Below are 142518 nucleotides of genomic sequence, written 5' to 3'. Positions count from 1 at the left end.
ATTTATGTTCTTTCATCTATATCACATATACATTATAGTCTCTGCTCTCGACCAGTCGACCTTAATCTGGGGCACACGGAGAAAAAAAAAACTCTACTCACTTGGGTTCAGATAACACATGCATGTTGCAAAAGCATAAATATATTCTTTTATTTCCTATGCTCTAGCTATAGGGCTTATTCTGTTTGGAGGAATTTTAATACATAGAAATAGGAAACGTAAAGAAATATAAATGAATGCACACATCAATCTATTGGAATTTTTCCGAGAGGTTTGAGTGGACAAAAGATTTCATATATTTTCTCTCTACAATTTGTAGAAAAGAAAAAAAATCCCTTTGGTTTTCTTGTACGACATTCCTACATAATCCTTTATTTTTTCTTCAAACCGAATAGGCGTTAAGATTGCCCATAGCAATATTCCTTCTTGACACCTCTCCCGATACCTAAAGGTAGAAAAAAAAATACTTTATTTCTTAAAGTCAGTTTTCATGCACATTGTGCTTCCTAAGCTTTGAATAGCCTTCAGTTTTGTGTGGGTCAGTTTATTTCGGTTTAATCTACACAAATGCGCAACTAGATTTTTTTCCTAGCTTTGCTAAACATTATACATTTTGAAAATTCAAATGCATTTTGATACGTCAGTTGTCTTCAATTTTGAAAGTTAGCAACTTAATTATTTTTTAACAAAGTATAGTAATGCAAACATGCATATATTGGGTCTAATGAGAAACAAATTGTTTTTTCATTTAAAATATTTTTTTGTACAAATTATACTATTTGTTGTTTCTAGAAAAAAATATTTCAGTCTTTAATGCTTTAGAAGATGCGTGATTTTTCATATGCCATTTGCTATTCTTTTATATGAACTACACGCCATCTTGGGTTTTTAATAGAGGAAGCTGTTAACTTTTCGAAAGATGTTTGAGCATTCATTTTATTTAAAAATTTTGTGTAAATGTGTGAAAATGTAAAGTAACTTTAATAATAAACCAAGTTATAGAAAATAATAATGATACAATGTTTTAAATAAGATAAATGATCAAACATGTGATAAAAAGTTATATAATTTATTAAAACCCGGGGATATATTTACATTGCATCCCGTAGGGTAGATTGTACATTGTAACATGAATGCTATTTTTCCAATCATTAGAAGTGAATTACTTGTAATTATCCATTTATAAATAGCTTTATTTTGAAACGAAGGATGGACTTTCCTACTTCATCCATCCCAAAATATAAGGTGTGCACATGTATCAAGAAAGTATGTAAAAATGATTGAGAGATATTACGATGTTAAGGAAAAAAAATTAAGTGAAGAAATTAAATGAATAATAATTATGATTAGTTGAGGAAAGGGGTAAATAAAAAAAATAAATTTATTTCAAGACAAAGGTACTAAAAATAGCTTTAGACCCTGTTTAGATGAGACTAAAACTTTTAATTTTCTATCACATCGGATGTTTGAACACTAATTATAAATATTAAACGTAGACTATTAATAAAACACATCCATAATCTTGGACTAATTCACGAGACAAATCTATTAAGCCTAATTAATCCATGATTAGCATATGTGATGCTACAGTAAATATTCTCTAACTATGGATTAATTAGGCTTAAAAATTTGTCTCGCAAATTAGCTTTCATTTATGTAATTAGTTTTGTAAGTAGTCTATATTTAATACTCTAAATTAGTGTCTAAATACAGAGGTTAAAGTTAAGTCTCTGAATCCAAACACCACCTTATTTTTTAGGACGGAGGTAATATAAGATTGCTAGTTTGACTACTCTCTGGTTAAAAAGCCCAATCTAGAATAAGGTGTAACATTATAATCTCATTCTAGGTTGTTTTTTTTATATTAGGTTGTTTTTTTTTAAGGAAGAAGAAACACGTCTGACGGTGTGAGGCAGCAGCCGATGTTCTCACAGAAAAAAAAGCGATTTTGCTATATCTCACTCGAAAGATTTTTTCTTATCTCTCACTCGATTTTCTCACTCAAATTTACAGTGCATTTTCTTGTAAGTTACAGTGTAATTTATGAAACTTACACTGTAACTTTTGTAAGTTACACTGTAATTTTTGAATCTTCACATGTAAATTTTAAATTTTGTATTGGATTTGGTCTTTTTCTTGAGGATATGGTAATTTAATGTTCATTATGGTGTTTCTTAATTGCTTTTTGCTTTTTATTATATCTATCGGATTTTAATACAAAGATTAAAAATCTGTGTGATACGATTATAAAAATCTTTCGAAAGATGTATAGGTACTCCCAAAAAAAAAGAGAAGAACCAGCGGAGGCCCAATCGGTAGCCTTATAAGTCTCGCAGCACAAAATGGGCCGCTACTTACTATAAGAATGTACGGGCCGAAAAGCCCAGTTCGTCCCTCGTGCCGCCTCTCTCCGGGCCGAAAAAGCCCAGCTCGTCCCTCGTGGGCCCACTCCGCCGCTCTCCTCTCCGTCAAGACGGTTGGCGTTTGTTCGGCAGCCGGCGGTTGTCACGGTGGGACCCACTTGCAAGTCGAACGGGAAATGGGAAAAAAAAAATCTCTCATATCCGACTGACTCCGAGAAGTCCGGTGACGAGAGAGATCGAGAGAACACTCGCCTTAGCTCTTCTTCTTCTCCCTTCTCTACGGGGAGTTGCGGCTCCGGCGGGCGCGCGACGAGAGGATCGCCGAAGAGGTTGGTCGCGCCCCCCCCCCGGCGCAAAATCGCTCCGATCGATTCCATTTCACCCCGATTTCTGCTTCGGATTCCAGTCTGTTGGTTCCCCCGCTTGAACTCGCAGGAATGGTGGGATTGGGGGTTTCGAGGGGGCGCGGGGATTAGTAGTCCCAGGGTTTAGTGGAGATGCGGTGCTGAGGGTCGGAGGATGCTGTGGCGGGGGCGGTTGAATCGCGTTGCGGCGGAATCAACAGCTTGGTGCGGCGTGGTAGCATTGTTCTGTGTTGGCTGGGGATAGGTGCAGGGTGGTTTTCAGTGGAATCACGTATTCAAGGCTTTTTTTATATATAAAAAAACGTGGTCATGGAATCAATATTATCAGCACTTTGTAGAGTCTATGCCGAATCTTTTGTTGCTTTTGGAAGAATATATGATGTCAGTTGTTAGTGATTTTGCACTGAGGTGACTGGTTGAATTAGGAAAGGTCTAAGCTGCCTGCTATGAGGTAGGCAAGAAGGCTGCATGAATGATGAATCAGTCAATATCAGATCACTCTTGCTGGCTATTTGGTCCCAACTTTTACTAGTTAGATAATGTCTTAACGAATGCTTCCATGTGTAATCTATTTGCCATAGTAACAGGGCACTAACCAATCACTTTAGCTGCAACTTTAGGGTTTATTATGTTTCCATGGCTTGATGGTAACATTGTCAAACTGATCCTTCGTGTTGTGCAATATAAGCTGAACTGTTGCTACACCTCTCGGTTTATACTATATTAAAACCTTCAGTCCTTCGCAATTAACTGCTCTGTTATACATTGGGGAAAGTGGAGAAGAACTTTGATTAGGAATTTATTGCTTTCAGTTACTCGTGGTGCCTTTCAGAATCATGGCAAACAATATTCTGCATTTGACAGGCATAAATGCCCATCATATGTTGTTCTATGCTCACATATTGCTAATATGTTTATTTTGCTTTTGGAATCTTTTCAGTGCCCAGAACTGAGATTTTGAGTTTCTAATATCGATTTTCATTCCAAGGGAGAATTGATATACATATGAAACTCTGAGAAGGATGGGTTATGGCATGAGTAGGATGGAGGAGGAATACAGCGAGCATGAAGATCAGAATAATGGTGGATCTAATTCACAAGTGAATAATGAGTTCTTAAACACACATAATGATATTTTCCATATGACTCAAATAAGATCAGGACCTAGTGAAAGTCTTCGCAAGTCTATTGGTACAAGCAAAGATGTGATATCGACAACCAGGTTATTGTCTGGAAGGGAAATTAATTCTTCAGGAAATGGGAAGTTCTCTTCAGTTGATCGTGCGTTTCTTCTTGGTCGTTATCTTCCAGTTGATGGCCCTGAAATAGTGGACAGGATGGATTCCCGAGCTTATGTTTCACAGTTTTCTGCTGATGGATCTCTTTTTGTTGCTGGTTTTCAGGTATGCTGTCCTTCAACCAACAAAAGTGAAGGCTTTATTAGGCTCAAGTAAGTAGAGTGTTAATTAGTTTTACTTGCTTCTAATATTTTTTCTTTTATTTCCATTATCAGGGAAGCCACATAAGAATATATGATGTTGATAAAGGTTGGAAAGTACATAGGGACATTCATGCTAGAAGTTTGAGATGGACCATTAGTGACGCATCACTTTCCCCTGATCAACAGTTTCTTGTAAGTTTCTGGCACTTAAACAATGAGCTCTTCATTTCTCTTTAGTCTCTCTATAGATTGTCCTAACTTAGTTCAGTCTTCAAACATGTGTTACACTGTAATGCAGTTCTTTTTCAGCTGATGTCAATCTCTTCCACTGTTTTTCCTGATTGATATATGGATTTAGATGTGTTTACCCATTTACAACAGCACTAGTGGGGTTGATCATTAACTTCTGGGTATTGGGAATGGAAACATGATGCTACTGGGAGATGATGTAAAGGAAAATTTGACATTTCCGTGCGGTATTCCAAAGTTGTGGTTGGTCTGGAAGGCATTATAAAACTGTAGCTATCTGCCAGAGCTCGTTCTGACATAAACAGTATAATCATAGCAAGTACTGCGTCAGTCCCAAAATATAGCAAGTGTGTCCAGATGCATAGCTAAAACTTGCTATATTTTGGGACGGAGGGAGTAGCAAAGGAGTGCACCGTGTTTATTTTCTCTTGGTACAATATTGTTGAGAGAAAAATTCCATATGCCTCCTCTGTCCTTTCCCTTGTAGCATGCCCAAAAGTTCCCGTTTTCTGGGTATAATATGTTCAAAATTCCATTTCTGACGTTTTGAGAATATTCTATATTTTTTCAGATTTTAAAAACGTTTTTCAATTTCCTTAACGTTAGAAGTAGTGACCAATAATATTTAATCAACACTCTAAAATATTCTGTTTAAATTCAAGGTATTGTTTGGAAAATTTATTTTTCTCCATTTTTTTAGTTAAATTCGTATCTTTAACTATTAAAAACAGATGGGATTTTTTGGATTTTTGGGCATACGTGGGATCTGAGATATTCTCTGTGAAACATAAGATAGTGTTCTTTTGATGGGTCGGGTGTGTTGTGACAACTGGCCACCCTTTTGGTGTGTATCCAAACAAATGGTCAATAGCAACACTGTCTTGTAGCCAATTTTGACATCAAATGATTAGTAAAATCCATTTGATAAGGAAAAATTGGGTACATGTTAAAATATTTTTTGTGGCATTTGGTATGACTATAACTCTGTAAGGCGCTGCAAAGAAGTGCTGGTGTTTGTGGTATTTGCAGCTACTTGCTGTATCCTCACACCCATTAGAAGAACCCTTTTTACAGAGATAGAGAAGACATTTTTAGCTTTTAGAGTCTCGAGCAATGCCCTGTCGCAATATTTTCCTCATATGAATGTGCACTTTATATGAAGTTCAGTTTAGTTTACTGGGTAGCTGAGCTGCTGCCTCAAATGTTGTTATTACGGTATTTCTTTATGTCTTTGCTTGCTACACCTTGTCTTTTCCTCGATTATAATCCAGTGGGGACTGTGAACAACTAACCAGCGAGATATGTTATAGTTTTCATTCAATCCTTGGTCCTTTCAGGACATTAGATCACATAATTCTGTATGATGGTTTCTGCATCTCTTACAGATCTATAGAAAATACATGCTAGTCAATTCTTTCTGCTGTATTTATTTATCTAGCCTTCCGCTTATCATTCTCTGTTTACATAGATGTGTAAGGTTGTTATTTTTGACCTATCATTCTTTTGAACTGCAGGTCTACTCCAGTCTAGCACCGATTATCCATATCGTCAATGTTGGGACTGCTGCAAAACAATCATATGCTAATATCACTGTGAGTGATCATCAGGATTTGCACTTCATTACCAGCAGATGCATTCATTCGAACATGCATAGATGTATAGTGGCCTTCAAAAGAAAAAAAGGAGATGCAGAGCTGTCTGTTTTGTACTTTCCTTTGCCTAATTTTATGACATATGACCATCCTGTGTAATGAGCAATCACTAATACCACTAAGGCCATCTTATACTCACACTCCAATTTAAAGATCCACAGTTGATTTATACTTCATACATCTTCCTTTGGGACATTCTTGATCGATTAGATTTGTTGCAGTATAAACATGTCCACTATACATTTGTATTATTTTCTTATAAATTCTTTGTTCTTTCATTTTCTGCAGGACATCCACGATGGACTAGATTTTTCACAGCATGAAGATGTTCGATATACATTTGGAATATTTTCTGTTAAATTCTCTTCTGATGGCCGAGAGCTTGTTGCTGGCAGTAACGATGATTCAATATATGTTTATGACCTTGTGGCAAACAAACTAACGTTGCGTTTGCCTGCTCATCATGTATGATAATTTGGTTGTTTTCATGGCTTGTATCTTTATTTAATCTTCTTAATCTATTTCTTAAGTTGGTTATGGGCTCTTTCCATATTTGATCTCTAATGTGTTCCCCCCTACTTTTCCAGTCTGATGTCAACACAGTAGCATTTGCTGACGAAACTGGCCATCTCATATATTCTGGAAGTGATGATAATTTATGCAAGGTATCTTGATGTTGTAAATTATTTATTCCTTCTACAATAACATATTCATTGAACTGTTCTCATATTTTCACAGCAAATCTGAGCATGTGCCTTTTTTATGTTATCTTTAGCTGCAACTTGCAACCTCCATATATCTGAAAGACTGAAATTTCTGGTTCTAGATGATTTTTGTTTCATCCAGAGTAGCAAAGTATATGCCATAGTGCTGGTTGGTTTCAGTATCTGTACTACTTACTTTCATTGTTGCTCTCAAAAAATATACCTAAATAAAATGAGTTTAGGTTGGGTTAGATGTCAAAAAGACAAAGGAAAAAGTTGCTAATAAAAACCATTTTTTCATATTGCTGCTGTTCTAACTTTTGACCAAATCCCAGAGTGTTCCCAGATTGCAAGGTGCAATAATAGGATTAAGTTAAATCCTTCATATCTCTTCTTTTTGCTGGTAATCCTCCTGTGCACTGATACAAATGCATATCATTCTCCTGTTGTTAGTTACCAAAATTTCACCTGCAAAAGAGGTTTTACCACCCGACACAAGATGTTGCTAATATTGGCATATGACAATCACATAATATGTTTACTGTCTAGGTTGTATGACAAGGACCAGGAAAACAGGAATATATGTAGAGGAATTTCCAAATTTGAAACTTTGGACACAACAAAAAAAGAGAGCCTGGAACAATGCACACAAGTTTCAGATGGAGTCTCTTTAAGTATTACCCTGTCTTCTCTCTTCTTTCATTGGGTAAACTTATAGGGCCTGTTTAGCACATGGGTTATGAGAGGCAGGATTGGAATAGTGAAATGGGTGAAAGGGCATTAGGCAAACACCATTGTCTGAAATGAGGTGGAGAGAATGGATGGCTAGGATGCAATTTTACATTTTGATGGGTGGGATATCATTTCCCTATCATTGTTTGCAAAACGAGCCTATATAGTCAGCCATAAAACCATAATAGTTCTACATCCTCATTACTGTGAGAAATGGACTATTCCTGTAAGTTAATCAACTGTATTTATATACACGCCTTCTATCCTTCTTTGTATTGTCTCGAATAGTAGACAGGCTGTTACAAAATGTTTCTCAGGGACAAAAGTAAAAGGTATCCAACATTCACGAACGCCGTGAGGATGGCTGAATAATTAATGCATGGTTTGGATTACTCTGCCTGTTCATGTAGCTTGATAGTTTTGAGAAAGTACTTTTAAAAAAAATCATTTAGAGGTATTGTGTTAATTATCTTTTTTTAATCTGGTACTGTGTTAATGATCTTGGTTTTCTGCAGGTCTGGGATAGGCGATGTTTATCCACAGAAGAACCTGCTGGAGTTTTGACTGGGCATTTGCATGGCATTACTCATATTGATAGCCGTGGAGATGGTCGGTGTTTCATATCAAATGGAAAAGACCAAGCTATCAAAATGTGGGACATCAGGAAAATGACATCCAATGCTGATAGGTAGGTGTTGAGCTATCAACATAAAACGTAAAATTTTAGTTATGAAGACAGGAATTTTACCAATCTTATTGTTTCATGCAGTTATGAAGACAGAACCTCAAATTGGGACTATAGATATTCAAGATATCCACAACAGTATAAGCAACTAAAGCATCCCCATGATCAGTCAATAGCTACATACTGGGGCCATTCAGTTCTTCGTACATTGATCCGTTGCTATTTTTCTCCTGCATATAGGTAACTTCATGATTCTCGGTTCTGATATGTCATATGAAGGATTTTGTATTAGTCAAACTATGTAAAGTAGTAAGTGCTAATGTCCCTTTATGTTTTTTTTTGTTTCTACAGCACAGGACAGAAGTACATATATACAGGATCCTATGATTCTAGTGTTTGTATCTACGATGTGGTATGTCTCTTTTCAACTTTCATGACAGCAATCTACAGATTGCACTGCGCTTGCTATACTCAAGCACCTTTCTTGGATGAATTTTCCTGTTGATTTTTTTTCGATCTTCTTCAAGGAAGTCTGATTCTATTTTTTTAATGCTTGTGTAGTTGCGTACTTGTATATGTGTGTGATTTTTTCTACATGCAAATTGGGGAAATCTGAAATGGCAATAGGCAAACACCATTGTCTGAATATGTAAATAAAACTATCAACCAGATTCTGCATTGTGCATTTGTGCCACATATATTTCTCCCCCTAAAAACATCACTCCAACAAGGTGTTTTTTTTTTCGCCAAAGCCAAAATGACTCTTGCCTTTCCCAGAACCTGAAGACTGCATCCAAATATGTAAGATCTCAGCCAGTTTGGCCAATTCCAGGCTTGTAATAGTTCACATGGTGGTACTGGTATCCTTGACTTGCATATCTCACTGCATGATATCTGTTCTGGCTAGTGCCTTCAATCAAAGCGAAAAATAATATAACTATTTTGGGTGTTCGGGCTATAGGAAACAAACCTTGTATTTATGTCATAGATTGTATACAGCATCGGTTCATATGACTGACCACCTATACGCTGACTCGTTCCTCTAGTGGACAAATGTAATACCATGACCAATTGGCCTATTCGTTCTTTTAGCAATGTAATTAGTCTAGTACCAGCAGGCAGTTGTTGTGCACTTATGCTAGCTTGAGAGTTGTATATGATCTTTGGATAACCTCCAATACCGAATTAGATTATTCCTTTTTTTCTCAAACACGCAAGAGAATTGCATGTAATTAGATTAATCATGTTATGCAAAAAGGAAATGGTATGGGTTACAAATCCATGATGTTACAAAATGCCAGCCCAATTGTTTTGCTTTGCAATGCGTTTTGCTCAAACAGCCTAGGTTTTTTCGCCAGGCCGGTTGAAACCGGCCGAAGTTTATTAAGGGAAAAGAAGGGTTTTTAAACAGCTGTTACAACAGCCTTTGGTAGGCAAAGTCCCTGATGGCTGGCATGCAGCAGCGTTAGAGTAGGGGAAGATGGGAAAGATATTGGGAGCCTCATTGGTTGGCCTCATAAGTCAAAACAAAAGCCAAAATTTAAATTTTCTAACTTGAATTTGAAATTGATTTTAAGATATTTTCAACGTAATTTTTTACACTAACTTTTAAGTCGCTACGAACAAATATATAAAATTTTTATCGATAAATTAATATTTATTCGCAAATAAACTGTTTTGATTTATTAGAGAATATGGACAACTGATGATGCTCCAAATTACATGCCATCTTTTAAAGAGTAGTTGGATCTGTGACAGTGCAAAAAAATTAAATTCATTCCGTACACTGAAAACCTATTCTACCACAGAATAGGCGACAAAAAGTGTACCGTTGTCCTCCCTTCACCATAAGTATTCTTTTGACAATTTCTTTGTCCATATTGTTACTTCAGTAACATAAGGATTCTTCAGACAATTTCTTTCATCTTGTTACTTCAATTAGTATTTCGAAAGGCTCATATTGCACTATCTTGTTCCATGTTCAGGTGAGCGGATCACAAGTTGCAAAACTCAAAGGATATCATCAGCTGGCAATTCGAGACTGCAGTTGGCATCCCTTCGACCCTATGCTTGTCAGCTCATCCTGGGACGGCCGGGTTGCCAAGTGGTCCAGGTCTTCCTGTCAGCAAGAAGAGACTACTGATCTCGATTGATTCGGTGCTTGCGATCTTCCATTAGCATATATGCAGATAATGGCACGAAACAAATGGGTTTAAACAGATTACACAGTTTGGCTAGATATTAGATATATTGTGAAGAAGATGGCGCGTCGTAAAAAATGGATACTCGTAGTCAGAGTCATGCGCTCGTCCGGGAATACACAGAGTTTTCTTTGGTTGTCTGTACAGCGTTTCCCTTGGTGGAGCTTTACATGTGGTCCGTATACATGTCAATCTGTATATGTCACTGATTTATGGAGCATGAGCTGGGAGTTAATTTGATCCGTGCAGGAGCGGAGTAAATTTGCTTTCACAATCTACATAAATTTGTAATGCAATTTCCAAAGATCCAAGAAATAGCAGTACAGATCTGCCAACATGGGCAGGATCAGGAGCAGATGACGATCGAAAGAACGGTGTTGTCACACGCAACCAGACGTGAGGTGAGAACAGATCAAATGCCGGCATATGCCGATGCCTACTTCTTCCCGCCGCTCTTTCCCTTGGCGCCGGCGCCGCCGTTGCCGCCCTGCCCGGTGGCCTGCGCCGCCTTCCTGGCCGCCTTCTCCTGCAGCGCCTTGGCGTCCCTCTCGCGGCGCTGCTCCGGCGTGAGCCCGTCGTCGCGCCCCTTCACAACCGGCTTCCGCGCCTGCGCCCTCTGCCTGTCCCGCTCCCTCTGGTCGCCGCGTGCGCACCCTCCTCAGGTCAAGGACAACACAGTACGAGCAGCGCAATCCACAGATCCAAAAAAACATCACACGAACACGCGCGGTAAAAAAACAGAAAACAATTGAAAAATAAATTCCTTAAACTCTACTACAGACCAAAGAAGGAACATAATAACTCCTTAAAATAGAAAAATAGTGAGAAAAAAAAACATTTTGTTGTGGCGAAGGATATGAGTCATAGCGGTGAAATTATAAGAGGTCGCAAGAGCGTGGGGGACGAGACGGTGGCAAGGAGGAAAGAAATGGAGGAAGAAGTATCTAGAAGCAGCGGGCGGCTGCTGTTGACAAACTTTTGTGTCGTGAGGCCGAGACGGGCGGAGCGCTCGGGTGCCCGGGATTTATGCAGGGGAGAGATCCGCGGCCGAGTCTGTTTCCAGAAGCGTCCACCCGTTCTGGAACCTTCCCAACACCGTAAAAGAGAAAAAGAAAAAAAAAGGAAAAAACGGAAACGGGACCGGCTGGCACCGTCCGTTCCAGCGTGCGCGCGACGCGGTCCCGCCGGAAGCATGGAAGAATCCGGGGCGGCGCCGCTGTCGGGCCGCGCAGTAGCGTCACGGCCTCACGGGTGGAATAAGTCCACTTTGACTCCCTTAAAAGTGACCCGAATCTAATCCATGACCCTAAACCGTAAAATCGGATATCTCGACCCCCGAACTATTAAAACCGGTGCAATTTGACTCTCTGGGTGGTTTTGGAGGGTGGTTTCACTGACATGGTGTTGACGTGGCGGTGTTGACCTAATCTGTGTGATTGACGTGGCGCTTATGTGGCATTTGAATTAAAAAGTATACGTGGGACCCGTTTGTTATTCACACACATAAAAAAAATGTGGGCCCCACTGACCTCTCTCTCTTTCTTCTTCCTCCTCTCTTCGTCCCTTCTCTCTTTCTTTCTCTTTCTCTTCTCTCCCCTTCGGCCGGCCGCGGGGAGCACGGGCTGGAGCGGCGGCGGGTGGGGGCCAGAGTGGTGGCGGCCGGCGGGAGCTGAAGCGGCGGCGGCTACGTGCAGCTCTCTGGCGAGATACCTTCCCAGATCGGCGCAATGCGGAAGCTCAGCTTGCTCCACCTCAACAACAACCAGCTCACGAGTCAAACTTGAGCTCCCGACGGCAGCGGCGCGGCCGGTGAACCCCATCGAGCTCGATGTCAGCTGCCCGTCCGTGGGAAGGGAGGAAGGCGGCGGTGAGTTGGGGACCGACAAAACTACTCGAGCTCGAGCTACGAGCCCGACGTGCACATGACAGAGTAACGGACCGAGGAAGGCGTCGGGGAAGACAAGGAGAGGTGGTGGAGGGCGAACCAGAAGACGAGTCAACGGCGATGGAGTTGGTCGAGTCGGGTGGTGATTGTTGGGTTTAGTCCCACATCGGTAATTGATGGTGGGGGAGCACGACTTAAAAGGTGGGGGCGGTCCTCACCCATCAGACTAGTCTTTTGGGTTGTGTAGGCGCAGGACCTAAAGTTGTGGCTCCGGTTGGGCCTGTGGTGGAGCAGGCCCAATGTGACCTGGGTGGCCCATAGTTGATGGGCCGGGCTGCGTACTCTAACAAGTGGTATCAGAGCCCAAGGTTTGAAACCTGGAACAATTTCCATGGGTCATATGGTGGAGAGGCCAGGTAACAAGTCTTCGGGGTCACATGGGTTGATGTGACGGGGGAGATTGTTGGGCCTGAGGCCAGGTAACAAGTCTTCGGGGTCACATGGGTTGATGTGACGGGGGAGATTGTTGGGTTTAGCTCCACATCGGTAATTGATGGTGGGGGAACACGACTTAAAAGGTGGGGGCGGTCCTCACCCATCAGACTAGTCTTTTGGGTTGTGTAGGCCCCGGACAAGTCTTCGGGGTCACATGGGTTGATGTGACGGGGGAGATTGTTGGGTTTAGCCCCACATCGGTAATTGAGGGTGGGGGAACACGACTTAAAAGGTGAGGGCGGTCCTTTTGGGTTGTGTAGGCCCAGGACAAGTCTTCGGGGTCACATGGGTTGATGTGACGGGGGAGATTGTTGGGTTTAGCCCCACATCGGTAATTGAGGGTGGGGGAACACGACTTAAAAGGTGAGGGCGGTCCTTACCCATCAGACTAGTCTTTTGGGTGTAGGCCCAGGACCTAAAGTTGTGGCTCCAGTTGAACCTGTGGTGGAGCAGACCCAATATGACCTGGGTAGCCCATGGTTGATGGGCCGAGCTGCGTACTCTAACAGTGATGGCGTCGAGCAGCATGACCCCCGACGGCGAGGTCGACCTCAAGTTGTGCGCCTGCTGGCTGTGGCTGCTGCCAGCCTGCCACCGATGCTCGCTCAGACACTCGCTCACATGGGAGCTCAACAAACTCAGTGCCATAGAGAGGAAGGCGAGGGACAAAAACCTAGAAATTATTCACTTGAGACGTACGACACAACAGAGCAAACACTAGGTCCAGCCATCATCGATGGTGACATGTTGTTCATGACACCCAACGATGGCAACCACGCTCGCCGATGAGAACCAAAACTAACCGCAAATACTTTTGCCATATATATGTCGGCTACATTGTCGCCGCCATCAGGGTGCTCGTCTTTGTGCGTGACCGGGTGCTCGCGCCTCCTCAAGTCCCACTTCGTCGAGCCCGCCGCCATGGCCTCCTCCCCTTCGTCACACGCCTCCCCGCGCACCCCACCGTCACAGGGGGCAGCTTCCATGCCGCACACTCCAGCGCTCGCCCGCCTGCCGCCGCCGCCGTTGCCGCTGTCGCCGCCCCTGCCCGCCGATTGCTACACGAGAGAGAAGGTGAAGAGAAAAGGGGAGAGAAAGAGAGAGAAAGGAGAAAGAAGAAGAGAGAGAGGGGATGACATGCGGGTCCCATAGATATATTTTTTTAAGTCTAATGCCACGTAAGCGCCATGTGGGACGAAGACTAGGTCAACATTACCACATCAGCAAAACCGCCCTCCAAAACCGCTGAGGGAGTCAAATTGTGCTGGTTTCAATAATTCAGGGAGTCATCTTATCCGGTTTTGCGGTTGAGGGTTACGGATTAGATTCGAGTCACTTTTAAGGGAGTCAAAGTGGACTTATTCCCTCACAGGTCGCGCGAAGAATGGTGGGTTGGGCTGTTCGGCCTGTCAGCTCCGAGGCCTTATACGGAGGGAATAAGTTCACATTGGGTCCCTCTATTTGTCGCCCAGTCCGATTTTCGTCCCTCGGTCGCAAAACCGGGTATGACGGGTTCCCCAACTTACAAAACCGTGCAAAAGATATCCCTCGGCAGTATTATGCCCGGTTTTGGATGACATGGCTCCCTTTGACTAGGTCCTTATCCCACATGGTATTGATGTGGTGCTTACGTGGCAATTGGATCCCGGGAAAATAATAATAAAACGTGGGACCCACATGTCAGCTACACAAAAATAATAAGAAAAGGTGGGGCCCATGTGGTCCCACATGTCAGCCCCCTCTTATCTCTATCCCCCTATCTCTCCCTTACAGAACGGCGAGCGGCAACGCAGAGGGGGGCGGTGGGCGGAGCGGCACGCGGCGGCCGGCGAGGAGGGAGGCGGCGGCGGCGGCCGGGCGAGAGGAGGGGCCGCTCGCGGCAGCCAGGCGAGGAGGGAGGCGGTGGGCGGAGCGGCACGCGGCGGCCGGACGAGGAGGGAGGCGGTGCCCAACGGTGGGCGAGGAGGGAGGCGGCGCTCGGCAACCGGGCGAGGAGGGGCGGCGCTATTCTGCTGGGCATCGCAGGCGAAGCGGCCGACGGCGTGGAGCCCGTGCTCGCCAGTGACCTCCTCACGCGCACCGCCAACTCCCGCCGACTGCCGACCCCCACTCCTCTCCCTCCCTCCCATTGGTCGGCGCGCGCGAGAACCACTCGCAAGAACCACGGCAGCGATGGTGCTCCACCACTTCTCGGCGGAGGGCGTCGTCGCGTTCGGAGGCGGCGGCGTGGCCGTGAGGGAGAGGAGGAAGTTAACGACGATGGCCTTCTGCGCCAGCTTGAACTTCCCGTACCACACAACGGTGACGAGAATGTCGCCCCGGAGCACGGCACCACCGTGGTAGGAGATCTCGTCGCCGACGTGGCTCTTCAGCAGCGCGGGCACCCTCCATGCGGCCATGGACACCCCTGCCTGCAAGCTCATGACGAGCAGCGCGGACGGGCGAGGACAGGACGGACGCGAGTTCTGGGCAGAGCGTCGTTGTCGTTGTCGTTATCTTCGGAGACGCCGCAGTGGTCGTCGTCGTGCTCCACCCGCCGCCCCTCCGCTCCACCTGCCGCTTGCCGCCCCTCTGCGCCGCCCGCCGCCGCTCACCATTGTCAGGGGAGAGAGAGGGGGATAGAGATAAGAGGAAGGAGAGATGATGGAGAGAGAGGGGATAGAGAGATGGTAGTGATGATGACATGTGGGGTCCATGTGGGCCCCACCATTTTTTTATTATTGTGTGTGTGAAATTGACATGTGGGTCCCATAGGTTTTATTATTTTTGGGTTCAATTTGCCATGTAAGCGCCACATCAATGCCACGTGAGATGAAGGCCAAGTCAAATTAGCCACGTAGGGGCCACCTCAGCCAAAACCAGGTTAAATACTGCTGATGGATTCTATTTAAACGGTTTCGTAAGTTGAGGGACCTATCGTATCCGGTTTTGCGATCAAGTGACGAAAATCAGACTGAGCGACAAATAGAGGGACCCAAAGTGAACTTATTCCTATACGGAGGCCTCTCGATTGGATCGGTGGGTGCGCCAGAAAGAACCTGGATAGCGGGTGCTGGGCTTGGGCCTTGCCCATGCGATCGGTAGGCCATGGCCGACGGATCAACAGACTACTGAGGTTTAGAAACTATTACTGCTAGTTCAGCTCTAGAAGTCTAGTAGTACTACTCCGTACAAAGCAAAAGCTACCAGCCAAATTGCCTTTCTTTTCACATGAGCCACAGCCACGTCCTCTTCTCCGACGACAAAACCTGCTTTTGCACATACCGCTCAATTCTAAAATTCTATCATCCGTCAGCGAGTATAATAGAGGGCTCCAAGAAGACTGACGTGGTGTTTGGATACAGGACTAAACTTTAGTCCCTATCATATCGGGTGAATTTAGAGCATTAAACATAGGCTACTTATAAAACTAATTACATAAATGAGAGCTAATTCGCGTGATAAATTTTTTAAGCCTAATTAATTCATAATTAGCGCATGTTTACTATAGCATCACATAGGCTAATCATGGATTAATTAGGCTCAATAGATTCGTCTCGCGAATTAGTACAGGGTTATAGAATGGTTTTTATTAATAGTCTACGCTTAATATTTATAATTAGTGTCCAAACATCTGATATGATAGGGACTAAAAAGTTTTAGTCCCATCTAAACAGGGTCTGAATGCTGAGGTGGATGAGAAAGGAGAGGAGATAGATGAGAAGCCGGCTGTAAGTTTACAGCCGGTTTAGACACTGTAACCAAGAAAATCTATGAGACAGACATGTGGACCATATATTTATAGTGAAAAATTAACAACTATATAAGTGAGCTGAGAGATAGGCTATAAAAATCTATATAGTAAGCAGCTGTCTGTATTATTATTCTGTCTCTCAGTCACTGGCGCGAAAGAAGGGATTGCAATTTGCAAAGCTAGAAACCGAACAAACAGTCAAAACTCAAAAGAGCCAGGAATGGAAAGACCAGTGGGCATCACGCTTTCGGAACAACCACGCACTTCACAGGCAGAAAAGAGGAAAGCCGAGGTAAGGTCGCTCGCTCGCTCGTCGGGGCGGCGTGATGAATGATCTCGATGGCAGTTTGTAGTAGTAGTACCACATTTTTGCCCAAGCTAATTGCAGCGACACTCACCGCCTTTCGCCGTGCTGCGTCACTGTCATGTGGGGACAAACTGACATGCCGCTGCCAAACATGTACAATTATCCGCTTTGCATGTGCCATGGCCCACATGGCGGTGAAACGGGGCCCCCACAGGATGTAGGGGAAGAAGGAGTGCTTTGGATCATGTTGAGTTGTTATCACCTCTTTACAGTCTATAGCGAGTACTCCGGCCGAGTAGTCATTCGTTACATGCGTGTGGGGGTGGCAAGGTAAAGAAAGCATCACTAACATGAAACATGACGATGTGAAAAGAAGAGAGGAAAAAAAGAAAGTGAAACAGAGAATTAAATGGCCATCGCGCAGTCACGCTCGCCGCACCACGGCTAATGAAGAGAGAGAGACTTTACCATCGCGCCCGTGTCACGATGAGCCCTTTTATTTCTCGTACGTACCAGTACGTGTACCATCCAAGCCTTCAAGGCCTCGAGGGGATACGTATCGCGTACGAGTTACACCGACAGCCCGGCCGGTATACGTGGCAAAACATGATCTTACAATTCCGACAAAAAAAAACTCACGAAAACACTATCAAACTTTGATAAAATCGTAAACTAGATACATTCAACGTTATCGAAATTCGATAACATCAAAATATGATTTTTGCAACAAAGTGAACAACCCGCTTGTCTCCAACTCGAAACCACCGGAAGCCGAGCAGAGGACGGCTTCCGCCTCGCCGTGCGACGTCCTCCCCCTCTGCGTCGCGAATTTGCTGATCTCGCGCGATTTTTCCAACTGTTGCGTGCAGTTGCAGCTCCATTAAAAACCAGAGCTACCAACTCGCCACAAACCGAGTACGCAAGGACGCACGCACAAGGATCGCTCGTATCGCGTACTGACAGCGAAATTAAGGCGAGACGAGAGTTATGTTTCACTGTGCAAGACGAGTACTGTACACGCGAGAGGGTTTTAAGCCAGGGTTAGGACAGGGAGATGAACAGGGGAGGAGGAGGACGAATGAGAGAATGTGAAGGACATACGAAGGATCAGCTGCATGGAAATCATATCACGTAGAGTAGTTGTTAAAAAAAAAAGAACTCCAATCAAGAAGGAACAACATGGCCTAATGATCGGTTGTATGCAAGTACTCTGGTCCTGCCAGTCTTGCAAATGCAGATAGGATGATTGTTCAGACTTCAGAAGGCCAGCAGATAGATTGATTAGTTAGTTCTCTGCTTTACGTAATGATTGTTCAGTGTGGGGAGCTGCATTGCTAATTCTTGGCTTTGCTTCTGTTTTTGTGATTGCGCCCTGAGCAATCATTCTACAAGCGTGTTATTCATCATCTACCGTTATGCTTTTTTTTCCCCTGAAATAATCATAAAAATATGCTCATCCATAATATAGCCATTGTTTCTCTGACAAGAATGAACTGTGACGAGTAACTGTAACTAAAATGAAGCACAGCGAATGCTTGTGATACTATGCTTGCCCAATGGCAATGCGATATATAAATAACATCACAGATTTCTAACACCACCATCATCATGATCATCATCAGATACATCAATCGATCGTCGCCACCTCACATAACATCAAGAGCCAATGTTTTACTACTCACGCAACTATACAGCAGGGGACACAAAAGAACATACACCACCTAAACACAAAAAAAGGAGAAAGAAATTACGCCTATAAACCCAAGATTATTAAGGAACTTACTTCTTGTCTGTGACTATCTCCATCCATCTCCCCCCAACCAAAAAGAATAGTAATCCACATTGGAACGCTAGTAACTGGACAAATTAATCAAAGAATCGGAGACCGCCATTTGCAATCTCCTCCATTCTTTTCCGGTTTTCTTGAGCTTGGACGATCCGAGGCGATCCGGCAATGGCGTCGGCGTTGTGTTGCCAGCTTTGATTAGCCCCTCCACTCCGGGCACTGGTCGGCCGGCCGGGTGTTCGTCGAGCCGGCCTTGAGCGGGCACGGCGCGTACACCGGCGGCACCATGCAGTTGTACATGAGGCAGAGCGAGACGCTGGAGGGGAGCGACGACGCCGGCGAAATCTCGATGCCGGTGAGGAAGTTGTGCTGCAGGTACAGCACCTGGAGCCCGCCGGAGCCGACCAGCTCCTGCACCAGCCGCGCCGGCACCTCGCCGGTGAACCGGTTGTTATTCAGGTACAGCTGCCCCACGCCGGCGAGGAGCGGCGACACGGGGCCCCAGAAGCGGTTGTAGCTCAGGTCCACCACCTGGATCGTCACGTCGTTCGCCGGCTGGAGGAGGCCGGAGAAGAAGTTGCGCTGCAGCTGGAGCACGGACAGCGGCAATGTGAAGACGGACGCCGGGATTGGGCCGTCGAGCTGGTTCATGCTGAGGTCGAGGTAGTTGAGCCGAGTGAGCCGGGGGAGCACGGAGTCGACGGTGCCGGTGAGCCGGTTCGCCGAGAGCGAGAGGTACTGGAGCGTGCTCGGCAGGTTCGGCACGCCGCCGGAGAGGTCGTTGTGCTTGAGGTCGAGCCGGATGAGCGGCGACGAGTCCGGGAACGACGGGATGCCGCCGGTGAGATGGTTGTGGCAGAGGATGAGGTTGGTGATCGACGGCAGCGTGGCGATCGACGCCGGGATGGTGCCGGAGATCTGGTTGAAGCTGACGTCGAGCGTCCGGAGGTTGGACAGCCCGCCGAGGCCGTCCGGTATCTGGCCGGAGATGAGGTTCTTGCTGACGGCCAAGAATCGGAGGTTCCGGCACGAGCTGAGCGACTCCGGGAGCTCGCCTTCGACGCGCCCGGGCACGAGCGACAGCTCGGTGAGCGCGGACAGCCGCCCCAGCGCCTGGTCGAGCCGCCCGGACAGCCCCGGCGACCCCGCCCTCGGGTCGCCGAGCGCCAGCGCCGACACCTTGTTGCCGTCGCAGAACACCCCGGGGAACCCGCACGGGTCGGCCGTGAAGTCCCACGCTTCGAAGAACGACGAGCCAGGCATATCGTCGAGCGACCGCCGCACCGCCTGCAGCGCCAGGAAGTCGACGGGGTCAAGAATCCCCTCCGCCACCACCGCCCACAACACCACAATGACGCCCAGCCGCGCGAGCACCGCCATCATCCTCGTCCTCTGCCTCTCCCTCTCTCTGTCTCTTCTGCAGCAAGGAAGAACAATGAAAAGCACCGATCAACGCTCGTGGCGCGAGGTGAGAGGAGGTGGTGTGGGGAATCTTTTAAGCTTATGCGAAGGTGGCGCGCCTTCTTTAAAGCGCGCGAACGGCGTGGGTGGTGGCGGCGCTGGGCGTTGGCTGCTCCCGTGAGGGGAGGAAGTGAGCTCCGCTTCACTCACTCTCTCTCTCTCTCTCTCTCTGATCACCTCGCTTTCTCGTGGACGAAGAAGCTGGAGGCGGTGCGTGAGCGCCTTTAATGGCGGGGGTGGTGGTGGGTGGGTGCGGGCACCGTACCACCGCCGCTCGCGCGCACACACGCCCCTGTACTGCAACCGCAACCGCAACAAGCCTTTGCCGAGAAGCTAGCTAGCCAGCCAGCCGCCGCGCGCTGCGCGGTAAGAAGAAAAATACTTAAGAAGCTAGCGTCGTGCGCCCGTGCGGGGGCGAGGAGAGGAGGAGTCGAGCTCAGATCTTGCGGCGGTGGCGCAATGATGGTGGCTTGGCGAGGAAGGACGGAGGTGGTGGTGGTGGAGACGATGTGGCGACACTAATCAATTCGCTCCTCTCTCTCCCCACAACCTCTCGCTGCTTTTGCTCTCTTTCTCTCTGCTGCTTCCTCTCTCGCGACGAACTCGCAGCAAGAACTCGCCCACTGCCCCCACTACTACTGAAGCACGACGCGGCCACCCTCCCCTCGCCTCATTGGCGGCGCTCGCGCGTCCCTCCCGTTGAACCGATGGGTCTCCGATTTTTTTAGTGCCGACCCGCAAACGGCTAGTTCGTCCCTGAGGCTCGGTGTGGGTCCGAGGCCGTCCTACGGGAGGATGACATGTGGGGTCACGGTCTCACGTGGCAGTTGGGCGCCATCAATTCCACTGACCTCGGGTGCCGAGCCACCGGCTTTCCCCCCATGTAAAACCGAGAAACCATCGTTAGGCTGCCAGTGGGGCCAGCGAACCGTTGGGCCCGTGTGACAGTGGATCCGCCCGTGTGGGGCTCGTGGATCTACCGGGAGGCGTAAGGTGGGCCGGAACACGACGCGGGCGTAACGGGCTAGTGACCTGGTGACATGGTTAGCTGCACAGCCCACATCGGCCAGCGTGGTCGGTGCTCCGTTTCGTGGCTTTGTCCTGTCCGGTTCGCCTAGTTGGCGCCTACTAGGTAAAAAAGGGCACTGATGCGGTATGGAACTCGCGTAATCCTGGATTACCTTGCTGTTAATTTAGTCCTTTTACCCACTCCGTGACGAAACGAGAGTAGGATACGCAACAGCAGCTGATGGGACGCACGGCGTTTTGTAGCGTATGCAACGGTGGCAGTACAACGGATAGGGGACGAGTATTGGCTCGTACAAACCATCGGGCGCGAGCAACTGAATCTACCTGCACGGGTTCATGGCGAGAAAACTACGCAATCCGTTCGGTATTCTCTGTGATAAACATGGGCAGTTTATCCGGAGACAGTATGACATGGGAGGTCGCTTTCGACCGGATGACAGAGAGAGATCCTGAATAATTCGCGCGAAGCACATGCGAAAAAGTTACAGTCCGTATCGTCGGCTCTGTTTGTGCTTCCTTCAGCTTCACCCGAAGGCCCACCCACCCACGTCGGCGAAAGTGGCAAACATGGACGAGGAGACTGGCACCGAATCACCAGGCCCACCTGTCAGCGGCGGTGAGTCGCCGAGCAAGCAAAAAGGAAAGTGGCTTTTGGTGTTACAGTGGTTCTCTTTTTTCTAGAGCCTGAAGTAGTTTGGACTTTGGTTGGTGGTCTGGATCATTTTTCACCCATCTAAAAAAGATCAAAATTTCATCTTCCATAGTTCCATTATTATTGTCTTGTTGGATAAACAGTTGGACTGATTGACCTGGACAGAATGTGGAGGACTTGTCAGACCGTGGGGCCTCGAAGCCAACGGTAAGAAACAAGTGGGCGTGTTGGGGCATTGCCGGCTTGTGAGCAGCACGGTGTCCGGTCGCTGCTTCGTGCGACGAGTTGTTTTTCCGGCCACGATGAGGCCGCTCGCCGCGCACACGCTAGCACGAACTCGGTCAGCTTAGCTTAAGTACCAAACGCTCGCAGAGAATCACTGTAATTACATTTCTTGAAATGCGTAGAGGTGGACATAAATGTAATAATACCCGCGGTTTGACTTTGAAGTAAGTATACTCCCTCCTGTTATATACCCCCTCCGTTTTTTAATAGATGACGCCGTTGATTTTTTCTCACATGTTTGACCATTCGCCTTATTCAAAAAATTTATGTAATTATAATTTATTTTGTTATGAGTTGTTTTATCACTCATAATATTTTAAGTGTGATTTATATCTTATACATTTGCATAAAATTTTTGAATAAGACGAATGGTCAAACATGCGAGAAAAAGTCAACGGCGTCATCTATTAAAAAACGGAGGTAGTAATAATTGACGTTTTGGATAAGGTTGAAGTCAAACTTTATAACTTTGACCATCAATAACTTTTAAAATATTTAGTTTAAAGATACTAGAACAACATATATAGATTTATCATTCAAATCACTATAATAAAAGTGAGCATGTATTTATTTATTGTATATCTTATAATAGAAAAATAAAGTCAAAGATATATTTTGTATACCATGTCATTGTCCAAAACGTCAATTAAAATGAAACTGGAGTGGAGGGAGTACTACAGAGAGTGATTAGGCCCAGCGAGAATAATAAGAAAATGTAGCTGCTCGTTACGTTCATTAATTAATTAATTAATTATTAATCGGATGGATTGGGACGATAGCCGTGGTGCTAATTAAGTTTGCACGGCTGTCTGGTTGCATGATGTCTGAACTTAATTAATCAGAAACCTCATATAGGAAATTAGGAGCGTCAATTTCAATTCCATTTCCATCATGAGCCGAACAAGCGAGGGCTTAAGGGAGACACAATAATGGTGCCTAAACCTTAGAAGGCAAGAGATGACTATATACTTAAATTGACGTTCGGTTAGTCTAACTAAAAGGTGGGTTCTCAAGCATGTCGCCAGGCTGGCAACTGGGCACACATAAACATTTTGTAACAGTCGTGCATTAGCCATTTAGCCTTTGCACAATTGTGCTTAGAATCTAGTACTAGTACTTCATTCCATTCAGAAGGTTCTACGTAGTTCCTATATACTTGATCATACTACCATTTTCCCTAGCCTTTTTTCCGGGGACGCCTACGCATCGGACGTCCGATAGATGCACTAAAATCGGACGTCTCTCTAACAGCTCTCTCTCACTACCTCTTGCATGCATGTATACATACTTATTTACCCAGTTATAAATAGTTTTATCTAATAATTTATCAATCCAATCTACGGTATAATTATATCATTGTAATCATTATAACAAGATATGTCCACATCGGACACGACTCTTATCTCTAACAAACTCTAAGATACCATAAGTCTTTGCGGCAGACTTTTGCCCAAACATATCTCTAAGGAAATTACATAAAATATCCTAATTAATAGATACAATTGCCTTCTGAGGACTCTATCCATGCGTGGCAATCATTATGAAGCACATCAACCTAAACCGACAACGTATGCTGTGTCATACTGTCGGATTCGGCTTAATCGGCTAACCCCGTCTGACTCGAACTCTGCCGATCTTAGCCGTAGCCGATTCGGACTCCAGCCGATCTTCACTCTGTTTCCGGGACGATTTCCATCTCGACTTCTTCTCGATTTCTTCTCCATCTCCGATCCTTAGATTACCAAATTTGGTCGTTAACACGGCTTTGCCAATGTACTCCTCTACGGCTCGCCCGCTGCCTCCCTTCTTTATTGTCATTGAGATTTTACAATTGAACATGATTATCATTGTTTTTTTTACTTTTTAGAAGTTCTGAACCTTTAAAATTGGACTTGTACTTTCATTTTTTATAATTTTTAAAAGCCCCATCAAATGATGCCACTATACCCCTGTATAGTCCGTCCGCCGCCTACTCTTTATTATCATTGTGATTCTAAAAATCGAACATAACTATCGTTGGAATTCATTTTTTATTTTCTAGAAGTCCCCTCAACCGTCGGCGGCTCCGCAACTATACCCTTATACACCCCGTCCGCTGCTTATCCTTTTTATTGTCATTAGGATTTTAAAAATCAAATATGATTATCAATGGGGTTTGTTTTTTTTACTTTTTAGAAGTCCCGGCAACTGCCTTACTCGTTTGCTTCACGGCCTGTCTAATGTCCCTCCTTTTAATCGTCATTAGGATTTTATTTGGTGTTTTATTAATAATTTTTATATATTGTATCAACCGCCTGCACCACTCTACTTTTTATAGGCCTGTTACTTAATTTATCTCGTCATGTGCTTTAGATGGTTTTTTCTTTCAATAATCTTTATTTTTATCAAAAATTTTAGTTATTAATAAATTGTATTCCTAATTGAAATCTTATTTTTCTTTTTCTAATCTCAGATTTTTTTTAAAAAAAATTAGTTAATATTGTATTGTGTTCTTTTAATGTTTTTATTTTTTATTTTCAATTTTAGTTGTTTCAAAATTGTATTCCTACTTGAACTCTCTTTTAATTTTTCTAATTTTAGATATTATTTTATTTTTTATTCTAAATTTTAATTAATCTCGTATTGGGTTTTTATATGGATTTTTCTTTCACTATTGCTTATTTTTAATTCCGAATTTCAGCTAATTTTAAATTGAATTCCTACTTGAACTCTTCTTTTATTTTCTTTTGCTAATTTCGGATTTATTTATTTTTATTTCGAATTTTAATTAATCTCGTATTGGGTTATTATATGGACTCTTCTTTTAATATTCTTTATTTTTAATTCCGAATTTCAGCTATTTTAAATTGTATTTCTACTTGGACTCCCATTTCCTTTTCTAATTTTGGATTTTATTTTATTTTTTGAATTTTGATTAATCTCGTATTAGGTTCTTATATGGAAACTTCTTTCAATATTGCTTATTTTTAATTTCGAATTTCAGCTATTTTTAAATTGTATTTCTACTTGGACTCTTCTTTCCTTTTATAATTTTGGATTTTATTTTAGTTTTATTTCGAATTTTGATTGATCTCGTATTGGGTTCTTATATAGAAACTTCTTTCAATATTGCTTAGTTTTAATTCCGAATTTGAACTATTTTTAAATTGTACTTCTACTTGGACTCTTCTTTTCTTTTTTTTTCTTTTTATCCTATTAATGTGGGAATTTCTAGCTCTCACAACGAACGTGGTGCCTCCTTTCAAAGCTGTTTTAATAATATAATAGATTAAATCTTAGCAACAAGATCTCATATGGTTATATTTTGATAAAAAATCGAGCGTTGTTTCACCCCTTATAGAAAAATTGTTTCATCATGTAATTAAATGTGTTTCAAAGAGATGCAACATTTCGATAATACTGACTGCAACATCGACAATTACTGCATGAAACATTTAGTCCTAACTAATGAAACATTAAAAAAGTCATGTGAAACATAATATATTCACAAGAATAATTAATTTGCTAAAACATTTTTTAGACTGTGGGAAAAATATGTGTAACATTTATAAATGGAATAGTGAAACACTAAGAAATACTTATTGAAACAACTGAGTAAAACTATGCGCAACATTAAAAAATAAGTTTTAAAAAATAATCAGAATATAATCGAGTGAGGTCTTGTTGTAAAGATTTAATTGTAACGAATCAAATAGTACGATCAAATTATTGACCAGATAAGTAAAACAGAAAAAAAAAGTTGTTTAAAGTTTTAAAATAAAGTTGTTATAAGCGTATACATCACCCGTAGGTGCACCTGAGCACAAGAAAAAAAAATCACAGTATAACACATGTACTACTAACATTGAGTGGAGGCGTTCGATATTTGTGATTGTATCGGACGTCAGACAGTAATTAGTTTTCCCGCGGGGCATGCGGTGCGCCCCCGCGCCCGCTGCGAACTCGGGCCGGAAGAACCTATCTACTCCTGTGTGGATCCACCCAAAACACAAGCTCGTAGAGACTGAGACCCGGCCTTTCTCGCCTCGCGGGGCCACCGCCACCAGGGTTCACAATTCAGAAACACCTTCCATGCCGGACGCTGGCAGTATGCTGCCAGATCCGATCGAGACAGATTCCGAACAAATTTTGTAGCCAAAAATTTAAATTCAAATTATCGGTTTTGTTCGGTCATGTGTCGAAATCCTGTCGACTCTACCGAGATATCGAACATAAACATTAAAATTCGGATCAGCAATTGAAAGTGCAAGCAAAGTGGATCGGTCATGTGTCGAAATCCTATCGACTCTATCCAAATGTCAAACATAAACATTAAAATTCCGATCGGCAATTGAAAGTGCAAGCAAAGTGAAAATATCAATTGGTTCGTATCGAAAACCAATCGATTATGTCGAGAAACCGATGAGAAATTTCCAATTTATTTTTGTTTCCTAAAAATGTAGAAAGTAGTCAAAAAATGCTAAAAAAATTGGATAATCCCTTTTCCTATAAATTTGATAACTTCACATTGAGATACACACGATATGCAATATTATTCATAAAAGGCAATAATTTAGAACACATATGACATATCACGCACAATTCAATATGCATCTCGGCATCACTCACCGAACATTGGCAAAATAAAATGCCCACCACCTAAATTGAAGTCCATTAGTACTCCGTACAAGATTAGAATATGGGACATAAGATATAAAGGTTAACACTAGGTTATTCTTGCCCCCAGCATGCTAACACCTCCATGGTTTTTCTTGAAACATTTTTTGAACAAGGATCACATATGCGGAATTCAATATTTATTTTAAAAAAATGATATACTAATAGGTTCTACTAATATCATACTTTTTTAAAAATATATATATATTACAAATTCAAATTTGAATTTGAATAAAACCTATCAAAATTTCTAAGGAGAACTGCTGTCTAGCCACGTCGAAATATCGTTTTTTTTTGGCAAAATGGGACTGAATTTCGTTGGAATTGTGAACCTGGCACCACCCAACTCCGCGCAAATCCGCTGCTCGCTTGCCGTACCCGCCCGGCTAAGCGCCCGGCTAAAATCCACGCTCCGATCACGAGCACGGCCACCTTTGGGTGATCGGGTCCCCGGATGATCTCCGTCGAACCGGCGCGAAATCAATTCGACTCGGTCGCGCCTTTGCACGTGTGCCGCTTGGCCGTCCAGGTCACCGGGGTCGAGAGGCTACCGCGCCGTCGGTGTGTCGCCATGTGGACCGACAAGCAGCGTGGACATGCAAGGACGATCGATCCGGTGGAGGAGAGACCCACCTTATCCGTGTCATTTGCGCGCTGAGCGTGGTGATGTGGCAATGACAAGGGCTGGGCGAGGCCGTGCAAGCCGGTGCCCTGGATGTTTGAATCAAGACGAGCTAAGGCAAAAGGAATGACAATACGGCTCGATCTACCTACAGGAGTGGTCCAACGTGATGCGTCTTACCTTTTTACATACTATAATTACAACGGATTATTGAGAAAACCAAAAATTGAGTTTTTTTTTTGGGGGGATGTCGTTTGCCTTCAAAAGTAAAATGAAAAATGTCATGCTTAAAATTGCAATTCTCAATGTGAGACAAACACATATAGCTTCCAATACTTAAGTATAGATCAATGGCTCCGAATTTTTTTATTTATAATAATAAGTAATATTTAAATTAAATAATTAGTAATTCTCTAGGAGGATTAACCAAAATAGGATGGACGGGGGTAGAAACAGCGTCCAGACTTGGACGCTCATTCAAACAGCGTCCAGACATGGACGCTACTAGAAACAACGTCCACCTTCCTGGTGCAGTCAGACCATCACTACGCCACCAATACGCTAACAGAAGTATCTATCTATCTATCTATTATATACTAAAAGTCCATTAAACTTTCTACAAACGCTCTCGAGCCGCCACGTGGCGCTCCTACAAACGCTCCTAGATCGGCACGTGGAGCTTTAACATCCAACCATCGGTTTTTATTTAATCTGGTGGACCCATTATTTTTAACCACTATATCTTTATTTTAAGAAAAAACAAATCAATCTATCTAAAAAAAATCCCACGTTACTCGGCCGTGTCCCCTGGACCTGTACGTTTGTATGTCCGATGTACGTACATATCCCCTCTATGTCCTTTTTCTTTTTCCTTCTTATATACTTAGATTAGATGAAAAACTAAAAAGTTCATGTTAACCATATGTTATGTTTTAAGTTGTAAAAATATATGTTATTTTAAGTTTTATTCTAAATAGCACATCTCATTGAAACATCCATAAAAATATTAATAATTAACATTATAGACTATATGATTGTATATCACAATTAAATTGGACTTATAATTAAAAAACAATTTAAATTTTGAGTAGCATTTTAAAAATTTACTCACTCCCTATTGTGTAATACTGATATATCCAAATGACATTATTAAATTTATCAAGAATGTATTTTCATATATTCTATGTTTCTATATTCATATATATATATATATATATATATATATATATATATATATATATATATTTTGGAAAATTAACAACCATATATATTTTTTACACCATGTGGATGCCCTTTTATCTCTTAAGCTTCATTCGGTCTATCTCATTGGATGAGCTTATCTAGGACACACGAAACTAAGCATGCCATCAGCGTAAGATTAATTAAATATCAAATATTGCATATCCCGTGCTTATCTAAGAAAAAATATATAGAAAAATGGTTATATACACCCAGGAGTACGTACTGTATATATATAAGGGTCATCATATATATAAAAAAACAAAATCTAGCTACTTATTTATACGTAACCCGTGGATATATTATTTTCAACCATTATTTTATATCTATATCTACGCAAGAGATGTCATAAAGGAAAAAAAAAGAATGTGTACAAGATCAGCTCCATCGAGTAGTTTTTTCTTTCTTTCTTTGTAGCTTTGAGATTTTCCTCAAATTGTGCATATGAGTAGCAACCACCCTTGGCGAGTTTGTCAAAGAATTCACGCGGCCGCAGCACCGCTTCACGCCATCTCGCTAAATTTTTTGAAAGTATTTTTTTACTAATGATGTATAAGGCAATCATGTTTCCTTAAAAAAAGCAATCACGAGCGCATATATAAACGTGTGCTCATCCATCATATAAATACACATACACACACCTACCCTAAGAGAAAAAATATTTGTCTCCAAAAAAAAGGAAAAAGTATGTGCTTAGTATTTGCTAGAAAAAACATATACACATATCATCGAAAATGCCGCATAGAACCACATTATATCTTTTTAATTATGTCATTCTCATCTATATAATGTTAATAATTAGGACAAATAATTTTGACAATATAGATTATTCCATCGTATATTACCCATGAACATACATAGGTAAATCAGATGTATAATAAAAGAAAAAACAAAACAAAAAATATATTAGTTTATATGTTTGCGAACGATGGTGAGAGATCAGATTATATATAACCGGGACAATTTGTACCGTTCTTATTGTTTAAGGGTGTAATTCAGACTTTTTCCTTAAAAGTCTTCCACATAAGGATTTATAATAAAAAATTAATCAACACTAAACTTCCTACAAACGCTTCTAAGCCTCCATGTGGCATCCTATAAATGCTCCTAAGCCGCCACGTGGCATCCTATAAATTAGAGAAATTCTTAAAAGGACACAACGTATAACTGTTGATTTTTATTAAACTTTGTGGACCATTATTTGTAACCATTAGATTTATTAGAAAAAAACATATCCTTATCCCTAGGCCCACCTCGCCCTGTTGGCAATTGCATGTACGTACGTACTTACGTCTGCTCAACCCCTCCCCCCCTTAATTCTTTCACCCCTTTTTTCACCTATTTTTTCTCCTATTTTCATTCTTTTAGAAAAGCAAAAATTGTATGCCAAACAATTAAGCAAATGCAGCATCTAAATTATAATGCTAATATTTGATCTGCTGATGTCTTTAGATATTTTACATTTTAAAACTCATGTCCTCTTTAATTCAACTGTAAAGAGAGAAATGTCACATTAATTGGGGCTACATTTTCTGACTTTTGCGTGTCATTTAAGCAATTTTAAAACTATAAAAATTAATGATATATATATTTTTTTCATCGTATATAACTTGATAATAATTAAATTATATATAATAAAAGTAAAATGAACAGATCTATGAGTAATATTAAAAAAATAGCCCCCCACATTGTAACACAGTAAAAAGTACGCATCTTATAAATGCTTCTAAGATATTATGTCGTTCTCTTAAATCGGAGAAAATACACTCTCTTAAGATATTACGTCGTTCTCTTAAATTTTAAGAGAAAATCGTAAAAATTCTGACAAGAAAACAAAATATTCGACCATCAGCTTCGACTTAAACATCTGACACATAATTTTAGTTTGTTAGATTAATCATTTAAAAAAAGAACATCCGAAATCTCCCTTCCTCCCGGCTCGCGTACAGCGTGCGCCATTATTTTCTCTCTATTTTTTATCTCCTTATCAACTAAAATTAAAATTATCTATATGTAAAAAAGACACAAATGGACCTCCATCTATTACTTATATCCTGTCAGGCGTCTAACGACTTTCTACTAACTTAATTAATTTCTCTTAACATGCCTATGAGGGCTATGTACATACAAATTGACCTTGATACTTTTAAAACGATCTTATTAGGAGATAAATAAATATTCATAAGAAAGATGATCATAGCATCCCAATTACACATATGATCTATGAAGTCACTAATCATAATAGGTATTCATCTACCAATATAGACAATAGGTTAAAAATAAATGTGTGGCCAGTTGAACATCATACCAATAAGCATGTGGGTTGCACCTAGGAATCTTAGCAGTGAAACAACCTTGAGGCAGCCTTTACAATTGGAAATTGAGCAAATGTTGCTAGATTTAAAACCCACTGTAAATAGAAAAATTCAAACATTTTACGAGTTCTGTTTGAATGAAAAAATATATAAAAAGTAAAATACAATCAATCAAAAAATTGATATTATTGGATTTTTTTGGTTGTAAGATATCCTACTGGGGAGTTAAATATCCTGAATTTTCTTATAGGAACCACCTCCTTTGTTTCGACACAATATTTTCTCATCAATTCAAAACCGCATGTTCTCGAGTAATTTTATTTTAGAATTTAAATGTTACAAGGGTAATTATAAGAAAATAATCAGGGTTCAAATCACACAAAATACTTTTAACTTTATAATATAATAAAAAATATTTTAATAAAAAACACCCACATATAAATATTCATAATAAAATTTCACTCATTATATAAGAAGGTGCCCGCGCATGTGCGCGGGCTATCTTTCTAGTTGAAACAAAAGTTGTTCAACCTAGCTAGGGTCAGGCATCACCAGTGTCGTCGTATTCGCCTTCGATCGGGGGGCTGTATTCCGTACGTTTCGCCCTACAAACCACGTCGCCACTGTTACTATCCTTGTCGACGCCGGCGCCTTGGATTTGTCCATTACTCAGCGCCATCAATCCAGCCACGGCGTCTTGAGCGGCAAGTTCGTTGGCTGCTCGCCGGTGACAGGTGAACTGCAAGACATGCATGTCTTTCACATTGATCTACTTATGTCTTTCGGTGGGAGGTAACAGGTGCCCATGCATACGTTTAGCTAATTACCATTGATCAGCTGCTATATACATTGTGTTCATACGTACTTTATCAGGATAATGGAATTCAACGGTCTCCCAGGAGTCGAGCAGATAGCAGCAGCAGCCTCCGGGGAGGACAACAACCTTCGGCCTCCCAAATTGGAAGCCGCCAATGGCAGTGTCCTCTGGAATCGATGCGGGCGGTCGTGAGGGCCTCCTGGGGGCGGGCGTCTGCTACAGCCTCCCGATGTTGAGGCAAACGGTGGAAGGAGGCAACGGCGGCGGCGGCAACCTACCCTAGCGCCACCGTAATTTTTCTTCCTTTTTTTTTTGCTCGGTTCGCTGCATTTGAAGTGGCTACACCGGTCTGGACGTCGTTTGGATTAGCGTCCATCCGCGGACGCTGTTTACAGGAGCGTCCTGATGCGGAAGCTGTTTAGAATAGCGTCCTTCTTATTTTGGTAAATACTCAAAAGGAATTACTAATTATTTAATTTAAATATTATTAATTATTATAAATAAAAAATTCCGTCAATGGCTCGTGATAATTTGTATTGTGTATCTCATTTAAAATTACTACAAAAGCTTGCAAGTTTATGGTTTTTCTAATCGAGATAAAGCTGTTGGGTTTAGTCCCACATCGGTAATTGATGATATGTGAGTACGACTTAAAAGGTGAGAGCGGTCCTCACCCATCAGACTAGTCTTTTTGGTTGTATAGGCCCAAGACCTAAAGTTGTGGCTCCGGTTAGGCCTGTGGTAGAGCAGGCCCAATGTGACCTGGGTGGGCTGGGCTGCGCACTCTAACAAAAGCACTGCAACAGAAAGCTAATATTTTTTTACATTTTAGTTATTTTGAAAAACTTATTTTATAAATAAACCCTTGGAAAAACTTATTCTAAAAATGATCCTTTTTTACAACAGAAAGACTGGCGCCGTCGTCTAACATGGTGGCGCCAACACCTTTGGCACCGTCCTCGCGCCACCGTGGCACTGTGTCGGCGAGCCAAGCTGACGTGGCAGGAGTGGGGCGCCAGTGACATTGGCGCCGTGATTTGATGGTGACACTATTACCTTTAAGTAGTATAGACATGTATTGTGTCTTTTTATCACTAGCGAGAGACTATATATGGTTACTAATTGTGAGGTACTTTAGTAGCTAGGGGCGGAGCCACCGCAAGCCAGGTAGCCGCCTGGGCTCGCCACTAAATACACCATTGAAATTTTATTTTCTAAATAAAGTTATAAAATTATAGCGAATATTAGGTATATTTAAGTTTGTCTATGTTTAAAAAGTTTTCTAGCTCCGCCATTGCTAATAGCAATGCATAAAGCGGGATGATGATCCACCTATACGAGTGAAAAAGCGCGGTGGCTTTGCTACGCGGGCCCGAATGGTTTGGGTGGGATGGATTAGATTGCGGCGGTTGGTCTGGCCTGTCACAGTGTCACCATTGAAGGCCTATCACGAGGAGTAAATTGCTCGTAGGAAAAAGTACACCGAAGGTCCCTGAACTTGTCATCGAGTTAAAAAAACGTTTTCAAACCGCAAAACCAGATATCCAGTGTCTCTTAACTAATTAAAACCGGTTACAATAGCTCCTAGAGCAGTATTACACCCGGTTTTGTCCTACGTGGCAGTTGACTCAGCGTGGGACCCACGTGGGTCCCATATGTCAGACTCTTTTTTTTCTTCCCATCGGCAGCAGCACGCGCACGTCCGACGCAACGCCATGGGTAAGGTAAGCGCCCGCGGCGGCGGACTTGTCATCGACGCTCCGGCGGTGCAAACGCACGCGCCCAACTCCACCCAAGTCGTCGGCTTCCTCACGCTCGCCGTCTCCGGCGCCGTCCTCCTCCTCCCGACCGGGCTCTGCCCATCGTGCTGCTCACAGCCCCATCTAGATGCATGTCGCCATCGCCGTCGCAGACGAGGCAGCAACACCCTTCCATGGTCAGAAAAGAAACACTGAAGACATCATTGCCGGGGCCATCATCTGCTTCAACGATAGATATGTAAGCACATCATTGATAGTTCGAAATCAAACTTGAGCAGTAATTGAAACAATTTCAGCCAAAAAAGAAAGAAAAAAGAGTTCAAGTAGAAAATAGACTCTGTTTTTGACGTTCTGCAATCTTGGATGTGTGTGTTCTTGCATTGGTGGCCGGGTAAAGATCTACAGCGGGTGCCAGGGGCAGTACAGGCTTGTCCGGAGGGCGCGCTAGGTGTGCGGTGTGCCATCGGAGATTCGGAGGCGGCGGAGGCGTTCTGCGGCGGGCCGTGCCAGGCGGAGATGAACTTGGTGCTCTACATCGACGGGCGACGGGCGACGGGCGACGGGCGTGCGCGGCTGGTGGGGGAGGAGCTTGGCGCCGACGAGGTCGACGGGGATGTCGCGGGTGGGGATGCCAGCCTCTCCTCCTCCGCCGCCGAGGACGTCGCCCTCCGCTCTTGCTTCCCTAAGTTCCGTCGCCACAAGCTCTACCCCTTCACCTTCACCGTTCGCCGCGGGCGTGGGCGGCGGCAGCGGGGATGAGCCGGCCGCCCATCTTCGCCTGCTGCGCCCAGCTCCTCTCCCCCGCTGTCGGTCGCCACGCACCCCGTCGCAGCCGGCGCCACCTTGCACTTGTGCCTCCTCCCATCCTGCTGCCGCTGGCCGTCGTGGCGACGAGGCGGCCCCCCGGCGGCGGCGAAGAGGATGTCCCGGCGGCTTGCTTGTCCCGCCTCGTCCCCTCCTTCCTCGCGACGCACCCGACTGCGTTGCCCGTCGCCGCCATCACCGGCGCTGCGTCGCAGCCGTCACCGCCGCCGCGTCGCCCGTCTTCGGCCGCCGACGCCCTCCTCCTCTCCCGCCCCGCTGACCGCCGGCTGCGCTCAGCTCCTCCCCCACCGGCCGCGCCAACCTCACCATGCCCAACCTCTCCGTCCCCGCCGCCCGCGCACGCCCGTCGCCCGTGGAAAGGGAAAGGGAAGGAGAGAGGAAGGAAGAAGAGGCTTACATGTGGGACCTATACTGAGTCAGCTGACAAAACCGGGTGCAATACTGTCATAGAACCTATTATAACGGTTTTAATTAGTTAAGAGACGTCAGATACCTGTTTTACGGTTTGAGAAAGTTTTTTAACTCGATGACAAGTTCAGGATCTTCATTGTACTTTTTCCTTGCTCGTATATGGCTGGACTGGCTGGTACGATGATGGGCCAGCCAATGGCACCGACCATACTGCCGCTTGGAGTGGCAGGCTTAATGTGGCAATCAATACTCGGAATAAGTTTATCTAGGTCCCTTAACTTGCTAATGAATCCGATTTTCATCTTTTAACAGAAAAACCAGATACAACATGTTCCTCAACTATCAAAATCAGTGTAAAGAAGGTCCCTTGACGGTTTTGGCTGACGTGGCGCCTAGGTGGCTAGATTGACTCGGTCTTCATCTGACGTGATGCTTACGTGGCAATTTGATCTGGAAAAATAATAAAACCCGTGGGACCCACGTGTCAGTTTAGCGCACATAATAATAATAAATGGTGGGACCCACGTGGGCCCCACATGTCATCCCCAATCCCCTTATTTTCTTCCTCTCTCTCCCCGTCTCCACTCTGTTCACCTCTCTCCCCTCATCCTCGCTCCTCTCTCTTTCCTCTCCCCTCTCCGGCCACGTTTGGATCTACGGAGGCCAGGTGCGCGGAGGCGAGGCGCACCGAGGCGGTTGGGCCCGGGTGGACAGTGAGCGCTGCAGTGACGGCGCCCGGAGCGAGGCTGCCGCCGCCGTCGAGGCAGAGAGGGCGCCAGCGGGAGGAGATCGCGGCGGCGGCAGGAGAGGCCATGATTCGTCTTCGTGGTCACCTTTCTCCATTGTTTTTCCATTTCTCGTTACTTGGTTGTTTAATTTGTTTGTTTGCTTTAGCTCTGCTCCCCGCCATTAATTGCTCCTGCTGCTTGCTACTAGCGAGACAACGAAGAAATCAGAGGATTTAGGTTTGAATTTCAAATCGACGGGATTTGAAAAAAATCGGTGTGTCTGTTTTGACTGCTCGTGGTTGGTTTCTTGTTTAGCTGGATTTGGTGCAAAAGCGGAGATATTTTTCTTACTACTTTTTAGCCTCCTTTTGGTTAATCTTTGTTTGATCCAAGAAGAAAATCAAGAAATCGCCATGGAGGCCGGTCGCTGGTGCACAAGGTGTTGTCCATGGCGACGTCGTCGTCTAGGAAAGTGAAGCCGGTGACGAGTAGCGGCAAGGGCGGCGCGGCGCGGCGGCGGCGGCGGCGGAGGGGGTGGATGACGGGAAGGTCGACATCCTGTCATTCGATGTGGCCAACGCCATGTCGCGCGCCGCCAACCTGTATCCGCTCGCTGTCGGACACCGAGGCGGCGCGGCTGCTCACCTGCTCTGCCTCGGCTCCCAGGCCGTGCGTGCGCTCGTGCCAGGCGACGACTCGTGGCTCCTGGCGCTCACGCTCGCCGAGAAGCTCGACGCGCTCAACCGCGTCGCAGAAGTGGCGACACGCCTCGGCAGGCGGTGCATGCTCCAGGCGCTCCTCGGGTTCGACCACGTCTACGCCGACCTCCTCGCCGGCTGCTCCGACGCCGTTGCGATCTCCTCCCGCTGACGCCCTCTCCGCCTCGACGGCGGTGGCGGCCTCGCTCCGGGCGCCGTCAGCTTGGAGCTCGCCGCCCACCCAGGATTGAGGATGACATGGGGGGCCCACGTGGGTCCCACCATTTTATTATTATCATTTGTGCGAAACTGATATGTGGTCCCACGGGTTTTATTATTTTTCTGGATCAATTTGCCACGTAAGCACCATGTCAGATCAAGACCGAGTTAAACTAGCCACATACGCGCCACGTCAACCAAAATCGCCATCAAAACCGTCGAGGGACCTTTTTCACCGGTTTTAATAGTTGATAGACCTATTATATCTGGTTTTCCAGTTAAAGTATGAAAATCGGATTCGTCGACAAGTTAAAAGGACCTTATTCCATCAATACTCTCATCGCGTACGTACGTTCGTCACATTAGTAGGCCTCGGCCCATGTTGCGATTGAACCTCTTGTCCAGAAGGGGCTATACTAGAGCCTGGACGCGAATTGCCACTGTACGCAGTAAAAGCATGTGAAAGAGGAGTAAACAGAGCTTGGGAGTACACTGTAAACGAACTTGTGCTGGAGTGGTTAGCTTGGTGCTCAACTTGTGGAATGAAATGTTCCACACAACACAAAACTAGTGAGAACTGACATGGCACATGCCAACAGCGCGAGTTACTCTATGTCTCCATCTGCCCCATAATATAGTAATCTAGAACCGAATAAAATTTAGGCAGGAGGGTATATGATTCATTATACTATAAAAGGAAAAAGTATGAATTACCCCTCCCTCTAAACTTTGTGGTTGGCCGAATTACCTCCTAAACCCTAAAACCAGATATCATTCACCTTGAACTTTCAACATCGGACGAATTACCCCCTCAACCCAATCCAAAGTGGTTTTGTCCGACATAGCGTATGCGTGGTAACCCAGTCAACATTTTCTTTTTTTTTAAAAAAAAATAGTGGGGCCCACCTGTCATAGTCTCTCACCTCCTCTTTCTCCTCTTCCCCTTCCCCCTCCCCCCCTCTCTCTCTATGGCGTTGCCAAGTGCAGGAGGTCGGTGCGTACGGCGGCGCGCGGGGACGGACGGTAGGCGGCGACGTCAGAAACGAAGGCAGGACATCGGCTGCCACAACCGCAGCCAAGGTTGAGGCGGAAAAGGCCGGAAGGAAGTGGGCGGGGTGAAGGTGGTGGTGGTGTGGGTGACGCGCGCCTCGCCTGAGCCTGCCTCGCGCTGCTGCTGAGACCGTGTTGGCGGCAGGGGGATCCCCGTGTGGTCGTGGACGAGCGCGACTAATTCCCCCTCCCAGCCGCACCCATGGCTATCGATTTGGACCTAGTCGGCGACGGGGACCTCTTCCCCTTACCCGACGACTTGGACTTAATTAGTTGGTGAGGACGACCGCTTGGCCTTCACCGGCGAAGGCGGCTTCTCTCCTGCCGCCTGCTCCGGCTTTCCCCATCGCGCCATCCGCCTTCACGGCAGGCTGCAGATGCGGTTGCCGACATCAACCCGGCCACGCTGCAGCGGCGTCGGGAAGAGGACGTGGAGGAGGAGTTGAGGCAGAAGCGGGAGGAGGCGACTGCGGAGGAGGAGCCTGATTTCGCGTCTGCCGCAGCACCTCGCCCTCCCAGCCGCGTCCCCTCCATGCCACCCACCACCTAGCTCCGCCCTCCGGCTCCTGCATTTGCGTCTCGCACCACCCCACGCGCCCACCGCAACGCCCTCCCAGCCGCACCCCTTCCACGCCTCCCACAACCCAGCTCCGGCTTTTGGTTCCTGCATCTCGCCTTGCGCCGCCGCCCACATGCACCGCTGTGCGTGCCTTGTGCCCGCGCGCGCGCGAGAGAGAGATAGATAGATAGATTAGGAAGAGGGTTAGAGGAGGGATGACAGGTGGGTCCCACTATTTTAAAAAAGAAAATGCTGACTAGATTGCCACGCGTACGCCACGCAAGATAAAACCGCTTTGATTGGATCGAGGGGGGCAATTCGTCCGGTATTATATTGAAAGTTTAGGGTAAGCAATATCTGGTTTTCGGGTGCAATGGGTAATTCGAGCGAACACGATATATTAGTGGGTAATTCATACTTTTTCCTACTATATAAAATATTCTATCTCTAGGTTCCTATATTATGGGACAAATAGAGTACGATTGAGCTACTAGCCTACTAGTATCAACATGTATTGGAGCCCGTACCTGAGGCAACACATCAACATGTTGAATCCCTACAAATCCCAGTGTCCCGTTGATGATTCTATAATCTGTAAGTCATCTAAAAATCCTGAATTCCTGATTACCTGTGTCTCACCATTTTGGCCTCAGCGATTCCGTAACAGATTGAAATCCGGTCTAACCAACCACTATAAATATGAGTACTTGGATCCCAAGCCTTATAACTAAGGAATATAAAAAAAATAGAAAAAAAGCTAGAAGACTAATAAGAAAGAAAATCAGAAAACTTCACTAGAAAGAGAAAAATTAGAAGACTAAGCTTTAAATCTTCTTCTACGCACTTGCTTCAACCTTGAACTATCCTTATGTAGCAAGAATCAGTAATAACATCGATGTAAGAATCATCCTGCTAGAAATTAGCTCATCTTCACTAATATTTTTATCAGTTTTAATTTAGTGGATATCATGCTTATTTTCCCCTGTAGAATGGATTAATTTAACCTGTAGGTTTTAATATTTATTTCCGATTGTAGTTATTTATGTTTAGCATGAACTATTTATTAATATTTCAACTTATATTCCAGTTATAGCATTTATATTTTTTTTGGAAAAAGTCTAAATACCCCCTAAACTTTAAATTAAACTCCATTTAGCCCCGTGAACTTTGAAACCAGATATCCAACCTCCTGAACTTTACAATATTTTTACGCATCATCAATTGTAGGTTGTAACTTTATGCTGTACAGTGATATCATACAACTTGTACTTTTCTTGTAAGTGAAAGCAAACAAGATGCAAAAAGAAATATTTAAGTGAAAACTTTAACATATATATCCAATGCTTATGTCACATGATCAAAGCTAAGCTAATGTATATACAAATTAAATAAAATCCATTTTGTAAAATCACATTAGGAGGTTGTGTGAATGTATTCTAAAGTTTAGGGAATTGAATGTTTGGTTTCAAACTTTACAATGCTGATAGACTTTCAATCAAAATTTTAGGGTTCTAATTTTTTTTTTGCATGCGATATATAATTGCTAGTTTTATATGTACTCTCTTTTATTTTTTTCCTAGTTGGATTCTTTGGTTTATCTTGTCTGTAGTAACTAGATGAAACCCCGCGTGTTGCTGTGGGAGTTTGGTATGATAATAAGAAATAGAAATAATGTGTAAGATAGCTAGACGATAGAAACTTATATAAGTTGATGTGGTTTATCATAATTTAAATAGTATATAGAATAATGACCCAAATTTAAAAGTAATATGATGTGGCTTTATGAGAGAAGAAAATAAGGGAGATAATTCCAACCATAGATTGATCATTTGAGGGCTAGAAACAATTGAGGTGATATGGCTTAATGAGAGAAGAGAGAAATAACATTAACTAAGTGCGAATGAATTATATAGGTATATAGATATTATACAAAATGAAAATATTTTGAGAATTATGTGGAATGATGATTTAACATGCTTGGATTTTTTAAAGCTCTTAAATTTAAGTGAGGATGAACTATATAGGTATATAAGATATTATAAAAAATGATGCAGAGATATATTGAAATATTATGTGAATTATGTAGGATGATAATTTAATTAACATGCTTGCATTTTAAAGCTCTAAAACTTAATAGATTAGCATGCTTGCATGAGATTTGAGATGTAGTAAATGTTAGTGGATGATGTGGCATATTTGCATGTTAAGCTTTAGGATGTAGTGAGCCTTAACTTTATAGAAAGATAGGATTTGAACCCACATTTTAATTAATAATTCATATTTCTTTTTTTTCGGATTAATTAGAGAATTTCTAGGTCACGAGAGCGAGCACAATGGCTTCCTTTTATGTCACTAGTATAATACATTCTGCTTTCAAATGGTATCATTCATAAAGCAATGAATAACTAGAGTACACGAGGGCTATATATATGGAAAACATATAAGAACTATAACAGTATAAAAGTCATATTTAGAGCATGTAGAGAAACAATAAAATAGTTATACATAGACACCGCTAAACTTCACTAAGTAAAGGGAAGAGAATAAGAGAGGAAAAAGGAGCACCGGTCTGTGAGAGGAGATGACTCGGGTACAATTCACTACTCTCTCCGTCCCATAATATAAGGGATTTTAAGTTTTTATTGCACTGTTTGAACACTCGTCTTATTAAAAAAAATTGTGCAAATATAAAAAAAAATGAAAAGTTGTGCTTAAAATACTTTGGATAATAAAGTAAGTCAAAAAAATAAATAATAACTCTAAATTTTTTTAATAAGACGAGTGGTTAAATAGTGCAAGCAAAAACTCAAAATTCCTTATATTATGGGACGGAGGGAGTAGTTTTTACGAGAGTAGCTTGTATTTATCTCATTATATGGCGGAAAAGACACACTATAATAGACGGTTGACTGATATGAACACGAAACAATCATTCCATGAAAAATGATTTTATCAATCGAGTAGGGTAGAGACAATTACAACCTCAAATTGGTGTACGTTCTTGCTTAAAAAAATGCTCATACGTGCAAGCTAACAAAATCTCGAGTATAAAATTAATTATAGGTCGCGATCCTAGCTACCAGTACAAGTACTCCACTCTCAACCAGCCTTTTCTTAATAGATTAGCTCTTAGGATCGTACATCACGTAGAAGCCAAAAAGGCTCTTATCTTTTCGTTCCATCTACCCCATTCTGCCATCTTCATACACACTTAATTTGTCAGCTACTCCAGCTCCAACGATTGGGACCTGCCCCGGCCGGTGGGCTCTCCGCAGCCAGATATCTCCAAACCCCACGCTGCCAACAGTCATGAAGAGTGACAAGACACTCATAATCATTTATGGAGCCCTCCCCCCTCCCCACATTAAAAAAACAATATAGAAAAGATGTGACTCCTCCTAGATTTGTTGTATGGTCACATCCTCACATCCCCTTCTAATTTTGTCACATTCCCTTCTAATTTTGTTTTTTTTTGACGAAGGGAGTACTTAGCATATTAGCATGGGCATGAGGGTATCACGAGTTTAACGTGTGGGAGCGTACTATTGCCAAAGGTATTTGGAGAAAAAGGGGGACAATGATATCCAGGAAAAGGGATTGATTAGTTCGACAGTGTGCGTGTACCGCAGGACTATGAACGATGGATCTGAAATTATATTATTCCTTCTGCGTACATTAAGTCCTACTCTTTCTTTTTAAATATATGACGCTAACTTTTTAACACATCGTTGTGACAATTTACCTTTTTAAAACTAATGTAAATATAAGAAAATATAAACCATGCATTCTTAAGATATCTTTAGCAATAAACATTTACAATTAAATAAATGATAGATAGTTTTAATAAGACGAGTCCAGTCATAATGTCTTAAAAATTGATAATATGATAAATATATATATTTATGTAAAACAGAGTTAATACCTCCAATCACAAATATACATGGTTATTCAAGGAGCGGACATAATGTTTCCACGTTTATGAAGTGGCATATAATGTTTAAGGCTTCTTACGAACACATGATATTTGGAAGAAATTTCTTGTGGGCTCTTTTGGAGTCCTTTGAAATTTCTATAAAACGACCTTAAAAATTACTGGAATTTTATAGGATATTTAACATGAGATCAAACCTTTTTGAACAATTCCTTTTGTGTCACTCTCACTCCAAATTCATGTACTATTTCCATGAAGCATCTAAACAACGTGATTGAGCAATTCCTATTTTTTTACACTCCTTTTTTAGATAATGGAAATAACTCCGGCCTTTACTAAAAAAGAGCTACAACCACTTATTACACAGACTTGCTTAACAGCGATCACACACCACAGAGTTCACAAGACACACTTTGAATTCAGCAATACTCAAATACAAACTAATAGGCACCAACACAAGATAAATAAATCACAATTATTGAATCATATTTGTGAATCTCCACCCGAAGTTGGCAAAAATATGCATGACCGTTGAAATCGAAGTAGCATGTTTTTTCCCCAACCCTATAGGAATTAAAAACACAACCACCGGAAAGAGAAGCCCTTTAATTGCCCCATTGGAAAAATTAAACCAAATGAAAGTTTACAAGAGGTTAATCTCTTGCTCATTTCCCCTATGAAATTGACTATAGGAATGAGATCTTTTGAAAAAAAAGATTATATCTTCTTCCTATGAAGAATCAAATGGGTCCATGGAAAAAATTCCAAAGGAAATGAACAATCCTCTAAAAATCTTTTGCCTATCCTTCATTTCAATGTTCCTTATAATTTTTTTTTGCGGGGAATGTTCCTTATAATTGTTGGTGGAAGAAGGATTTTTTAATTTTTTTAATTAGTTAGACAATTATTTGTATATGTCTACAGTAGGACTATTGCCGATGGGTTTGATATGAGCCTGTCAACATGTCCCTGCTAAGCTTAAGACTCATATATGTACCGGTTGTAAATAAGAATTGGCCATATATATGTTCCCCTATGTGTGTCAGTTGTAAACAATAATCATGGTTTATCAGTGATGCTCTTATGGTGCCGGCTGCGAATATGACATCTACGGTGCATGAGGTTTGTAAACTGGCAGCGTAGACATGCTTTCCTGTGTTGGTGATACTGTTTTCTCTGCATATTTGTGTTAATAAATGTAACTTCCTATATTTATGAAGTGACAGATAATGTTTATATATATATATATTACCTTGTTAAAGAAAAAAACATATATTGAGATAGCATGCATATACTTACAAAATGAAAGCACCTAGGTTTTTAAAATCCATCCATTTGTAGATCTAGCTAGTATGAGTGTGCATGTGCCAACAGCCTTCCTACTAGTCCCTACGCATACGCGGATACGCCCATATATACGGCCCATACCCAATCGTCCTTCTCTCTCTGAGTCGCGCGAGCTATAGCATTTAATGGCTTGCCCTGGACCCTGATGGTGGCAGGGTAGCTAGCTCACTCGACTTGCTTCGTTAACTATCCAATCCTCCGTTAACTGCTCGCTGAATTGGATAGCAGACTACGGCGACTGCCACACAGGGTCTCTCTCTCTCTCCAGTCTCCAGCTCGGGCGCCGGTGGTGTCGTTGCCGCCGCCCGTGTAGATGACGGACGGGACGAAGATGACGCCGCTGCGGAGGGCGGCGACGGCGGTGCTGGTGGTGGTCCTCGCCGTCGTCGTGGCGGCGGCGGCGGCGGCGAAGCCGAGGAGGATACTGGTGGACACGGACATGGACACCGACGACCTCTTCGCGCTGCTCTACCTCCTCAAGCAGAACCGCTCCGAGTTCGAGCTCAAGGTTAGTGTGGTGATGCTGCAGCCACGTACGTCTCAGCACGTAGCGTGTATAGCTTCTTAATTTCTCTTGCATGCATGGTTGATGACTTGATTGGTGGTAGTAGTAGTAGTAATGGTTTTGCTTACCTTCTTGCATTTCTCTGCAAGTCCGCATTCCTGCCTAACTAGGATTATCGTCATGTGGATCATATATATCCAAGCAAAGAAAATATAGGAGATAATACGTTGGTTAGGCATTGCCTTTGATCGTTCCTTGCAGTGACAACTAATATATTGCTGCTTTTGATTGGAGCTCCATACTCTTGAAAGAAACCAAAAATTGCTGTTTCCATGAATGAAGCACATGCAGCTAGCTAGCTAATACTGGCAAACCTCATAACTGTTCTTCATTTCTACTATTGCTCTTCTTTCTTTTTTTTTTGTCGAATGCGTATATAATAGCCATACAGTACGTACTCGTGAGCGATCCATATTAACATCTTCGGTCCTATCATAGTTCAGTCGATGTCTATGGCCGACAAAACATTTCCAAACAAAACGGTGCATGTCACGACTAACCATGTACTGCAGCAGCAGACTAGTAGAGCCGACAGTTGGACCTGACAAGGAAAAGGATCCCATGCATCCACATGTACGGTTTACCAAGTCCCTTTAATTTATCCTCTTGTTTTGTGTTCAATTTTGGATTTTGAGTAACTCGTAGTGGCTTAACATAAACATAAACAAAGAGTATAAACATTGGTTTAGACGATTGCTATGTGTATAAACATTTTTATGCAATATTTATATAATATACAAACAACTCTTATAAATTGTTTGCTTATTCATTTACAACAAATTCATATAATTACTGGTATAATTATATATATATATATATGGAAATCTATACTCTTTTAAAAGACACTATTTTTTTTTGAAAAGAAGGCAAGAAATTTGCCTTATATATTGATAGAGAAGGGATTTAAAAGACACTATTGGTGGCAGTGAATTTACCATCTACACCATTTGTTTTGTAGTTTTTTATAAGTTAGTATGATATTTTCTGATATTTAACATAGTTTAGTATTTGTTTTAAACAAGTTAATACCATATATTTAAATAAATAAACAAGTGATACTAATATATTTAATAAAAATATATTTTCAATGATATTATTATAATATATATATTTTTTTATCCATAGTAAAGCATAAGTATTTTGCTAGTATGGTGTAAAATTGCCTATTAAACCGTGTGCTGGGATCAACAAAGGACATTCATATTAATTCTCCTTACATCCTCCGTCCCACCAAATATCCTAGCATCATCGCGTAGATGCCACCAATATTGTTCATGCCTTTTAACTGTATAAATAACATAACATATAAATCCTATACAACATTTCCTTATTTTGTGTACTTAACAGCTCGTTCCTAACACTCAAAACTACCCATGAAGTCGACCCAAACGTATATATCTTGGACTTGTGAAATGGCTGATCGTACGTATCTTGGACTTTTGGTTTTTAATGAATGAGAAATCGTCTCTCTCTCTATATATATACCTTCCCGCCTTCCCGGAAGCAAACTTTCCCGACCTCGTGTTGTGTACTATACTAGCTATATGCATATTTTTCTCTCCAAATAATTCAACTTGATCCTGACTCGTACTCAAATCGCCCGTTAATATTTTGCTTTAGAATACAAGCAAGCTAGCAAATTGGTCAAACTTGTAGAAGTTCTGTCATTGCATAAATATATATATATACATCGATCACGTTGATCGATCATCTCTCCGCGTGCGCCACGAACTTGTATTCGAGCATATGTAAATTAATTAAGACGTACCCGAGATATTTTGGTTTTATTCATTTAATTTTGATCAAGTTTATACAACAATACAGTAATATTTTCAATATCAAACAAATATACTATAAAAATACACGTTCAACAGTTAATACAATGAAATAAATTTGGTATAAATGTTACTACATTATATTTTTCTATATGATGCATGCATGATTGGTTAGACTTAAATAAGTTTAACTTAATTAGCATAATACAAAAACATCTTACCTTCAAACAAAACGAGCAGAATCTGCTCCTAATTACATGCAAATTCAACTGCCCCCCCCCCCCCCCCCAAGCATTGCTGGTTGCATGGCAGTGTCATTACTCGAGCATAATTAAAGTACAGGAGTTAGCTATAGGCAAGACAGTGATGGAGCATCTTCCCTTTGACTATATGCTACCTGCACTTCACCACCACATTTCATGATTAAGCCATATATCTCCCAAAAGTGAACCGAGAGATTAGCTAACTCAATTTCAAAGAGTATTTCTTGCGGTTGGTCGGTTGGGAATTTGATGACGTGTGTATGTAAGCCAACATTTTTGTTGATTCCTTTTTGTGCTAACTAAGAGGATGGGCGCCATCGAAACTTGTATTATTCTCTCTCTTTGTTTTTATCTCAAATAATAGATTACTTCCATAGCTAGTATATATCAATATGATATTTGTTATGATACGTCTATACCGTCACATATTTTTTTGCATAAAAAACGACACATATCGCGCGGAGAGATTGCTTGGCACATTACTTTTCTAAGAATAATATAATCGTATTAATCCACTAAGCTTTAAATCTTAATATACATGAATTTATTTAAGTGTAAGTGAACTTTAAGCATAAATTTAGTGAGACCGGCGTCGTTGATTTTTCTATCTTTGAGCATGTGTTAGGGGTATAATTTACATACGTGTGAGTGTGGCATTACATCTTTAGTGTTGAGCATTTATGTGTAATCGGGAAAAAAAAGAGCGTGTAGAAGTCTTGTAGCAGTACATTGGATCCTTTACCGAGTGTTCACGCAGGCTAGATTATTCTTTTACAAGAAGATTCGTGATAAAACTTCACCACGATTTGTACCGATCAATGCATTGACCAGAATCCGTTAAGAATATTCAGGTACCCATTTGGCCATTTCTAAGGGGGTACACCGTACACGTTGAAAATTGCTCTAACAAATCTATCCAAACTTGCTAAGTAAGCATAACTCAACTGGTTAGTTTTTTTATTAAATCAATCCATTTGGATTTAAGTCCTAGATTTGACACAGGGATTCGCATTTGCGGCTAATTATTCCTTCAGTGGTAGACAACGTACCCTTTAACAGTTAGATGTCCATGATGATTTCGTCAATTTCAAGTTTCAAGATATACGGACGACTGAGTTTGTTTCAAAAAAATCTGCCCAATTTTTTTTTATATTTTTTTTGCAAAGCTCTGAACTCATTGTTCTTTTTTTAACTGAAGAAGATCGGGCAACTGACAGTTACACTAACGGGTTAAATTCTCAAGCTCAACTAGGGTAGCAACAAATTTAGGCCCATCAATAATTTTTCCTATCCGGATACTTTCAAGGTTTGGGCCGTTCGCCCATTAAATTTGTGAAGCGGATGAGGTCGCCGGTGGGATGGGGCGCCGGCGCCGCCACCACCACGGCCACACGACAATGCCACCGACGAGCGCCCGTGGACGGAGCGCGGCGTCGCGTCGACTCCGGCGGGATACGTGGTCGCGTGGCGATGCCGAGGGCAGCGGCCGGCCGGGGGAGCAAGTGTGGCGGCGACACCACGGCGGCGGCGGCAGGCGAATTCAAACTAGGTGGCGATGGCGCACTCCACCTATCACCGTGGATTCGGAGGAGGATCCCGTATAGGGGGATCTGCGCGAGCGGCTGGGACACTCGAGGCAACTGGCCTGAGTTCTCCGCGCTGCCGCGGGCTACCGGGGAATGTGCGGAATGGTGAGAAATCGAAGCAGCTTGTTTCTTCCGCGTTCGCATTAGCCACCCAAGGAGCAATCGGTAGCTATTGATCGGAAATTTGGAATCGATGATGATTTTACAGCGATTGTGTGTCAAGCTAAGGATTGATGTAGCCGCTCAGTTAAATAGTGATTTTACACCGACTGATTATGCAAATTTTCTTCTGACATTATCTATGGTAGTATTAGACAAGTTCTTTGTGGGTCTTTGCAAGAAATCGATGGTACATTACTCTTCTTGTAAACATGAGCAGGCGGTCACCATCGACGTGAATGCGTGGACCGATGCTGGTCATGCTGTGAATCATCTCTATGATATGCTATACATGATGGGCCGTGATGACATCCCAGTTGGTGTTGGTGGTGATGGTGGTATATCAGGCCATGGCACCATACACCCGAACGTTGGTGGTTATTTACCTCTGATTGATCAGGTACAATTTAGAATTCATCACTTTGTTATGATCTAGACCAAAATATGTAGTAGAATTGCCCAAATTTATGTCTGCTTTTTTAGGATCACTAATATACAAACGTTCAAATTTAGGGCATGACAACCTTTGGGCCCTGCCGGTATAGGCAGGCTATTCCACTTGAAGGCGGTGGGCGGTTGGACATCGACACAAACTCTGGCATAAGAAAAGGCTTCCTTCCACAGGTATGCTTCATTTTGTGCTCCTTCTTGTCGAATGCCGCAATTTTGGTGTTCAGGTAGGATAAGTGCACACTGCATCTCTCGCAAAGAAAGTGCACATAGTAGTTAAGTCGTTGTTCCTAAAATTGGTCAGTTTTCGCACCACTGCACCACTACATAATTTTGTGCCAACATATCATTTTAAATTGAGGTACTTTAAGTTGAGTGGAGTATCTAATATCCTTAGATCTAAAATCCTTTAGTCGGAGCAAATGTCAAACACGGCAATAAAATTTGGTCCTACGGTCTCTCCTTCTCATTTCCTTGTTAACTTAGCAGTTGTCTTGCTAACACAAAGTTGTTGGAACTTCAAAACTACCAGCAAGAACTCTGTATATTGACAATGTGCTCCTAGGACTGCTCTATGTTTCTTTTTGTCTATTTCAAAGAGCTACACTGACTATTTGGATGGATTTTTCTATTATTCTTTAAGACTTCCAACAAAGTCATGTTGTAAACATTTCAGGCAGAAGGGCAGATATCAACAAATTTGTATAAATGTCTCTAGAAACTGGTCATCTTTCACTTGGTCTCTAATTGGTTTGTAGTTTGAGGCAAGCTGACTAGTAAGAATTTATGGATGACAGTATGACACTCAAAAATCATTGCTGTTATCTGAACACTTGTATTTGCAGTATCAGTGAACTGGGTCTAGGGAATTCGGGGATGCCATTTGGCATTTTCAATATCAATCAATCGCTGAAGTGTGCTTTGATCTTTTCTGCAAGAATATTACTGGATAATCTGGCTATTTTCGTTTTTATTACCAGCTCCAATGTACTCTTTTAATATGTAAAACAGGGTAACAGAAGATACATACCACTTCATCAGTCTACAGCACAGCAAGTGTTGATAGAGACAATATCAGCAGGCCCTACAACCGTCATGCTAATAGGGTCACATACGAACTTCGCCATTTTTCTTATGACACATCCACACCTGAAAAAAAATGTGGAGCACATATACATTATGGGTGGTGGAGTGAGATCGGAGAACCCTACAGGTTGCTGCCCAAAAAATTCTACCACATCTTGCACGCCACAGCAGTGTGGTGACCATGGTAACCTGTTTACTAGCTACAGAACCAATCCGAATGCAGAATTCAACATGTTTGCAGATCCTTTTGCTGCATATCAGGTATATGGCCCAGATTTACATGTTAGGCTGTGCCACCGTTTTCTTTTGTTGAAATTTGGAAGTAGATTTTTGCAATGCCTTACTGATCTGATCTCTATCGTTAAATTTAAGGTCTTCAGTATCTCTTCTCCATAAGGAGTAAAGTCAGAAACTTACATTTCATCCCATCCTGTACTGCTTTTCTTAATTAATATGTACCTTAAGTTCCTCTGTTGGTTTTAAATTAATATGTACTCAATTAGTACATGCTGACATACTCGTTAACCTTGTTCTTCTTTTGTATCTAAGAGACTTGAACTCTTTTATTAGACTAGTATCATATAACAGCTATAGAAGACTTGGTTTCTAAAATGAAAACTTCCATCTATGATTCTTTTGTTGAAGAAAGAATTTTATGCCACATTTACTTATATCTAAACTCTTTTTTACTTCATCATTCTTAATCTTTATCTAGCAGATTATCTATACTCCTTAAAAAGACTCAATGGTGGTGGCAGTGAATCTGCCATCCCACCTACTCCCATTACAATTTTTACATATTACCCCTTGAACTTCTTAATATTACATAAGAACTAAATTTGGATGGATAGCAACATATAAAATTAATAAATGTATAGCCACATATAAAATTATGTGGATAGCCACATTTTCCTATAGGGAAAATGTGGATAACATATTTCACGGAAAATATGATTTATTCATTTTAGAAATATGGTGATATTTTTCCTGTTATCTGTAGCAAAACACAGGCCTTTAGCTAGTATAATATAATTTATTCATTTCAGGTGTTCCATTCTGGCATTGCAATCACCCTTGTCCCTCTTGATGCAACTAATACAATTCCGGTCAATGAGGAGTTCTTTTATGCATTCCAACAACAACAAAGTACATATGAAGCACAATATTGTTTTGACTCTTTAAAAATGGCTCGAGACACATGGTTCAATGATGAATTCTATACAGTAAGTTATATGCTTATATCCTTAGATCTTATGTTTGGTACAATATGGGAACCTGTTCACTTTTACCTTATTATTATTTTTCTCTTCTGCTGACCTAATGCAGAGCTACTTTATGTGGGATTCCTTTACTTCTGGTGTAGCTCTATCCAGCATGCGCAATGACAATAATTGCCAATCTGAAAATGATTTCGCCGAGCTTAAATATATGAACATAACAGTAATAACATCAAATAAACCATATGGTATACACGATGGCTCAAACCCATTGTTCGATGATCATGTCATTCCCAAGTTTGGTCTTCAAAAGGGTGGAGTTCATAGCGGTCATGTTCAGACTGGAATTACAGATAGCTTCTGCCTTGCAAAGGAAAGTAAGAAAGGAAGATGCGAGGTATGACATTGCCAAATTGATCTTTATGGGAAAATTCCATTATTTTTTATTATATTATTACTGCTTCCATTTAACTTCATTAGCCTTCCTCTTATGCATACATAACCAGTTATATCATGGAGTTGCATAGATTTTTTTTTTTTAAAGTAAACGTGAACTTAAGTTGTCATATGGATACATGTATATATATATATATACTAAAGGAATACATTAATTGGAGTTACTTCCATAGTTCCATGATGTTAGTGAAATAGTGCTTTGGACATAATCTGCTGTGCATGACATATTCCATTTTCTGACAAATTTAATTTTATCATAGGATGGATATACTAAGGAAGAGTCTGGTCCAGAAGCAGTTCGCGTTTGTGTTGCTACAAAGGCTAAAGTAAATGTAGATAAAAGTAGCCTGCTAGATAGGGAATTCTTTAAGAGCTTCCTCGAGGTAAGCTGTTCACTTGCAGTTCTCAAGGTTGAATATGAACTTTTTGTATGATATCTAAGTTTTTTGGTCAAAATTTAATGTCTAACCTGTGCGAATCCAATCAGCTGGCTAGTTTCCAGCTAGTTGGATTTGTCATGCATAACATGTAAACTGTAGCCATTATTGTTCTTTCTGTATTTGCTAATAGTTCTAAATGCTTGCAGAAATTTGGAAATTTTCATATTGAGTTGGGTTTTTTTGGGGGCATTGAATCGGCACCTAGGCACCTTAGTATTTCTGCTACTCCCTCCATCCCATAATATAAGGCGCCCACGCATTTCAAGATTCCACCTTCAAAACATTTTGACCAATATTTAGTATATTATGAATTAAATTTTACTTGCTAAAAATTATATCATTGAATTGACATTTGATTTACTTTCATATGGTTATAATTTTGTTGCTACAAACCTTATAGTATATGAGAAATTATAAGATAGATTAGTTTTGGAGATCGTGCCAAGTTTGACTATGCCTTATGTTATGGGATAGAGGGAGTATTTCGTTATATATGAATAAATCATAAATTTCTTGCTTCCTCAATGATCCATTCAGAATGAGTTTTAAACCAGCACTTGGCACTTCAATATTACTGTTATTTTATTCTAGATGAGTAAATCATAAATTTTTATTCAATATGAAGTCTATGGGTGACAACTGCTACAATGCTGAATCTCTGCATGTGCGCATGCAATAGATTACCTTAGTTTACATGTTTTTTTTCTCTGAATGCTCAGTAGCATTTCATAGCTTAACTGATATTTAGTGATTAATGTTTTGTCACAAAAAAATACTCATGACGGACCTGATGCACTACTATGTAATGTTAGATATGAACAAACTGTGCCTCTTAGCATTTCACAGAAAACATTTACGCTATATTTTTCCCTATTCTTAAAAGACAGTAACAACTAGACTGTGTCCTGCAGACCCTAAATCTCCCTGAGAACACTGGTCTCTTCAACATAACGGCCCAGTTTCCATTTTACAGAGAGGTTCTATACAGTCCAGACTTCACAAACAAAAGTAGGGGGAAACCAGTCATTTTTGACATGGACATGAGTCCTGGAGATTTTATTTCACTTATATACCTTTTGAAGGTGCCTACAGAATTAATAGATTTAAAGGTATGTTTTTTGAAGGTGCAAATAGTGAAAACGGTTCTGCAAAGTGCACCTATGTTGAAAAAATCGTTTTAACTCCTTTATTTGTCTCTACATTACATTGTGATATAATGATTGTAGGGGATTTTGGTCAGTGGCAATGGTTGGGCCAATGTTGCAAGTATTGATATTGTTTATGACATTCTACATATGATGGGCCGTGATGATATTCCTGTTGGCCGTGGTAGCACTTCTGCATTAGGCACTGAAAGTCTTGGTTGCAAGTATGTCAGTGCTATTCCCCAAGGTAGTGGTGGGCTTCTTGATTCTGACACTCTCTATGGACTAGCTCGGTCATTGCCAAGAAGTCCTAGAAGGTATCCTTCCAGTGACCAAATGACAAATATACAATTCAATGTGCATGGTGTAAATATTTACACTTTTATGCTTTCATAACCAGGTATACTGCTGAAAATTCAGTAAAATATGGTGCTCCTAGAGATACTGATCATCCAGAACTTCGACAGCCGTTGGCTTTTGAAGTTTGGCAGTTTGTTAAACATCAACTTGATCCGAATGAGAAGATCACCATTCTTACCAATGGACCTCTTACAAATTTGGCCAACATTGTGCTATCTGACAGGAATGCAAGTTCTGTAATTAAGGTCTGGTCATGTTTGATATCTTTTGATTCTTACAATAACTTTAATTGTATGCATGCTAACTACAAAATTTCTCTCTCTGCAGAGTGTTTATGTTGTTGGAGGTCATATCAGAGATGACAGTAATACAAAGGGAAATGTGTTCAGTGTACCATCAAATACTTATGCAGAGTTTAATATATTTCTTGATCCCCTAGCTGCCAAAACAGTACTAGATTCCACTCTGGATATCACACTAATTCCTCTTAGAGCCCAAAGAAAAGCTGCTTCCTTTCATGCGCTCCTTGAAGCTCTGAAGCATGCTGAGACTCCAGAATCACGTTTTGTTCATCACTTGTTAACGTTGCTGCATGACCTTCAACAGAAGCACCAGCTGTATCACCACATGGTAAACATTTGGTACATCTGCATTTCCTTCTATTTATTTGCTATAGCAAAAAAAAAAGGGCCCATAAGAAAAGCCTGAGGTGCAGCACCTTTTTTTTTTTCTCATCATGGCCTCTAGAGCGTCTTACTGAGCAACGATAGTCCAAATGAAAGGAAGAGATTTTTCATCATTGCTCATGAGAAACTGCAATAAGCTTTGCTTTCTGCTTACATGAATCCTGACTGCTGACTTCTGACCATCCCATTTCCAGTTGGATAGTAACTCAGCCAATGACAGGATACAGAGCCCAAAATTATTGCTCAAACTACTATAGTTTTGTACTTGATACAGTGCTTAACTTTCTTTTGACGGGTAAATTGTGATTATCTTAGGATATGTTTCTGGGAGAACTCCTTGGCGCTGTTTCTTTGGTGGAAGGATCAAATATCAAGCAGTCATTACAACGGAAACCAATAAGCATTGTTGCTAACAGTACTACAAGCATTGATGGGCAGACTGTAGTTGACAACCAGAGTGCAAATTTGGTAAAAGTATTACTCGATTTCAATAGTGAAGAATATTATAAACGGGTGGCCAATTCTCTAGGCGACAAGGAACGGTCTGCCGTTATTAGTGGTTTTGCAGAACAGAGGGCGATCTGGAGCAACCCACCTGAGAATGGGGGGGGTATGAAGACAATGATTACCTTTGTATGGTAGTACTGTTTGAAACAAAATGGCAGTTCACTTTTTTTACTAGGTTAGATTCTCTAGCTTATGAAAAGAGCATACCATGTTATTTGTTTCTTCATTATTAGCATAATAAGAAAATCCACATAGTTTGAACATGTAAATGCGCCTGTGCAATAGAATTATCTTCACATGATGGGTCTCATTTAATTTGATAGCACTTGTAAGAAGCTTTGCTTCATTTGCTCAACAGAACCATATTAGGTTTCTTTGATGGTGAATACATGTTCGTTCCGCAGTTCCATCACTTTGCTACTGCATTTTACTTGTCAACACGACGAAGGGCTTTTTCAGATTGTATCCAAAATAAACCTTACCAAATTTTGTTAATGCCAAAATTTTGGCAAGATGGCAATATTGTCAAAATTTTAGCATGATTTCTTATGTATTTACCAAATTTGGCAACAAACTAAACATAGACATTTTTTTGACAACTTTGCTAAAAAATAGTATGGTTGAAAATGGCATCAATCTGAACAGCCCCGAAGTTTCGAGGCTTTGACAAGAATTGAGATTGACCTCAATGGTTTCTGAAAAAAAGTAGCATGTCAAGATCATGGGGAAGCCAAGATAAAACACTACTCTCAATTGGCCACTCATCTCAAGCCTAGTTGAGACATTGAGCTGTTGTTACTGGGGAAGAGTATAATATTTTTTTTTGTACTACATTTGGTGCTTTTCTATGTTATCTTTCCACAAACGTTCTCATTCTCAGTGGAAAGGAGAGAAACCAAAACAGTTGGTAAAGCTATCACTTGTCGGAGTTCTCGACGGCTGAAATGTGACGAGGAATCCATAGGGTCAAGCAACTACTGCAGAACATCAGACAGGACACGGTATCATGTTATTATGGAAGTTATCAGATTGTTGTTGTCACAAGGTTCTGATTGTGCAATGCTTCATGGACAGGCACAACCGAGATGCAACCGCTTTTGTCTAATTGGCCGTCATGACATACAGATCTCTCACTTGAGAGAGCCGACTGGTAAAAAAGAACCGGGTGTTAACTCCAAAAGATCTAACCTTGGTGACCGTTTATTCGTATGCCCAGTGTTAGTAATCCAAACTACGTATTGTAAAACTGTTGGGAATTTTGAAATTGTCCATTTAATCCTGAGAAGGGAGGGATTGAAGGGTGCTAGTAATCCAAAGTACGCATTGCAAAATTGTTGGGAATTTTGAAATTGTCCATTTAATCCTGAGAAGGGAGGGATTGAAGGGTGTTAGTAATCCAAACTACGCATTGCAAAATTGTTGGGAATTTTGAAATTGCCCATTTAATCCTGAGAAGGGAGGGATTAAAGGTGTGAAATTATTCCCCTACAAACCTCCTTCAATTCTCTTATAGAAAGATTGACCGAATAGAATATGGAAGTGTTTGGTTCGATATCTGTTATTGTTTCACAGTCCTGGTTGCAGCACAATTCCTCAGCTATGTGAATTGCAATCCCTTTCTTTTGAAATATGTTGCATTTTTCATTTAAAATAAATATTTTGCGTTATTGTTACCACTCTGTTTAACGTACTCAAGCAACCGTGAAAAGCTGTCATCTTTTAGACCTTCTAGGGGGGTATAGGACTTCTATGAATTTTGCTGGAATTGAACAAATTCCTGTGATAATCCTAGGGAATCCTTGTGTTCTAAAGAGTCCCTTAGCAATGTATTTTTTTTTCTCAATCTTCTTGATGACTAGAACTAGAATCTCACCAACTACATATTTAGTAGGCTGATTGAGTGGATATTTTAATGTGATTTTCCAGGCTTCATAACCACAATCAGTGGCTTGTGAGCATTAGGATAACCACACCATTACCCTGTTGGGAGGAATTAAAGATTTTGAGAAGTAGCGGGTGAGCATCCAGCTATTAATACTATTTAAAAAACTGTGATCTAGCTTACTTATATATTTTTTTTAATTCTACAACAAGAAGTTTCTTCCGTGCTATAGCTTATAATCACAATAGCATCAATTTAGGCAAAGATTTTTCCAATAACAAATGTATCCATAGGGTGTACATGTCTCATCACTTCACTTTCCAAAATCGTATCATATGAATTACTTGCTTCAAACTATAGATAAACTTCTTGATCAATCTATGTACCTTTCCAACCATTAATATACAAGGGTGGCGTGTTTGTGGCGTGTTTCGATATGGACATCTCCATTCAAAATCAACATCGAAGGTGATCTTCGCTGAATTTGCTACTCGTACGACCATGGTTCAATCTGTGGGAAGCCGTTGTCTGAAACTGTTCACTCTGCTACGTGATGTAGGAGTATGTGCCTGTGTATTTCTTCTGTTCTATTGAAAGAAATTTCCTTGTACCATACGACACTTAGGGCCTTCACTTTGATGCCAAAAAAAACCTTATCAAATTTTGGTATTGGTATAGTTACCAAAATTTTGGTAACTAGACAAAATTTTGGCAGGATTTCTTATATAATTATCAAAATTTGACAGCAAAATAAATGTAGTCACTTTTTTGGCAACTTTACCAAAATTTGGTAAGGTTGAAAATGGCATTAAAGGCTTGTTCACTTTGATGCCATTTTCAACATTACCAAATTTTAGTAAAGTTGCCAAAAAAATGGCTGCATTTAGTTTGCTGCCTAATTTTGGTAACTATATAAGAAATCCTGCAAAAAAATTTGGCAACTTACCAAAATTTTGGCAACTATGCCAAAATTTTGGAAATTTGGTAAGGTTTTTTTTGACATCAAAGTAAACAGGCCCTTACTCTTCAGATAAAACCAGTATTGCAAAGGACCTCCACAATTAATTTCACAGGAAATCGATACCCCTCGTTGTGTACTTTTTCTTAAGATCCCATCACACTAGCTCGTTCGTTTGACTACCGGTGTAACCTTGTAGTCACGCTCCTGCAAAGACCATGTTATCTTTGACATTGGCTCAATCTCTAAACTAAATCTTTTATCACTATTGCACAGCAGGAGATAGAGAACACAGAATTATTGGATCATATTTGCATACTGTGTACGTAACAGAAGCGATCATTGCCCATTTTGATTAAATAACTATTAAATTTTGTGTCAGCTAGATATGTGTACGACAAAAAGTATTAGTAGTAGTGTATTTGATACACCTGGTGGAACTACAATATTACGAGATCACTTTACTTGTTTGATTTTCGGATATGTAAACGATTTTAAATGAGTGTCGTACATATCTTGTTGAGCTTTACAATTTTAATAGTACATATAGAACGTTATGAAGAAAATATACATATGAGTGACACCATTTTTCAGAGACTGATACAACTTAAGGCGATCGTCTCTAAAATTTAATTTTTCATAAGCTTTCGCTCGAGAGTTAAGGCTGCGTTAAAACCAGGGTGTTAGAAACTTTTCCTCCCAGCACAAAAAAGGACAACTCATTAGTACATTATTAATTAAATATTAGCTAAAAACTTAAAAGATGGATTAAAATGATTTTTTAAAGCATCATATATAGACTTTTTGAAAAAAAAGAAACCATTTAACAGTTGGAAAACATGCATGGAAACAACAAGAAAATATAAGTTGGGAAAGTGAAAAAAAAACACACAATTAACGTCTCTAGAAATAGGGCCTTTTTAGGCCATCGCCTCTAAAACACAATTTGCATAGACCTTTCTTAAGACAACTACTATATAGAAAAATCAATTCTTAGAGATGGTTTCTTAAGACAACCACATAGGCTATTTTCAGATAGGGATCACCTCTGGAAAATCATTTTCCGGAAGAGGTTAATTTGTAACCATGGTACCCTCGAAATATTGCACTGACGAGATTTTTCATAGTCCACTTGTGCAGTAAAAGAGGATATTTTCAGAAACAGTTTTTTTTTTTACAGCAAACCATGTACGCATATTACACCGTCCACGCATCCTTTAATTAGCACACAATTAAGATGATTCTACGAAACCTATCGCAAAATTACTTATTTAAGTCCTTAAGCATGAAGATATAACACTACTCCTGTTTATTTTTATAGGACCATACGTCTTTTGAAGTTTTTAAGACTAAAATGTGATCACTAATTTCTCATGAAAACAACATCGTGTGAAAGTACTTGAATCTAATGATATAAGTTTTGATACATTAAGTGTAGGTTAACTAGTTAACACTTAGTAGTTAGTAACATCTTTCAAGTATGACTTTCTGAAATCGAAATTCGTCAAACAAAAAATGAACGTAGAGCATGATTTAATCGTGGTGGATGAAACCAAACATCCAATTTTTTAGCTTCTCATGCAAATTACTCCCTCCGTATTTTAATGTATGACACCGTTAACTTTTTAACAAACGTTTGACCTTTCGTCTTATTAAAAAAATTATGTAATTATAATTTATTTTATGGTGACTTAATTTATCATCAAATGTTCTTTAAGCATGACATAAGTATTGTTATATTTGCATTGAAATTTTGAATAAGACGAGTGGACAAATGTTGATTAAAAAGTCAACGGCGTCATACATTAAAATACGGAGGGAGTACTGTGTCAACATTGAGCACACACGTGAAACACATGGGAGAGAACCAAGTACAGGGACATGATGGGTACAGTTGGGCCACTTACTAAAAATCTATTAACTTATTAAAGGAACAGAAAAAGGAGCCTCCACGTTCGCTCTCACGGTTTATAAATTCTCATATTAATTGGAGAAAAATAAAAACAGAGTCCATATAAAAATACAATTTAGAAATAGTTGAAATTCGGAATTAAAAAATAAGGAATATTAGAAGAGGAGACTAGAGTCCATATAGAAATACAATTTATAAATAACTGAAATTCGGAATTAAAAAAATAAGGAATATTAGAAGTAGAGTATAGAGTCCATATAAAAATATAATTAGGAAATAATATAAATTCGGAATTAAAAATAAGGAATATTAGAAGTAGGGTATAGAGCCCATATAGAAATACAATTAGGAAATAGTAGAAATTCGGAATTAAAAATAAGGAATATTAGAAATAGAGTATAGACTCCATATAGGAATTTAAAATTAACTAAAATTCGAAATAAACATAATAAAATTAAAAAGTAGAGTTTAGAGTCCGTATAATAATACAATTTACAAATAACTAAAATTCAAAATTAAAAAAACATGGGAAGAAGAGTCTAAAGTCAATATAGGAATACAATTTAGAAGTAACTAAAATTCGAAATTAAAAATTAAAGAATGTTGAAAGATGAATTTAGAGTCCACATAGAAATACAATTAGAAATAATAAAAATTCAGGATTAAAAATAAAAAAATATTGGAAGAACAGCCTAGAGTCTACATAGAAATACGGATAACGAAAATTCGGAATTAAAAGTAATATTGAAAGAGTAGTCTAGAGTCCATATAGAAATATAATTTACAAATAACTAAAATTTGATATTAAAAACTATTAATAACTAACACGTATATAAAATACAATACGTATATTACACATTAGTAGTTTCGTAAAGTTAGTACAATATTTAAAATTATGTTATCATTTTAATATATTTGAATAATACATTGAGAAAATATATATGCTATTATATGAGAGAAAATATAATGATGCTAGCCACTTAATTTGCGCAGGCCACCATGCTAGTTTAAAATTAAATGTGTAGCATATATATGTAAGTTAGGCATTTAAGAGCTATTTGGTTACTGCCCGAAATTTGTCACACACCAAACTTTAGGCTTGCCATATTTTTTTAGGTTAGCATTTGGTTGGATATACCACAATTAAGATACACCACATTTTGTTAGCATACTGTCCTACATGCCATATTCTCATTTGGAAAAAGTTCGAATTACCCCCTAAACCATTGTGGTGATCGATAGTACGAATTACCTTCCTCAATTCAAAAACCAGATATTTTTTACCCTCAATTTTTTATAACGAACGAATTACCTCCCTAACAGACTCTAAAATGGTTTTGATCATACGTGGCGCACATGTGATAGTCCAGTCAGTATAAAAAATACAAAAAGAGTAGGGCCCACATGTGGTGATCGAGAGAAGATACCAAACTGATAATTGGGCCCACCATTTTTTATTTTTTTTCATGTTGACTGGACTACCATGTGTGCGCCACGTAGGCCGAAAACCGCTCCGAAGTCGACTATGTGTGTGCCACGTAAGAACAAAACCACTCCGGAATCGACCAGGAGGGTAATTCATCGGTATGAAAAGTTAAGGGTGAAGAATGTCTGGTTTTTAAATTAAGGGGTGTAATTTGTACTGCCACAACATTTAGGAGGTAATTCTGACGTTTTCCTTCTCATTTTGTATTTAAAACTTACCACCCTCGTGGTTAATAAATTGTTGGCCATACTCTCTGTGTCTTGTTAAATTGTGTACGATCGATTAGCAGCTGTGAGATATACAAGTCAGTATGAACTCTATGTGCTTTAGATATATTTTTCCTGCACGTACTAATGTTTACTTTTTCATTGAGCAATAGATTTTTTTTCTTAGCTCTGTACCCCTCTTCCAAAATTCAAACTCCCCACCGGCCACCGCCGACGAAACGTCGTCCCTGCTTAATTATATCATTAATTTGAATAGCCATTGACGTCTAAAAAAAATAAATAGATCATTAGCGCCTTACTAATCAAGTATTAAATACTAAATTCAAAAAATAGATTTATTTACTTATTGAAAGAACTTTTATATAATTTTTTTGCACAAAACTCCTTATTTATTATCAGTTCGGAAAATATGCTAAAAGATAATTAAGGAGTTGCTGTCTTGCTGAAGCAAACAGCCCATACGAACAGGGCCAGCCGTATGTGCATAATGCACGCGCATGCCTGTGAATTTCCATCCGTTTTCCCGTGACAATAAGTCCCCGTCCGGATCAACCGAAGTCAATGGTGACACAGACACAGCACAACAGTATCTACGTGCTCGTCCCTGTGCCTAGCTTCATGCCTCCTCGCTAACTTGCACAACACGTGGCTTGGACGCACACCGAAAGCTAGCTAGCTTAGGCTTTGTTATCTCCACCGATTTGTCGGGTCGCATATAATATACGGACACACATTTAAAGTATTAAATATAGACTAATAACAAAATAAAATTACATAATCCGCGTATAAACTGCGAGATGAATTTATTAAATCTAATTAATCCGTTATTAGCAAATGTTTACTTTAGCACCACATTATCAGATCATGGCGCAATTATGCTTAAAAGATTCGTCTTGTAAGTTTGTGTAATTAGTTTTTTTTTCTAATATTTAATACTCCGTACATGTGTTCAAACGTTCGATATGACGGTGAAAAAAAATTTACCCGTGGATCTAAACGTACACCCCCTTAGCTACGTAGCTCTCTTTCACGAAGTCTCACACACACGATTCCCTCCCGTGGCCGGCGCCCAAGCAAGCAATTTCGATCGATGATATAACCATCGGTGGTGTCGCTTCCACCGCGCTGCGCCCACCCGCGCGCGGTCGTACGTGCCTGTTGCTGTAGCTTCAACGACGGGAGGGTGTGGCGGCCTCTGGTGGACAGTGGACTCGCCGTCCGGCCGGAGACGATCGAGGCCACCACCACAACGGAAGGTTTTGGAAAACGACCACGCGGTCCCGAACCCACCAGCCGGGCCGGGCACGCCGGGATGGGCACGATCGAGCCAACCGCCAGCGGTTTCACGTTTATTTCGTTGGTTTAATTACCTGTACAGTAGGGGTAACTATCACTCATGATGTATCCCATATAAACAAGAAATTAATTTTAGGGAAAACAAGAAAATTAATTTATCTGATCGTAAACTCAAGATCTAATGGTCTAATGTGACACATGGAAACAAGAAACCGAGGATTGACTCAAAGAGCTTATCCACGGCTGATTTTTAGATATTAATAATTAGCTAGCTAGCCAAAATAATTGAGCTATCGCTATCAATTTATTACAACGAAAAATAATTCGTGGCAATACATTGTACTATTGCAATGATAATTTTTATGTGGAGAGCACGTGTGAGGGAGAGATATTGGGTTTAAATATCTAATGCCACACATGGAGTGGTGGCAATAGTTATCTATTGCAACGATGTGAAGTGTTGTAATATTTTTTTTTCCACATCCATTTTATGGCAATATCAAAATTTTTTGCAACTAAATAAAAATCATTGCAATAACCTATTACCACACTATTTATTACCACGGCTAGCAACGATTTTAAAAATGTTGTTATAAGCTTTAACTATTTATAACCCTAGAAACAGGGGCGGAGGTAGAGTATGGGAGGGGTGCCCAGGAACTTGGTCAAGAAAAATTTTTAAGTTATAACTCACATATTTTCATCATGTGTGCACCCCCCTCAATACAAACTTAGGCACACGCATCAATTTACACTTGATCTAAAGTAGAGTAAATTAAGCAAGATGTACGTCCTTCATTTCGTTCTAGCTCCGCCACTACGTTGAAAGTATATGATTTATAAATAACAAGTGTTTATTAATATTAATATACTCTAGATAAATCTTTTGAGCTAGCTTAGCCAGTTTGTTGATCGAGTGGCTTTTTGATTGGTACTAGTTCAATTAGACCGATACCCACATCAAGTTAGTGGCTACTCGGTTATTGTATTTTGCAGCAAAGTTTTACATGTCGTGTGACTACATAATTTGAAGGCATTTTTAGAACTAGTTAAATATATATAAATAGTCACACGTGTAGATTATTCTTAGAGAATATTAATCCATCCATACTTTAATATGTTAGCTAGGCAGGCTATGTGATTTGTAAAATGGAAAGTAATATATACTTCGGGCTTGTTAATATTGATACCATTTCAAACCATATTATTTTTTAAGCAGAATTGCTAAATATGTGCATCCTTTTAGTTTATTGTCAAACTTTAGTAAATACATAAGAAATCCTATCAAAATTTTACCAAATTACCAAAATTTAGTAAGATTTATTTTGTTTACAATCTGAACAGGTCCTTTCGTTCCAAAATATAAATATTTTTAACTATATATATGGATAATTGTGTGTCTAAATTAATGCATGCAGCTAAGAGTTACTATATTTTAGCGGAGGTACTACGTGTTTATCATCAAATACAGGTGCAGTGTGGATGTGGGCAGCCCGATCGGCTTCATCACTACTTGCCCGATTGGGGAGGCCTCCATCATCCACGCTCGCCTGACGGCTGCTGCCACTGCCAGCCCGCCCCGCCGCCCATTAATGCCCTGCAGCTACCGACCCACAGCGAGGCCGGCCGGCGATCGATAAAAAGGCGCACCGGCCAGCTAGCTAAGCTCATCCTCCTCTTCCTCCTCCTCCTGCTGCTGCTGTGTGCATGTCTCCCGCGGAGAAGGCGAAGAGGAGAGCCAAGATGTGGAGGACGGCGGCGACGGCGGCCGCCGTGCTGCTCCTGGTGGCGGTGGGCGCCGCGCCCGCTGCCTCCGGCGTGGCGGCCGGCGGCGCGGGCCGCGCCACGGCGGCGGCGGCGGCGGCGGCGGCGGCGGCGAAGCCGAGGAGGATCCTGGTGGACACGGACATGGACACCGACGACCTCTTCGCGCTGCTCTACCTCCTCAAGCAGAACCGCTCCGAGTTCGACGTCAAGGTAATACGTGCGTTAACGCTGATGGCCATCGAGTTGCATACTCCATACGATACTGCCTGCGTCTAGCTAATTTGTTTCATGAATTTTCCCAAAGATACGATCATTTTACCACTAATCATCTTCTTATTGGAGGTAATAATAGACATATGAAGCGTTTAATCACTGTCAAAACAGACGGTCTCTCGCTCCAGATAATTCTGGAGTATACCGTAAAAAATATCCATACATAGCCTTTTTTACAAAGGCCTCTGGCTCAATCTCTTGAAAAGACGATGACGATCTCGATCATTTCGATCGTATCTATTATCTCCCCAACTCGGAGTAAATGGTCCATCTCCGGTGGTGATATCGTCGCACGCGTGTGGCTCTCCTCCTCACCTACACTGTCATTTCATCATTAAGTTGGTAAATAATTAATTAATTAAACGTTGACGTAGACAGCACACCCTGCAGAGAGAGACGACCGGCCTTTGACCAGCGCTGCTCCTACCTGCATGTTTCAACGCCATTTGTCCACAGGATAAGCCGTCTTGTCGATGCTCTCTGCGTTGCGTTTGTGTGCTGAGTGATCGATCGATCGATGTGATGTGACACGGGCGCTTCTTCTTTGCACGTACACAATGCGCTGCGCGTGCGCGTGCGCAGGCCATCACCATCAACGCCAACGAGTGGAGCGACGCCGGGCACGCCGTCAACCACCTCTACGACCTCCTCCACATGATGGGCCGCGACGACATCCCCGTCGGCGTCGGCGGCGACGGCGGCGTCTCCGACTCCGGCGCCCTCCGGGGCCCCGACGTCGGCGGCTACCTCCCACTCATCGACCAGGTACTACAAAACTCATAGTAGTACTGTGTGTTGCTGTGTGTCACTTACCTCTGACGGACCGTAGAGTTCTAGCTCGTCAGAGTTGACTATCATTGTGTCGGGTGGAGTCATTGTGACGGTTCTCCACCCGTTAAATGTGACTGATCCTCACCAGTGATCATTAGTTTGTAACCAAGCTTAAACCCGTTAAAGATAAGGGTTTGGAACAGGTGACCTAGTCCGGTGTAGTGTGTCCAAGAAAGCTGCAGATCGATGCCAGCGATGTGTGTACTGCAGGGCACGTCGACGGCCGGCGGCTGCAGGTACAGGCAGGCGGTCCCGGCGGGGCGCGGCGGGCGGCTGGACGTCGACACGAACTCCGGCGTGAGGAGGGGGTTCCTGCCGCAGGGGCGGCGGCGGTACAGGCCGGTGACGCAGCCGACGGCGCAGCGGGTGATGGCCGACACGGTGTCGGGGGGGCCCACCACCGTGCTCCTCTTCGGGGCGCACACCAACCTGGCGCTCCTGCTCATGGCGCACCCGCGCCTGGCTCGGAACATCGACCGCGTCTACGTCTCCGGCGGCGCCGTCAGGGCGGCGGACCCCGCCGGCAACCTGTTCACCGCCTTCGCCACCAACCCGTTCGCCGAGTTCAACATCTTTGGAGACCCCTTCGCTGCTTATCAGGTATTCAGGTCACCTTAATTGTATTTGCAATAATAATGTAGTATCAACTGTTCGCTGCCTCTAGCAGCAATAATATAGGTGTAAACTGTTTCTTTCCCATGGTTAATTTTAATTTTGCTGCATATGATCCAGCAATTATCTCGTGATTTATTGCATTCAACAATGTGGTTAATAAGCTACGACAGGTAGAGGCAACCAAAGATAATTTATGAGTAAACTTTTGTATTAGTATTATTACAGTTTAAAAGTAAGGCTGGAAAATAGATCACGATGAAAAACCATAAAATCAACTCTGAAATTCAAATTTTAGTTGTAGGCTGTAGATGATAAGTCAACAAGCAGACGATGAAATGCATGAACTTTAGCTACTTCAGTGCATGTCTTGACTTCACTGATTATATCAATCGAAAAAAAAAAGACTTAACTGATTATATTGAGTAATAGTGCCGACTCTACGTTTCTATATCTTCAGGTCATACATTCCGGGATTCCAATCACGATGATTCCTCTTGATGCGACCAACACAATTTCGGTCACCGAGGAATTCGTTTCTGAATTCCAACAGCATCAGCAAACTTACGAGGCACAGTACTGTTTCCAGTCACTTGATAAGGTCTTGATGAGGCTGAGGGGACGATCCAACGGCCATGGCAACACGGCAAGTCCAAAGCTCAAATCTCCCTTTTCTTTCACAATTGTAAAAAAAAACAACACAACTTTTATTTGGTACCGAAATTTCGCCTAAAAAAAGTCCCAATTTCTCATGGTGTTCTTTCATTACTCAGAGCTACTACATGTGGGATTCCTTTGCTGCTGGTGTGGCTCTCTCTAGCATGCGCAATGGCGAGGTTGATGGTGAAAATGAATTTTCTGAGCTTGAATATATGAACATTACAGTGATAACTTCAAACAAACCGTATGGTAAACGTGACGGCTCGAACCCCTTTTTCGATGGCCGTGCTACTCCTAAACTTGGCCTGAAAGAGGGTGGAGTTCACAGTGGCCATGTTCAGACTGGAATAAGAGATAGCTTCTGCCTGGTACCGGGAAGCAACAGAGGGAGATGCGAGGTAATGTGCATGTGTTATTGAATGAAAAAAAAAAATCGTACTTTTCGAGTTGTTGTAACAATGTATATATTGATATTGATCTTATATCCATTTAGTTCACTGAGAATTTGAAAGTGAGGAAGTTAAAATTTCCTGTTGCGAACATCTCCATCGCTATGTTGTTGATTGAAAAATGTTGTTATACTTTTGGAATGTTCTTTAACAATATAGATATGCTTATTAGAAAAAAAAAAGTATTTATGGATATTGTTCTTATATCCATTTAGTTCACTGATAATTAGAAAGTGAGCAAGTTAAAATTTCCTGTTCTGAACATCTCCATCGCTGATCTCCCAGTTGCTATGATATGATCTCACATTTTTAATACTCAACATGCAAAATTCTGTCTATGCATGAGACAAGATACATTTTGATATTTTTCTGAAATCCTCTTAGGATGGATACACTAGAGAAGTGTCTGGTCCAGAAGGAGTTCGGGTTCGTGTTGCAACAAGAGCAAAGCCTAACACGGATAAAAATAGTTCACTAGAAAAGGAATTTTCCAAGAGCTTCTTAGAGGTAAGCATGCATGTCATTCCTTGCTCATCTTTGAGAAGGTTGAATTCTTATTTTTAGGGAATGACAAGGTTATGACATGAATATTTTCATTGTTTTGTCTAATAAAGTTACTGTTATTGACGAAATTGCTTCCTGCAGGTCTTAAATCGTCCCGAACAAACTGGGCTTTTCAACATCAATACGCAGTTCCCATATTATAGAGAAGTTCTTTACAAGCCGGTTTTCAGAAATGTGAGCAGGGGGAAGCCAGTCATTTTTGACATGGACATGAGCCCTGGAGATTTTGTTTCCCTAATATACCTCTTGAAGACACCAATAGAAGTAATAGATCTAAAGGTAAGGAAACAAAAAAATGTATGGCAAATGCATTAAGTGAACAAAATCATGTTGTCATTTCTCATATGTACAACAATGGATTAGCATTTGTTTTGAATCATTGTTGACAACATCAAGCAAAACTCACTGTCTTAAAAATTGTTTTAGGCTGTTTTGGTCAATGGCAATGGCTGGGCAAATATTGCGAGCATCGATATCGTTTACGACATTCTACATATGATGGGCCGCGACGACATTCCAGTAGGCCTAGGCAATACCACTGCATTGGGAATTCCAACCCTTGGCTGCAACAATTCTTATGCTATCCCCCATGGAAGTGGTGGTTTTATTGATTCAGATACACTGTATGGACTAGCCAGGTCACTGCCAAGAAGTCCTAGAAGGTAACCTTCTGCTTCTGCAGCATGCTCTGAATATATAGTCCACACTAATCTGTGGGTACAGTAAAGGAACTCTCTCATAGGAATAATTAATTGAAGATTGTCCTAAATTTTTTTTACATTGTTAATTACACGATCAGATATGCTCCTGAAAGTTTAGATCACCCAGAAGATCGGCAGCCTTTGGCTCTTGAAGTTTGGCAATCTGTCAGGAAGCAGCTTGATCCAGGCGAAAAGATCACTGTTCTTACTAATGGACCTCTCACCAATATGGCCAACATTTCACTCTCTGACAGGGATGCAAGTTCTGTAATAGAGGTCAATTAGTTCTCGATCTTCCAAAATAAGTTTTAGTTTGTGATGAGTTCATCAGTGGTCGTCAATCTCAATAAACAACCTTTTCCAATGCAGAGAGTCTATGTTGTTGGTGGACTCATCAAAGATGGAGGCGATGAGAATGGAAATTTGTTCACGGTTCCATCAAACAAACATGCAGAGTTTAACATATTTCTTGATCCACTAGCTGCAAAAACAGTCCTGGAATCTGATCTGAAAATCGCACTCATTCCTCTTACGGCGCAACGAAAGGCTGCATCATTTCGGGCTGTCCTTGCGGCTTTGGAAGACATCCAGCATACCCATGAATCAAAATTTGTCCATGAATTGTTGTCGTTGCTGCAAGAACTTCAGATCAAACAGAAGCTGTATCATCATTTGGTAATTGACTAGTGACTACAATCCATCTCTATCTTATTTTTTTCTCACTTTGATACCGTTTTGTCACATAACTTCTTTGTGTAAATTTTCATGATATCAGGACATATTTCTGGGAGAAATTCTTGGAGCAGTTTACATGGTTGAAGGATCAGGACTGAAACCTTCAGTGGAACTCAAGCCAGTAAGTGTTATTGCCAACACAAACAAAAGCACGGACGGGCAGATTGTCATCAGCAAGAATAGTGCAAAGCTGGTAAGGGTATTGAGCGATTTCGATGGTGAAATATATAGCAAACAATTGGCAAATTCTTTAGCAAACAAGAGACAGTCTGCCGTTATTGGGAGTTTTGAAGAACAAAAGGCAATTTGGAGCAGGCCGGTAAATAGTTCAGGGAATATAAAAAAACAAAAGTGAACTTTTGTAGTAGCATTAGCGTGCTAAAAAAATATATTAAAGATTACATAGCACAGGTAATAAGAAAGCTGACATGATAATGCTTGAAGTGGCTGAAGAACGGGTGTCACTGGGTGCTGAAGAATCGCTCCATGAGTCGCGAAGTAACCTGGAGAATTAATCATTTATCTTTTTTCTTTTGATTACACAAAAAGGAAAATTATGTTTCTTTCTGAATTTTGTACCGTAGTTGAGCATTGATGTGACCAGCAAATCTGGGATACGTTTTTCAGTTTGTGCTCTGAACCACTGAATCATTCAAGCAGTATAAATAATTACAGTCTGAAATTATTTACCTCTGCGGCAAATCAAGCCGTTTTTACCAAAAGAATATTCAATAGAGCTACACTTGTATGAAAGGGCACTGGTGCTATTTAATTTATCTTCTTCAAAGTGGTTTGATTGACTGATACATGCGAGGAAAGTTTGCTCTTGTTTTCAACTGCATTTTATCTGTGGTTATTAGAAACATTTTGAATTTAATAAAAAGAAAAACACATTGGCTCTTATTCCAATTTTTTTCATTTGTATTACATATATAACCATACCTTACAGATTCTACATTAACATCAAGAATAAATTTTAAAAACTATACACCAGAAATCTGAAATTAGTAGCCACTGAAATACAAAAAGTACCAAACGTATTTTTCTCATAATTCCTGTAAAAAAACCTGGACCGCTTTTAATTACAAGAAATGTTCCAGTTTTGACTTTTCAGGATTCTAGTGAATATTGCGAGTAATTAGGCCCTCAAAGATGGTGTATAGGTCCTTGTTATCTGGACCAAATATTTCGTCAGCCTTCCTTAGTGTATCCTGTAAGCATCACAGAAGCTTCAATAAGCGCCAAAAGAGAAGAAAAACCTAGGACAAAAAGGGAGATACAGATTCACATATAGTAGAACATACAGTAAGTGCAGTTTCTATAGTTTTATACCTCTCTGGTCTGTTTGTGTGAGTTCAACTCCTTTACATTGGCTAGAAATGCACTGAACTGCTCATAAGACAAACGGTTTCTGCATGCACACAAAAATTTAAGTCAAAAGGAATGTGGAGGTTAACTGTGCACCATGACGGTTTCTGCATGCACACAAAAATTTAAGTCAAAAGGAATGTGGAGGTTAACTGTGCACCATGACTATTGCAATAAAAGGTTGCTTTTCTGGTGGTTAAGCAACAAGACAGCCATAATTTTGTTTTTGCAATTTATGAAAAAAGGATCTTCAGGGACCGGGGTTAATACAATTCCTATAGCGCAATATTGTGTGGTTCTTCAAGTACATTATAATGTCAAGCTTTTTGGGAAAAAAAAACACAACAGGGCAGACCTTAAGCAACTTTACAAGTGGACTAGGAGAAGGTAGGGAATTACAATAACTCCTAAGCAAATGTTCCATCCTTTTCTAAAGGAAAGTTACACAACATAAAGGGCACAGCTAGAGGTACTCTCCAAAGTCATGTTCATCTAAAACCACATACCTGACTTGACGGAAGAACTCTTTTCCATCAACTCGTGTTCGTCCTGGAAAACAAACGCGCAAACAATAAACATAGAGAACTACTAAATTCATGGAAATGATCAGCATGCTCAGTCAGAAATCAAACCCTAAGCTACACTGGAGACTGGTACCAGTCTATCTGACCAATTAATCCTTTTCATTTGTCCTAAAATGCTGGTGCTTCAAGCAGATTATCTATTTCAGCTCTCTACTATCAGTGCAACAGAATGGATGGTTAATGGAGTTTGCTAGTTCTTCACAAAGGTAGACTGACTGTTTGGAATCTAGATTGCATTTTGACATTCATTAATTCATAAAAAGATATTATCGATATTTTTTGCATGCAAATACTCAAGAGACTTGATAGAAGCCTTTATCACATATGGATGGTCATTGAATCATATGACCAGGCAATTTGTTAGGTTTCCTCCTTTTATATATATTATAAGTTCTAAATTACGAAAACACAGAACTCTATTAGCAGAATACTAGCCAATTTTCAGTGGTATATTTTGATTGAGTCAGCTTTTTGTCCTTGAAGAATCTCAGCCTCACTAATTTACTCACAAAATTTATATTAATACATCCTACATATGAAGGTTCCTTATTTCACACAAAAGTATTAGCAAATTACAATGCAAACAAGAACATAGATATTTAGTTCGAGCTAGCACAGCTAACCTGTGTGACTTCCTGCATCAAATGGAGATGTCACTGAACTATGACCAGAATAGGCCGAGGACCTGTCATCAAACAAATTCCTTGATGTAATTGAAATTGAATGCCGCCTTGGAGGTGATATTGACGCGAAACTCCTTGGAGGTGAGTCTGGGGGAGTAACCCTTGGTGTACTGTTGTACGATGGCAAAAATACATGTGGACGGGGTGGCCTGGGTACTGCAAGTATAAAAAGGTGCTTTATGTAAATTATCACCAAAAGGAGTTGCACATTGAACAACGTGAATCAACTGAGATGGAATGGAATGTACCATCTGGCTCAACATGACTACTTTCCTCTGAGACTGAACTTGCGGTTTCTGATAATTGTGACGATTTGGAAACTGGAAATGCAGAATCTTCATCTGATAGAAACAGACTGTCAAGGTTACTCTAGTGGTTACATATGGCACAATGCAAATCGATGCAATTAGCAACCACCAAATTCCTCCCAAAATATTTGGAGTACCTCCAACAGATGTTGCAGAGGAGAAATTTGAAGTTTCGCTGACCCTTGCCTTAGGAGTAGTGTTCTGCAGCAAAGTATTTTTAACAAGAAAAATCACTTCCAATCAAAAAGAATTACAAATAAAATTAGGGCAAAAGTTCCAAATTCCAATGCTCTAGTCACTGTTGGGTTCTTGAAGTAAATACAACACAAACATGCAAACGCAGAGTCGTGGATAACTTACAGCAGGATCTTCATCTTCCTGGAGTGACTGCATAAGCGTCTTCTTGAACACTTCCAACTGGACAGCAAAGCGAAAAACAGATGACAAAAACATACTTTGAGCAAACATTCTGAGTCACCACACATACTTTGAGCAAACATTCTGAGTCACCACACATCGCAGAAAATTCAAATGAGCAATAAAATACGTCCAATTACCTTGGCAACATCTCTGTTCAGCCTCCTGACGGTGTTTGACAGCAATGAGTTATCCCTCTGCAGTGCCTCCTGCATATCCACCATCCACAAGACCACAACAGGAACACACATTAACATCAAAATTATGCTAACGTGCACTGAACATATAACTCAACACAAGATTGATGCAATTATACTAGAGACAACAAGCGATGTGTCACATTTTTGAAGAAATGGTACTCAATTATCATTAGCGATCAATCAAATCGCCTGAAATTAGAGTACTACTATGCGCGTGTTAACGATTCGGGAAGCGTGACAGCATCGCCGACAAATGGATTGGACCCCATGTGTCAGTCAACGTAATTATCTCGGTTGAAACAAGCAGCTCAGGCCACAATAGTGACTTTGACTCCGGTAGCTAAGTGAGTTTTACCTTCTCCTCCTCGGCGCGGCGGAGGCGTCCGGTGGCCACCGCGAGCGCGGCGTCGAGCTGCTCGACGCGCTCGCTGAGGTCCTCCGCCGCGGCGTCGCGCTCGGCGAGCTGCGCGCGGAGCCGCGCGCCCTCGGCCTCGAGCCGCCCGAGGCGCGACGCCAGCGCGATGGAGGTGATCTTCCGCGCCACGTCCAGCTGCTCGAACGGGTCCTCCGGCAGCACCGCCATCACCTCCGCGGTCAGCCCGAACTCCGCCGCCGCCACCATCGCCGCCGGCGCTGGTGCCGCCGTCACCTCCTCCTCCTCCTCCTCCTCCACCACTTCCCCCTCCATCATCGCAGCCCGCGCACGCTCTCCTCTCCTCGAGTCCTCCTGTCTTTCTTCTGGTTATCCGCTATCCGCCACGGGGGGATTAGCGCGGGTTTTGTGTGGTGGTGAGGTGGGGAGGGCTTCCTCCCTCGTCGCTCTCGGCGCACGCGCTGTGCTGTGCAGCGCGAGCGCGCGGAAGGGGATGCGGACCCGTACGTGTTCCTCCCGGATGAGGCCTCGCGTCGAGTCGCCTCGGCGTGTGGCTAGGCTTGATCGCGCCTCGCAAGGCAGCAGCAGAGGCATATGTGTGTGGATCTGGGCGGCGCGAGGCTCCGTCTTTCCGGGCCGGGGACACTGAACAGGCGAGGAAACTGGGATTATGCAGTGCACCAACAGGCAACAGCATGCCGCCGTATGGCCTCCTTTTTTTTTAATGCTTCTGCCTATCTTAAAATTAATTTTTAACCTTAAATTTAGAGTTAGATTTTATAGTTTTTTCCATCGAAGTTTATTTTTTTTTGCCTTTGCATTTAGATCGCCAAAAACACGTATATAAAAGTTTTATTCACAAATTACTTCTCGTTTGTAAATATACAGTTTGGCTTATTCCGCGAATAAGTGAAACGATGGCTCCGATAGTTTGTCATCTCTATTGGTTGCCTACGCTTGATATATACTCTCCGTCCTAAAATAAACCAACATTATAATAGAATATAGCACATCCTAATACAATGAATTTGATCATACCATATATTCAAATTTGTTGTATTAAGATGCGTTTACGAGAATGACTTATTTTGGGACGGAACGAGTACTTCCTATATATCCCATAAAAACAAATATAGTACAGCACATCCTACTACTATAAAATCTAATTAGGAATAAAAAGCAAACATGTATGTATGTGATATAAGATAAAATAGTAGTATGTGTTATATCCCATGATGGTTTTTTTTTAAGAATAGAGGAGGTAAACCTTCAACGATTTTATAAGTGATATATAAAAAGTAAAATAAAATAATTTGTGGAAAGAAACTTTTACATATTGTGCAATATGCTTAGCGACTTAAAAGCTAGTATTAAAAAGAAACTATGTTGAAAATATATTAAAACTAACTTTAAATTAAAATTTGATAGTGGTTTATAAGTCATTGGGTAAGTGATGAGGTTTTATCTTTCCTAGGGCGGCTGTTTAGTTTAACTAGTTTGATTTGGTGGAGTGCATTAGTAAAATCTCACGTTCCAAACATGCCTAACTCTCAATTACGAGTGTTCTCGGAACTCTAAACTGATGTCCCCTTGGAAAAAAAAATGGTGAGTAATCCCCTGGTGTTATTTTCCCATTTGTACGCGTTAATAGTGTTGATCAAACCTTAGCAAACAAAAAAACGCACATCTGTAGTACTCCAGTAGCAGTAGTAGCATTGATTTTTAGCGTACGTTGGTACAGTACCATCTTTTTTTCAGATATTGGTACAATATCCAATCGCTTTTTCAGTGAGTGTAGTACGTTGGTAGTACCATCCGCTTAGTAGCATTGATTCAGTGAATCAGTGTACGTTGGTAGTACCCTCCTTCAGATGTTGGTACCTGGTACAATATCCAAACACTGAATGCACTTTGATAGTACCATCAAACGTTCTTCAGTCAATACCACAGGCACGCAAATCGATGGGAGAAGCAAGGGAAACAATTAACATTTCTTCGTAAACGGAAATTCTTTACTGAATGTTTATACAGTTATGTCACATTAATCCTTGCTAGATTTTCTTTTTCCTTAATGAAACAGAAAAGACTGTACAAATAAACAAGGAACATTAACAGGCCTTGGCAGGAAGCAGTCAACAAATATGGCTGCCAAGGAAGTTGGACCGTCCAATGTTCCAGAGACGTATTTCACAAAACAAATGGTCTTTTACAGTATGTACAAAGCAACGGAAAAGGGGCAGTGTTGCGGCAGGCAGCAGCAACTTCTCGACAACACCAAGCTCCCCTTAACGTGGATCCGTGGATTAGTTAATGGCCCGGAAGGAAGGATCTTGATCTCAATTCCTGAGTAAAACTTCTCACAAATGGATATCGAGCACAAGCTTCACCTTTCTAATATGTACCAAATAGTAGATTATCATCTCAGCACCAATTTATTCCACGAAAGCCTAATGGAAATCCACCATTTTCTAGGTAATATCACGGGCACTGTTTTCCATTCTCTATGTAAAAGCAGAGTATATTATTAGGTTCAACCTGCCACCAGAAAGAAGAGAGATAGGTCAGCACAACGCAAAAATATGCAACGCCCTCATAGAACTTGCATCACAGACAGTACCTTCTTCGCTGAAGGCAAAAACAGCCCCAAGCATGTCATCGTTATCCCCATCTTCCTCGGGCTTCTCTCTCTCGCAGTGGCTGCTGCTGCTGTCAGCATCAGTAACAGCTTCAGTTAACTCACGGCAGTCATCGAGTTCTGATATTTTACAATAGCCCTCTTGGAAATACTGGGTAAACTCCACTGAGTTGTGAGAATCAGATGCTTCATTCTGTCCAGAATTGATGCTCGTGAGACACCCATTTGAGATGTCAGTCATTGTACCATTGCTTACTGAAGAATTGTTGGTTATCTGAGGCCTGAATGATACATTACTTGCAGGTGATGGTAATCCATCATCAAGAGATCCATCCAAGAGGGAGTAGCTGCTCAATGGTCTGATGGTTGAAGGTAAAGTGTCCACTGTTGTGACTGATGTGGTTGCTCCAGTTGCTGTTGAAACATGGTTCATGCTCTCATTATCTACATTGTGAAGGGCAGTAAAATTTGCCACTTTAGGAGATTGAACAGAATTGCATTTTTCCATTGGTTGTAAATCATTAGTGATAGGTTCCAACAATAACTGCCCCTCTAAACCATTCATGTTCTGCATTTTCCTCATATCTGCAAAAGAAAGGCTTTTCAATTAACTATGACACATAACTGGGATGAAGTATTACAAATGACATCATACGCTCATATGCTTACCACTGTAAAATCCAGATATAGGGAACCCCGCCTTGGATCCATGAGCACCATTATCCTTGTCGATGTATGTCAATGCATTCTGAAACCGTCCTATTGCAAGATTCCTGAATCTTTGAATATTGTTAACTTCGCATTTGAATGAAGTCACATTAAAAATCATAATTAGACATGCATTGGTTCATTTGCACTAAAAGAAAACTATCAAAATATTGGACAGCTCAATTCTAAAATAATCAAGTATAGGCACTAGCATCTGCTACTTCAAAAAAACATGTAATAACACCGATGTATATGGTACCAAACTACCAAACCAAGGTTAAAAAAGGCTCAATTAATTGCAATACTACTAGCTAGTATCATACCACCTTCTATTTTACTTCTACACACAAATGACAATTAATTGGAATCTTAAAATTATGTGATACTGAAATTCTCTCGTTTTCAAAAATTTTATACATTCACATTGCCCGCAAGAAGTCTATCCATTTCCTACCAGAAGTTTATTACAATATACGCAATCCCCAGATAGATCCACTCTCGCATTATTTCGGCAACTACTTAGGATCATGTAAATCTGTTCCCTCAAAACAACTCACAAGAATGACAACTTTTCAACATGTAGCAGCCACCATAATGTGGCCAAAAAGAAATCTTTGCCAGAAAGTGTGGCAAATCCAGACTAGATTTAGCCAAGTCTGCATAACAATCATCAACCTTAGTCCATATACTTTTTGAAATTTGACATTTGCAGAATTAGTCCATGCACACCATGCACCTGAGACAATGATGTACCCAAACTATAAAATACACATTAGACCATCCAGATTCAGAAACCTGTCTGTTACTGCCAGTGTTCAGTTAAACCAGTCCAGAATGGGAAATGCCATATAATTTAGATTTTAAGCTGACTTAACCAGCTTCTGTTTTGGGGAAAATATTATCTAAAATGAATGGCATTGAAAGCATATCTTTACTACAGATAAAAGAAACAAAAATTTACCAGCCAAAATTTGCTGACATTACCTGTCACTGAAGTTCTGTTCAGAATAGTGGAACTGCTTGAATACAGGGAGCAATTCCCTCCTCCGAAGTTCAACCTCATGCAGAGGCAGCTTCTCAATCTCAATCTCTCCCCCACTAGAGCTAAGAGATTCCCCTGATTTTGCAGGTGGTTGATCTATCACATAGAAGAAAATCTACACAAACATGAAAACAATATTCAATATTCATTGCACACAACTGAGCACAACGTTATCTCAAAAAAGAAGAAGAAAGAAGCTGAGCACAATGTTGAGACAAGGAGGCACAACCTTTGATTTCTGCCAAATGGGAATCCTCCATGAACTTATCTGTACCTCTGCATTTGAGAGGTACCAACTTGATCTTTCTCGAGATCTCATCATCTCTTTCCCAGAAATACCATCTGATGGAACGGAATCTGAATGCTCACTATCACAGTCAGAAGCATCCATTGCCATCATACTATTTCGTTGATTATGGAAGACTATGTTTGCAATGTTTTCGTCCCTTTCTGGCCAGTTTGTCCTACGGCATACATCCCACCACTGAGTCGGTTCAGCAGTAACATGCAACTCATCATCTTGGATCTGCAAGGAACCAGGCCCAACTATTGGACTGCTATCAGAGGATTCAGAACCTGAAGGCAGTAGTTCATGTTGAATAACATGGCCAGATGGTGAATACACCAATAGATGCTCCATGGCATTAGCCTTTGATGGAACTGGCAATGAACCTTCATAGTTGGAATTGTGGAAAACAGCAGTAACAGCGCCAGATGGTACAGATAGTTTCCCACTTGCAGAAGCAGCCACATTACTAACAGTATTTAGCCAACCAGAAGAACTGTTTTTTATCCTACTGACTACAGAATTAGTTACAGTTGAAGGAGCTGGATGAAGCTGATGATCCATAAGGAATGATGGCTTTGACCACCATGGCCTTGATTGACATGGGGCAAGGGGTAGCCCATCACTGTGAGAATTCTGTGGCAGCAGACTCGCATCACCGCCAAAAGGAGACAATGTAAAAATATGGCAAGTACCTCGGGATGAAACAATAGATATCCACTGGCTAAAATGGCTAAAAGAGATATCCTGGATGACCTGCAAGCAGATGCAATATAATCAGAAATAAACCCAAGATAACAAGTTTAAATTGAACTTTTATTTTCTTTTGAACATACAGCTGCTGTCATGCCACGATACAGTTTGTAAAGGTGGACATGAGATGCTGTCCAATCATAGCGTATAGAGCCTGAGCTGTTAGCTATTACGGTTGGCATGATCCTGAAAACATTTATGTTATGGCCATGAACGGAGGCTGTGACCAACAGAGTTCCACTAGGGTCAAAACAAAGAGCAGATATGGGACTTGTGTGAGCCCTAAACTGAGATATGATTTCTTTCGAGATAAAATCCTTGATGACAACCTGCAAGAGTTCAAGAGGATTACACTATTAGGAAACAGAAATGTGAGCATGTGACAAAGTGAAGGCTTGCTCAAGCCTCAACTAACCATTCCAGCATTGTCAGCTTCCAGCGGATGCACGCTAGAGGGAAGTTTGCCAGATCTTCTGCCAGGACTTGATGACAAGGGGGAGCCAGAACCATCTGGCAGAAATTCTTGGCAGTACTTTGACAGTGTCTTGTATCCCATATCACCAAGATTAATAATACCAGCAGCTATCTGCTTACTTGATTCCATTGCATACCGAGCAACTAAACTTCCACTACTAGGGGAGGTAGATGGGCTAACTCCTGGAGATGGTGTAAGGTTCTGTGGACTTAGACGGCCTGTGCTTGATAATAAAGGGCTATTGGAAGCATAAGCTAACCACCTTGGGCCAACAGCCATTGGGCCATACCCAATATTTATCCCAGGTGCCCCTTGCAAAGGATATGTCAAGACACTGAACTTATTCTCAAGGGTCACAGCATCAAAGCAGTATACCTGGAATGTAGTTAAAACATATAAGTACACCGAAGTAAATTAAAAGCATGTACTCCTCTATGTCATTTAACAATAAATAAGAGCACCAAGAGAAACTTACTTGTGCTGCAAGAGCTACAGCTACAATCCGGGGGCTGCAGCGAACTATATATACGGCAGACCGAAATCTCAGAACATGTACATATGAGTGAGACTTCAAAGAGTAGAAGCGAACAACTGTTGGAGTAGAAATGCAATTTCCATTTGGAGTTTCACTGCTATTATCTCTGATCAGTGCACTTAAGCGACCACCTTGAACCATACCCGACCCATTTGTCTCATCACCGGCAACAACCAGAAGCATGGGATGTGATGTTCTGAATCCTTCAGTACCATCAGAGTAAACTGGTGTGGGTTGCATTTGTAAAAATGTAACTGGACCATCACGTTTTGAGACCAATTCGCAAACATTTGCAGCATCCTCAACATCAAGCACTTGGAACCCATTTGAATAACCAACAAGCAAAACATGCTTGAAAGATGATGGATGAAGCTCTAATTTATCAAATCCAGCCCACAATACCTGTTTATATAATGAAGCATCAAGACTACGGTTATGTTCAAATTTGCATAATATACTAGAGCTACATGTACACATTGGTTTAAAGAACAGAAGTAAATGGTTAGTGAAAATTAAATTGGTTGCACAAACAATACCACTAACCGGTCAACAGAAAAAAGAAAATGCTCTTCTGATGAATACATTCCAAAATGGAAGCATAGCACACGGAAAACTAAATTGGTCTATTTACTAAATGGAAGCATAGCACAATGAGAACTGAACCAAAATAACAAAAGCACTATTTACTAATTGGTCTCAAAAACACACATCAGAAAAGTATGATGTAATAAAGCAGAAAGTCAGCTTCCAGGCTCCCAACAAAGTTGAGATATAGTTACAATAGTGAAACCGTGGCAAAGAAAGAAAATTTTGAGTTATGGAACAGACCAATTGTTTTTTGGTTCTTGCTTTACTTGAAAAATATTGTTTTGCCCACCATGTAGATAACTAGAATTTCAACCATTGTTGAATTGGATAAGAGTACCCATTCAACTCCCGCATGTTGTAGATTTACCAATTCTGTATATCCATTTTAGCTTTATGGTAGTCAACTGGCCTCCTCCAAATGTACTACTTGCGCACAGAATTTTGAATCTACAAGAACATAAGATCTACCACGCGGGACTAAATCACAACGTACTACCGCAAAATGCCGTGATTGAAGTCCACGATTGCAACCATATTACATCAGGACTAAACTTAGCTACTCCCACAGCTAGCTTCAATAGTGAGAAAACCAACATATATTTGAATAGTTGGGAGGGGCGGGGAGGGCAGTAGCGTGTGGGAGGAGCGGACCTGGTCCTTCTCGTCCTCGGCCTGGGGGGCGATGGAGGCGGCGACGGAGGCGCCGGCCGAGCGCACCGTGGACGCGACGGAGCCGGCGTTGGACGACACCGTCTTGAGGCACGACGAGATGATCCTCAGCGAGCTCGGCAGCAGCCCGTTCCTCCCGCCCTTCCCGCGCCTCATCCCTCCTCCTCCTCCTCCCCACTCCTCCCCCAGCACGAGCACCGCCGCCCCCTCCCCAAACTCCGGAACCGCCCCTCCTCCTCCTCCACCTACAACCCCCGGCCCCCGCCCCGCCCGCCGCCCATCCGCGATCGCCGCCTCCGGCGCCGGCGAAGCCCAATACCATCCGAGTGGCCCTGCTCCCCCTCCGATCCCCCGCCGCCGCCGCCGCGATCCGCCAAGTCAGCTCGCCACCATCTCCCTCCTCCTCCTCCTCCTCCTCCGACTCCGACCAGAACCAACAACTCCTTGGCTTCTCCCTTTTCCTCTCTCTCTCTCTCTCTCTCTCTCTCCCCTCCTCGCTGTTGCTTTCGTGTGCCTATCTCCCTCTCCCTCCTACCCCGCCTCCTTTAAATAATCCCAAGAAATCTCCCCCCCGTTTGCCTCTCCGCCTCCCCGCAACGCGTCCCCGAGCAATCACCCCTCCTCACCCACTTCCACCCCGACCCCACCTCACAATCCCTCCTCACTCCTCTCCCCATGTACGCGTGGCCGGGGTGCGCGTGGCCAAGATGAGGGGGTTGCGGGAGGAGGGGAGCTTGCACGCAAGGGGAATATGAGGGGATCGATAGATCCCTTCGCCCCCGCCGCTGCCGCTGCGGTTGCGGCTATCTATATCCATTTTTTCCTCGCGCGATGGGTTGGTTTTTTTTTCTTCTTTTCTCCCCTCCTCGCTTCGCTTTGCTTGCACACATCGTGTGCCATTGTGCCCTCACACCGTAGGCTTGGAAGACACGAGTGCGACCGAGGAAAACCGGTGGATGGTCCGGGCTAACATGGTATTGGTAGCCGCGGCGTTTGCTTGCTTGCCTGGCCGTGCCAAAGGGGGACTTGCTTGACAAGCTCGGTACGTAGATTCAGATCCGTTGCTTCGGCAGAGGGTTCGTTCGGTTGAAAGCTTCAGAAAAGACCCTAGGCCGTGGCGAGGGTGTGTGCTCATCTTTGGGATAATCTAGTTTTTAGGTTTTTATTAAATCTGAAAGTGATGTCACTTTATAGATGACTAGAGTTTTTACGGTCATGCCTTGTTGCCCCATTTGGTTGAGCTCGACAGTACGGGTTGGAGCAAAAGAAAAAGAAAGGAATGCCGTTTGGTACAAATCCTAGTGTCATGGACAAGAACAGGCTAGCTTGTGTGAAAAGAATAACTAGTATTGCTCTATGCTAGTATCATAATCCAAGATCTTGTAAAAAAATATGTCTTTCATCCTAAAATATACTTCAGTAACTACTACTACTACTGTATGATACCATTAACTTTGTCTTATTCAAAAATATTATGTAATATAATTTATTTTTTGAGTTGTTTTATCATTTAAAACTTTAAGCATGATTTATATCTTATACATTATATAAAATTTTTAAATAAGACGAATGGTCAAACATGTTTTCAAAAGCCAACAGCGTTATGTATTGAAAAATGGAGGGAGTAGATTAGATATAACTACTACAAATATGAGAACAATGCGTAGCTGAGCTAGCAGGGAGCTATCGGGAATACAGGTTTTTTCACAGTTTTCTTCTCTCTTAAAACTGAATGCTAAGCTCCTCCTTAGTGTTCCAACAAAAGTACTATGAATCTAGATAGGGGTATGTCCATATTCATAGTATTAGGTTGTGTCTCAGTATCTCAACATAAGTACTACAATCTAGATAAGAGATATGTCTAGATTCATATTATTAGATTGTCTAATATAGGATGGAGGGAATATCTTAGACCATGCATTTGCATGGGTTGTTGATATTAAATGCATTGAATTAAATTTCTGCTGAAAATTATATGTGAATAAAAAGAAAATGGTTAGACACAGGGCTGTTCGGCTGCCCGAGCTGCGGCTGCACCGCAGCCGGCACGAACAGTGCCGCACTCACTGTGCGCAGCCGCAACTGTTGCTATCGGCCTGCCGAACAGGCCCACAGTTGCGTACATAAAAAAAACTTAGAAGCCGTAGTCCCTAGGTACTCCATACTTAGCCAAGCGAGCACTTCGTGCAGTGTAAAATAGGAGTATGATTATTACCCTCTGGAATCCTAAACATGGGTAATTCGCGTGTGTTTGTAGGATTGTTCAGAGCTAAAGCTATGCGGTCATAGCCTTATAATCACTTTTGCTGAACACCAGGTTCCGGGGCCCAGATCTTGTTTTGCCAACTGTTACATGTTGACAGTGAGATAATGAATGTGTTTGGTTGCTGGTCATACTTTGCCACAACTAACGTTAGGGCAAAAATGACAAGAAATTTGAGTCTATGACATATGGGACATGTTATTGAAAAAAGTATGGCAAACCACAAATGTAGCAGTGAACCAAACACATACCTAACAAACTGTAACAGCCAAAAGTGTGGCCATGAACCAAACACCCTCGAAGTGTGTGATCTGTGTTAAGCTATAGTTAATACAGAATGTTTAGCATTGGAAATACATTGATGATCCTTATTAAGCATGGAAGTGATCTATGGTTCTTGTTTTTTATATGAGGTGGCTTGATAGATGTTGAACTTTGTTTTAATAATTGTGTACAAATACTAGTAGATAACATTGCATATTGAAACATGATATCGATGTATGTGAAATGGCATGTGCAAAATTTATATGCATAGATATAGATATGACCAAGAATAGCCCCCCCCCCCCCCCAAAAAAAAACACACACAAAGGGTGTCAAAGATGAGAAATGACGTGATTTTTGTGGTGGCTTCTTAATAGCAATGACGAATAAAATTGAGTTATCTAGTGATTAATGAGAAGCAATAGCAGCATATATCTAATAATGTAAATTAGATGATTGTAATTTGATGAAGCATAGGAGTGATTCAGTCTCTTGTCTTATGGTTGATGTGGTTTAATGCATGTTCAACTTTTGGTTTTTAACTATATAGGACATATATATCGATGAGCTATACCCATATATAGTATTTGTAGAGTATGTTGATCGTTAAAACTAGGGTATACATGAGATCAAAGTAAAAGAGATGGAAGACAAGGATTATTGCACAAGTTCGAGCCCTTTAAGTAATAGCACTATTTCTGTTGGTCAAAGCCGGTGTTGACTTTATATATCAGTATCACGCGAGTATAATATTTAGGAAAAAGTACATATTACCAGACATTGTTCACCTTAAACTTCTAATACCGGACGAATTACCCTCTCGACCCAATCCAGAGCGGTTTGTCCTACGTGGCGTATGCATGGCAATCCAGTCAGCATTTACTTTAAATAAAACGGTGGGACCCCCATGTCATTAGTCCTCTTCCCCTCTTTCTCTCTCTCGGGGGAGCGTGGATGAGCAGTGGGTGGCAGCGGCGGCGACGTGCGGGGAGCGTTGGAGGAGGCGGGCTACACCGACGAGTCCGTCGCCCTCTCGAGCTCCGCGCCAACAGCGACGAGGCGACGGAAGCGGCGGCGTTGCTGATGCTCCCTTCCCCGGCGCGCGCAGTGGGGAGGGCAAGGCGAGCGGCAGAAGGCGCTGAAGACCCCAAGGGCAGCGGCGGGCGTGGCGTCTCGAGCTCCCTCGGCTTCTTCCTTCTTCTTTGTGGCCAGCGGCGGGCGACGAGTCTAAGGGGTGGGCAAGGCGGACGGCACGCGTGGTAGGGAGTGCGAGGCAAGCGGCGCTGAGGACCCCGAGGCCGTTGCGCCTGCTCACTGTCGGTCGGAGTCACTACCGAGGACCCCGAGGCCCGAGGCGTGCTTGGCGTCTCGAACACCCTCGGCTTCTTCCTTCTTCTCCGTGGCTGGCACGCGGTGGGGAGTGTGAGGTGGGCAGCGGGCGGCGCTGAGGACCCTGAGGCCGCCACATCGATGTCCTCCGCCGCGCCTGCGTCCGCTCGCCTCCAAGTACAGAGAGAAAGAGGACGAAGCCACCCAGCCATGGTACCCGCCGCCGTTCGCCGCTGACTAGTCCCCTCTCCCCGCTGCGCTTGCTTGCTGTCGACCGGAGTCACCGCCGCGGCCCGCACTCGCGTCCGCTCGCCTCTAGGCTCCAAGCACAGAAAGGGTGGTTTAATATGACATGTGGGCCTTAATTTTCTTTTATTTCTTTTTGCTAATTGGATTTCCATGTCAGCGCCACGCGTACGCCACATAGCACAAAACCTCTCTAGATTGAGTTGAGGGGGTAATTCGTCCGGTATTAAAAGTTCAGGGTGTACAATGTTTGTTTTTTTTGGTTTAGGGGGATAATTCGGTTGACTGTGATAGTTCGGAGGGGAGAGGTAATTCGTACTTTTTCCTAATATTTAAGATGTCCTAGTATAGTATCAATCGGCTTGGCGGCATGGAGCCCTCACACGTAGTCAACAGCTAGTGTGGTCTTCTTTCTCGAATATAAACTTGACAAAATTGAATGTCTAGAACTATATTGACTTGTCTTCCGATGGTGTGTCCCTCTTCTCTTAGAGGGTATTGTATTTATAGAGAAGATCATTTTCCTCTCAAAGTAGAACTCTGAGAAATAGAACATGATACGAAGTAAGGATACCTTATCTTTTCTGACTAGAACTCCAACACCTTCTATTCCGGGAAGATAATTTCTTTCTTTATCCACCATATTTTCTTAATCAAAGGATACCTTCTCGTATACCATTAGGTCTATGGTATCTCCGTGTATCGTAAACCCATGTATAGGCGGTATGCCTTATCCTTACATTGACAATATGGATATAAAGTTGTATCATGCTTAAACTCTCCATTACCGTGCTCTCATAATGCACCCCTAACAAATTTTTAAAGAGACATAAACCAATAGCATATCCCTGATCTTACAAGGGTGTGTTTGAGAGAAAATAAAAGAAGAGAAAAAAAGAGAAATACACAAAATGAGATGAGTCATTAACACATAATTAATTGAGTAATAATTATTTTAAACTTGAAAAATATATTAATATGATTTTACATCAACTTTTCTATAGATTTTTTTTAAAAAAAATACATCGTTTAGTAGTTCGGGAAGTGTGCGCGTGAAAAAAAAACAAGACAAATCTTCTCCCTAGCTTTCATACGTTGTCGGATGCTTCTTTAATTCCTATTAAAAAACACTTGTTTAATATTCGTGGACACCAATACTTTTAAAACCTGGTCATCCTCACTCCACCTCTAGACCATCATACGTGAAGGGTGGGTAACGATTTGTTTGAGCTTGTTACCTTAATGAGTTAACTTAGAGTGTTAATCTTAACGAGCCAAAACGCTAGCTCGGCTCGACTGACTATCTAGCTTGTTAATGAGTTCTATCTCATTTACATCAACCTTTATAATTTTGAATTCACAATTTTATCATATGTTAACGTACTAATAAATAGAAATTAATAAAGGAATTACTAAAATAGTTTCCACGTAATTAGAAGACTATGCTAGTTAATACAAACTAAGGATATAGACATATGATAACGTTTTGTAGTAACGAGCTAACTCATTAAACTCAGCTTCGCTTGGCTTGTTATGAATGCGAGTTCGAGCCGATCCGAACCATGAGCTTTGATGTTTTTCCTTCACCCCAACCGGTACTCCATTAATTTGATAATATAAAAATTTAAACTTTATAATTATTAAGTTATGCATTGATATGAACTATTTTCATCTGAACCGGTACACGATTCATGCACAGATTTTCCAGGGTGTCTAATTAGTACATAGAAGACTAGAGTTATCATAACTAATGACTAATAAATATAATTTATTTTTTAATGGACTAGATCTAATTAGATTTATTGGTTATAGGATATCTGTTGATCTCTAAGTGCACCCTAGATTCCATCCATATAATTTGCAATCAATATACGTACATAAACATACGTCGAAAAACATTAAACTTTTTTCTATATAAAAAAACATGGAGCCTTACTATGGTTGACAAGCCTGGCCGCTCACCACAGTTAGTGGCGAACCACGAAGTACAACGTCCCAGCTCCGTTGTGTGGTCACCTAAATTTCGTCATCAATTAATAATGAAGAGGCCGATTAGCCTAACATGGCTGACCCATTATTTCGGCAACCTCGCGACCTGCATGCAGCCGATCGCACGATCGGGTCAGTAGATTAGCACCCGAGCTTAAAATTCATAAATCGCGACGCCTCCGCCTTCGCTGTTACGGCTGTTCGTTCGGTAGGTGCCCCCACCACATCAACGACAAGTCGACAGCTGCGCTGTGCAAGCCAACCCCGCGAGGCTGCGACCGATGCGGGGGCAATACGCTGCCCCGCAACGCGCGCGACGGGCGCGCGCGCGGCCCAGATCGGTGGGCATCTCACATCTGGGCCTCGCTCGAGGTTGCTGCCGGGGCGCGCGCGGCGGTAGGTGTGGGAGGAATTTTTTTATTTATACATTTTTTTATTAAAATATTTAAAAAATAATTTTTTGTTTTGAAAATTTACAAATCTAATCACCTGCCGCTCTTTGGAAGGGCGACTTTTAAAAATCGCTCTTACAGTGGGTGGCAAGGGATCTAATTGCAAAATTTTTATTTGTGTTCAGACCCTTTCCACTAGTTTTAATTGCTTAAAAACTAATAATGCTTATTCGATACTCCAAATGATTTTAAATAGAAAAGTGATAAACTATAAAGTTATAGATCTCATCAAGATCTACAACTTTTATATAAATTTTATCTCCATCTAATATCGTTTGAAATGTAGATCTGAGATTTTTTTTAAATGTGTTTTATATTTTGTAACAAATATTTGGATATCTAAAACAGCTTAAATGAAAAAGTTGTTAACTACGAAGTTGTAGATCTCCTTGAGCTCTACAATTTTGATATAAAGTTTTATTTCATCTGAATTTATATAATATAATTTTAAACTGTAAAATCATAAAGCTAACAAATTGTGCTGGAAAATTTGCATTTAGGTCCAAAGGGCGGCAAGCGATTAGATTTGTAAATTTTCGAAACAAAAAATTATATTTTAAATATTTTAATAAAAAATGTATAAATAAAAAAAATTCGGTGTGGTAGCCCGGTGCTGTGGATGTCATGGTGGTGGACTGGTGGGCCGGAGGGCGACGGGCGCCTCTGCGCTCTGCGGACGGTGTGGTCGCGGGTTGGGAGTCGGGCGACGCGGAACGAGACGGAGCACGACGTCCTCCGCGGCCGGACTGCACTGCACGTCGCCGTATTGTTTTTTTCCCCTTTTTTTTACTTCATAAGTTCAGTTTTCAGTAAGAGCAACTCCAACAACATCTTCAAATCTCACTCTCTAGATGTGCATCTAGCCAGCTTGACAAAAAAAAATGGATAGTCAATTCTGCCTTTCACTCCAACAACCTCTCTATTACAGTTCTCCACTCCACCTGTGGGTCCCACGTGTCAGTCTCCTTAATTATTTTTCACCCTTCTTCTCCGCCCCTCCTCTCTCTCTTCTTCTCCTCTCATCTCCGCTGGCCAAACCCATGCGACGGTGGAGGCGTTGTGGAGCCCGCGCAACGGAGATGGGAAGGCGGCGACGAGGGAGGCGGTTGGCCGGCGGGAGCAGCCGGTGCGGCGAGGGAGGCAATCGGCTGGCGGGAGCGACGCTTGCGGCGGAGGCCGGCGGCAATGACGACGCGGCGGAGGGACGGCGCTGGCGGCGCGCAGAAGGACGACGCTTGAGGAGATGGCGGACGGAGAGAGAAATGGGTAGGCCCATGTGTGGGGCCCACGATTGGCAAGGCAATTTTGGCTGGCCATCTTTGGCCAGCGAGGGGAGCTGTTTAGCCAGCCGGATGGTCAAGTCATCTAGTTGGCAAGGTTGTTGGAGTGTGTTTTTCAGCCAAAATTGCTAAATTTTAACTTGAAGAGTGAGATAGCCACTCTCTTGGAGATGCTCTAACTAGAATATACTTAGAGTAATAAGTACCGGATCCTACATTAAAGCAAGCTGAAAATTTCACATTTTGGTCCTTTTAGAAAACTTATTATACGAATAGACCCCTAAAAAAACTTATTCTATAAATGATCCTTTTCGCGACTCCAATGTCTTTGGCGCCGTAGTCCAACATGACGGTGCCAATGATGTTGGCGCCGCTCCCCTAGTCTCTCAGGTGAAAGTTAAGTTACAAATGTGAAGGGGACATCGCCAATATCATTGACGCCGAGGACCAAATTGTATTTTTTTAAAAAAAAAATTTGACCTATTTGTGAATGAAAAATATTTACAAATGGGTTCTCAGCGCCAGCTTCATTAGCATCGAGAACTTATTTGTAAATATTTTTCATTTACAAATAGGTCCTTTTCAAATTTTTTTATAAACTGGTCCTCGGTGCCAATGTCATTGCCGCTGTCCTCCTTCACATTTGTGACTTAACTTTCACCTGGGGGCGGAGGGGACGACGCTAACTTCATTGGCGCCATCATGTTGGACCACGGCGCCAACGTCATTGGTGTCGTCATGTTGGACCACGGTGCCAACGACATTGGCACCGCGAAAAAGATTATTTCTAGAATAAGTTTTTTTAGGAGTCTATTTGTAGGATAAGTTTTTTAAAAACACTAAAATGTGAAAAAGCCAGTCAGCGGCTAATTTGTTATCAACCTTATATATATTGGCTACTTGGCTAGGACGCCATGTCGCCAGGAAGAATTCTTTTTTCTGTACTGCTTGCATTATTCAAAACCGTGGTCAACTAGTCATTCAAAATTTAGTTAAAACAGCAAGCAACTACAAATGACACGATGCCATGGAAGAAAATAGTTGACCTACACAAGGAAATAAACAAAAGATATTATCGCGGAAAAATGAATAGTCAAGAATGACATGAGTTGCTGGGTAGTTTAGGCTCTGTTCTTTGTATAGCTAGTACTAGTATTATTGTGGGCACGTTTTTCAAGCCTTTTTGAAATACAAATTTGTATGTATATTTTGTTAGGAAACTATAGGCAAATAAACGATAAAAAACAATAGATTAATCACAGAAGATGCGAGATTTAACGTGGAAAACCCTCCCAAAGTAGGAGAGAAAAAACCACGAACACCAGCCAGCAAAATATCTTCTATATATCGGGGTGAGGTTACAACGCCAAACGGCGGCTTACAAGAGGTGTATATATATATGAGGTGGAACCCTAAAAGGGATAACAAAGTTGGCCTTTATTAAGTGCAAATAAATTTGGATCACAACTCAACATATGTTTCTTAAACAAAACTCAAATAAATCTATTTTTAAATTTATAATAGTTAATACTAAATTGTGGCTTTCTTTGGTAAGCAAACATGGACCATGTGTAACTGCAGTGCAGTTAGTGGACTGTAATTTCTTCTCAGGGCCGCTTATTTCCTGGGCTTTTTTTATTTGTTGTGTTATGGGCTGCTTCTTTGTAGGTCATTCACTTTGGGAGTAAGTTCACTAGACGTCCCTCAACTTTACGTCGAGTTTGTTTCACATCCTTCCATCTCTTGCCAGACAGACCGTAAGAGAGGGGGTGGGGGTGGGTTGGGGGGGGGGGGGGGGAATGACGGGGGCTCTGGCCTCTGGCTCACGATGGTCGTCCTAAGCCTCAGGGTCGCAATCTCATCAGAGCAAAGGTAAACGGTGATGGAGCTTGTTGGGCCTTTGAACAAAATTTTCGGCACAGCTGTAGTTGCCAAACTCGAACGAATTATGTAGGGATATTTAACTTTTTATCACTTTCAAGATGGCGATAGCTAAGAATTTACACTCACAGTATATGATATATGGATCATTATGTGTCTATGATGTTTGGGTTCAATAATAAATACTCCATCCGTTTCAGCTTATAAGACGTTTTGACTTTAGTCAAACTCAAATTATTTTAAATTTGACTAAGTTTATAGATAAATATAATAATATTCATAATACTAAATTAGGTTTATCAAATCAATAATTGAATATATTTTCATAATAAATTTATTTTGGGTTGAAAATGTTACTACTTTTTTCTATAAATTTGATCAAATTAAAGCAAATTTGATTTTTACTAAAGTCAAAACAGCCTTAAAGTCAAAACCGCTCTATTGCTGCTTATAAGAGTAGCAAATATAGTTAAATACCTCAGTTATGTCACGCGGTTCAGCACTGGGCATTGGCAGCAACCGAGGGAAATCAAAAGTTCCGGCGTCGAAGCTGCGCGGCTCACGGATCTGCTTATATCTGCGGCCTCTGCTGTAAAAATACTCAGAAAACTCGGCGAATCCACGAGCAGAAGCGCGGGCAGAACGTGCTAAACAATGGTCGCCTCACCTCACCTGCTCCAATTGTCAACGCCACTCCCCTTCTTCCGCCCGAGCTCAAGTCCCAATCCGAGAGAGTCGATCAGCGGCAGCTAGAGCAGAGCGATGGCCGCGCTGCTGGGCATCCTCCTCGCGGCCTTCCTCGCCGCCGCCGCCGTCCTTTTTGCGCTCCGCCTGCTCCACTCCTTCCTGTGGGTCCCGCGCCGCCTGGAGCGCCGGTTCCGCCGGCAGGGCATCCGGGGCCCGCCGCGCCGCCCGCTCTCCGGCAACGCCGCCGGCTACCGCGACCTGCTCGCCGCCGCCCAGTCCGCGCCGCTCGCGTCCTTCCACCACGCCGTCGTGGCCCGCGTCGCGCCGCACCACCGCGAGTGGCCCGAGCGGTACGGCCGCCCGTTCGTGTTCTGGCTCGGGCCCCGCCCGCGGCTGGTGGTCTCCGACCCGGAGGTCGTGAAGGCCGTGCTGACCGACACCACGGGGACCTTCGGAAAGGCTGGCCCCGGCGGCAACAACCCGCTCGCGCGGCAGCTCTTCAGCGAGGGGCTGGTGGGGCTCACCGGGGAGGCGTGGGCGCGCCACCGCCGTGTGATCGCGCCGGCGTTCAACATGGAGAGGGTCAAGGTAAGAAGGTGTAGATTGTGTTAGAAAAACGTGTCATTAATCGTGATGCTTATACATCATGTTGGCAACTTATCGATCTCGATAAATTACAATGGACTAGATTCTCAAACATAAGTCCATATGTAATTATGTCAGCCTTGCTAAAATGTTCATTACTCATTTCTTATATGTAAGTTGTGTCATATGTGAACTCAGCTACTCTCCAAGGCTAGGATCCTGTATAGAACTGCCAAATTTGCTTTCTAACTTCTTTCTACAATTCTACTAACTTTGATCTAAATTTCTATGGATGTATTTACAATGGAATGGAATTTATCCCTTTCTTTACAAATACGATGTGCTTACGTATTGATTTATTTTGGAAATGAAACCGTTTTCTTATACTTATTTATTTACGACGCTTAAATGGCACTACCTGTCAACCTGTCATTTGTAAATGGTAGTTTTTTTTTTAAACGAATACGATGTGTTGTAGACTGTTATCTTGGCGAATAAACCTTCCCTTTCTACGGGTAATATTCTGATGTGATCAATACTTCAAGAGTTGCAATATGAATAATGCATTAATAAAATGGTTTCCCACTAAGATAAAATTTTTATTCTTTTCAGGCTTGGATTCCAGAAATAACATCTATCACCTCATCCATGCTGGATAAATGGGAACTACAAGATGAAGTACGCACTGAGTTTGAGATTGATGTAAACAAAGAATTCCACACTTTGATTGCAGATGTAATTTCCTGTGTGGCATTTGGAAGTAGCTATGAGGAAGGAAAGCGAGTTTTCCAATTGCAAGAGGAGCAGCTAAAACTTGTTATTCTTGCAATGAGGACTGTGTATATCCCTGGCTTCAGGTGAGGTACCTCTGTCTCTTAGCATGCTTTTCAAACACCATGATTGAGGGAGAAAATTGCGACATCTTTCTCTAATAGGTTTGTCCCAACTAAGAAGAACCAGAGAAGGAAGATCGTAAACCAGGAAATCCGGAATTCGTTGCGCAAATTGATTGAGATCAATGGAAGGAAGTGTGAGGATTCCAACAATTTGCTTGGGATGATGTTATCCGCTAGTAAAATTGACAGTGAATTCAAAATGGGAATTGAAGAAATAATTGATGAATGCAAGACTTTTTACTTTGCGGGGAAAGAAACAACAGCTACCTTGTTGACATGGGCAACTCTTCTTCTAGCTTTACATCAAGAATGGCAAAACAAGGCTCGCGATGAAGTCCTTCAAGTGTGCGGCAAGTATGAGCACCCAAAAGCAGAAAACCTGAGTGAACTTAAAATTGTGAGTCCATCTATTTTATACTTCTTATGTTATCTCATTTATTGAATGCAGCAAGTAATACTTTGTTTAATGTTTGAATGCAACCAGGTAAATATGGTGTTAAAAGAAACCCTGAGGTTGTATCCTCCGGCCGTGTTTCTCAATAAGATAGCCAACCGGGATGTCAAACTGGGCAAACTTGACATTCCGGCTGGCACGCAGCTCCAGTTGCCTATTCTTGACATTCATCATGATGTTAGCATATGGGGTGCCGATGCAGATGAGTTTGATCCATCAAGGTTTGCAGAGGGCAAGAGCTATCACCTTGGCGCATACTTCCCCTTCGGGATTGGCCCTACCATCTGTGTCGGCCAGAATCTTGCAATGGTTGAAGCAAAGGTGGCCCTTGCAATGATCCTTCAGCGCTTCGCGCTTGTTGTCTCACCATCTTATGTTCATGCACCAATGCTTGTAGTCACACTCCAACCCCAGTATGGTGCTCAAGTTCTTGTCCATAAGATTTGAGACTTCGATGGACCTGTGTGTGGATTTCTGGGTTTTTGCAGTAAGTATGGTGAACGATTTGGAAGGATGTTTCCAGCTCGTCTGAACTTTCTATCAGAAGTGGAATCTGCTGGAGCCATGGGAGCATTTTCCGTGTACAAACAACACTTAGTACCTGCAGAAATGTACAGAAAATAAAATGGTTTGCAACTCTTCATGTTTTTGCCATGTACAAATAGGTCTTACTTGCTGAAATGTAGTAATACACAAAATAAAATGGTTCGGAATTGTTAGTATTCCAGTTTTTCTCTGCCTTATTTTTGGATCATCTACTGCATATGTTGTACATTTTAGTTGTTGGGAATTGTTTGTCCGGCTGATCAGGCATCCCCACTATTTGGGCTGGTGAAATCCATATATCTTAGTTTTTTTAGAACTATATATCTTTAGTTAAAACCATTTATCCATAAGCTCCACCTCATCCTAGTTTCCAAGACAAATCAAACCAAAGGATCTTAAGAGTTAATCAAGCTTTTAAAAGGGAAGGGAAGGGAGGATATTACATTCATTCAAGCATCTAAATAATTAGCACGAACCAGCAGCACATAAGCACATCTAAAGAATTTTCCTTCGAAGTCAGATTCGATTAACCACATCTAGATCACATCAAATCTTCCGGACAATGGTCTTGTTTGGATCCTCCGGGCTAATAATTAGCCCTCTAAAATCTTACTATTTAGAATTATTAAACGTAGAGTACTAACAAAACCCATTCCATAACCTCTTGGCTAATTTACGAGACGAATCTAACGAGGTATATTAATCCATGATTAACGGATGATTACTGTAGCATCACTGTAGCAAATCATAGATTAATATACCTCGTTAGATTCGTCTTGCAAATTAGCCCGGGGGTTATGGAATGAGTTTTCTCATTAATCTACGTTTAATACTCCTAAATAACAAGATTACAGAGAGCCCGGAGGATCCAAACAAGGCCAATGTCATTCTCTCTTTGATTGATCTCCTCTCTTACGACCGGCTCCAGATCACGGGCACGCGCTCTCGCTTCTCGCCAACCTTTGCCCTTGATAAAAACGGCAGGCAAGGCAGGCAGATCGAAGCAGACATGTATGTACGAGCGCGGGCCGCAGGAGAGGGAGAGAGCTTGAGGCCGGGATGAATCGATGGAAGAGTAGTAGAGAGACATCCGCACACGGAAATGTAATATAGGTACAATTTCTTATTATATGTTAAAAATTGTTATTATCTATGTTAGCCCGGCTATGCGACGCTGGCGGATGGCGAGGCAGCTGCTGGCGACGGTGGCAGATGCGACAGCGGCTGGCAACGTCATGGTCAGCGGTAGCTGTCGTGAGCCAAACGGTTGCCGGCGACAGCAAGTGGAGGCGCGGAAGGAGTCGGACAGCGAAGGAGGAGACTGGGTGCGGGTGCGGGCGCGGCGTCGACGACGGAAGCGGGCGACGGTGACTGAGAGGAGGCACGGGCGACGGTGACTGACTGGGGGAGGCGTGGCAGACTACCGCATCTGGCCGGCGTTGCAACGGTTGGATGAGGGGTTGGAGACCGGCACGACGCGAGGAGGTGCGGCCGGCAGTGGTGGAGGCCGGCTTGGCGTGAGGAGGTGCGGCCGATGGCGGACGAGGTTGGCTTGGCACATGGCGCGCCCGATGGCGGTGGAGGCCAGCTTGGCGGGACGAGGCGCGGTCGGCAGTGGCGGAGGCGCGCACGGTGTGAGGAGGAGCTGTCGGTGGGTGCGGTGCGGTCTACAACGCATGAAGGCTGCTGGCCGGGGGGGGGGGGGGAGCCGGTGCAGTGGTCCACGTGTCGGCAGAGGTTTAACAGTGGTGGAGCATCGGATCGTCAACCATAGACTCGCAGGTCGTGAGCGGCGGGTGAAAACCTAGCCTGGCCTTAGCTGGGCCGGCAACGACGGCGCTACGAGCGTCCTCCCCTCCTAAGGGCGTTGTCGAGCTGTTTCACCTTCTCTAGTAGAACTGTCGGGTAAAAACCTAGTCTTGGCTCTGTTTGAGACCTTGACGGATGGCGGCGGCGGCATTTTGTCGTTTCTCTCCCTACAGACGCCATCTAGGCAGTCCTGGCTAAATCCTCCCAGACTTTTGGTGCAAGATCGCTCTCTAGACACACATCCTCTTGTGTCAGTGCCCTAGCTTATGCAAGTTGGCCACGTCGGAGGGCCTCTCTCTCAGTGCCAAAGAGGTGGCTAGAGTTGGGGTTTGGTGTCATTTGTTAGGGATAGATTCGGGCGACCTCGGTTGTAGTTCTTTTGTTGGCCTAGCGGTGGCCGGTTCGGTGGTAGCCTTCTCCTAGGTTTGTGTTTGGTGCTGTCGGTGCGTGGGGGGGGGTGGAAATTCTTTGTTTTTTTCCTGGTTACAACATCCCAGGGTTGTAATGTTGTAATTTTTTCCTACTCTATCACTATGAACTTCGCCCTGTCTGGTGCGAGTCGTTCAAAAAAATATTAGCCCGGCTTGTTACGATGTATTTTTGTTATTTTTTTCTAGTCCATTGGATACTAATCCAAGGGTATAGAAAAATCTGGGTGATTTTAGGTGAAAATCCACCCGAAAAATGCATAGACAGTTCAGCCAAAACAAGGCCTGTTTAGTTGGTGAAATGAAAATTTTTGGGTGTCACATCAGATGTTTGATCGGATATTAGAAGGGGTTTTCGGACACGAATGAAAAAACTAATTTCATAACTTGCCTGAAAACCGCGAGACGAATCGTTTGAGCCTAGTAATCCGTCATTAGCACATATGGGTTACTGTAGCACTTATGCCTAATCATGACCTAATTAGACTTAAAAGATTCGTCTCGTGATTTACATACAAATTATGCAATTAGTTTTTCTTTTTATCTATATTTAATGATATATATATGTGTCCAAAGATTTGATGTGATGTTTTTGGAAACTAAACGGGGCCCAACCCTTCATGCTACCATATGATCTGATTTTTGGATGGCTTTACCAAGATGAAGGGTGAAAATTTCTGGTACTTGAAGTTTAGGAATGTCAATTAAACTCAACTTAAAGATGAGGGATGACAAGTAGACTTAATCCCATGGGAGCACCTCGCATCTGGTCCTCGCTCGCAGTTATGTGGCCTAAGGGAAACACGTTCACTTTGACTCCTTTAACAAGTCACCGAATATGCTTCGTATCCCAGAACCATAATATCAGATATCTTAACCTTCCAACTATTAAAATCGGTGCAATTTAACTCCCTCTATGGTTTTGGAGGGTGGTTTTGTTGACGTGGTGGTATTGACCTGTGGCATTGATATGTGGCGTTGATGTAGAACGAAGACTAGGTCAATACCGCTACGTAGACGCCACATCAGTGAAACCACTCTCCAAAACCATCGAGGATGTCAAATTATACTGGTTTTAATAGTTGAGGGGTCGATATATCCGGTATTGTAGTTTAGGGATATAAATTATATTCGGTCACTAGATAAGGAGTCAAAGTGAACCTATTTCGGCCTGGGGCACGTGCTGTGTCACGGTAGTGAACTGGTGGGCCAAAGGGCGACAGACGCTTGTGGCCGTTGCCGTCGTGGGTTTGGGAACCGCGTGACGCGGAACGAGATGGAGCACGATAATTTTTTTTATTTATACATTTTTTATTAAAATATTTGAAAAATAATTTTTCATTTTGAAAATTTAGAAAGCTATACGCCTCTCATCCTTAGGATGGCGTTTTTTTTTAAAAAAATTGCCCTTTCAGAGAACGTTAAAGGACGTAAATGTAAGTTTTTCCATATAAATTATTAACTTTATGATTTTGCAATTTTAAAATATATCATATAAAATCGGATGAAATCGAAATCTATATTAAAATTGTAGAAATCAATGATATATACAATTTTATAGTTGATAACTTTTTTATTTAAAGTCTTTTAGGTGTTCAAATATTCGTTACAAAATTTATAACCTATTTTAACAAAACCTCATAACTATATTTCAAACGACATCGGATGAAGAGAAACTTTATATAAAAGTTGAGATCTACAAAACTGTAGTTTATTACTTTTCCATCTAAAATAATTTAGAGTGCCAAATAAGCATTACTAATTTTTGTGCAATTAAAACTAACGGAAATGATTTGAATACGAATAAAACATTTACATTTAGATCCGCTAACACTCTCTGGAAGGAAGATTTTTAAAAATGCCCTCATGTAAAGCGTGAGGCGTCTAGATTTATAAATTGGCGTCTAGATTTATAAATTTTAAATAAAAAATTTAATAAAAAATAAAAATAAAAAAATCCGAAGCGCGACGTTTTTCGCAGCCAGATGGACTGCACGTCGTCGTCTTGTTCTTTTTTTTCCCTTTCAAGGTCCGACTGATGCAGTATTGAAGCTGGTTCAACCACCAACATTTTAGAAAGATCCTAGGCGAACTCCATAACATAGGCTCTCAAAACTAAGTATAAACTTGTACTTGTATTATATACTTATATAAATCATATATCGTTGAAAATGATATGAATACACATTGTAAACACCTAAAGTTACGATGTAAATTTATCAACAAGAACAAAACAAACTCATAGCTCAATTTCCAGACTAAATAGATGCAAATGAGAAGATCATAAGACCTCACTCTAAACCCTAGCCACAATAAAATAAGATGTGGCCACATGAGAGTCAGACGTGAGAACACAGCCAGCCGGTTTAGGCACTAAGCAATCACACAACCAGCTGGTTTGGGCACTAAGCGATCACACAGCTAGCCGGTTTGGGCACTAAGCGATCACACAACCAGCCTAAGGCCCTAAGACGATCCTGCCAACCCGTTCATAAGGATCAGATCCTACATAAAAACAAGAGTAAACTGCACTCACGATACACGAACTTACGTGGTGGGTGTAAATAGATATAATAACTTGTAAATTATTAGATCCTACATAAAAACAAGAGTAAATTGCACTCACGATACACGAAATTATGTGGTGGGTGTAAATAGATACAATAACTTGTAAATTATGTATTTTAGTATAACAACTTGTCTAGTCCGTGAGAACCAGGCCAAAACAATCCATGCATTCAAAATAATTTGATGTGGCGTTGACACGGATGCCATGTCGCTTTCCTTCTTGGCTCGTTTCAGTTCATGTTTGCATCTTTTTGCACAAAAGTTATAAAATCGTAAGCATGGAAATTTTGTTTCGTGCACTCTATTACACTCACCCATCCCTGAAATAGTTCAATGCAACATGGACCTAAATCGCTGACTAGCTACAAGTGCTCAGAGATATTGGTGGAGGGTCGATTGGCCATTACACTACCGTTTTAATACGTGGCAATTAGTATGAGATATTGCTAACAACTTGTATGAGATGAAGCTGGCAGCTACACTTCTGTCGTTGATCAGTCTGATCACCAGCCACTCTAGTTGTTTCAGTCTTAGAAACTACTACTCCACGGGGTATTACAGGATATGTGCTTCTTCCACTACTGCAACCTCCATCTTCTTGCCATTACAGCGGCGTGCAACTAATTGTCTCCTCAACCGCATAGTTCCGGTGCCACATCATGTTATTTTCAAATACACGGACTATTTTGGCCTTAATTTATATGGACTACACGAGTTGTTGTACTGAAATACACATTTTGTAAGTTGTTGTATCTATTTGCACCCACTATACAAGTTCATGTACCATGAATACAAATATACAATTTACTCTAAAAACAAGGATAATCTGTTGCGTGGTTGTCCCCGATGTTAAATCGACTACGATCTAACGCCGGGGCTCGCTCTGTCTTCTTCTGTATAAATCATGCTTGTTTACGGTTTACATAATGCCCTGACATTTACATCTGCTCGTTATATCCTGATAATACTAGAAGATCCATGCAGTTTTTTGAGTACATACTCGATATTATCTGCTATATGTCTTGCCTTCTAGAAAATATTTTTCAGGAACAATTATGCACTCGAGTAGGTTGTGGTCGAGTACACTCTATTATCAAGAACATTCTCGACAAATGCGGAGTTATCGCACCCGACCTACCAACGAAGACCGACGACCTATCTCATAGCACCGACCCTGGCTGGACTACTCGAGAAAAGGTTGTTAACGGATAGTTCCTCGCAAACGCCGTCGGTTTGATCACCCGACATGATTGCGAGCGGACATCCGGATATGCTATAAGTTGGGTGTGTGAGTCATGCTGGCCACATGATATGCACATGTAATAAACCAACTTTAGCACCCCTATAGGTGATTAAAAGACTCCTACTTCTGGTTCTCGAACCAGTAAAACGTAGTGATCTCTCTCGCCTCACTTTTAAGTGGTCGAGTTACAACTACTGCTTGGTCCTCGACCAGCGATGCAGCGTTTCTCCCACTACTTCCACTTTAAGTGGTCGAGTTACGACTACTGCCTGGTCCTCGACCAGTGATGTAGTGTTTCTTCCACTACTTTCACTTCAAGTGGTCGAGTTACGACTACTGCCTGGTCCTTGACCAGCGATGTAACGTTTCTCCCACTACTTCCACTTCAAGTGGTCGAATTACGACTACTACCTGGTCCTCGACTAGCAATATAGCGTTTCTCCCACTATTTCCACTTTAAGTGGTCGAGTTACGACTCGACCACTGCCTGGTCCTCGACCACGATATAGCGTTTCTCCCACTACTTCCACTTTAAGTGGTCGAGTCACGACTACTGTCTGGTCCTCGACCAGCGATGTAGCGTTTCTCCCACTATTTCCACGTCAAGTGGTCGAGTTACGACTACTGCCTGGTTCTCGACCAGCGATGTAGCGTTTCTCCCACTATTTCCACTTCAAGTGGTCGAGTTACGACTACTGCCTGGTCCTCGACCAGCGATGTAGCGTTTCTCCCACTACTTCCACTTCAAGTGGTCAAGTTACGACTACTGCCTGGTCCTCGACCAGCGATGTAGCGATTCTCTCATTACCCCTGCTTCAACAAAGTTGATATCAGGTGCACAAGATCGCCAAGTGTTTTACCCAGAGATCCCTTACCCAGATGACTCCTAGCGTTGAAACCTATCCTACTGTCCCTTTACGCCGTCTTGACAAGGCCTCCGAGGAACCCGAGAGAACTTCGGCTGGGGACGCCCAGAGCCGATAAGGCCTTGTCGGATCCTTCAGAGATGAAAGACCATGTAAGATCTGGTCATGTAAGAGTTCTCGCCGTGCGTATTAACCAAGCCGTATAATCGGAAATGGATTTTCCAACTTCACGGCTGGGGGCTAGGATCAGTGCTTGTTCAATCGAGGCAGGTCAAAGGTCCAAGAGCCTTATCTTCTGAGAACGATTCTCCGACGACAAGGCTGGGAGCTAGGGAGAGTGTATGACTCTACAAACTGACTGATCGGAGTCGGTAAGAGAGAGGACGCTCATATACAAAGCAATGGTCTGTACATTCAATTCACTAGTCTGTCATATTATAACATGTCACCCTTTGAGCATTCGCTCGGGGGCTATTTCTATCTAATATTTTTTATGAGTATTGATTTCAGGAAAATTCTATTTGACATTATCGAAGACTCCATGTCTCTATGGTTCTGCACCAAGATTGACTAAGGCGAGTACGACAAATGTCGACAAGGCTCCGTTGCAGACTCTACGCTTTCTCGATCACTCGAGAACGGTTGCTGGATCTTGACAAGGAATACGGAATGAAGAGATGGTGTACCCGCCGAGATAAAATTTCTTGACTTCAATCCAAATTCTCAATTACAGCAAGACAGGAGACTTAGTCGACGCTCTGTACTTTCTCGGTTGACATCAGAGATTGACTTAGACAAACCCTTTCGGTGCCCACACGAGGCTGATAAAGGAAGTCTAACGTTATCTCTAAACTCACCGAGAACGGTCACGTGAGCTCGATAACAGTTCCTCCAAAGTCTGCGGTTGAGAATATGAACTCGTTCATTTGCATCGAAGTCGGGGGCTACTGTCAGGGTTATGGATACCACATACCTAATAGTAGTTGACTAAATCTCGGCAGGATCCACCACATACCATGTTTTATATGGAAACTGACCTCGAGGGAGTTCCGGATAAGGAAAGACAACCAGAGTTCTACATGGAAACGACAAGGACTACTCGGATTGCATCCATATTGGTTTCCCTAGTTCTACTTGGACAAGGGGACACCTATGGGTATAAATACAGGGCCCCCTGGGAGGAGAGGGGACAACAATCATGGGACAAGACAATCAACACCTAACGGGATCAACACCCAACACAATCAACATAGAAGCCTATATACACCAAGACACGCCGCCGGATATCGACTTCAGGGATAAGCAAGGCTAATACCCTACGGTGCCTCCGGATACTGTCAGGAGAAACGAAAGCGCTATCTCTGATCTCGCCGGACACGGATTCGAGGAGGAAGGCTACCCTGTTGTCGACTACGAGTCAAATCGTCAGACCGCCATGTCGACAACAGTTAGATTGGCTACCCCAAATATTGTACTCGTGTGATTATGGTGAATAAGAGCAATACCGGCCTCGGCCAACAGGATGTAGAGTTATTACCTGACAATTCAGGGGCCCGAACTTGTATAAAAATCACTGTCTCCATCTCTTTTACCTCAGTCTTGCGTATATCCTAACACCGACGATCCCCATACCATGCAAATACCAAAATTGCGACATCAAACGTCGATAGCTATAAGTCAGCTGCAAACATATTTTAAGATAAATGAGGAGAGAGAAAAGCAGCGGGCTACAGATTTGTATCCAGCTGTAGCACAGACTCTAAGACACAGCGTGTGTATGACAGGTGGGACCATGTATTAATAGTGTAGTATATAACTATTGTATAAATAAGCTATTAGATTAGCTATAGATAAATTGGAGCTAGTAGTTGACTATATTATTAAACTTGCTCTTATGGCAGCTGTATTACCTTCGTCTGACTTCCGGCTCACGGATCTGTCCATATCTGGAGCCGCCTCTGCTGTAAAGATACTCAGATAACTCGCCGAATCCACGAGCAGAAGCGCCGGCGGAACGAGCTGAACAACATATTGCCGCCTCACCAGTCACTAGCTCCTATTGTGAACGCCATGCCCTTTCTTCCGCTCGAGCTGAAGTCCCAATCCGAGGAGAAAAAAAAAACAAATTAATTTTTAGAGATGCAGGCAAAGATGGAACCCGGGCAATCACCTCAATGAATGCGCTGAAAAATCCTTCATCCAACGCTTAAAAACAGGGCCAGTATGGGTGGAGGAGCTACATGTGTTCACAAAGAAACTATTGCCAACGTTCTAAAATACTTATCACTTTGAGTTTTTATTAGTAACTAGCTGGGTGGCCCGCGCAATTGCACGGCTAGCATCTATATAAAATTATATATTTTTTAAGTATGATTTTACTTAAAATTTATTAAATAGTTATCTCGTTGTTTTAAGATTTTGAAAAACCAAACCTTATCATCGTCGTGTTTCTAATTTTGTAGTTTTTAAAAGACACATCAGTTGCTACCCCTTACTTATGTCATATTATTTTTTATTAGCTTGCTCGATCTACCGCTGTTTCTATTTATTCTCCTTGGAACTTTTAAAAATTGGATCTAAAAACTATTAGAGTTCATTGTCCTGTTGGGCTTATTTTTAATAATTTCTAGAAGTCTCGTCAAACGCTGCTATTATATTCCTCTACAACTGTCCACTGCATCTTCTCTTTATTATCATTGCTATTTTAAAAATTGAACATAAGTATCATTTAGGTTCTTTTTTTACTTTCTAGAAGTTCCGCCAAAATATCAACTCCTTTGTCACTGTACTCCTCTACGGCTCGCCCGCTGTCGCCCTTCTTTATTGTCATTGAGATTTTAAAATCAAACATGATTATCATTGGGGATTTTTTTTACTTTTTAGAAGCCCGTACATTTGAAAATTGAACCTTATAGTTTTTAGAGTTTTGTTGTCTCGTTGGGTTTTATGTTTTTTATAATTTTTAGAAATCCTATCAAACACTACCATATACTCCTCTACGACCCGTCCGCCGCATAATCTTTATTGTCATTGGGATTGTAAAAATCGAACATAACTATCGTTGGAATTCATTTTTTACTTTCTATAAGACCGACCAACCATCAACGGCTCTACCATTGCACTCTTATACGACCCGTCCGTTGCCTCTTATTTTTATTGTAATTGAGATTTTAAAAATCAAATATAATTATCATAGAAGTTTATTTTTTTACTTTCTAGAAGTCCCCGCCAACCGCCTTGACTGATTACTTCACGACCTGCCCGTCATATTTCCTTTTAATCATCAATAGGATTCTATTTGGTGTTTTATTAGTAGTTTTTAGATGTCTCATCAACCGCCACCACTCTGCTCCTCTATAAGCATATTACTTAATTAATCTCATCATGTGTTTTAGATGGTCTTTTCTTTTAATAGTCTTATTTTTTTATCACCAATTTCAGTTATTTATAAATTGTATTCCTAGTTGAAATCTTTTTTTTCCTAATTTCAGAATTTATTTTATTTATTATTATGTTATTTTGATTTTTGATTTTTTATTTTCAATTCAGTTGTTTCAAAATTATATTCCTATTTTTTATTCCGAATATTATTTAATCTACTATTGGGTTCTTATATGTACTTTTATTTCAATATTGCTTAAATTTAATTCCTAATTTAAGTTAATTTTAAATTGTATTCCTACGTGAACTCTTATTTTCTTTTATTTTTTCTAATTTTGATTTTTTATTTTTTTATTATGAATTTTAATTAATCTTGTATTGGATTCTTATATGGACTCTTCTTTCAATATTTTTTATTTTTAATTCCGAATTTTAATTATTTATAAATTTTATTCGTACTCCAACTCTTCTTTTTTCTTTTTCTAATTTTGAAATTTATTTTATTATTATTTCGAATTTTAATTAATTTCTATATGGACTCCTCTTTCCATATTACATATTTTTAATTCCGAATTTCAGCTATTTTTAGATTGTATTTCTACTTGAAGTCTTCTTTTCTTTTTCTCCGATTAATGTGGGAATTTTTAGCCCCTAAACGAACGTGGTGCCTCCTTTTAAAGCTGTTTTAATAATATAATAGATGTTTCATCATTAGTTTTATTCAGAAAACTATAAAATTATTATTTATTTTCTTTGTGGCTTATTATTATTAAAATTACTTTAAGTATAATTTGTTTTATATACTCCCTCCGTTTTTAATAGATGACACCATTGATTTTTTCTCACATGTTTGACCATTCGTCTTATTCAAAAATTCTATACAAATGTGTAAGATATAAATCACACTTAAAGTACTATGAGTGATAAAACAACTCATAATAAAATAAATTATAATTACGTAAATTTTTTAAATAAGACGAATGGTCAAACGCGTGAGAAAAAGTCAACTGCGACATATATTAAAAAACGGAGGTAGTATTTGTACTAATTTTTATAAGATGAATGGTGATACTTCCTCCATACTCATAAAGAAAGTTATTTTGGACAGCGACACGGTCTCCAAAATATAATTTTGACTTCTTGTTTCTATAAAAAAATATATTTATTGAAAAGTGATATATGTATTGAAAAGTTTATATATTTTTTTTATACTAGAGGGAGTACGATAAAAAAAAAGCGATAACTAATTTATGAGGAGGTAGTTCAATCCAACTTTTTGAAGAATTTAATCCGAGAGAGTCAGCGGCAGCCTGCAGCAGCTAGAGCAGAGCGATGGCCGCGCTTCTGGGCATCCTCCTCGTGGCCTTCCTCGCCGCCGCCGTCCCTTTCGCGCTCCGCCTGCTCCACTCCTTCCTGTGGGTCCCGCGCCGCCTGGAGCGCCGGTTCCGCCGGCAGGGCATCCGGGGCCCGCCGCGCCGCCCGCTCTCCGGCAACGCCGCCGGCTACCGCGACCTGCTCGCCGCCGCCCAGTCCGCGCCGCTCGCGTCCTTCCATCACGCCGTCGTGGCCCGCGTCGCGCCGCACTACCGCGAGTGGCCCGAGCGGTACGGCCGCCCGTTCGTGTTCTGGCTCGGGCCCCGCCCGCGGCTGGTGGTCTCCGACCCGGAGGTCGTGAAGGCCGTGCTGACCGACCCCACGGGGACCTTCGATAAGGCTGGCTCCGGCGGCGGCAACCCGCTCGCCCGGCAGCTTTTTGGCGAGGGTTTGGTGGGGCTCACCGGGGAGAAGTGGGCGCGCCACCGTCGCGTGATCGCGCCGGCGTTCAACATGGAGAGGATCAAGGTAAAGAGGCGTTTTCTTGAAAATGACCTTAGAAACATGAAAATGGATGATTATCGTGCTTGTAGATCATGTTGGGTACTTCCCGCTCTCAAAACAAACGACTTGAAATTATTGTAACTCTAAAACATATGTATGTAAGCCTTGCTAAAATGTTCATTATTTCAGTTCTTAGATGTAAGTTGTGTCACATGTGAAATCAGGGAGTCAGGGACTCCTAGGCTTTGTGTCTGTTACTTCTTTTCTACTGACGTTGATTTAAAATTTTATTTACACATCTACAATGGAATGGGATTCAGACTTTCTTATATAACAATACGATGTGTATTGGTTGATTTTTGAAAAATTAACCTTTTTATGCATCTTTTGTAAGACATAAATTGTAAGACTCTCGGAGTAAGTTCATCACCTTCCTGTAGACTATATTCATGGTGAATTAACCTTTCTTTCTGTTAGTAATAATATATATATGATGATGTGATCAAAAGTTGTGCTCTGGATATTTCTACTAATCAAATGAATTGCCAATAAGACCAAAGTTTTGTTCCTTTCAGGGTTGGATTTCAGAAATAACAGCTATCACCTCATCCATGCTGGATAAATGGGAAGTTCAAGATGAAGCACGCGCTGAGTTTGAGATCGATGTACATAAAGAATTTCACACTTTGATTGCAGATGTCATTTCCAGTGTGGCATTTGGAAGTAGCTATGAGGAAGGAAAGCGCGTTTTCGAATTGCAGGAGGAACAGCTAAAACTTGCAATTCTTGCAATGACGACAGTCTATATTCCTGGCTTCAGGTGAGGTTGCCTCTGCCTCTTAGCTTGCTTGGAACCCATAATTTTCAAATGCCACAGTTAAGGGAGAAAATTGTGACGTCTTTCTCTCATAGGTTTGTGCCAACAAAGAAGAACCGACGACGGCATATGCTAAACCAGGAAGTCAGGAATTCCTTGCGCAAATTGATTGAGATCAATGGAAGGAAGTGTGAGGATTCGAACAATCTGCTTGGGATGATGTTATCGGCCAGTAAACTTGGTAGTGAATTCAGAATGGGAATTGAAGAAATAATTGATGAGTGCAAGACATTTTACTTTACCGGGAAAGAAACAACAGCTAACTTATTGACATGGGCAACTCTTCTCCTAGCTTTACATCAAGAGTGGCAAAACAAAGCTCGCGATGAAGTCCTTCAAGCTTGTGGCAAGTCTGAGCACCCAAACGCGGAAAACCTGAGTAATCTCAAAATTGTGAGTCCAAGTTTTGTATACTTTGGTTTTCATCTCTTTTATAATTTTATTGAATACAGGCATACAGCAAGTGACACTTTTTTAATGTTTGAATGCAATCAGGTAAATATGGTGCTAAAAGAAACCCTCAGGTTGTATCCTCCTGCTATGTTTCTCAATAGGATGGTCAACAGGGATGTCAAGCTGGGCAAACTCGACATTCCAGCTGGCACGCAGCTCCATTTTCCCATTCTTGACATTCACCATGATGTTAACATATGGGGCACCAATGCAGATGAGTTTGATCCATCAAGGTTTGCAGAGGGCAAGAGCTATCACCTTGGTGCATACTTTCCCTTTGGGATTGGCCCTACTATCTGTGTCGGCCAGAATCTTACGATGGTTGAAGAAAAGGTGGCCCTTGCAATGATCCTTCAGCGTTTCGCGCTTGTTGTCTCGCGTCCTATGTTCATGCGCCAATGCATGGAGTCACACTCCAACCCCAGTACGGTGCTCAAGTTCTTGCCCATAAGATTTGAGACTTCGATGGATTTGTGTGTGGATTTCTGGGTCTTTGCAGTAAATATGGTGAATGCAGCAGACGTACATCGTGTATTATATATCTTTGTGAACAATTTTGGAAGGATGTTTCCAGCTCGTCTGAACTTTCTATCAAAAGTGGAATTTGCTGGAGCCATGGGAGCATTTTCCATGTACAAACAACTCTTAATACCTGCAGAAATGTACAGAAAATAAAATGGTTTGCGATTGTAAATATTCCAGTTCTCTCCTTTTTATTTTTGGATATCCACTGCATTTGTTGACATATTTAGTTTACCCGTTTGATAAGGCACCCATTTTTGCTGGTGAAATCTATATATCTTAAAACCATTTGTGCATGAGCTCCATCTCATCCTAGCTTAAAGGATACAGCACCTCTGGTTTACGCGATGGCAAAAAAGAAGAGTGCAAACCTGCAGCAAGCATCGCATTCCGACCAATGATTGGCGGACCTTGACTTGCCTGCTGTCTCAGGGTGGACGACGGATCTAATTAGCCAACTCGTCGACGTCTGGGGTGTTGTTCATAGCTTACAATTAATGGAGAACAAAGAAGACAAGATCACATGGAAGCTAACCAGCCACGACGAATACACGGCGAGATCGGCTTACAAAGCGCAACTTCTTGGCACAACAACGTCCAATTTCAATGCCATCATCTGGAAGTCCTGGGGGCCGCGCAAATGTAAAACTTTTGCTTGGCTCGTCATCCAAAATAGAATTTAGACCTCCGACAGATTAGCGATCCGTGGGTGGCCGAATAACTCCATTTGCCTCCTATGTCGAAGGAATCCAGAAACAACCCTCCACCTCCTGGCGGGATGCAGATATGTGAGAAGAGTTTGGGCGGCACTTGCGGACTGGACGCTATGTGAACAGATAAAATCAACACAGTGGCATCAAGCCTCAACACTCTTCGAGTGGTGGGAGGTCACCGCATGCTCAAATGAAGCACCAAAGAACCCCCTATGCCGAAGGAATCCGGAAACAACCCTTCACCTCCTGGCGGGATGCAGATATGTGAGAATAGTTTGGGCGGCACTTGCGGACTGGACGGCATGTGAATAGATAAAACCAACACAATGGCATCAAGCCTCAACACTCTCCGAGTGGTGGGAGGTCACCACATGCTCAAATGAAGCGCCAAAGAAGACCTTGCATTCGCTAATGCTGCTAGTTGCCTAGGAGATTTGGAATGAAAGGAACCGCAAAGTCTTCCCGCATCAGGAGCTCCCGGCGAACAGTCTAGTAGCCAAAATTAAGGAGAAGACCAGAACATGGGTCTTGGCAGATGGCTTGCATTCTAGGCCGTGTTTAGTTGCAAAGTTTGAACCCCAAAAAGTCACATCGAACTTTTCTACACACATAAACTTCCAACTTTTACGTCACATCGTTCCAATTTTCTTCAAACTTTCAATTTTGGCGTGGAACTAAACACACCCCTAGCTTTTTCGGGCCAAAGGCCTTGAATCTGTATTTTTTTTCTTTTGCGCTTGCGCATGTACAGTTTTACTTCTTCTCTATTTAATGAAATTGGCAGCTCGCCGGTTCGTTCAAAAAAAATTCTCATCCTAGCTTCCAACACAAATCAAACCAAAGGATCTTAAGACTTAACCGAGCTTTTAAAAGGGAAGGGAGGATATTACATTCATTCAAGCATCTAATTAATTAGCACGAACCAGCAGCACACGAGCACATCTAAAGAATTTTCCTTTGAAGTCAAGATTCGATTAACAACATCTAGATCACATCAAATCTTCCCGACAATGCCATTCTCTCCCTCTCCGACGACCGGCTCCAGATCACGGGCACGCGCCCTCGCTTCGCGCCAAGCTTTGCCCTTACAAAAACGGCAGGGAAGGCAGGCGGATCGAAGCAGAGGTATGTACGTGCGCGGGCCATGGCCTTGACGGCGCCATTGGAGAGGGAGGGAGAGCTAGAGGACGAGATGAATCGATGGAAGAGTCGTAGAGAGACAGCCGCACATGCTAATCCCCTTCTTGCTGAATGCGTCGCGCGATCGCTTCTTGCTCGAATGGTGTTCTTTTGGCTCCTCGTCGTCGATCAGTGGAGGCCCAGCAGGCGCCGGAGCTCCCGCGTCGCCGAGTCGTCCACCCCTGCCGCCGCCGCAGCGGCAGCCCTAGAGGACGACGAGGAGGAGGAGAACCGCGGCAACGGAAGCGCCCGCGGCGACGGCGACATGGACCCGAACGCCGGCCCCGCGTACGCGTCCGCGCCCGCGCCCGCCGCCGCCACCTTGACCCGGACCACCCGCGTCACGGCTGGCGCCGCCTGCCCGCCCCGCGGCCGCGCGTCGCGCCGCCGGGCCGCCTGCTGGCGCGGAGACCGCCTGGTGGCGTGGGGACGGGCGCGGACGCGGTCGAGGCAGTCGTGCAGGCGGAGCACCTCCGTCCCCATGGCGCGCGCGACGCGATCGCGAGCTCGCTTGGGTTTGGGTTGGGTCGTAGCCTACGAAGCGGTTAAACGGTGGTGGAGGAGGAGGGTGGGGTTGGGTGAAGCGTGGTGGCTTCCACCCTCTCTCCCGGCGGCGTCCCCGCGCGCTGATCGGTCGCTTCCTCTACGATCGCCTGGTTTCCACGGCGTGCAACGGTGGCCCCCGCTTTTAAGTCACCCCCCGCTTTCTTCCCGCACAAGGCGGCCGCCCTACCCCCGAACGGACGAAGGCGCGGGCGTCGTGGAGGCAGCCATGGGAAGAAAATAAACGCGGTTGCGTCGGACGCGGGGAGATCATGCCCGGCTGCCCGCGTCTCGTCGCAGGTCGCAACTCCCGTGCGCGTGCGGGCCGCGAGCGCGAGGTCCAGACTGTTCGGCGCGAACCGGGCCGTGTTTCACTGTTTCCCAATGTCTGTGAAGTTCAATTTAAGTCTCTAAATTTCATATCTAGTTTAAATTGTGTCGTTGAGAATCGAAATACTACTAGATATACCTCGTCCGTAAACTTGCAAAACCGGTGTACTCGACGCCCTAAGCTGTATAGTGCTCGGTTCTAGTCAACGTGGCGAGTTGACTACGGTCAACCATGCTAAGCTAGCATGGGATCCACATGGGGGCATGTTAGTAGCCAGCTCTTCTTCCTCCTCTTTCCCCCCTTCCTTCTAGGCTGGGAGGCTGGCGGTGGCCGAGAGGAGAATGGCAGCGGTCGCGACGCCCTGGAAGGATGGCGGACGACAGGGAGAGGGGCGGTGGCTGCGGCGGACTAGAAAGGCTCAAGCTTGAACTGGAGCCATGCCTACCCTCGCGGAGCTCATCGGCAAGCCGCATCATCTTTCTCTCCTTGTCGAGCTCCTCCTACGCAATCTTAGCCTCCCGTATCATCTTCACCGCCTCGCCACCCCTGCCATCCATGCCGCCGGTGGCAACGAGGCCGCTCCTCACAAGCTCGTCGGACAGTTGCTGCGACCCTACTAGTCCGCCATGACCGTTGCCCCTCTCCTCGTGGGGTTAGGTCACTTAGGAGTATGTCTCTCTCCCTGTCCGGCTTGCAGCATACACGTATCCGCGCTTTGCTCGCCTGCGTGCACTCGCCAAGCGATGACTCGCCCTCCCTCGTTGAGGCCACGGGTGCTAAAGCATATGGTGACGCCTTCTTCGCACACCTATGTCACCACCATTTTCGTCTCCACCTCACCACTAAGCACATCCACCTCTGTTGGTTGCATCGACGTCGCTTCCCTAGCTCCCGTCTCTAGTCCGGATCCTATTCCTCCTTGGAGACCGAAGCTACCGCAACCATTGCTCGGTGGTTAGCGAGCGTGGAGCTGTCCTCCCCACTTTCGCGTCCTCGTTCGCCACCACAGCCATACTTCGCATGGTGATGTCTTCTCCTTCACTCACCGCTAAACTCAGTGCAACCGTTTCTACCCTAGCCCCGGCCGCCGCTCTCATAGAGGTGAAAGTTCATTTACATGTAGGTCCCACATGTTTTATGTTTTTTATTTTTCTTTTACTGATTAGCATGCCACGTAAATCAAAACAACAATCCATAGTGTTTTAAGTATTTTTATTTAATACGTGAGATGGAGTACAAAAACGAGAGATGCAAAGTGAACTTGCTAAAACACATTTTCTGGTTGATTACAGTCGCTTGTTGAGCCATTGGATCGGTCATAGGATTCGTGCTAGCATACTTAATTACGCGTAACTAGTTGTGCTTTATAGGTTACAGGTCGCTAATTAGCGGTCTACTGGAGAACTTTGCTACTATTTTTTTCTTCACTGCATGCACTCGATCAAGTATGAGTATTTGTACCGACCAGCGAAACACATATGTAATTAAAGTATAAATATGTAATTAGTATATATTAGTAGTATATTTAGACAGTAGTTACACCCTACATACACACCACTTACATATATAATTAGTATGTAATTTTGTAACTTACATATGTAATTTTAGTACTTACATATGTAATTTTGAGACTTACATTGTAAATACACTAAAATTACATATGTAATTTAGTAACCTACAATGTAAATACATGCCGACTAACTTTTGATGAAAAATATGGTGTTATAAATATAGCTACTCCCGAACTTTATTCCTTCTCTGTGAGATATCAGTGGAAACGCTCGGTGGAATCGGGGGAGTATTTGGGAGCACGCGCCGACGCGCGCGTCGTGCGTGCCGTCGTCTTTGTCGCGGTGGAGCGGAGCGCGCCCACTTGCGCGCCTGGGCCGGAGGCGGGCGCGCCGGGGGTTCGGGAATCCCCTGGAGCCACACGTAAAGGCGCGGGCGGGAGGGAGGGAGGGGCCAGCTAGGATAAGGCACGCGCGGCCGCTGCGATTGGGGCGCTTGTGAACACCGGGGCGCCACGTGGAGAGGACGTTACACTCCAGCCGCCAAATTTCCACTCCCACACCCGCGCTCCCCTCCCCTCTCTTTTCCGTGATCGCACCTCGCCCACGCGCCCCCCGCCACACACAATCTCTGCAGCTCTCCAGCTTCGTTGGAACTCGCGAATCTCTCTCCGATCCCAGGTAAAGCAGCGAACGACGTCACGCACGACGCTGCTCGGTGGATTTCGTTCCTTGCTGGGGAAAACCATGCAGAGACGAAGGTGAATGATCTGCTTTTGTGTACTTGCGTTTACCAGGTGAAGCGCGAGCTTGGAGTTGGAGGGGAGATCGATCAGGGCCAGGATGCCGTCGGTTTCGAGGGCCGTGTGCGTGCAGAGGGCGAGCGGGAATAACGGCAGGAGGTGCAGAGATGGGGCGGCCGCCGCCGGCCGCCGATCCGTCGTGGCGCAGAGAGCGCGGCACGGCAAGCCGGAGGTCGCCATCCGCTCGGGGTCCGGCGGCTCGGCGCGGGGCGGGCATTGCTCGCCTCTCAGGGCAGTGGCGGCGCCGATCCCGACTACCAAAAAGGTAAACCGTGCATGCCGCAGCTCCTCGTTCGTTCGTTGGCTCGCGCGCGCGATTGCTGTGTTTGACACACCGTTGACTCTCGATCGTGCGAGCATCTATCACTCACTGGTTCGACTCGCATGCGTATTGACGTATAGGAGCTCGGAACACACCATCGTATAGCTCACGAGGTAGCACTGTAGCGGGGATATGCGTGGTTGGCCAGCCCATTGAGCCACATAAGGCCCATTTTTTTCTACACACTTGAATTCAATCCGGCCCTATGGTTGGCACTGTCTCTCATTTATTTATTTACTCCTTTATTTAGAGGATGCGCAGATGCATGCGTTCAACATCTTTTAGGGACGGAGTACATATTTAGATTCACACGTGTGATATTGGAAGTGCGGGCTTGTGTGACGCTGTATCCTTGCACTATAAAAAAACATCTCTGCTACTAGTAGGTCATAACCGGCATCATTGTTGGTTTTTAAACTGGCAGTGTGCTACCGACAATGATACGATTGGTTTAGGGTGTGAACCAATAGTGATATATGGAGCATAACTGTTAATTCTACTTACAAACAAACATACAGTGATTTTGAACGCTCCAAAAATATATATGCAATGCCAATAGATTTGTTGATTTGCATTCACCGATCCAACAAACAACTTCATTTCATTCATCAATCTAACAATCAAAAGTTTGTAACAAATTCACTTCATTTCACCAATCCAACAATGTGGTTTCATTGATTGATCAACAATAGAATAAAGTGTAACTTTGGTGTGATGAACAACAGCTAGCAGAACAATTTCTTTCCAGAAAATTTTTATTGCATCATGCAGCTTCTAAAAATAGATAAAAGATTGCTCATGCATCTCTTCTCCTCATCACCTTCAAAGATGTAGAAGGTAGCAGAGGAGCACATCGGTTGATAATAATGTAGATGGCACTGTTAGTTGATGTTGTTGAGCTTGTGTCCCTGTTGGCAAATCAAGTAAGCACAACCCCCCTCCCCCCCACCCTCCATAGGATTTGGTCCAAGCTTGGGATGACCAGATATAATTCCACATAGCCTCATCTCTATCGCATGTTGTTGTTAAACATACCATGCGACGTCCGCCTCCATTGCTTTGTAGGTATTTGCCGCGTTGGACAGGGACCGATGTCATCGAGATCCACTCTTAATCCTGAGAGTATGAAGGCATGGAAGGGGGCCTCCACCACCACCTGCCTAACGAGATTGAGGTGGTGGCCTATGGGCTAGATCCCCCTCCCCCCTTCCAAGCAGCAAGCTCGTGGCATGCTATCCGATCAAAGGGGAGCAAGGCGGTGGCCCCTTGTTCGGAGAGTAAGGAAGTGACGGCACATCAGTTGGAGGGTAGAGAGACGGCACACTGTGCATGAGGAGAGAGGGAGGGAAAATACCAACAGTGGTACTATCATTATCAATTTATATCCTAAATTATTTGTAAAAAGAGTACAACTACATGTTCTAAATGAGATAAACCTGCAGATATTGGAAATGATGCATTTAGGTCCACATGATGTGATGATAGTTGTTCTTTGTTCAGTTTGGTTAGCATACAGATAGATATCGACAATATTTTTTTAAAGATAATGAAAGCTACAGCCAATTATACATACAGAAGTTGCTAGTCAAATCACCGCAAATTACAAGATCACAGCTTGACAAAAACAAGAAAGCAACTTAGAATATCAACCTAAGGACATACACATAAAACACCTATTGCTAAAATTCATTTATGATTAACAAGAATCTGTATAACCAAGGGTAGAGATGGGAGAAGACTGCTAGGGCTGCAACCCTACTCTTAAGTCTAAATATCCATTAGAATTGCACTATAAAATTAAAAAAAAAATGGGACAAAGTTATGTAAATTATATTAGCTGAGCCCTAAGCTTAGAAGAATTCTGGTTCTACCATAGCATAACCATTTGTTTTGGCTACCAATGACTGTTTATAAAGATTATCATCGATTAGGGAAAAAGGAAACAAAAGTATGCAAATAAATGATAATAAATCAACTCTCTAGTTGAGTAGCTAGGCTCATAGGTGCAAACTGCTGAAAGCTTAATCATTCCATCATTTGGAATCTTGGGGGTAAGACAAACTGTAATGACTCTATCTATATAGAGCTAGTGACTCCCAATCAATTTGGTAGGCTTTCTAGTTACCTTAGATATTTCTACTTTTTATCATGCACTTCACAGAGGCATCTCAGATTCTGGATTGCCAAGCCCATGGTTTCACCAAAACCAGAAAAACAGATACAGTTATATGCAAAGATTTTTTTTTTCATCAGTCCCAGACTCCCAGTACATCAAGAATGTGAACGGAATCGAGCCTGGAATCCATGGTGAGACAGGGACCGAATTCATCTTAGCAATCTAGCAACTTGATTAAGCATTTAAGCCGGTAAGCTCGACCATTAGGCAAGTGGACAAGGTTGTGATCACGCAAGTAAATAAAAACTATAGGATTTAAGTACTTTTCGCCGCGGCTAAATCCAAGTGATCACGGGCCCTTTGACAGCAATCTAGCCAATTAGCACGGAGGTGTATCAACACATGCATGAATGGAATATATTTCTCCCTGGTGCAGAGAGGTTCATTTCACTTGGCATCATCACGGACCTAAGCAAACATTAGGGGCATATGCTACGAAATTCTTGTCTGTCCATCAAATGTTTGGTAGCAATAATATTCCCATGTTCACTCGTGCATATTGCTAATTTTGTTGTTTTGTTGACGTTTAACTCAAATCATGGTTTCTATAAGTTACTTCATGGTATTTTGAGGAACTACCAAATCATGGTGAATCATATATGATCGAACTACCAAATCGGCCGACAGTGCAATATACATGGTTCTGTTCTCTGGTTTTGCCCCTAGTTCAGCCCATTTCTAGTTAGGGCATAAGGTGTTTTCTTTTAAAAGAACTAGGTGATTCTCCGCGCTTTGCTGCGGGAATACTAAGCAATATTCCGACAATCATGCTAGGTGTAAAAAAAAATGAAATATGATGGTTTATTAGTACTTATCATAAAACAAACAAATGATAAATGTGATTTAATTTAATGTAGAACATATTGATAATTATATGTTAAATATTACAAAAATGATAGATATAATTGTTAAAATATTGTGAAAATGATGTAAGGGGTGATGATTAGATATACTTGCATGTTGATTTGTATAATTAAATAAATTATAGATTATAGATGATGTTGTATGCTTGCATGGGGTTAACTATATAATTATTGCTAGTGGGTAATGATGTGGCATGGTTACATGTTGAGTTTTAGGAGTTAGTGAGCATCAACTTTATAGTAAGATATGATTATTATTACCTAAACAACATATCTCGATCCTAAAATATAGTTATCTGTAGTTGTTACTCTATATTTTGGGACATAGAAAATAATAGCAAAGCATTTATAAACTTATTTGGTATGGCATATTAATATAGTAGGATAGCAAATTGAACTAGCCCTAAATTAGCTTTGCCAATATTTAACATCAAACTACAAAAAATCATTTTATCGAATTTTTGGGTTGCCAATATTTTGAGAAGTTTATAATATTGGCTAAAAGCCAAACAGAACCTTAGTTAATCGGAACTATATTTTTCGTGATCTAAGATAGTTGTTGTAGAAATGAATGTTGCTACACAAATCAAGACGCTCTAGGTATATGTGATACAAATAACATAAAAATATGTCGTCATTCGTGCTCAGGATGGTTCTGTTCAAAATATGCTGGAATTTGTCAGTTCCATGCCCTTCCTATTAGAGCCGCAAGAATGATTTTTTAAAAGGACAAGAAAAGAACCGGTTTATACTGTTTTTTATTCTGCATTTCAGTTCTGGGGGTGTCGTGCGTTTTTGTTTGCTGCAAAAACAGCCATCCTGCATAGGAAACCAGAGTTTCAAATGCCCACAGATTCTACCGAGTATAGTTAATTAGTGGTAAATTAATTCTAACTAGGACGCAGGCCCTATTATCAACGTTGGCGTCTTAGCGACAGGAGGACAAACACGGTTATAGGTATGTATACCTTGTCTCAAGTAAGTCCAAAGATGTTTGTTAATTGTTATGAAATGTAGGCATGGTTGCGATGAGATTACGAGACCCATAGTCTTCGTGGTTTTATGGGGGGAAAAGTTATGTCCAAATGCACCAGTTTACTCAATATCCTAAGCTTGAAACAAGCTAAAATACCGTATATTCTAACAGTCGAATGTTTTAAATTATAATAGATTTAAACAAGTGATCTAAAATAATAATAATAATAATAATAATAATAATAATAATAATAATAATAATAATAAGTTTTCTAGAAAACTTAATTTTTTATAGCGTGAGCAAATAATCTGTTTTAATAATCCCGTGAATAAACTGATTCGTTGCACACTTACCACATGATGCCTATGTGATGTGGTTTGGCTACAACAGAGATGACATGCACAAAATAAGCAGGTCAATCTCTCTATCTTTCTTTCCTATCTAATTACAAATGTTGTTCCGGTTGTTTAGTTTGTTCTCTTATATAAATATGTTTGTTAGTTTTTATGACCAATACTGCTTTTAATCCTCATTAAGTAGCATAGAAATTACTCTAATATTGTTCAACATCTATTATATTATTACAATAGCCTTAAAAGAAGACATCACGTTCGTTGTGAAACTAGAAATTTTCATATTAGTCTGATAAAAAAAAGAGTTCAAATAAAAATACAATTTATAAATAAAATAAATTCGAAATAAAAAATAAAGAATATTGAAAAAACACTTCATTAAAAATCAACATTAGAAAAATAAGAGTACAAGTAGGATTGCAATTCAAAAGTAACAGAAATTCAAAATAAAAAAAGCAATACTAAAATAACATTCCATATAGAATAAGAGATTAATTAAAATTTACAAATAAAAATAAATAAGTTACAAAAACTAGAAAATTAAAAATAAGAGTTCAAATAGAAATACAATTTAGAATAACTAAAATTAGGAATAAAAATAAGAAATATTAAAAAAGACATCTAGAACAAAAACACCAGATTAATTAAATTTAAAAAATAGGTTAATTAAATTTAAAAACAAAAAGTAAAATAAATACTGAAATTAAGAAAATAATATGAGAATTCAAGTAAGAATACAATTTAAAAATAGGTGAAATTTGAAAATAATAATAAGTAATAATAAAAAATAGTCAGCGTAAAATATAATACGAGATTAATTAAAATTCAAAATTAATAAAATAAATTCCAAAATTAGAAAATAAAATTTAAGTTTAAGTAGGAATATAATTTATAAAATTGAAATTAAAAAGAAATATTGAAAAACATTCCATCTAAAATACAACGGTGGCAAATGACAATAAATAAGAGATAGCAGGTGAACCGTAAAGGAGTAGGATGATATCGTCTAATGGGACATATAATATAAAAATTATAAAACAAAGCCCCAATAATGATTATATTTGATTTTTAGAATCCTAATAATGATTAAGAGTTGTGGCAGATAGTTAGGATCACAGCGGCTGACATGACTTCTAGGATGTAAAAGAATAATCCAACAATGAATTGGTTTAGCTTTTCAAATACTAGTGAGAATAAAGAGAAGGAACAATGAACGGGCTGTAAAGAGTACATAGATAGTGTTTGATGTGACTTCTATAAACTATAAAACAAAACTCAATAAGATAATAAACTTAAAAATTACAAGGTAATCAAGATTTTTAAAGAAGTCATGACAGATCGAGCAGACAAAGGAGTAAGGAGGTGATGGTTGGTGTGACTTTTAAAAAAATATAAAATTAGGAACCCGATGATAGTAAGGTTCAATTTTTTAAAATTCTAACAATTTTTCTAAAAAAATAATGTGTAAACCAATTTAGATAATTTTATATGGGTGTTAGCCGTATAATTACGTGGGCCTCCCACCTAGTTTAATTAAGGTAGTCGTTTTTATGTTGCTTTAAAAGTAAGGGACTACCTATACATTTGTCGATAAATTTTCTCCTAAAAATTTGACAGATATAATTATAGTACAACCGTAGTGTGATTACACTGTAACTTGTATGTAATTACACTGTAACTTGCATGTAACTACAGTGTAACTTTTATGTAAGTTTCATGTAATTTTGAATGGTTAGATCTATTACAAGATTTGTTCTGGTGAGGAAGAAAAAAATCACAGCACACACATGTGTGAAAGGATTTGTTCCCACGACCTCTATTTTATCGAAATAACATGTTACTGAGAGATTTTTGAAAGTTATATACAAGTTACATGTAAGTTACAGTGTAATTACACTACGAATGTACTGTAATTACATCAGTTAATTTTTTGGAGGAAAATTTATCAATAAATATATAGCAAATTCGTAAAAGTAAATGTTAAAGTTTGATTACTCTAGGTTTCCTGCTGACTTAGGAAAAAGGTATTAGCAAACAATACGAGTTAGGAGTACAAAAGGCTAGGCAATTGATTTTTTTTATATAAAAAGTAGTCTAGTTTGATTTTGCTTTAGTTATACTACTAAATTCCAATAATGGGGGGAAATGGGTGGTTCAAACGTGGCAATGCAAACTGGCTGTGGCTGAGGCAATGGATAATCCTATGATCCTATCCCTTACCATCTTCTAACCTAGAAGTGCACTTGGAGTTGCCCAGGTAATGAAAAACATGCAACACGTTTCTTATGGAAATTTTCCCCTTGGCAAAATTTTGACATGATCCGATAGCTTAATTTTCAACAAACAAGCGTCTTTTTCATTGTTCATTTGTAAGAAGAGATTATGGGTGTGTTTGAGAAGGAGTGGATTGAGAAGATTGGGAAGATACGTAAAACGAGGTGAGCCATTAACACATGATTAATTGAGTATTAATTATTTTAAACTTCAAAAATGGATTAATATGATTATTTAAAGCAACTTTTCTATAGAAATTTTTTATAAAAAACACACCGTTTAGTAGTTCAGAAAACGTGCGCGCGAAAAACAAAACTATCTTTCTCTCTTTCTCCTGCGCTCAAACGCAGCCTATGTCGTTGACATATCTTCCAGCTCTACTACGTAGAACGAATTTACTGCTTGTGTTAGTCGTTAAAAAAAATTTACTGTTTGTGTTTGAGTCTTAAAAAAAAGAATTTACTGCTTGTGCTATTTTTTCTTCTTTCTTTGTCGCGCCGATCGTCTTTAGTTTTCACTACCCGCACATGCTGCGCCACGATATAGCGGCTATAGCTAGCGTGGCTGCGTGAGGCCGGCTCGCGCACTCGTGCGGTTGCACGTGCCGCGCCGCGCGGTGCCCTGTCGCGCTAACGCCGTGCGCGCGCGTGCGTGCGCTAGCTGCGCCGCCGCCGTGGAGTGGAAGCGGAATACCAGCCTCCGCGCCCGCGGGTTTTCCACTTTTTTTCCCCTTCCGCGCTGCGTCCGTCCAAAGCCCATGACGCGCGCGCGGGGCCGCGACGCGACGCGATGCGTTGCGCGCAGCCGCGCCGGGCCGGGCGCGCGTTGATCGATGGTGCAGTGGGTGAACGGTGGTGATGCCGTCGCGCGCGGCCACGCGTCGAGCCAGCCCGGCCGCGCGGCAGAACTGAACAACGTACTATCAAAAAGGCCACCAGATGCAGGTGGCCGGCGCCTCTCGGCACACGGCACTAGCTCGGCTCCGGCTTGTCGTCTCGCGGTGTTCCACGACCTCACCCAGCAGCAGCCTCATCGTCGCCGTTTGACGAGCGGCAACCTACGCACATACTCTGACGACGCCCGCAATTTTCACCTTACGTTTGCATCAAGGCCTTTGGGAGAAGCACAACTCCTCGTCGAGAAAATTATACATACATGGACTGCATCTTTTACCCTACAACATACCGATGCCAAAATTTAAATCTTAAAATTTACTTTTATAGTTGATTTTGAGGTATTTTATTGTATTTTTACATTAATATTTAAATCACTAAAAGCACATTTATAAAAGTTTTAAAGCCCTACTACGGCGCTCTCTACTGATAGTCAAAAACAATCAGAATCGTTGATTTCTTTTAATTGAAGTGATTCAGATTTAATACGGAGGGGCATTATTGTAAAACAATAGGTATGATGGGGTATAATCATTATTTAGTAATGACTAAACCTTTTTTTCTCTTTTTTTCTTTGCTTTTTGATGGAATATAAGCGATGTCAATGCAATGGATGACCACATATCCATCTAGACCAAAAAACATAAATGACAAAGTTACCTAATCACTATATTAGTAAAATACTAATTTACTCTTAATAACGAACTATCCAAACATTTCTACCGGTAGTACAATACCAATAAAGAGCACCGAAACATCACTCAAAGTTTTAACCATAATTTTTTTATACGCTAATACGCTATTTGACGAATTATCACTAATTGGACAACCGATGCTAGCCATGGATATATTTTCGGTGACACAATTATCTACGATATTTGCCTGTTGAGTACTACGTGTAACACGATCCTAAGTATGTGCGGCGTAGTATAGTCTACCTGTCACTCTGAAAAACGAGGCACCTGCAGCACAGCGAATTGCCAACTCCTTTTCCCCCAAAAGGCACGCTCGAATGTGGTGTCACGGTCACGAAACGATCGTTCACTGTCGCAAGAGGGTTACAGGAGTAGTAGAGAATCATATCCTCACGGCGACCAGCAGGGACGGACCAGACGTGTAGCTGAGCTGCAAATCCATCCCGCGATACGCGCAGTCACACGCACAACGGCACAAGCAAGACGGGTCGGGAAACCCATCCTGCCACGGCGGACGTGGCTATCCGTGTCGTGCGTGGCCATGGCGTGTGCTCGCCTCGGACTCGTCTTATCTCTCTTGCAGGTAGCCCAAAGTGTCCGCTTGCTTGGAGAATTTTGCGCGTTCACACCGGCAGAACTATTATTTTTAGCTTAATCAAACCGGCCATGTGATCCCTGATTATTTTCTGTTTTTTTAACTCACCAAATTTATTTCAAATTAGAAACATATTACATGGTTAACCTTACATTTGAATGAACTAAAGCAATCTTCAAATCTTTCGCAAAGCATCTTTTACTAGGATAGGCTAGGTGAGATATGTTGTGACAAACGTGAGCTGGATCGATGCTATAGTTTGTACACACCTTTCTCATATAAAGAGTGATAAAACTCCAAGGAAAAACAGATTAGCACTTTTTTGGGGCCATCCTAATGCAAGCAAGCAAGGCTTATATGGCCTGTGCTTTTTTGCTTTAATAAGCCTTTTAGTCCCCTTCCCTAGTCTCATGAAGTTCATGGCACCAAACACCTCAACAAGTGGCAAATGATGAAATGATGTAAATGCACAACTACTTTATTTTGGGCTGGACGTGTTGGTTCTCAACTGAACCTGCACCGCTATCAGACAGTGTACATAACGCAATCGCTGAGCAAAGGAAACAGAAAGGCTACTGCCCAGCGCCATTTTATTTGGCCATTTCTGCTGCAAAAGCTCTCTTTATTTGTTTCTGAATATTTGAATGCCAATTTGGCGACACCAATTTCTAGAGAGTTTCCGTGGTGGCAAGACAACCTGGTACTTATTGTATAGTGCTTTCCTTTTCGAGTTGATTTTCCATTTGCATTTGCAAAGATTTATATAACAAATTTGAGTATAAAGAATACATCAGTGATGAAGTGGCGTGACTGGCTCAAATCGAGCTAAGAGAGATCACTCGAGCAATAATGAACAGTGAATCAGAATAATGGATACGTTACTGTCCAGTACATTGCTACTGATCCTTGATGCGTGTGTTTTGTGGTGATAAGTTTGAGCCGTAAAAGCAGTGGTCGAAGCTAAACAAAACAACACCATCAAACCAATTTTGGAGTTTTATCTGGGATATTATGCGTGGTAGTGGTATTCTTGGATGCCTTTGGTGACATAATTTGTTGTTGACCCCAACTTTTTTTAAGGACAAAAATGTTTGTGTCAACACTAGTGTTACTATGTGCCCATGTCATATGTACACTGCTTAAGCGGTGAGCACCAGAAACATACAACCGATGAAGCGTACGTTGCTCACACGAGCAAAAGTAACTTTGGTGTAAAGATATTTGGCTCTTCTCTAGTTTGTTGGAGCACATTACGTTGCATTTTCGACCTATTATAAGTCACACTAACCATTTTACATTTTCATGATCTGCTCAATTTCGTGCACACCTCCTGTACATGTTAATTTCTCTCTAGTGCTAATTAACGATGGGCTCTGCACAAACTCCCCTGGTTTTGATACAGACAAGTCCAATTTTATTCCCGCTTAAAACTAACAAAGCTTGCATTTTATCTATAACACGTCTAATTTCTTGTGGGCACTGCACATATTCCCCTGGTTTTGATACAGGCGTATCCAAAATTCACTCACACTTAAAAGCTCAAAAAAGCTCCCATTTTAATCACCACACGTCTAACAAATTTCTTGTTCACATCCACAGAAGAAGCTATCCATGCTGTACTTTACATTGCAGTATTAGACTTTTTATACTACTTTTACATTACATTATTAGACCTTTTTTTAACACAAAAATCCACCTACCCAACCAATTTTTTGCCGGGCTGGTCCTCCTCCCCCCGCATGAGCCGCCCGTGCGATGACGTCTCCCGGTGGGTCACACCGTCACACACCGTGCTATAAATAGGGGGGCTTGGCCTCTCCGCCATGAGCACCACACTTCACCAGCTTCGCTTTGCACAAAGCCTCAGTGCCTCACTGCACTTGCACCGGTCACTAATGGCTCCGGCTCAATGTGCTCGTGTGCAGAGGGTGTTCCACTTCGGCAAGGGCAAGAGCGAGGGCAACAAGGCCATGAAGGACCTGGTAAAAATAATCGCTGTTGATACGAGATGATGATGTTATGAACTTGGAATTTTGATTGTTTTTTACACTGGTTTTGGTTGGTTGGGGGGGGGGGGGGGGGTGTACAGCTGGGAGGGAAGGGGGCGAACTTGGCGGAGATGGCGAGCATCGGGCTGTCGGTGCCGCCGGGGTTCACGGTGTCGACGGAGGCGTGCCAGCAGTACCAGGCGGCGGGGAAGACGCTGCCGGCGGGGCTGTGGGAGGAGATCGTCGAGGGGCTCCAGTGGGTGGAGGAGTACATGGCGGCGCGCCTCGGCGACCCCGCCCGCCCTCTCCTCCTCTCCGTCCGCTCCGGCGCCGCCGTGCGTATCACTTACTTATATTTACTCTCTCTCTCTCTTCCTCTCTGCCACGCCGGCGATGTGACAGATCGATTGATCTCCGTTGCTGATCGATCCGTGCGTGCGTGTGTGTGCAGGTGTCGATGCCGGGGATGATGGACACGGTGCTGAACCTGGGGCTGAACGACGAGGTGGCGGCGGGACTGGCGGCCAAGAGCGGCGACCGCTTCGCGTACGACTCCTACCGCCGTTTCCTCGACATGTTCGGCAACGTGGTACGTACTCCTCATCAGATCACACTCGCCCGGCTCGCTGACTCGGCAGCTAGCTGCCTAGCTCGTCGGAGCTCACGAGCTTAATTTTACTTTTTCTCTGCTACTTTCGTGTGCGTCAACACTGCCACGGCTGCATCGACGTGGTGGGTAAGTTATTTATGCTGCGTCAGCGACGCGACGGTGGTGGCTGCGGATGCGCATACTTTTGTGCGTTGGGTGGGGCCCGGTTCTTCCGTCTCATCCTATGTGGGGGGAATTTGTCCGCACTAGAGTCACTCCAACTTCCCAAAGCTTATTGTTCTTTTGTGGCTCTATTTTACTATTAGAAAATAGGGAATAATTTTAGTAGTATTTGACTTTAGAAAAGTTACAAGGAGAATATTTTAGTATTGTGTCAAGAAAAAAAAGGAAAAAAAAACAAGAGATAGTATGTCCCTCTCGATCGTATATGCGATTATGTGCTAGCAAGGGATTAACATGGAACTTGCTGTCAATATTTGATCTCCTCGTACAAAGAATACAAGATGTTTTCTTAGGAGACCTGTACGGCACTATTGCCGTATTTTGACCATAGTTCTTTAATTTTATTGGAAAGGATGACTGGTGAAGGCGATGGGTGGTTAGCAGTACAATTTGACACTCCTTACTAGCTCAGCTCACATATACTCCTATTTCATGTAATAATTAAATTAATCAGTACAGGGTCCTCCAACATAGTACCTGATAACATCTGCAATATGGAAATATCTGTCTTCCTAGAAGTTCAAAGACAAGTTGGTTGCTACTCCAGTCATACAACCAATTACTTTTTTTTCACCTATATTCATCAAAGCTTATTTTTTTTGGAAAAAATGTTCTTAATTTTATTCTTTTTTAGCAAATTTAATTTAGAGTAAAAAACAGTAAGTTTTATTATATTTTTCAAGCGCACCGTTCACCACACCGGTCTCGGCGGTCTGCACAACTTTTGCCCTTTGCTTGGGGTGCGCAACCGGTCGGTCGGTCACCTTGCACCGGACCGGACCGGTCCGGTCGCTGGAGTCGAAGTGGTTCGAACTCCACTGCGTCCCGAGCCCTCGACCACCTCCCTCCTCCTACCAATCCCAGCCATGGTTCGACTCATCACAAGCGCCGCCGCGGCGGCGGCGGCGGCGGCGACGGCGGCGCGGAGGAGAGCGCCCTGCGGACCGCGCCTGAGCCCATCATGGATGCTAGACCTATACCAGCTTCGATTGCCTTGGCCGCGATTCGCTGGTAAGATAAGGCCAGAGGGTTTCGGTAGGATGTCGCAAGGATGAGCCGCAGAATCGTGAATTTGTGATGGGTGTTAGTTGTTACTCAATAGAGGGGAATTTTGCCTTTATTCAGCCCAAAAATTGGTTACAGGTCATGAATGCTTCCTGGTTCTTGAATGCTACAGAGATCAGTTCTTAGAATTTTTTTCTCTCTCTTTTCCAGGTCATGGACATTCCTCATGCACTGTTCGAGGAGAAGCTCGAAGCCATGAAAGCAGTCAAGGGGCTGCACAACGACACTGACCTGACTGCCACTGACCTCAAAGAACTAGTGGCACAGTACAAGGATGTCTATGTTGAAGCTAAGGGAGAGCCATTTCCCTCTGGTATGCCCATAAAGTTTCACTCTTCGTGATATCTGAAATTAATTAGTGTTTTGATGAAACTGAGCCTTTTCTTTTGGCGTCTGAATGCTAATGTACTGTGTTGTTTGCTTGCCATAGATCCCAAGAAGCAACTGCAGCTGGCCGTGTTGGCCGTGTTCAACTCATGGGATAGCCCAAGAGCAATCAAGTACAGAAGCATAAACAAGATCACTGGGCTGAAGGGCACTGCTGTAAACGTGCAGACCATGGTGTTTGGAAACATGGGGAACACCTCTGGCACGGGTGTGCTCTTCACTAGGAACCCAAGCACTGGAGAGAAGAAGCTTTACGGCGAATTCCTTGTGAATGCTCAGGTATGGCTCACACCCTGTTGCTCCTATTTGCATCTAGCTGCTAACTGTTGCACACCTGTGGTTTGTGTGTATGAATCAATGTATGAGCAATATGTTTCCTGCTGATCGTATTGGGTTATGCAAGCGGCGATAATTCATATATACCCGAACGATTTCTTATAATGCAATATTATTTCTTCTGCAGGGTGAAGATGTGGTTGCTGGAATCAGAACTCCAGAGGATCTTGATGCTATGAGGGACCACATGCCGGAGCCTTATGAAGAGCTCGTTGAGAACTGCAAAATTTTGGAGAGTCACTATAAAGAAATGATGGTACAATATTCTAATTTGCTTTATGCATCAATACCTTATTAGATAATGGGATTAAGGCAGTTCTAGAGGCATAAGTGTCCTACTTTTCCCTCAAACTGAAACTTAAAAGGAAGCACGATCGTCTGATCATATACTCGAGCATTGTCTTGGTGATATCTCATTACCTCCAATAGCTTGCACACAGAAATAAGTGATTTGAAACGTCTTGATCATGCTCTTGGTTTAGCAACTAGGTAATGTGCCTCCATTATTTTTTTTTGGGAGACTAACTTAATTTTCATGTATAATGCAGGATATTGAATTTACTGTTCAGGAAAATAGGCTTTGGATGCTTCAGTGCAGAACAGGAAAGCGCACAGGAAAAGGTGCTGTAAAGATTGCTGTAGACATGGTTAACGAGGGCCTTGTTGAGCGCCGCACAGCACTTAAGATGGTAGAACCAGGTCACCTGGATCAGCTTCTTCATCCTCAGGTATTGTATAACTAAGAGGCTCTAATGGTCTATAAACTCATGCACCACATAAATGGACACGTACAATTTCATAATACCTCTGTTATCCCAAAATGCCGTGTTGCTCTTTTAGAACAATTTTGTTGGGTTGGTGTATTGATGTCATAGAAGTTACCACATCGATTGCGTGCTTAGAATAAATCAGTTAATACTTAATAGTAAGCTAGAATAATCAAAGATTAAATGTGTGTTTGCGATCTATTAGTGAAATTTGATACGCATGTCTGCTTTAATTCTGAACATCAAAATCTTTATGTTATATTTTTCCACAAAATAGGTAGAGTGTTTGTTACTTGAACTCTGAGCATTTTGAATTATTTGGAATGAGTTTTAGCAAACAACAGAGATTATCTCATTACGTCTTGTGTAGTAAAGTATAATACTATTATCATAACTAACAAATATCAAACATAATCACACAAGTATTGATGTTGGTAACTGTTGTTTTAAAATTTTGTTGCCTGCTAGTTTCTGCACAGGTCTTGGACATTGCGTACTTGAGTTTCAGTTCACAACTAAATTAATGGCAGTTATTGATATCTCACTTTTAATCTTTTGTTATGAAAACCAGTTTGAGAACCCATCAGGGTATAAAGACAAAGTTATTGCCACGGGCTTACCTGCATCACCTGGGGCTGCTGTGGGCCAAATTGTATTCACTGCCGAGGATGCTGAAGCATGGCATGCCCAAGGGAAAGATGTTATTCTGGTACGTCCTGATCATCTGTCTTTCTAGGACAAATTTGTTTGTTTCGTCCATGTTAGAATATTAAACAGCTGCTTATAGGAAAAAAAATAGATTTATCACAGCTTTATTCAAGCTGCACTTGAAAACTCCACATTGCATCGTTGCATTTGGTGTATCTTGACATTTTCCTGTCCATTATGAATGTAAAGGTGAGGACAGAGACCAGCCCAGAGGATGTTGGTGGCATGCATGCAGCTGTTGGAATTCTTACAGCAAGAGGTGGTATGACCTCTCACGCTGCTGTTGTTGCGCGCGGATGGGGCAAATGTTGTGTGTCAGGATGCTCAAGCGTCCGTGTAAATGATGCGTCCAAGGTGATTATACTAGATTCTTGCACCACACAAACATTTAAGAGTTCTCTTATGTACAAAGGCTGCCTTTCACACATCGAGTTTGCAATTACCATTTTATACTGCAGATAGTTGCTTAATTTGCTGTGTCTCTACAGATTGTAGTGATTGAAGACAAGGCGCTGCATGAAGGTGAGTGGCTATCGTTGAATGGATCAACTGGTGAAGTGATCATTGGCAAGCAGCCACTCTGCCCACCAGCCCTTAGTGGTGATTTGGAAACTTTCATGTCTTGGGTGGATGAAGTTAGGAAACTCAAGGTAAGCAAAATATGTTTCAAGTTGAAGTCAGCTGAAAAAGGGACATTAGTTTTATTTACTCACTAAGGTCAAGGCTACCTAGTTCTGTTGCACCAGCATCAATAAAAAATGCTTATTGTGAGTATGTTCCATGTTCTAGGTTATGGCAAATGCTGATACCCCCGAGGATGCAACAACAGCCAGACAGAATGGGGCAGAAGGAATTGGGCTATGCCGGACTGAACATATGGTGTGTATTAACTTTGTTTGTTAATGCTCTTTTTTTTTCTCTTTTTTGCTAGGATGATATGTGCCTGAACTTTTTAGTTGAGTTTAACATTTAGAAGCTAGATTCATGGATGCAACTCTTCTCTTCTAGTCAATGCAGATAATTTCATGCCCTCTTCTCTTTTTCTTCTCTTCATAGTTCTTCGCTTCAGACGAGAGGATTAAGGCTGTCAGGCAGATGATTATGGCTTCAAGTCTTGAACTGAGGCAGAAAGCACTAGATCGCCTTTTGCCTTATCAGAGGTCTGACTTTGAAGGCATCTTCCGTGCAATGGATGGTATGCGAAATTTTTACCATAATAATATATATGTCTTAATGAATTTAGATGCACTAGTGTTTAATTGAAGGAAACAAAAACAGTTTTGCTTTCTTAAATATAAGTTAATTGATTGTTCTAGTGTAGATGCAACGTTATAAATTTGCAAAAGGGATGCAATATACTTTTAGAAGATTGCCTATATTATCTTAACATATTATGCATCATGTAAGTTAATGGGCACGATTCTGCTATGATTCTTCTTTTATGGAAAGGGGTACATTGATGGATGTATGATTCATTCAACATAGTCTTAATTCATTGCATCTTGCACACAACATGCTTGGTCATACAGGCGTTTAAAAATGGTTTTTTGTTGCATTCCAGGGCTTCCGGTAACTATTAGACTCTTGGATCCTCCACTTCATGAGTTCCTTCCAGAAGGCCATGTTGAGGATATGGTGCGTGAGCTATGCTCTGAAACTGGAGCAGCTCAGGATGATGTCCTTGCAAGAGTAGAAAAACTTTCCGAAGTAAATCCAATGCTTGGTTTCCGTGGGTGCAGGTTGGTTTTTGCACTTTGCTATTCAGTGTTGAATTAGGTCTTTCCTTTTCCAGAGCATTTACTTGGTTATTGTCCTACTTTATTTGAGGTTGCAGCAACAATCTACATTTGCATCATTTTCCTTTACTAATGCTGGGACCACTCAATTTCAGGCTTGGTATATCATACCCTGAATTGACTGAAATGCAAGCCCGTGCCATCTTTGAAGCTGCTATAACCATGACCAACCAGGGTATTCAAGTCTTTCCGGAGATAATGGTTCCCCTTGTTGGAACTCCTCAGGTATGTGTTTGCTTTCTTCTTTTCATTCATAGTACCTGACTTGTGTAATTGACTGTCTGTGAAGGTGCTGCAATTTAGATGATAACTTATATTTACATGAATTCCAATTTCTAGAATCATGCAAGTATTAAATCACGTGTGAATGGAACATTGACTTCATCCGGGAAATGGTTCATTCCATTTCTTCATATTTACCTTCTTTGATGTTCTAATATATTTGATTACATTGTTCTTTTCGGTTGGTTTTCAAACAATTGACATTTGAGTATTTTGCTGTGACAGGAATTGGGGCATCAAGTGGATGTTATCCGTCAAATTGCCAACAAGGTGTTCACAGACATGGGAAAAACTATTGGCTACAAAGTTGGAACTATGATTGAAATTCCCAGGGCAGCTTTAGTGGCTGATGAGGTAAGAAACAACTGATAGCTCCCTTCTTTTTTGAAAATCTTCAGTATGGTTATTGTCATTCAACATGTAGACAGAACTGTACATGCAACATGGCTAGTAATAGAATCTTGGATATTACCCTAAAGGATATTTTGATCTTGAAATAGTGAATGATTATAAAAATATTCAAAGTTCAAATGATGAGTTTATGTTTTCTTTAAACCTATAAGCTGACAGTGCTGTGTTGGCTGCACATTTATTGACAGATAGCAGAGCAGGCTGAGTTCTTCTCCTTTGGAACAAACGACCTAACACAGATGACATTTGGTTACAGTAGGGATGATGTGGGGAAGTTCCTTCCCATCTATCTGTCTCAGGGTATCCTCCAGCATGACCCCTTTGAGGTAAATTTGTACAGCCAAAATGGCCTCCCTTGATAAACACCCCTATTTCCCAACATTTACAGATGTGAGCAACTCATCTGCATATTCTTTTCCCAACTCTCGAGTCCTGACTTCTGATTTGGTGCAATCTGACCAATTTCTATCATGTAACATACCTGTTGATGAATATATTAGGTGCTTGATCAGAGGGGAGTTGGGGAGCTGGTTAAGCTGGCTACAGAGAGAGGCCGCAAAGCTAGGCCTAACTTGAAGGTTAGCCTTTCACTGGAGCTGAGGACATCACCTTGTATAGAATCCATGGTTTCTTATATTGAAATGTTTTTCTTTTTTTGTAAACAGGTGGGCATCTGTGGTGAACATGGTGGAGAGCCTCTGTCAGTCGCTTTCTTTGCGAAGGCTGGGCTGGACTATGTTTCTTGTTCGCCTTTCAGGTCGGTTGAGTGATGAAAATCGAGAACTCTACTCATAAATTCACAGAACAATCACTAACTGTTATTAACTCTCTTTGGCAGGGTCCCAATTGCTAGGCTAGCTGCAGCTCAGGTGCTCCTCTGATGATGACGCCCTTCTCTTTACCGGCAACCAGATCGCCTGCTGTTGGTGCACCTGGTGAAGAATAATAAATACATAGCCATGGAATGGTGGAAACTCTGCTGCCTGTCAAAGGCGCCGTTGTATGTAGTATGCATGTTCGCATGTAAGCCTATGTGGTGGTAGTTTTCTGAAAATTTCGCTTGAACTGCCATGGTAATGTACCAAACAGCGATGACGACGAAGAATCGAATAAAGGTGGTGATTACCTATAATCCAAGTCCCTGCATCTTCTTCTTTCGATCGCTCTTCTCCTGAGTTGAAATGTGAAATGGTAGCATTTCATCCTACAACATAGTAAGCCAAGTTGTTGAAAACCAGCAGTTGATTGATCATATCCAATGGAGATGCTCAGGTGTGTGTCCTTGGTGAATTAATCACGAGTTGAAAGCTAGATCATCATCATCTTCATACTGGAGAGGAATGACATGAGTCAAAGATAGATCACATCCATCTTCATTGAAGGAGGAAGGACACTTCAATCAAAGCTAGCTGACTGGCTGGTCCTTAGGATTGAAGGAATTTTTGGAGGAAAAGCAGAGGAATCCAATCCAATGGAATAATTCCTATGAGTCACTTAGAGCTTGTTTGGTTGCTGCCCTGACAACAAGTTGCCTGGCCGAAGACATGCCTGAGACTAATTTGTGAGTGTTTGGTTGCTACCCTGAGGCTCCTTCCACCTTGCCTGGCCTGATGTAACTCAGGCGCGGAATTAGCCTGGTCGCCTGGGCTCCAGGCGCAGCAGCGCGTTACACATTAGCACCATAATCCCCTCATCCCCGCCATGATAACTCCACACAAAGCCGCCGAGGCTGCCGCCGTTGCCGTCGTGCGAAGCCATCGCAGCCACACGAAGACCCCTCCGGAGTGCTGCGTCATGCTTCACATGCAAATGCTCTTCTATGATGGATGCATGGATTTTGCAATTCTATTCTGATGGATGCGACATGGATCTGGGGATCTCTTTGCTCCTGTTCTTCTCTCTTTTTTCTCTTCTTGATGATTTCCTTGTTGATCCTGGTGTCTACGCAAAGTAGCGCCGCCGTCGTGTCGCCAGGCAAGGATTTCTTCCGCCCGTGGTTGAGTAAGCAGATTGACTTTACAATCTGGGTGCAATCTTTGCTTTCTTTTTTTCCTTTTTTCCCTTGTTTGTTCCCCTTGTTTTTAGATTATTTTTTCCTTTGTTTGCTTTATGATTGATTTGTGTAGGGATCTGTTGCGCTAGATGAATTTGGTTGTAGGTCAGATGCAATTAAATGCAAAAAATTGTGTCGGATATTAATACTTGACTTAGCGGCATAATAATCAAACATCTAATTGAATTTTTTTCTCAGGCACAAGTGACAACCAAACAAGCACAGGCTCAGGCTGCCTGACCAGGCAACCTACATTACAAACTTGAATGCCACTCAGGCTTACAAATTTCTCAGGCACGGAGGTGAGAGCACCAACCAAACAGGCTCTTAAGGCCCCTTTGATTCAAAGGAAATTCATAGGAATTTCAAAAGGATTTCCTTCCTATAGGATTTTTTTCCTATATAACCATTTGAATAAAAGGAATAAATCTTACAAAATTCCTATAGAATGCATTTTCCCATACAAGTTTTGGAGGAAATTTAGGGCCCCTTTGAATCACAGGAATGAAAAACGAAGGAATAGGGAAAACATAAGATTGTAACAGGAATGGAAGTGTAAAACAGAGGATTGAAATAACACAGGAAAAACACAGAAATGACCGTTTAATTGGACCGTAGGAAAAACGTAGGAATCATATGAGAGAAATAGACTTAAAAGGAAATTTTCCAAGAGCTTTGAGCTCTTGCTAAGTTTCCTCCAAAATCTCCATAGGATTGTCCATTCCATAGGAATTTCAAAGGATTGTACGTGTTTGCTGCTGGTGTGTCCCCTTTATAGAGAGATCAGTTCAAGACTGTATTCTTGTTTTTTTTTAAAAAAAAAAGGTGGACCCACCCATGGAACTTTCTCCCTTCAGTGATCGTACGTACCACATATACTACAGACTTCTCTGTAGAGTGCTTTGACCCATCCCCATTAAACTTGCAACTTCCTACTCACCTAGAGTTCAAACTTTGTTTCAAAATAAATCAATTTTTTTCCTCTTATAACCTACCATCATCTAAAAGGGTTTTATCCCAGTAATACCTCTTACTGGCACACTCACCACCTCTTACCTGCCCACTCACCAGTCACTAATACTACCTAGAACACTTTTAGTAATTTTCTCTCACTACTTAGGGCCCCTTTGAATCAAAGGATTTATATAGGAATTTCATAGGATTCAAATCCTATAGGAAATTTTCCTATTTGTCTCTTTGATTTAAAGGATTGAAGCTTTCCAAATCCTATGAAATTCCTATGGAATGGCATCTTGCATGTGGATTTTGGAGGAAATTTAGCAAGAGCTCTAACCTATTGGAAAATTTCCTTTGAGTCTATCTCTCTCATCCGATCCTTGCGTTTTTTATGCGCTCCAATCAAACGACCATTCCTGTGTTTTTCCTGTGTTTTGCAATCCTCTGTTTTATACTTCAATTCCTGTCAGAATCATGTGTTTTTCCTATTCCTCCGTTTTTTCTACCCTACGATTCAAAGGGGCCCTAAATTTGTATGGCATTTTAGAAATCCGTTTATTTCGGGACAGATGGAGTAGGCACTTATCATGCACTTTTTCTCTTCCCTGCATTGGCAGTGGGGTGTGGTGGGCGAGTGATCGAGTGATGGACTGATCAGTAACAAATGCTGCAGAGCAATAGCATGCAAAACTCCGAAGTGGCACCGATGTGCATGGCATGCAGAACTCAAAGGTTGCAGGTGTAGGCACGGATAAGATATAAGACCAAACTAGACGGGCAAAGCTGCCAATTCCTCTTTCTATCGCCTCTGTTGATTCCACATTGTTGGCTCTTTGTTTCTTTCTTGGAAAGAAGGCCATTGTTATATGCATTTTGGAGTTTTTTTTTATTGAAGTATTGTCTCAACTGGATTTTTTTTTGAAACCTAAGGCGGAACTTTGTTTCACTTTTATATTTAGAAGAAGAGAATTGACCCAGTTTATAAGAAAAACCGGACCCGAAAACCATACAACTGCACGGTTAATTACGGGAAACCGGCTAAAACCCACCACACAGAAGAAAGCAAGAGATCTAGCTACACAACTAGCAAACAACAGCGGAGTCCAAATGTAGAACACCATTGCCAAGCTAAAACACAAAAGTGGCCCAAACAGCTCCAACATCACAGAAGAGGTGTTATCGTTGCCGAGCTAGCTGCCCAAACGACCCAGCAGCGCCGACTTCACAACCGCAGCGACACTGAATCCGCGAAAGTCGCCAGAGCGAAAAGCAGCTCCGACATCCAACAATGGACATCAGCCAAGCCACCAAAGAGACACTTCCTTCACACGGTCAGCACCAACTCCTTGGAAGAGACTACAACTTGTCATCGTTGCCAAGCATCGCCGCACCCCATCAGCGAGCAGCTCCGACTTCATCAGCAGAAGCAACCGAAGAGCCTGTCGCCCACCACAAGAACGAAGCGGACCCAAGGAGGCGAAGGCCTCGCCGAACGTCAAGGTATGAAAGCTTTAGAACCGAAAAAGACCATCCACGGTCGTTGATGCATAGGAACTTCTCCGAAGCGACGCCCCCAAGGAGGACACGACGCGTAACGTCGTCGCTGCTCGTCCGAAATCGGAACAAGGTTTTCACCCGGAGATTTGTGGGGAATATGAAAGAACGCCATGACGACGCCTTCAAGAAGGTTAACGGCGCCCAAGAGCGTCGTCGTGGTCGAACCGGCCAAAGGCACGGCAAGGCTTTTGCCAGCGTCTTCACATTACTCAGACAAGCACCCCACGTCGACGACCATGGAATAGACCGTGACGTCTCACAAGCAATCATACCTCGACGTGACCAAACACGTCAGCGCATCCACATCCACACATCGCGAGCAGGAGGCTCACCACCAGCGAGCAACCCTGCTGGAGCCCGCCTCGACTCCGCATAGCCACCGAGCTCGCCGGAGCCCTCCCGAGCCATGCAACACCGCTACACGCAACCGCCGCCCACGCCACGCCCGCTCCCGGTCTCCTCCTTTCCTGCCGCCCAACTCCTTCCCCGCCTTCATATGCTGCCGCTGGCGTCGACGCGTCGTCTGCTGCACGGCGCCACCATCGCCAGCCATCACCACCACGGCCGTCAGCCGCCGTGGTCCGCCGGTCATCTCCACGCCACCATCACCAGCCGCCGCCGCCAGCCGCCACTATCACCGGTCGCCGCTAGCAGCCGCCGCCCATCCAGATCCGGCCGGGGTGGCGCGGGTCCGGGGGACGGAGCGCGCCACTCAGCACCAGGCTGGAGCGAGACAACCATGACGGCACGGCAGAGGTCCCTGTTGTGGTGGTGTAACACCCTGAAAATTCGACCGACAAAATCAAAACTCTAAAAATACGGATTTTCAAAAACTTTTTAAATTAATTGCATCATGCCGATCTTATTCGTCTATTTTATCTGGATTTGATCTCGAAGATTATTAATCGTGAGTAAAGAATAGTTAATTAGGAATAAACCTTAAAAACAAATTGGTAAAATAAATACAAATTAAAATAAAGATTAGGTGTGGATAGAAATAAATAAAATATTATCGCGACCATATTTGGATCAATTAAATTTAAATACGATGGAATAAGAATTAACCCTAATTAAAACTCAAATAAATTATATAAAAATAAAATATGAGTAATATTAATCTAGGGTGAATTCATTAGTTAAGATAAGACAAATATTGAGTAAAATGCATATATGCAAAATTAGGAATTGTGGAATCAAATTTATATGGAAAATACACTAAAATCGGGATAAATAGGAAAAGTCACTGTTCATTGCCTCATAGGTGTTCGATTTCGGTCCCTAGCCCTAGACCCTTCTCTGCCACGCGCCCGGCCATGCCCCGAGCCCCGCGCCGCCGCTGCCGCGCGGTCGCCGTCACCGTCCCGTCGCGCCATCGCCTGCCGCCGCGCCGACGTCGCCATCGCCGCCTGTCGCCGTCGCTATCGCTGCCGCGCCGCCCTAGCCGGCCTTGCGCCCCGCGCCGCGCGCCGCCCCGTCGCCCCGCGACGCGCCCCGTGCCGCGCTGCCTCGCGCCCCGAGCCGCCCGCCCGTCCCATCGCCGCTCGCCCGTCGTCTCGCCCCGTCGCCGTCGCGTCGCACTACCGTCGCGTTGCCGCCCGTCGCGTCCCGCCCCGAGCCGCGCGCCACCGCTGTCGCCGCCGCCGTCGACATCCCGTCGCCGCGCGTCCCATCGCCGCCTCGCGCCCCGCGCCGCCGTCGCGTCGCCCCTTCCCTTCCCGTTCTGTTCCCCTCCTCTCCCCGATAAAACTCCACCCCCTCCCCATTGTCCCCACTCCATCTCCCCCTTCCTCTCCCTCTTCCCCTTCTCCACGCGCCGCCGTTGTCGTGCCGCCGCGCCGCCACCTTCGAAGCCGCCGCGCCGTCGCCCCGGAGCCGCCGCGCCGTGCGTCGCCGCCTTGCGCCGCCGTCGCCGTCGCGCCGCCCTTGCGCCGCCGCACCGCCGCCTTCGTGCCGCCGCGCTGTGCGCCGTGCGCCATCGTCGCGCCGCCGTCGCCGCCACCGCCGTTGGTAAGCCGCCGCCTTCTCCCCTTCCTCGGTCGCCGTCGCCACCCCGGGTAGCAGGGAGCCGAGAGAGAGAGAAAGGGAGAAGCCGAGGAAGAGAGAAAGAAGCCGGGAGGGAGGAGAGAAAAAAAAGAAAAGGAAAAGAGGGAAAAAGAGAAAAAGGAAAGAAAAAGAAAGGAAAGAAAAAGGAAAAGGAAATAAATAGGAAATTAGAGGGAGATTAGGGAAGTTTAGAAAATTTAAAATAATTAGAATTTAGTTATAGATTAGTTATAGTCGTAGAATTGCGAAATTTAATATAAATTATGGATTATTCTTGGTAATTTCTATAAGAAATCAATTCGCGGTAGTAATTTAGATGTAATTAATAACTAAACAAATAGAGGAATTCTTATAGATTATTATAGATTATTTTTGGGTAATCCCTATAAGTAATCGATTCACGGTAGAAATTCGGATTTAATTACTAGGGATTTTAGCCGTGTATTATATTTAATCATTTAGTCATAGACTAAATTAAATCATATAATATTTCTAGGATTTCGTCCGATATTTAGCTCGCGATAGAAATCTCTAACCTATTATATGGATATAATGCTCGGGTAGATTAAATTAAAAACTTATGAGAACAAAACATTTATACCTGCAAAATAGTTTGAATCGAAATTGGGTTTGCCCTAGTACGCGAATAGTAAAGTTAATACAAAAGAATCGACTTTCGCGTTCGACTTCCATTTGGATTTATTTGGATTTTTATTTGAATTCTAATCGAATCCAAATCAATTTTCGCACGTAACTATAGAGCCCGAGGGAGTTGCGGATCCAAGTGAAGGCCAAGACCCCCAAGACTTTGAGCAAGGCAAGTCATCACTATTCCTTGAATATGTTGATCCCAATTGCGAAATTGTTTTGTTTACAAATAAAATTGCATGCAATGATGAACATCCTACTTGTGATTATGCCATGCCTTGATTATTGTTTACCCTTAAATCTTTGTAACCATGTTTACGTATGAGTCCCTAGTCAACTATGACAATTGCTTAGAAATGCTATTCTAGAATCATGCATACTCATATTTATCAAATGCTATATGCTTGGGCAATTACCTTTGGGAAGGTAATTGAGATGCGGCATGTGGAGACATGAGCGCCACATTGCCATGATGTTGATGACATAATTTGTGAAAGGAGAAATAAAATTAAACAACTGTTTTCGACTGGGGCGGACGGAGGATTTGGGTGGTATCTGGAAAAGGCTAGTATCGTCCCCGGTCAATTAAGGACTGAGCCATGAAGTTAAGCATGAAACGACCCCCGTACAACCGCACTTCTCGTATGGGTATAGACCTAGCGGATTAGATAGCCGAGCGGAGGCAGTATCCCTGCATAGATGGTTCACCCCTGAGTGAGGCAGGTGCGCTACGGTGGGACAGCCGTTGAGGTAGGGCCGAGAGGCGTGCCCTACATCGGTGTCGCCATTGGTAGGACTACCATGAGTGTGTGTGAGAGAGAACTTAACTTGAACCATAATTTAATATGTGTGTGAGACTTCTCTTTCCCGGGAGCGCCAGAACTCCTCTCACTGCTAGAAACATGGACGCCTAGATTGCATGAGGATTTAAGTTCATGGAGCGGGTACTGCCAATGCGAGGTTATCGAAAAGCTTTGCCGTGACGCGTCTCATGTGTTGGGACGAGGCTCATGTGTTGGGCAGTCGCGGAGTGCGGGTAAAGTGTGCATCCACTGCAGTGTGAGTAAACCAAATCTATTCGAATAGTCGTGCTCGCGGTTATTGAGCACCGGGACATGTATTACACTTGGCTAGACTTTAAATTCTTTAACTTGTGTGGGATGGGATATTGCATGATGATTTTTTTTATGCTGATGGAGCCACTTCCTGAGAGGCGGGAATGTGGACGTCCTCAGAAAACCATAACGACTCAATGGCGGGAAGCTATTCTTGGGATCACAATGGATGGTGGACAGAACCGTCATTGTTTAATATGAACACTGGTACTAAAATTTGATCAGTCTGTGCTAGATCTTAGGCTTGTGAAAAGAATTACAAAACTGGCTTTGTGCAAAGGAACCATAGCCATCCTTTAAATACACCTATCATGTGCATTGTTGCTGTGATGGCTTGCTGAGTACGGTTGGTACTCACCCTTGCAAATATAAAATTAATCAGAAGCGGGAGATGAAGCTTCAGAGGATCCCTATGCCTACTACCAGGAGGGAGATGAAGACGATGGCGCTCAGTAGGTCTTAGTACGGTCGTTGCCTGTGGCAATGGCATGCCGCTGCCTGAATTCCGCTGCCTTATCTATTTCTGCTTTTGGATGTATTCCGGACCGCTCGGTCCGATGATTTAAGACAATGCCTGCGGGCTTATGATGTAATAATTAGCACTAGACTCTCGTGTATGTGCTTTTGGTATTTCAGCTATGAACTCGTGTGTACCAGACTACTTGATCCAGGGAAATGGTACTGTTTACACGAATGATTCCTGTTATAAAAACGGGGGTCTACAGGTGGCCTGGACGCGCCGCGGTCCGCCGCCGACGTTGCCTTCAGTCGCCGTGGTCCGCCGCCGTCGTCGCCACCGTCACCGTCAGTCCCCGCCGCCGGCCACCCCCCCTTCAGATCTGGCCGGAAACGGCGCGGATCTGGCCACCACCACCGCCGCCCCGGACAGCTCCGCCAGCCGCCGAGCGTGGGAAGGGCGAGGCGAGACCCCGCCGCCGCCGTCCTTGCGGCTCCGCGGCTTTGCCGGCACCCGCTCGGGCGGCGGCGAGGTGGAGGAGGGGGCGGGGGGAGGAGGAAAGCGGCGGCGCGCGCGTCGCCTCCCGAGCCGCCCGGGGGAGGGCGACGCGAGGGCTATTCGCCGATCGATGTGGCCTAAAAGATCTCAACTGGATTTTTACTTGTTGTTTCTAAATATGGTCACCAAACTTTGATTTCTCGGATATATATCGCGAAACATGCATCGCATGTGCACGATTACTAGCAATACAAAAGAGGAAAACTAACTCCACCTTTCCCCTACAAGACTACAACATCTAAGCACTTTCCAATAAAGCCATACAAATGGACAACGAATGCCAACCAATGCCACATGAATAGGCCAATTCTTACTTACCTAGTGTAAAAAAGGAAGACCGACTGGACACTGGACCTTTGCACATCGCTTAAGGCATGACGTTGCCAGATAAAAACCAGACAAGCGTACAACTAGTTGTTGACACCTTTTTAGTCACGCCACAACACGATCGGAATCCACCTAAAGTTTTGCAGCGTATGGAGTCTCCAACCACCTTGATCTTGAGAAGCCCCTGATCAAGATGGGTTTATAGATCAAAAGCAACTAACGGAGCCGATTTAGACAAATAGGGATAAACACCCGTCTTGTGGGCGGAACCGAATGTTTTAGGGACAAACCTACACAGATGACTCGCACTCTCGCGACGAAGACGGACAACTTTCAAAGCAAACCAACGAAGATGGATGAACTAGGCTGAAAACTAGGCAAAAAGTATATGTGATATTGAAAGAACGATTCAATTGGCTAATTGCGCTGTTGTAGATTGTGTGCCTCAATTGAACTGGCCATGGCGACTACAACAAAAACCTCATATAAAGACACTTTTGTAGAGGTGTTCTGCAAATTGCCTCTAAGATCTGGTGTTTTGTAGTGTAGAGACACTTTACACAGACACTTTGAAAATTGCGTAGAAAACTTTTACTTTAGAGACACTTTAGAGATATTTTCAGCACATTTTATTAAATTATATCTTGTAGAAGTATTCTTTCGACACTTTAAAATGTACCTGATATGTAAATGCATTTCTTGAGATATTTTAAACTTTGTACAAACACTTACTTTTTAGAATGATAATGTAAACTGAAGAACTAAATATAAATAACTCAAAGCACAAACATACAAGTAACGACATAAGGTTGAGTTCGCTAGTGCATTGAAGATAAAAATGATTTGTCCAAGAGATCTTGAGCTCAAGGATTTGCAATAGCAAGGGAAAAATATTTTACTCCTTTTTTACATTGGTTTCATAGGGTTGTGGTACAATTTAATAATTTAATGCCTCTACCATTTTATAGACATTTTATAAAATGTCTCTTTGCGTTTCATATGGTTGTGGTATAATTTAATAATTTAATGTCTCTAGAAAATGCCCATACCATTTTATAGATATTTTATAAAATACCTCTTTGTTTGTACAGACAATTCACCGTAAGTGTCACTAGAAAATGCCTCTACCATCTTATAGATATTTTATAAAATACCTCTTTGTTTGTAGAGACAATTCACCATAAGTGTCTATAGAAAACGCCTCTACCAACTTATAGACAATTTATAAAATACCTCTTGTCTGTGGTGAAAAATGCCTCTACCATCTTATATATTTTATAAAATGTCTCTTTGTTTGTAGAGACAATTCACCATAAGTGTCTCTATAGAATGCCTCTACCAACTTATGGACATTTTATAAAATACCTCTTATTTGTGGTGAAAAATGCCTCTACTATCTTATAGACATTTTGTAAAATGCCTCTTTGTTTGTAAAGACAATTCACCATAAGTGCCTCTGGAAAATACCTCTACCGACTTATAGACATTTTATAAAATTCCCATTGTTTGTTGTGAAAAATGTCTCCACCATCTTGTAGACATTTTATAAAATGCCTCTTTGTTTACACAGACAATTCACCATAAGTATCTCTAGTACATGCCTCTACCATCTTATAGACATTTTATAAAATGTCTCGTTGCTTGTAGAGACAATTCACTATAAGTGCCTCTACCAACTTATAGACATTTTATAAAATGTCTTGTTTGTAGACACAATTCACCATAAAACACTTCTTAGGTATTTTATTTTAAAATGCCTCTACAGTATTGTAAAAACATTTAAAAAGTGTCTCCACAAAGCATTTTTCTTGTAGTTGGCTCTTATTTTGGGGTTGGTCTTGCCTTCCATAGGTATCTCTCCACGTCCCACTAGGTGTACAAACCAAATAGGACTAAAGAAAACCTTAGCCCAAGCAAGGGAACTTGAGAAACGACAAAATCAGGCACGGAGTCAGACTCTGCCAGTCTATCTGGCCACATGCCGTCAGTTAGACCGGCCCCACACTGTCTGTCTGACCGGCTCTATGACGATAGTCAGACTTGTCGCGCGTAGCAAGCTAGGTCCTTTTCAAATTTGGCTATATTTTCCTATTTTCGCTTTAGGTGCCAAATTTAGGGTTTTATGTCACATACTCCATCCAAGATAAAAAAAAATCTAAATCTAGGACGAAGGGAGTAGGTGAATTTGTCATATTCGATGGAGAAGGAAAAAAAAAAGAAAACTTGGAAAACTGTCTAGAGCCTTCGCACATAGTTTTCGAATACGATTATGCTTTAAAAAAACAAATGAATTCACAGGTAATAGCAGCTAAACCTCTCAAATGTAATACCAGCAAAACCGTTTAAGAAATACCAGCGAATCCTTAGAAGCACCTCAAATACCACCATACTTTTTATTTTTCGTGACGTGAAATGGTTACGTTGTTGCAAACAAAGCATATTATTTTGTCTATAGTATGAAAATCTTGCCCCAGCGATCTCTATAAATACTGAGAACCTCTAGAAAGTACTCCAAACTATCATCAGCCATCACTTTCCCCCACCTTATCAATCTGCCCTCCTGACCCTAGAGGTGACCATCATGGCTCTTGAGGTAATTATGTGATCTGATTTTTAATTTCTACTTTGTTTCGCTTTCGCTCTCATGGATTAGTGATGTGTGTAGTGTTATTCATACATCCACGCCTTTTTCCTTTCTTGAATCAGACACCCTAAGTCCGATTTGGATTCCGACCCTCTTTCAAACTCTAAGTAGTATTTCCCCTTATAAAATTTCTTTTATGGGATAGGACATGAGAAATTTGAGTCCAATTCTTAACATGTGTCCATGTCCTTAGCCGGATTTGGATTCTAACTCCCTTTCGAATTCCAAGTAGTATTTCCATGTATAATTTCTTCTATGTGATAGGGGGTATGACATTACAAATCCGACTCGAATTCAGAACAAGTTTCCATGTCCAGGTGACACAGATCAAGAGTGTTGATGCCGTCTGTTCTGATCATTCATGTCAACTAATAATCATCACTTCCTTAACATGTAACTTATCCAAATCATAGGAGGCAGAGTGGCCATGATAGGGATTTTTTATGAGGTCCCTCTTGGCATTAGTCCTATGATATGCACGTTCTTCATTGGTAGCACAACTTACTTGTGTCAGTGAGACATTAGCGAGCGGCAAATCGTGTCGTAAAATGTTTTGAGTGTCATATCCTAGAACCCTACCATGGTTACATGGGCGAAATACCTTATATTATAAGACCGACACACACAAACACACACGCACGCGCGTGCGTAC

The 142518-nt window shown here is 42.3% G+C and overlaps 9 protein-coding genes, 2 long non-coding RNA genes and 1 pseudogene across 16 annotated transcripts; 7 read left to right on the top strand and 5 right to left on the bottom strand.

The window, feature by feature from the left end:
- Positions 1–2588: 2588 nt before the first annotated feature.
- LOC4338763 (LEC14B protein) lies at positions 2589–10666 on the top strand. The gene is made up of 10 exons (XM_015784793.3): positions 2589–2692; positions 3669–4131; positions 4242–4361; positions 5933–6010; positions 6359–6535; positions 6658–6735; positions 8022–8194; positions 8276–8431; positions 8543–8603; positions 10177–10666. Exons 2-10 carry the CDS (start codon positions 3751–3753, stop codon positions 10342–10344), a joined length of 1392 nt encoding a protein of 463 aa, XP_015640279.1. The 5' UTR covers positions 2589–2692; positions 3669–3750; the 3' UTR covers positions 10345–10666.
- A 7655-nt stretch (positions 10667–18321) lies between these two features.
- Positions 18322–20756, bottom strand: LOC4338760 (LRR receptor-like serine/threonine-protein kinase ERL1). 2 transcript variants are annotated; one of them, XM_015782643.3, is made up of 2 exons: positions 20119–20756; positions 18322–20015 (listed from the first exon to the last, which is right to left on the bottom strand). In XM_015782643.3, exon 2 carries the CDS (start codon positions 19979–19981, stop codon positions 18797–18799), a length of 1185 nt encoding a protein of 394 aa, XP_015638129.1. In that variant the 5' UTR covers positions 19982–20015; positions 20119–20756; the 3' UTR covers positions 18322–18796. The 2 variants fall into 2 exon arrangements, with proteins under 2 accessions (XP_015638129.1, XP_066166915.1); XM_066310818.1 differs by having other exon boundaries at positions 20237–20756.
- Positions 20757–33152: 12396 nt separating this feature from the next.
- On the bottom strand, positions 33153–33910 carry LOC107280885 (uncharacterized). The gene is made up of 2 exons (XR_001545864.3): positions 33771–33910; positions 33153–33653 (listed from the first exon to the last, which is right to left on the bottom strand). It is a non-coding gene; the product is annotated as an uncharacterized lncRNA (long non-coding RNA).
- LOC136356442 (uncharacterized) lies at positions 33529–34001 on the top strand. The gene is made up of 2 exons (XR_010741257.1): positions 33529–33672; positions 33832–34001. It is a non-coding gene; the product is annotated as an uncharacterized lncRNA (long non-coding RNA).
- A 9198-nt stretch (positions 34002–43199) lies between these two features.
- LOC4338757 (nucleoside hydrolase 3) lies at positions 43200–54309 on the top strand. 2 transcript variants are annotated; one of them, XM_015782238.3, is made up of 12 exons: positions 43200–43710; positions 47771–47950; positions 48064–48174; positions 49012–49347; positions 50133–50309; positions 50413–50700; positions 51020–51142; positions 52111–52308; positions 52426–52661; positions 52745–52949; positions 53032–53334; positions 53706–54309. In XM_015782238.3, exons 1-12 carry the CDS (start codon positions 43516–43518, stop codon positions 54030–54032), a joined length of 2679 nt encoding a protein of 892 aa, XP_015637724.1. In that variant the 5' UTR covers positions 43200–43515; the 3' UTR covers positions 54033–54309. The 2 variants fall into 2 exon arrangements, with proteins under 2 accessions (XP_015637724.1, XP_015637725.1); XM_015782239.3 differs by lacking the exon at positions 43200–43710 and adding an exon at positions 47095–47496.
- An 8897-nt stretch (positions 54310–63206) lies between these two features.
- Positions 63207–68939, top strand: LOC4338756 (nucleoside hydrolase 3). Of its 3 annotated transcripts, none has more exons than XM_015784427.3 (11): positions 63207–63635; positions 64281–64463; positions 64740–65129; positions 65602–65787; positions 65915–66199; positions 66635–66757; positions 66896–67093; positions 67241–67476; positions 67614–67791; positions 67885–68190; positions 68291–68939. In XM_015784427.3, exons 1-11 carry the CDS (start codon positions 63366–63368, stop codon positions 68603–68605), a joined length of 2670 nt encoding a protein of 889 aa, XP_015639913.1. In that variant the 5' UTR covers positions 63207–63365; the 3' UTR covers positions 68606–68939. The 3 variants fall into 3 exon arrangements, with proteins under 3 accessions (XP_015639913.1, XP_015639914.1, XP_015639916.1); XM_015784428.3 differs by having other exon boundaries at positions 63342–63635; positions 64089–64463; XM_015784430.3 differs by lacking the exon at positions 63207–63635 and having other exon boundaries at positions 64269–64463; positions 64673–65129.
- Positions 68940–69150: 211 nt separating this feature from the next.
- Positions 69151–72751, bottom strand: LOC4338755 (uncharacterized protein At4g15545). Its single transcript, XM_015784431.3, has 9 exons — positions 72166–72751; positions 71751–71819; positions 71554–71610; positions 71331–71394; positions 71134–71226; positions 70826–71041; positions 70125–70167; positions 69583–69661; positions 69151–69461 (listed from the first exon to the last, which is right to left on the bottom strand). The coding sequence occupies exons 1-9, from the start codon at positions 72499–72501 to the stop codon at positions 69369–69371; spliced, it is 1050 nt and encodes a 349-aa protein (XP_015639917.1). The 5' UTR covers positions 72502–72751; the 3' UTR covers positions 69151–69368.
- A 1422-nt stretch (positions 72752–74173) lies between these two features.
- LOC4338754 (autophagy-related protein 18h) lies at positions 74174–80390 on the bottom strand. The gene is made up of 9 exons (XM_015784177.3): positions 79857–80390; positions 78558–79019; positions 78023–78457; positions 77691–77936; positions 76798–77610; positions 76511–76683; positions 75488–75591; positions 74801–75403; positions 74174–74718 (listed from the first exon to the last, which is right to left on the bottom strand). The coding sequence occupies exons 1-9, from the start codon at positions 80028–80030 to the stop codon at positions 74714–74716; spliced, it is 3015 nt and encodes a 1004-aa protein (XP_015639663.1). The 5' UTR covers positions 80031–80390; the 3' UTR covers positions 74174–74713.
- A 9871-nt stretch (positions 80391–90261) lies between these two features.
- LOC4338753 (cytochrome P450 CYP72A616) lies at positions 90262–92954 on the top strand. The gene is made up of 4 exons (XM_015781947.3): positions 90262–90853; positions 91463–91707; positions 91786–92143; positions 92231–92954. Exons 1-4 carry the CDS (start codon positions 90341–90343, stop codon positions 92645–92647), a joined length of 1533 nt encoding a protein of 510 aa, XP_015637433.1. The 5' UTR covers positions 90262–90340; the 3' UTR covers positions 92648–92954.
- An 11401-nt stretch (positions 92955–104355) lies between these two features.
- LOC4338752 (cytochrome P450 734A1-like) lies at positions 104356–106894 on the top strand (annotated as a pseudogene). The gene is made up of 4 exons (XR_001545779.3): positions 104356–104883; positions 105435–105679; positions 105772–106129; positions 106232–106894. The product of XR_001545779.3 is annotated as a cytochrome P450 734A1-like (transcript).
- Positions 106895–108271: 1377 nt separating this feature from the next.
- Positions 108272–109265, bottom strand: LOC9271223 (uncharacterized). Its single transcript, XM_015783372.3, has one exon. The coding sequence runs from the start codon at positions 109084–109086 to the stop codon at positions 108733–108735; it is 354 nt and encodes a 117-aa protein (XP_015638858.1). The 5' UTR covers positions 109087–109265; the 3' UTR covers positions 108272–108732.
- Positions 109266–111565: 2300 nt separating this feature from the next.
- On the top strand, positions 111566–130665 carry LOC4338750 (pyruvate, phosphate dikinase 1, chloroplastic-like). Its single transcript, NM_001402526.1, has 21 exons — positions 111566–111666; positions 111783–112053; positions 122861–122917; positions 123025–123258; positions 123375–123512; positions 124971–125133; positions 125251–125486; positions 125671–125799; positions 126092–126271; positions 126882–127019; positions 127208–127372; positions 127507–127668; positions 127808–127897; positions 128075–128213; positions 128580–128757; positions 128910–129039; positions 129322–129450; positions 129696–129833; positions 130008–130085; positions 130173–130264; positions 130346–130665. The coding sequence occupies exons 2-21, from the start codon at positions 111829–111831 to the stop codon at positions 130386–130388; spliced, it is 2844 nt and encodes a 947-aa protein (NP_001389455.1). The 5' UTR covers positions 111566–111666; positions 111783–111828; the 3' UTR covers positions 130389–130665.
- The last annotated feature ends 11853 nt before the right edge of the window (positions 130666–142518 follow it).

Source organism: Oryza sativa, chromosome 5 (genome assembly GCF_034140825.1).
Source record: "Oryza sativa Japonica Group chromosome 5, ASM3414082v1".
Lineage (NCBI taxonomy): Eukaryota > Viridiplantae > Streptophyta > Magnoliopsida > Poales > Poaceae > Oryza > Oryza sativa.
This window is presented reverse-complemented; position numbering and strand designations above follow the sequence as displayed.

What these genes read in the sequence shown, in the direction of transcription:
- LOC4338760 (XM_015782643.3), bottom strand. Translation starts at nt 19,981, where the DNA reads ATGATGGCGGTGCTCGCGCGGCTGGGCGTCATTGTGGTGTTGTGGGCG.
- LOC4338753 (XM_015781947.3), top strand. Translation starts at nt 90,341, where the DNA reads ATGGCCGCGCTGCTGGGCATCCTCCTCGCGGCCTTCCTCGCCGCCGCC. An exon ending in GTGTATATCCCTGGCTTCAG is followed by an intron (nt 91,708 to 91,785) that starts GTGAGGTACCTC and finishes TTTCTCTAATAG; the next exon opens with GTTTGTCCCAACTAAGAAGA. An exon ending in ACCTGAGTGAACTTAAAATT is followed by an intron (nt 92,144 to 92,230) that starts GTGAGTCCATCT and finishes GAATGCAACCAG; the next exon opens with GTAAATATGGTGTTAAAAGA.
- LOC4338757 (XM_015782238.3), top strand. Translation starts at nt 43,516, where the DNA reads ATGACGGACGGGACGAAGATGACGCCGCTGCGGAGGGCGGCGACGGCG. An exon ending in ATTTACCTCTGATTGATCAG is followed by an intron (nt 47,951 to 48,063) that starts GTACAATTTAGA and finishes GTTCAAATTTAG; the next exon opens with GGCATGACAACCTTTGGGCC. An exon ending in ACCAGCTGTATCACCACATG is followed by an intron (nt 53,335 to 53,705) that starts GTAAACATTTGG and finishes TGATTATCTTAG; the next exon opens with GATATGTTTCTGGGAGAACT.
- LOC4338756 (XM_015784427.3), top strand. Translation starts at nt 63,366, where the DNA reads ATGTCTCCCGCGGAGAAGGCGAAGAGGAGAGCCAAGATGTGGAGGACG. An exon ending in GCTCCGAGTTCGACGTCAAG is followed by an intron (nt 63,636 to 64,280) that starts GTAATACGTGCG and finishes GCGCGTGCGCAG; the next exon opens with GCCATCACCATCAACGCCAA. An exon ending in CTGCCAAGAAGTCCTAGAAG is followed by an intron (nt 67,477 to 67,613) that starts GTAACCTTCTGC and finishes TTACACGATCAG; the next exon opens with ATATGCTCCTGAAAGTTTAG.
- LOC9271223 (XM_015783372.3), bottom strand. Translation starts at nt 109,086, where the DNA reads ATGGGGACGGAGGTGCTCCGCCTGCACGACTGCCTCGACCGCGTCCGC.
- LOC4338763 (XM_015784793.3), top strand. Translation starts at nt 3,751, where the DNA reads ATGGGTTATGGCATGAGTAGGATGGAGGAGGAATACAGCGAGCATGAA. An exon ending in TTTTTGTTGCTGGTTTTCAG is followed by an intron (nt 4,132 to 4,241) that starts GTATGCTGTCCT and finishes TTCCATTATCAG; the next exon opens with GGAAGCCACATAAGAATATA. An exon ending in GTGTTTGTATCTACGATGTG is followed by an intron (nt 8,604 to 10,176) that starts GTATGTCTCTTT and finishes TTCCATGTTCAG; the next exon opens with GTGAGCGGATCACAAGTTGC.
- LOC4338754 (XM_015784177.3), bottom strand. Translation starts at nt 80,030, where the DNA reads ATGAGGCGCGGGAAGGGCGGGAGGAACGGGCTGCTGCCGAGCTCGCTG. An exon ending in AAGCTGACAATGCTGGAATG is followed by an intron (nt 77,937 to 78,022) that starts GTTAGTTGAGGC and finishes GAACTCTTGCAG; the next exon opens with GTTGTCATCAAGGATTTTAT. An exon ending in ATCGTGGCATGACAGCAGCT is followed by an intron (nt 77,611 to 77,690) that starts GTATGTTCAAAA and finishes ATCTGCTTGCAG; the next exon opens with GTCATCCAGGATATCTCTTT.
- LOC4338755 (XM_015784431.3), bottom strand. Translation starts at nt 72,501, where the DNA reads ATGATGGAGGGGGAAGTGGTGGAGGAGGAGGAGGAGGAGGAGGTGACG. An exon ending in TGATGCAGGAAGTCACACAG is followed by an intron (nt 70,168 to 70,825) that starts GTTAGCTGTGCT and finishes TTTGTTTTCCAG; the next exon opens with GACGAACACGAGTTGATGGA. An exon ending in CACACAAACAGACCAGAGAG is followed by an intron (nt 69,462 to 69,582) that starts GTATAAAACTAT and finishes TGATGCTTACAG; the next exon opens with GATACACTAAGGAAGGCTGA.
- LOC4338750 (NM_001402526.1), top strand. Translation starts at nt 111,829, where the DNA reads ATGCCGTCGGTTTCGAGGGCCGTGTGCGTGCAGAGGGCGAGCGGGAAT. An exon ending in ACAAGGCCATGAAGGACCTG is followed by an intron (nt 122,918 to 123,024) that starts GTAAAAATAATC and finishes GGGGGTGTACAG; the next exon opens with CTGGGAGGGAAGGGGGCGAA. An exon ending in CATCTTCCGTGCAATGGATG is followed by an intron (nt 128,214 to 128,579) that starts GTATGCGAAATT and finishes GTTGCATTCCAG; the next exon opens with GGCTTCCGGTAACTATTAGA.